Source organism: Balaenoptera acutorostrata, chromosome 4 (assembly GCF_949987535.1).
Source record: "Balaenoptera acutorostrata chromosome 4, mBalAcu1.1, whole genome shotgun sequence".
Taxonomy (NCBI): Eukaryota; Metazoa; Chordata; class Mammalia; order Artiodactyla; family Balaenopteridae; genus Balaenoptera; species Balaenoptera acutorostrata.
This window is the reverse complement of record NC_080067.1, coordinates 96,098,821-96,242,999: the sequence shown is the minus strand read 5'-3', so window position 1 is coordinate 96,242,999 and position 144,179 is coordinate 96,098,821. Positions and strand designations below refer to the sequence as shown.

Below are 144,179 nucleotides of genomic sequence, written 5' to 3'. Positions count from 1 at the left end.
CACGGAGCAACTAAGCCTGTGCGTCACAACTACTGAAGCCCGCGCACCTAGAGCCCGTGCTCCACAACAAGAGAAGCCACCACAATGAGAAGCCCGCGCACCGCAACAAAGAGTAGCCCCCCGCTCGCCGCAACTAGAGAAAGCCCGGGCGCAGCAATGAAGACCCAATGCAGCCAAAAATAAATAAATAAATTTATTTTTTAAAATACCCTTAAAACCTTAGATGTTAATGACAGTGTATCAAACTCTGCACACATGCACGCGCACACATACAACACTTGGGAGAGGTTTACGCTTTCCTTTAAAAGTCTATTCTTTTTAACTCTTAGCTCATCAGACTTCAATTTTGTAATATTTGAAAAGAATATGTGTAATATATACGTAGTTTTGAAGAAAAATGGTAAAACAAAATCACATGAATTATACCACCCAACCTAAGAACTAAAACATACTAACTACTCTGTGTTCCTCCCTGTGATGGCTAATTTTGTGTGTCAACTTGACTGTGCTGTGGGGTGCCCCAGGTTAAACGTTATACCCGAGTATGTCTGTGAAGGTGTTTCTAGATGAGATAGCATTTGAATTGGTGCACTTAGTAGATTGCCCTCTTCTGTGTGGGTGGGAATTATCCAATCTGTTTAGGGCATGAATAAAATAAAAAAGTGGAGGAAGGAAAAATTTGTCCCCTTTGCTTCCTGCCCGCCCGTGGAGCTGGGACATTGGTCTTCTCCTCCCCTTGGACTGGGATTTACCCCATTGGCTCCCCTTGTTCTCAGGCCTTTGGGCTGGAACTACACCACTGACTTTCCTGGGTCTCCAGCTGGCAGATGGCAGATGGCAGATCACAGGACTTCCCAGCTTCCATAATATCATGAGCCAATTCCTTATAATAAATCTCTTCCTATATGTATATGATTGGTTCTGTTTCTCTGGAGAACCCTGACTAATACGCTCCCCAATCTCAGATTCCTGTCTTTCCCAAGATGTAGCTACCACCTGCTTTTGCCTTTATCATCCCCTTGTTTTTTTTTAAAAAAAACCATTTGATCCTGTATGTGTTTGTACCTCTAACCATATGTTTAGTTTTCATATTTTTGAGCTTTACAAAAATAGATTCATCTTTTAACTTATCTTCTCAGTCTTGTTTTTTTCCCCATTAAGTACTATATATAAGATTTATCCATCTTTTATGCAAGTATATGATTCATTCATCTTCACCCCTGGATAATATTTCATTTCATGAATTATATATATTATACGTATACCTATACATACAGGTATATACACAGTAATCGAATGGCTGGGTTGAAGTGTATGCTCATATTCAATTTTATAAGCTATTGCTAAATTGTTTTCCTGTGTGGTTGTACTAATTACATTCCCAACTGCAGAGTATAAGATTCTTGTTGCTTGACTTTCTTGCCAATACTTTGATATTTTCAAGTATTGAAATCTGGTAGCCATTTTTCACTCAGGAGATTTGCACTCACTTTTTAGGTTTATTTGTCCAAGTTCTTAAAGTCTGAAACATAGTTCTCAAAACAAATCCAACCTCTTTGGATTTGGGCTTCTAGTTTCTCCTTGACGTCGGTCACCTTGGCATGGTGGCTTTACAGGAAAACCCTTAACAAGCTGTTCATAATGTGTCTTGCTGGATCTAATGTTCAACCCTTAGAAAAAGAGGCTACATCAGTTTGGACAAGTGAACAGCAGATGGAGTTAGGGATTGGGGAGCCTGGCTCTAACTTTGTTCTGCCCCTGCAACTTTGCAGGGCAGGCATATAAGTCACGTCACCTCTCAGCATCCCATCTGCTCACTAGGCAAAATGGAGCTGACCTTCCTCCCTGCCCTGCAGTGAGGATGAAATCCTGTTGTGGAGCACTTTGAAATCTTTGGATGAAAAGCCCGACAGAAGCGCCAAGTGTGATTGTTACCCGTGCCAGCAACACTAGAAGACCGCATAAAAATAGGAAGCAAAGAAAATTTCATTTTACAAAAGCGTCAGGGAGAAAATTGGCTGGTCAGAATGTCAGTCCCTGTTTTTGGTTCACATAGACATTGGCTTTTATAAAATTTAAAAAAAATAATAAATGTACACATTTTTGTCTTTGCCAGGCAGAAACCCTTTGATCATCGCCATCCCTGTGACATCAGGTGAGTCACTGATGCAGAAGGGAGATTAATACACTAGGAGACTCTGTGAAATCACTTCTTTGTAGTTACCCCCCAAATCTCGCCTTTCATCACAAGGCACTAAAGCCATAAAGTCTGAGGGGATGTTATAGGTTGAGGCTTGGGAAGGGTCTAAGCCTCAACACTGTTATAACATCCAAGACACCTTCAGCTGAAATGGAGACCTGGCCTCTGCTCAGATGTCCTCAGACGCTCTCAGACCCCTATCCTGCCCTTCACATGAGAACATGAGAGATAACAGATTTAAATTCTCATATGGGACCTTCGTAACAAACTTTGATACATTAGGAGCCCCCAAATAAAGTGAATCATGCCAGTTAATGTGAAGGTTCATTCTAAAAATGACTTAGGCATAATTTTAGTAGCTTAGACCCATCTTTGGTATAATGCTGTAAGTGACTTGTGATGAGATGTAATCACTTTACTTATGAATCGGATGGGCTGTGGAGACAGTTCCAAACCACAGAAACAACAATTTCAAAACCTGATCTTGCCACCTGTTGAGACACTCAGAGAATTTAGAATAGGAGCTTTTGATTCTTCTGCCACGTCTTTATTACCCAAGTTTTTTATATTGGAATTTTAAAAAATCAAACCCCTACAGGGTGGTTTGGTTGCTGCACCCCACTGAGAAGTTGAGAAGTAAAAGGTTAGAAGGTGTAGCCATGGGCGTAAAGGGGGATGTGAGTGACATTAGTCCACCCACAGCAACTGTTCTATGAAGTTATGAATCATTGTGTTCGGCTCCTAATTTCCACCCAGGAAGGCAAAACTACTGAGCCTATGGAAATGTTTTGTTCAGAATTTCTCAGAGAGAGGGTTCTCACAGTGTTTCGTGGAATAATTTCTATTCTAAATGGCATAATTAAATTATTTCCCTAGAATTGGCATGGTGTGACTTTGGTAGAAACATTTTCCATTAGGAAATACCCCTTACGAAAAATAATGTCCCCTGTAGCACCCAATCACCTGGCAATCTCTGTTTATTCTATTCAATAACACATTGAGAAGGGTCATTTGCACTGGCTTTTCAATTGCTTACCTGAAGAAATTAGTTGAAAAGTGGAAATCCAACCTGCTGATAGTTTCTTTATCTGCCCACACCTAATAATTGGTTTGACTGATTTTTCTCTTTAAAATGACAGATTATTTATGCCTCTGTGAATTACAATGTTGCAAGGGTCTTCCTTTAAAATATTTTTTTTGGAGTTTAGACCTGTTCATAGGGTAAAATTCCATTCCCATCTTCATCATTCTTGTTTGTATAATATGAATTTCTAACAATGGCGGACAGTGGATAATTCCACATCCTGGAAGTTTCACGTTGATTAAGACAATGGCGCACCGTAGGGAAATGATGGCATGTTAAGGGAAAAAGAATATGAAATTGTATCTGTACCATGATTTCAAATACACACGTTGTGCATATATGAGCATGGACTGAAAAAGGAATATGGACAGAGGAAAAAGATGGTTGGTTAAGATGGTGGGATTATGAAAGTTCCCCCTAGTTTTTTTTAGTTCTTCATTGGCACTCTTACAATATCGCTTGTGTAATAAGTACAGTTATAAAAGTATTCAGTTGGGTGCAGGAGAAGATACACCATGAACCTAGTAAAGTGTAAGCTGCAGTTCCCCTCACTTACCTGGGCCCAGTGAGAACCTGAGTTGCTGAGCTCTGAAGAGCGTTCCAGGTGGAGAGAAGAGCCGCCTGACAGTCAGAAGAATTTCTATGTCAGCATTTCTGGTAAATTGCCTGAAGAGATCTCAGAAGAAAGGGACTTAATTCTCCAGTGCTCCTGAAATTTTTCATGATCTATTTTCTCATTCAAAGTAAATATTCACTTCCATGCCTAATTTTGTATTTGTAAATCTGCATTTTTTTTCCTTAAAGAGGGCTCTTGTAATTGTATAAGCTTCATGCTTCACAAACCCTTAAGGTGCCTTTGATTAGCTGGGTCCTCAGAACATTACCTGAGGACCGCCAAGTGTGAAGTCTGCCACCAGAGTCCATCCCTGACTTTTCCTAAGTACCGGTTTACAAAGTGCTGTTGTGTTTGGGTCACCACGTTTCTGATTCCACTACGTCTCCTCCTAAGCTGATTTCGGTTCTTATTAATGGGAAAAGCAGCTGGGAAATACCAGTTCAGAATCTCAGGGGAGGAAGGACCCTACCTGAGGGTCAACTTCAGCCACTGCTCTGCAGCTCCATCCTCCTCTTCAAGGCATATTCCAGCCTGAGCTTCAACTCCATGCCAGAGGCAACGCACTACTAAGGCTTTTTTCTCGCCTTGTGTCAAACCCTGTGGCTGCTGGTATGGCTCTGTTCTCATGGGTTCAGTAGAACGAGTCCAGCCTTTCAGATGACAGTGGCAGAGAGCAGGGAAAAGGAGGTAACTCAGTGCTTCCTCAACTTCCCTACTAGGCTCACTGGGAAGGGTTTTAATACAGTGTTGACTTAATCTTCACAGTAACTCTGTGAATTAGGTATTATTACCTAGGGCTATTAGATTTAGTAAATAAGCTAGAGAATGCCCAGTTAAATTCAAATTTCAGATAAAAGCAAGTAATTTTTAATATAAGTATGCCCCTTCCCCCAAAATGTGAAATTAACTTGTCCTTGGAGAACTGCTACCAAAATGTCATACGTTTTACTGGCAACCTAATTATTATGCCCCTTTCGTAGTTGAGGAAACTAAAGTTCAGAGTCTGGCAAGAAGCAGAGGTGGAATCCAAGCCCAGGTCTTTGGTTTTAAAGCTGTTTTTTTTCCCTTCATCATATGATACAATTATGCAATATCTCCCTCTGACCCACTCCAAGCAAAACGTAGAATTAGTTCTAGAGAAGAACTATCAAAGCTATTAAAACAAATAAGCAAACATGAAACAAAAAAATAATAAACCAAAAATAAAACATATTTTCAACTAAGAGAAGACAACCCCCAGGAATCTACTGCTCCATTTATTTAACATTGTGGGCAGAATTCCTGGTGAGAAACCAGCAAGAGCTTTAGCTTGGAGTGAACACTGGTGGTGTGGAGTGAACACTGGGAGGTGTGAGGTGACCCTGAGAAACAGAAGGGAACTGTGGGCTGGAAGCCCCTTCCACACAGAGCTGTTTCCAGAGCCTCTGGAAAGCACCTTCCTTTGTCATGGCAGCGATGGGAAAGGGGAGGTTGGGCCCCTGCTGCACGCCTTTCCACCTGGGTGTCACTGGAACCTGATGTCCTAATCATATTTCCCTGTCACCTCTCAGCACTGATTTACTTTCTCTTCCCATTCTCCATGCGGCAGAACTAATTGCCTGCCTAATTGCCAAAACTAATTGCTGTGACATTCATTGTTCATCTGCTCTCTTCTCTGGCTTGAGCTCAGGCAGGTGGCTTACGCAAAGGCAAGGATGGAATTATTTCTGGGTTGCTTTGGGGACAGGGTGCTTCAGAGCAATGCCCCAGCAATTGCTTCTGTCATGTAGGTGGACCAAGGAACCAGCTTCCTTGCTGCAGAGAGGACGATGTTGGTTGGCAGAGGTTCACCTTCTTCTGGCTTGAGATGGTGTTGCTCTGACAGATTTTGAGTCCATTAAATTATACTTCTCAGGGAGTCCTTTTCTCCCATTTAGAGATTAGAATTAGATTTGTTGATTAAAAAATTCAGAGAGATGAACCTGCTTTTCCCTGGCCACACAGTTAGTTAGAGGCAGAGCTGAATCTGGTGCTGCGACTTCCCAATTCCCACAATGATCTCTACTGCACCCCAACTGTTACAGATGCACTCAATTTTTCTTTTACATTTGTTTATACATTTTTATTAAAACACTGTCATATAGTTTCCTCATTGGTAGCTAGAATAATTGCTGTTAATATTTATTGAGTTGTTTTGAATATTAAGCCCTTTCTATGCATTATCTCATTTAATCCTCGAAAACAGCAGCATGAGCAGGTGCTATCAGCATCCTTATCTAACAAATGGGGAAACTGAGGCAGAGGAAGGTTCATAACCTGCTTGGGTTTGATGCCAGAGCCCATCCTCTGGCCAACACAAGGTCATGTGCAGGATCCTGATGACAGCTTCTAGATTCTGATAGATGGAAGAACTTCTGAAGATGGATTGAAGGTTGGAGTTGGAGCAGTTTGAAACTAATCAACCAAATTATGCAAATTAGTATTTAAATTTATTGTTAAGCCAGGAGTCATGACATCCTCTTTCCTCCATATTGCTGAGAGAAACACAAATGGATCACAATCCTGGTTTGGGATGAACTTGAGGAGATCAGGAGGAATTCCTGAGACTTACTGGACAGTGGAAAAGACAGTGTGTTGAGAATCAGAGGCCTGAGGTTGGATTCAGTATCTGCCTCTAGCTAGCTGTGTGGTCCTGGGAAGACCTGGTTGCCTCAGTTTCTTCTATTGTGAAATGAAGGGATTAGACTCCATGGTCTAGGAGACCAAGACTGCTGCCATTCTACGCATCTCGGATAGCATGTCCAAGATTGAAGCACACAATAGGAGAGGCCTGTAATAACTTTCAAGACAGCTCTCCAGTGGCTGGAAATAAAAGTCTTATTGTTTGGTCTTGATCTTTTCCCCCCTCAGTGACAGGAAGAATAATAAAAGCAATAACACTATTGTGTGAAATAAGAGTTTTCTCATCCAGAAGAGAACTACAACACATACAATAGCAAACTATTTGGAAGCTGAGAAAATAATTATATAATTGATTGAACAGGGTAGGAAAAACGAATTAGGTATAAGGGAAAAGGACTAAGAGTTAAAAAAAGTTTTAGAATTTTGTTTGCTAAAAAAGGGTGCATTGTAAGGTGACTAACATATAGAAAGAAAGAACTATTTCAGAGAATTTTTTAAAGGAAAGCCTAAGCACAATTAGAAAAACACGAGGAAGGAAAAAAGAGAAATTTAATTTTATCTGAGGAAAAAAAAGTTGTGTTCATGAAAAACAGAGATTTTGAAACAAAGACTTCTGTCTTCAGTTGCCTTTTTTAGAATTCTTCTGGGTAATTTTATGAGGCCCTTGTGATCTTGCAACATCTAAATGCCTATTTGAGGGAAAGGTAGTAAGGCATGAATTTAAAAATTAATTTTCATGGTATAGATTTTACAGTAGAATGCTCCTTAGCAGGATATACCGTGGAAACCTGGTAGAAAGACCCCTGGAGAATAGGGCAGAATTCAAGTTCCCAATCTGCTCCTTCCTGCTGTGTGACCTTGGGCAAGTCCCATCCTCTCTCAGGGCTTCAGTGCCCTCCTGTCTGCATGAAGTCATTGGATTGAATGCTTCCAAGGCCCTATTCTGCATGTTTGCATTTCTCATCATAGAACATGGTTAAAAAACCATTTTGTAGTCCTTGGTCTATAGGCTTACAGACATTAAGGTAAAACCCAGAAAGTCTATTTTTAAAATTCGGAGTATTGGGTCTGGTGAAGCATTCATATTTTGGACCAGGAAATTCTGCTGATAGAATGATTCTAGAGCAGTCTGCCTTGTTCTCAGGCCAAAGAGGAAGTGAACACAGGCTCTCCTTTTTCCTGTTTCCTTCTTTCCTCATTGGAGTGGGCACACTTTTGTGGGAAGCCACAGCAGCAAACCATTCAAGAAAGCACTTGAGCAATTCAGTGTGGCCGTAACTACGGTTCCTCCCAGAGGACCTCGCTGAGCCGCTTGGGGTTAGGGACGCCGTGTGCCCTGCATGGCCATGGGGAGCCAAGTTAGAGCTTCAGCTGCAGCCTGGGAGTGACAGGCGAGAGGCTGCCTTGCGGTGGGGTGGGTGGTGGCAGAGCCACCTATCAAATGGAAACACCTGCCGCAGAGGGTTCTCTGAAGCCTGAGAAATAAATGTCCAGGGCTCTGGCCTCCACCATTACTCTGGTTAGAATGCACCTATCAGATCACAGTGCCGTGAAGGAAACCAAGAAAACCACAACTGTGGGCACTGGCCTGCAGAGATAATGAGCCATTGAAATAGTTCTGAGATGGGAGCCAGAGGGGCGGGGATGGAGGAGAAGTCAGGGAGTGGGAATGGGGAGATAAGGGGGGGACCAGACACAGTAGCCTAGGGGCTGGTCTCACTTCAGATACGTGACCTAAGATCTGCGTGTGTGTGTGTCTTTGTGTGTGTCTTTGTGTGTGTATGTGTGTGTGTGTGTCTTTGTGTGTATGTGTGTGTCTTTGTGTGTGTGTGTGTGCGCGCGCGCATGCGCGGGGGAGGGGGCTGTCACTGGAGGGGGAAGAATGGGGAAAGGGACGGAAAAGAGAGCTATAAAACCATGACAGGATAATAAGCATCTGAAATATTTAATTACTACAAAGTGTTCTGAGGCTTTATCTACAGCCCTAGTTTCCGTACCGCAGGTTGTGCCTTGCAGACGGTTGTGAGATCAATTTGGTCATGCAGGGGTTCTTAAACTGGGTCCATGGACACGGTTCCCCCTCCCCCCAGAGGCACAAGCATAAGACTGTATTTCAGTATAATTGATTTCCTTTGTAATCCTATGAGTTTTGTTTTATGCATTAAAAAACATTAGCCCAAGAAGGGATCCGTGAGCTTCACCACACGGAGTAGAAATGGCACCAAAAAAAAAGGTTAAAAATCCCAAGGTCAAGATCAATATTTTTAAAAAGTTATTATGATAGACTAGATTAAAATGAAAAAAGAACAATTTGAGCTCCGTATGTGATAAGGGTGAGTATTATTTTGTGAAACTTTTGTTTCAGATACATAAATAGGTGTGTGTACAAATACACATATGTATATATATGTGTGCGTGTGTGTGTTTATACATATACATATTTATTTCTAACAGTAGAGGATGGTCAAAAAAATTGGTAGCCACCGATCTATTGGCTTCTAGACATTAGGGTAAAAACTTAAAAATCCCATTTAAAAATTATGGGTGCAGAATGTGGTAAAATATTCATATTTTGGATGCAGACATTTGACATTGTACATCCAACCCCTTGGTGGATGGTCACCAGCTGACCCTGACCACGGCTTGTAATGCACGGCTACATCTCTTTCTGCCTTGTTGAGGCCTGAGTTAATCTGAAACGATGAAACCTCTCAGAGACACATGTTGATTCCTGTGGCTACAAGGCACCAAGATGTGTTAGAAGCAGAGGTATTATATTATTTCCTGAGAAGTGTGTCTTCCTGTTATTTCTGCCAGGAAGTTTGTTCTTTCCTGCCAAAACACCAAAGCCATCTGAAGACACAGAGAGAGCGGCTCCCACTGAGGGTGACAGCAAAAAAGGAAATGTGAAAGTGAAGACAGAGAAATAGGGGGCAGAGAGGTGAGCTGTGGCAAATGTTCAGGAAAAGGGGGGTAGGGTCATCAAGGAGAGAAAGGCAAAGAGAAAAACAGCAAGTGTACAAGGCAAGGAGTGGGCCAGCTGACCCACAGCATAGTAAAAAGCTATTGCTCTAGTCTGTTAGCCCCCTGCAGGATTCACAGCATCAAGGATGGTGAAACTAAAAGAAAGAAAAGGCAGTTCAGCAGGAAAGATCAACAAAGACAAATTCTGGGACTAGACCAAACTGGGATTACACTTGAACCAAGCCAGAGATATGGCCTCCCCTGTTAGTGAGCTAATGCTAACTTATTAGTTTTTTAAAAATGAAACTCATATTTACTTGGTTAGCGTAGAAAATGTAAGCTTCACCAGAGCAGATGGACTTTGTCCACCTCATTTCCTAGATCAGCACTAGTGTCCTGGTAAAGGCACAATCAATATTTGTAAAGGAATGTTAATTGATCAGTCGGTAGTTGCTATTTAAGATTACTTGGAATAATAATAATAGTGATAACTAAAATTTATGCAGTGCTTAATAGTTTAGAAATCAGTTTCATGGATATTATTTCATTCAATCCTCACACAGTCCCATCAGTTATCACCACTAACAACCTCATTTTAAAGGTAAGGACACTAGTTTAATGCCATTCGAAGGTAAGTGTGTGATTTTAATCCATACTCTCCGATGCCAAAGCCAATACAGCACTTTGCCTCTTTTGGAATGTTGTACACTTAATGTAAAAGCCTTGTAAATGTAAGTAGCCATATCCATACTAGGTATGTGTATAAGTTTGGGTCCTGCAGGAAGCTGACACTCTGATGGAGTGCGGGAGGAGGAGGAGGAAGTACCACGTGTGAAAGATAAAGAAGGAGGGAGCGGGATGGGGCAGGGATGCTGATCTTACATCCCTCCTTGTGAGAGAAGAGGTGGAAGGAAGCAGACTCAAGCTGGAAGTGCCTCCGACCATGTTACAGATCTGATGAAGTCTTAACCAATATGAGGGGCATCCCTGAGCAAAGATTACCCGTAGTGGAGCCCCACGTTGGATAGAAATGGCCAGGCTCTGACCCCTCACCTTGCTCATCAATGTCTGGGTCTGCCCAGGAAGCATGTGTCCTTGGCTTGAAGGTTGAGGTGGATTCTGCAGGCACTGCAGCTGGATGTTGTCAGCTAACTGCTCTTCTTATAGCTGAGCGACAAGTTCTTTCTCAAGGGGAGAGGCAAGCAGTGCACCCCCATGGTCAGTACAGCAAATATTGAATGTTAGTTAAGATATGACATTTTCTCTACAATTACACTTTAAGTACGCTAGCTGGATATTGTTTTATTTAGGATACTTTGACTTTCTAGTTAGTAAACTATGGCCCGTGTAAATGTCTCAGTTTGAAAATACTAAATTCCTACCTACAGGGTTAAGAGAAGAAAAGGGATTACACTAGGCTGAGCAATTAAAATTTGATACACTGGGTCAGGTCAACTGTTACAAAAACACAGGTGCTGCCACTCCATTTTTCACATTCATGGGTCCTTGGCCTATTGATCACAACACTGTTCTTCATGAGTTGTGTTGTCTGCCTCAAAATTCTTCTCAACATAGTGATCCAGACAGCCACTACCAATTTATCAATGTTGGCATCTGAGATGAAACCAATTTATCAACCCAGCACTAGGTAATAGGGGCAAATATGGGTCTTCGAGCAGGTGTGTGTGCACAAATGTGTGTGTGTGAGTGCTAGGGAGAGCAAAGAGTTGAGGGATATGTAACAAAAATGAACACTTGAACCTGTTTATTAGTTAGGGACTTAAGTTTCAAATACTTCTTAAAAAACATTTTTATTAAAGTATAATTAATTTACAATGTTGTGTTCGTTTAAAAACACATTTAACACTTTTTAAAAAGTCTGAACCCAGAATACTTTGTCTCCCCAGAAGCAATGTTATAAATAAGAATTATACACAGAAGTTGGCACCTAAATTCCTACTTTCCCATACATAAGTATTAAGTATTAATAGAGATGCTTTTGGATCCTAACAAAAAATTCACTCATTGACCTTATCGAATAGGGTTTTTCTTTTTCTCGCATAGGAAGAAATTTGTACATAGGCAACTGCCAGCGTGAGTTCAGGGTTTTAACAATGCATCCCTGTGTTTCTGTTGCTACTTTCCTCATAGTTACAGAATGGTTGTTTTTGTTCCAGATGTTGCTTTCAATGCCAGAAGAATTTGGAAGTAGGGTTGCCCTGGAAAGAACGAGCTCTCTATGAAACCTCCCCTAGAAGACTTCCATTTACATCTCATGGGCCAGACAGGATCACTGACTGTCTCTAGCTTCAAGAAAAATGGGGAAAGCACATGTTTGGTTTTCCAGCCCCGATAGTGGGAGGTGGAAAGAGACAAGGGATTGGGAGCAGCTCATAAACAGCTAGCCAGTTGTGAATGACACACCTAGAGGATAGTAATAATTGAATTCTACAGGTTAAAGTGACTCTCAGACATTCTTGAGCACAGGTGGAAAATACTGTTTACTATTCTACTCATTTCCATTTTCCAAATGAAGTCCATGTACAAGTACATTTGTTGGATGAGGGTGGATTCTACATATATGTGCGTTAGCAAAATAAATGCTTATTTTGCTCTTCAAAGAACCTATGTCTTAAAATCAAGTCATTAGGTAATTTTGATCCCAAATATTATGGATACATCACTATTCACTGTAGGATTAACCCAACAACTCACTGCAAACTAAAACAAGAATTCTAAAATTAAAGTAACAATGAATTGTAATTAAAGGTAACAATAACTTCAACAGAAGTTGAAGTCTCCCGCCCACTCATGATAACAGCACTAAAAATGTAGAGCATATTTACTCAAAATTACAGAAGTTCCAAACTATCTCCATGCCTTTAAGGAGGTCACATGCCAAAGTTGACAATCCTTTGGTGCTATTCAATCTTCTTAGTAGAATATAGAATTAAGTCCTTCGTAAACTCTAATACTGTGTTATTTTAGATCACAATACCATATTTTAGTAATCCTTAGTAACATACTTTGTTGGTTATTAGAAAGAAGCTCTCATTATAGGTAAGAAAGAAAATCTAAGGCATTGTATGTATGTCATGTATGTCATTTACTTCCAAGAACTGGAGGAAGGAAATTTTGGGGATTCGTTTTTGGTCCAGTTTTGGATAATACATTGAACGCTTTTTTAAAGAATCATGACGCAGTAGAAGAGAGAGCTGGTTTGAAGCCAACTCCAGGATTTGAATTTTCATTCCACCTCTGAGTACTTGGGGCAAGTCTCTTAACCTCTCTAAAGCCCACTTTCCTCATCAGTAGACCAGCTACGAATACAGAAACTCTACCAACAATCAAGTTGCAAGTGAATCCACTTGTTGGAAAGTCCAAAGTGACTAAACTTGCAGTCCCAAGTGCATTTCCAGAAATAGGAGCATGAATCAGTTTTGTAAACTTTTAACTAAGGCTAGCGGTCTTATTCATACATGTGCTATGCCGTGAATGCCTAGCTGAGGCAATAGAGCTTGGCACACAGAAGACACTGAGTAAATATTTTTTGAATGATTGAATGATATATTTTCTCCACATCATCCTTGTTTGTGTCTACTGGAAGTCTATGCAGGCAGATAACTGCTTTCCTTGGGAATCCACCAGGGTCCTGAGCTGTCCCTTAGCATCTAGTCCCCATCTCACCACCTCCCCCCTTGGGTGGATATAAGGCAGATTGGAAGAGACTTTCTCTTTGGCTAGAGACAAGAGTTTCAGGAGTAGGGCCCCATCAGCTAGTCCTTAAACTTCTCCAATGCCTAGAATTAACCCAAGGCCCCTACTCACCCCGTGTCTAGCCACGCACTCAAATAGAGTTCCACTGTGTCCCTCTTCCCTTCTCTTGATGATATTGTCCATTGGAACAAGCACAGCATCTTTATATGTTACATGATTTGCTCTTTGTCCTTCAGAATCATTTCTACTCTTGAATAATTCATTCTATATTCACATGTAACATTCCTACTTTTCTCACTACTTTAAAAATTTTTAAATCTCTTCTGTTTCCATGGTGATTGTATATCTTGCAAAGACTTTTAACACTCTCAGTGCTCTTGGACTTACTGGACCTGATGTGGTTAATAATGTTCGGGGAAAATGTCTTAAAGACAAACACAGCAAGATGCACTGATGGCAAGTAATGCAGTTTTAGAGTCCAAAAGGCAGCAGCCCACATTCCAACATCATCTGCTGGTACCGTGCAGTGTGTTCTCACGGGAGAGTTTTGTTTTTATCTGTGCACATCCATAGGTTGAAAGTCGGCAAGCAGAAGAGTGACTGTAACTAATCTACTTTCTTCACAGTTTTGTTGTTGGAATAAAGTGAAAGTGAAACTGTGAAATGTTATTCAGATCTTTGTTATCATTTCCATGAAACATGCCCCATTTCTGCACTTCCATGTTGGGACACCAGGGGCAGATCTTTGTCCCACAGCAAAAGTGGGAACTCCAAGCTCAATCCCTCTTTATTTCAAACATATGAGCATGTGTTCAGTCATCTTCAATTCTCTTTTTTGTTTTCTTTTTCTTTCTCTTTCTTCTCTCTCTCTGTCTCTTTTACCTTCTTTTGTCTTTATGATATTTCAAGTTAAAGAACATTGTTGATGCTGTTACAGATCAATATATATGGACCAGGTGGACCAATAAAGTAGTACATAAAGTGGCTAAAACCCAGTAAAAATATCTAGCTTCTACATGTCTATTTCAATCTGAGGATGGTACATGTTTTATTTACACACACATGTACACACACATGCAGTCTCACTTAATTCTCCTAACAGCACAACTCTATAATAATTTTATGCCCAGTTTTTGGATGAATAAACAAATTAGATAAGTTGCTTAATACACACACACACACACACACACACACACACCCCACTATCAGCAGGAGAGGTAGGGTTCCTGGTTTGCAGACTTTTCATCCCCTACAGCAGGAAGGGGAATAGAGACAAAATTCCTATTTGCGGATAACTTGCGAACTCTCTTCATTTTCACAAGGAAACAGTTCCTATTATTTACTTAATGGAAGAAGGCAAATAATTTGATAAATGTTTTGAATTGGACTAAAAAAGGACACAGATTGAGATTAGGGTGAAGGATTTTTATTACATCCCAGAGCACCAATATAAATTATGTTGCAGTTGTGTTTAACTGAAAGTTTCTCTAAATAATAAAGAGGAGACTCACTGGCATTTCTGAAATGCTATAGGAATGAGAAAGTGGAGATGCCAGCTCATGTTCATGTAATGTAATCAAATAATGAACGACCAATTTTTATGTTAAGTTATAGAATCACACAGTTATAAACAATTTACATAGAGGGAGGGGGTCATAGAGATAACCTATAGGAAAACAAGATGGATTTTTCCAGCCAAACTTGTCTTGGATCACAACTACCTTAGACATATTGTTAGATTTTATAAAGATATTTTTCCTCTCACACTTCACTTTCACTATCTAGAAGCCAAGTTGAGGCATTTTCCTTGATGAGGGGGACTTGTAAGGACTAGCTCAAGAGTGGAGTGGGCTTTAGGCAAAGCTAAATGCAGGAGAAATTATTGCTGTAGCTGCACCTAGTTTCAGTGTCTTGAGCCCAAGCTCTATCCTCATCCCCTCCCAAGCACCTCGAATTCCTGCAGACACAAAATCCACCACAGAAGCGGCTCCCTGCTCTTTTTAACAGTGCCCTGGACTTAATTTCTCTTTTGCCACCATCCAAAATTTAACAGTTCAAATATTTATTTCTTCAGGGCCTCAGTTTGTGAACATTAATTGGTACTAATACCCATAGTTCTTATGATGTAAAAGTATTTTTCTTCCGAGTACGTAGTTTGCATTTTAACAAGGGTAAAAACAAATGCTTTAGTTCAAAAGACTGGCATCATAGGGTTGTTAAAATCTCATTTCCTCCAGGAAGTACCTCCTGTCTCCCTCCATCCCCACAGGTTAAAATGTTCTAGAAAGGCTCCCGAGCAAAGTGTACTTTTCCTGCCATGGCACTGAGCACCAATTACTGTGATCACCGTTTAACTGGCCCCCTTCTAGACCCACTGTGAGTTCTGTGTGCGTTGCAGCCTCATATATATTCATATACATATACTGCTCTATGAGTTCCCACCACCTAGTTCTGTGAAGAAATACTTGGAGGACCTCAATAAATACTTGTGGACTGAAGAATGAATGAAGTGTTGAGAATTTCAGAAGCTATAGAAAAGTGAAGGGAGAGGAGAGCAGCATTTTGGAGGCCAGATGGTTTTTGTTTATTCTTCCTACTTAGTTATTTTATGAGGCTAGAAGGCCCTGCTGACAAACCTCAGAAAATGGCACTTGAAGATAACAGACACAGATTTCAATATCACTTTATGTGCTTTAGAAGCCCACTCAGCATTGGATGTAAATGGTTAGTTAAGGGGTGCAGTCTTGATCTGTTACAGCCAGAGGTACTGTTCATATACAGAAATTATAAAGAAAAAGTCATGGCATCCACGTTTTACTCAATGAGGAAATTCATTGTTCAGGATGAAACCAACATGAAAATTACTCCCTCCACCAACAGGAGCAGAGAATGAGAAGAAAAACGAAAGTAAAATCTCCCCAGTATGACCTAGAATACAGTAGGCCCTCCTTATCTGCTGTTTTGCTTTCCGAAATTTCAATTATCCACAGTCAACCTTGGTCAGAAAAGATTAAATGGAAAATTCCAGAAATAAACATTTCATAAGTTTTAAGTTGCACGCTGTTCTGAGTAGCATGATGAAATCTCACTCCGTCCCTCCTGGGACGTGAATCATCACTTTGTCCAGTGTATTCCGCCAGGTAGTCACCTAGGTTATCAGATAACTATTGCGGTATCACGTTGCTTGTTGTCAAGTTACCTTTATTTTACTTAATAATGGCCCCAAAGCACCAAAGTAGTGATGCTGGCAATTCAGATATGCCAAAGAGAAGCCGTAAAGTGCTATCCAAATTTAATGTAAAGGTGAAAGTCCTCAACTTAGTAAGAAAAAAAAAAAATCGTGTGCTGTGTTTGCTAAGATCTATGGTAAGAATGAATCTTCTCTTTGTAAAACTGGAAGAGGGAAAAAGAAATTCACATTCACGACATTAAGTGATAAGTGCTTAGTTAAGATGGAAAAGGTATTAAATCTGTAAAATAAGATATTTTGAGAGAGAGAGAGACACCATATTCACATAACTTTTATTATAGTATATCATTAAAATTATTCTATTTTATTATGAGTAGTTGTTAATCTCTTATTGTGCCTAATTTATAAATTAAACTTTATCATAGGTATGTATGTATAGGAAAAAAAACTTAATATACATAGAGTTTGGTACTATCTGTGGTTTCAGGCATCCACTGGGAGGTCGTGAAACATATCCCCTGCAGAAAAGGACAGGGGGCTCCTCTGGCTGGATAAAAAAAGAGAAAAAAGCTTTGAGGGAAGCAAAAATAAAAAGAGGAGTATTCCAATGATACCCCAAGTACATAGTGGCTAGCATTTTGATTCAGTCTCTGGAGAGTATGAGACCTTCCTTAGCAATACAGTGATAAGAGCTCTTCTCAAAGTAAAGCAAACTTGGAGCAAGTGAATGAGAAAATATTGAGAACAGGGGCCAGCTAGACTGCAGCCTCTCAAAGCAGGCGGGGAAGGCTTGGCTGAAAAAGGAGGAAAGGAAAGTTTATCCTAGACCAGAGACTGCTCTATTTGTCTTTCCCATGGGAGTCTTCTTCAGCTCTCAGTGAGGAGGAATTGTGAGTTATATCAGAACTCCACTATATGGAACATACAGTTTTTTAGTACAACTATGGCTAAGTCAACTGCATGTAGCTCTCAGTAATATGGCATTTCGGTCATTTTCATTTATTTCTTCTTCTTTTTCCTTTCTCTCTTTCTGTCCCTTTCACTTCCCTTTGTATTTATGATATTTCAAGCTAAAGAACCTCTCTGATGCTGTGATAGATAAGTATATGTGGACCAGGCGGACCAATAAAGAAGTTAATATATAAAGCAGCCAAAGCACAGTAAAAGCATCTAACTTCTACATGTCTATTTCAATCTGAGTGTTACATGCTTTGTTTATATACACGCACACACAATCTCATTTAATTCCCCCAACAGCACTACTCTATAATCATTTTATGCCTATTTAAAAAATTTTTTTATTGAAGTAGAGTTGATGTACAATATTACATGTTACAGGAGTACAATATAGTGATTCACAAGTTTTAAAAGTTATATTGCATTTATAGTTATAAGATACTGGCTATATTCCTCATGTTGTACAATATATTCTTATAGCTTATTTTATACCTAATAGTTTGTACCTCTTAATCTCCTACTCCTATGTTGCCTCTCTCCTGTTCCCTCTCCCCACTGGTAACCACTAGTTTGTTCTCTATATCTGTGAGTCGGCCTCTTTTTATTGTTATATTCACTAGTTTGTTGTATTTTTTAGAACCTATTCCATTTGGAATCTAAAAAATGCCATGTTAAGATGAATAAACAAATCAGGTAAGTTAAGTAGCTCGGTCAATAACTAGAATGTGGGGCATGAATTCAAAGCCAGCTTGTCTGGATCCAAAGCCTTTATTCTTTTCCCTGCTTATCTTGGGAGATAACATGTACAAAGTAGGACCAAATCAGTGTTGCAATTATTGCTTAGCTTAGATAAAGTTGTAATATCCTCCTTCATAGGGAGTACATTTCCCTACTCTTGAAGACGAAATTGTTTTAAAGTTACAAGATACAACTGAAGGTTCAGAAGCTATCCATGCACAAGTTTTTAAACACAGCATCTTCATGGTTTCCTTCTTCCTTTAGCCTGGGCCAGTGGACAAAATGGTCATGTTCCTGGCGTGGAGATCTCATCCATTGTAGATGTTCCTGAATTGGTGCCTGGGGCTCCAAGGCTTAGGGGAATCCCTCCAGGGTCCTGCACACCTTCCACTCTTCCACAGGGCACCCAGATGAGTGGCATGCCCTGGCACCGGTTCAGGATCTACCACTTCTACTTCTCCCTGTTTGACTGACAGTATGACCTAGTACAGGATCAGAATGTTGATGTATTTTAATTTGCTCATATGCCAAATTGCAGTGTTTATATTTGCAACTCTGAAAGTTGATGGGGAGAATAAATAGAATTGGAATTCATAAATATGAACACCATGAAGCACTTTGAGCTTCACTAAAAGGGGAGATACACAAGACAGTACACTGAGAAATTGTTTAGGAGCAGCAAATGGAGAGAAGCAACATTTTGTTTTTAAAAAAAAAAACCCACATCACAACCCCTTCATTATGTGCAGCACACAATTTAACAGGTGTGTGATTTATTCATTTATTCACAGACTCATGGACAAACCATTTCATCACAGCACTATTGTCTGTGAAGCAAAACACATTTACAACAAACTGTACCAGCTTCTTCAGAGACACTGAATTAGCTGATCTCCAGAAATCCTTTGCTGCCAGTTGAAAAGAGGGTTAATAATCACCAAAATGGTGAACATGAATAATTAAACTTGACCTCAATAAACTCTTTTCCATCCTGGGATTTCTGGGTCATCAATAACCAGTGCTTGATATGAAAGGAAAAAGTATTTTGGTGTATTATTTCCATTGGAGAAATAATGAAAAATAACAGTTTCTCTACATGCTTCTGGAATGGTCAATGACCCTGGTGGGAAACGTTCTATAGCCCTGTCCTTCCCACCTTCCTCAGTTCTTCTCTTGGAGGAAGATGGCCTTCTGATTGGTGAGACTAGGGAAAGCGCCCCACCTACTCGCCACATTTCCGTACTGGGCAAAGTTAAGTGTTGATAGGTCACTGTTCTTTTTCTCCTGGTTTCTTAGACCCAAGTGCTCCTAGGAGCTGCACATGCCTATCTCACGTCTCCAAAAGGTTAGCTTGTCACTGATGGGTCCAGCTAAGTGACTTGTTCTTGCTTCTCCACTTGCAGGTGGGTAATAAGTCATGGTCCAGTGGATCCCCAGGTATAGATACCAAGCAGAGAACTAGTAGGTCAGGGCTGAACTTCCGCGCAGATTAACAAAGCGCCCTGGGTTTTCTGGCCCTATCAGAAACCTGATCCTGTGCTTGGATGTCGCAGTGTTATCCTATCCGGCTTTACTGCTGGTAAAGCTGATGCTGTGCTTTGGTTCTCCAGTTGCTCCTTTTGCCAAGCTCTTAACTGCATGGAATTGGAAGGTGAGTTTTGGATGAGTGATTTTTACCCTGCCCCCAAACTCCAATAGAACGGAAGGATCCCTGAAGAGACGCAGGGCAGCAAGGAGATGGGTGGGGAGGATATCGTGGAGGAATGTGTATGCCTGTGGGTGTGTGTGGAGAGATAGCTACTTTTCACTTTCTGCCTGCCTTTAATACATTACAGTGCCCTAATATACAAAACTAAAAAGCTATGTTCAAAAACGATCCAGGGAATTAGAATGCTGTTGGCACAGTGAGGAACATGCAATCGATAAGTAAACAGACCATGTCAGCCTGAAGAACTTTCAGAACAACATTTCTACTCAGGAAACAATAAATAAATAAATAAAGGTAGATTTAGTCTATTTAAATATTTCCCGAGATCTCTGTTAAATTTCAGGTAATAATGTTCCTTCCTTTGAACCTCATTGCATGTTTGCCTTTGACTGAAAATAGCCTGGACTAGACACCATTTGATATTCACCCTGTGACTATTTTAATATTGGGGCTGGACCAAAAGAAATTCGTGCTCACTGAAATGATTTTCACTTACTGAAACAAATTCACTTTTTGCTTCCTTCAGCAATTCATCAATCTAATAGGAGAAACAGAAGCTATCATAATAATGAGAATAGACTTCTAGGAGCAGGAGCCAATATCAATACTTTAATAATGCAAATTCGATTACTATATATTTGGTTTCAATCCAAATTTGCTTTTAATTAAGTTTTTTGCCATTGCATGAGGCTCTCTCTCTCTACACACACACACACACACACACACACACACACAAACTTCATATATATATATATACATATATACATATATATATATATATATATATATATATATATATATATTTTATAGCACAGGTATCACATTTGACCAGATCCTATTGTCTCTGGGCAACATTAATAATGACATGGAGGATATCACTATTATCATCATCATTATCATCATCTTGATAAACATTTTTAGAACATTTTGAATGTGACTGTGAACTGCGTTTTGGATAAAGTAAATACCTCCTGTCCGATATATTCCAAAACAATAACAGTAATTGAAAATTGTAGAGAATGTTTTTTAAAGTAACATATTAACATAATATATAAGTATCAAAATTTCATAATGTGTCATGGCTTAACTTATATAACACAGGACACTCTTAAACTAGAAGGGCTACCAAATTCTATTATTTCATTGTTTCTGTATAGAACAATTTAAAATATTTTTAGGGTAAGTGGTTCTGAGTAGCAGGCATCTATCTATCTAAGAATGGTATGAAATCCTGTGGCTTCTCCCATCTTGTCCCTCTATCTTCAGTAAGATGCTCTGGGCATCCCATAGTTAGCAGGCATTTCCCAGTCTCTCGCTCCTTCATTTCTGACCTGTTCCTGGGCTATTTCCAGCCTGTTCCTGACTCTGCTTTATTGTCCCCTACTCTCTATCTCCTTTTATTCCTTGAACCAGGCCTTTGATTTTGGGTTCCCTTCAAGGACTCTTGCCTCCCTTTCTATCTGCTTGAAAAGGGATAACCCACCCCAGCAGACTCCAGATACAGCTGCTGACCTAGTTTCTCTGGTGGGTGGATTTGGACAGCACAGATTCAGACTGTAACGCGGTTGTTCTTCAGCCTTCTTTATCCAGTCATTAAATATTGGATTTCCACAAGGCTTAGCCCTGGGTGGAAGAAGGAAAGTCTACACTGGTTTATAAAATAGTTACTAGATTCTGAGAACCATGCTAAGAGTTTTAAATTCCTCATGCCATTTCATATTCCCAACAGTGTTATAACATAGGAAATATTATTGTCTCTGTTTTATAGATAGGAAAATTTGGTATTGTCTCTGTTTTATAGATAGGAAAATTTGGTATTGTCTCTGTTTTATAGATAGGAAAATTTGGTATTGTCTCTGTTTTATAGATAGGAAAATTTGGTATTGTCTCTGTTTTATAGATAGGAAAATTTGGTTTAGAGTATTCGAGTCTTTTCCTCGTGGGTGTACAGTTAGGAGGAAACTGAGCTGGGCTGCAAATCCAGGCAGTTTTACTCCAAGACCCCGCCCTCAATCACCACTCTGTATTGCATGGGTTATATGGGATCTCTAAGTGATCTCATCCACACTTAGAAGTGCAATTGCCATCAAAGCATGACGACTCCTGAGCTTCAGGTCCCTCCTCCAGATCTCCATTTGGATGTCTCAGCAACACTTCAAGCTAAGCATATCCAAAAGTTAACATAATTATTCTCCCCTCCAAACCCAGTCCTCTTAAGTGTTCCCTCCATCAGTGAAGGAAAGAGTCCTCCATTTAGTGGTACAAGCCAGACACCTAAGCATAATTCCTGACTCATCCCTCTCCTCTCCTTTAATCCTGTATCCAATCCATTATTAAGTCCTGTCACTGATACGTCTGAAATGTGTCTCAAAGCAGTCTTCTTCTCCCCGTCTCCACTGCCGCCCGCTTTGCCCAGGCCACGGTTATCATTCATCTGACCTGGTGCCACAGACCCCTGAGTGGTGTTCTCACTCCCAGCCTCGGCCCTCTTCATCTCTTCTTGACACTGCAGTACAAGAGGCCTTTTTAAAATGCAAACTGACCATATCATCCCCTGCTTCACAGGGTTCTCGTTGTTCTTAGATAAAGAACTGTCTACTTAGCAGGACCAGCAAGGCCCTGCAAAGTCTGACCCCTGCCTGTAGCTCCAGCCTCATGCGAATCCCCTTCTCTCCGTTCTCTGTACTCAGGACCACTTGCTTGCTTTCATGTGGGCATCTTCAACCCACTGCAGAGGAAACATGCTGTTTCCTCTGTCTGAAATGCTCTCCGCACCAAGTCTGGTTAACTTGCTCATTCTTCAGTTCTTAGACCACATGTCACTTCTGCAGGGACACCTTCTTGCCGCACCACCCCCGACCTTCCCAGACTAGGACAGGTACTCCTGTAATATATCTTTATAACACCCTGAACCTCACTGTCATAACACTTAGCTCCGTTTGCAATAATGCTTTTGTTTATGTGATTATTTACTCAACGACTCTCTTCCCTGTGGGAATATAAAGTCTCTAAGGGCAGGGACCAAGTCAGTTTTTGCTGAACATTGTATCCCCTGCAGGCATTGATAAATATTCATTGAATGAATCCAAGTTGACTTTTAAAACACAACAGAATTAATTTTAAATGCAACAGATTAAATGGCAAGAACTAAATCTCTGTCGAGTGATAGGGAGTATATTAAATTTTAAGGTAGTTAAAATTTTTTGACTCAAAACTCTCTTCTATTGTAAGCCTCTTACCACACTCTGAATTGTATAATCCTTTTAATTTTCTCAGTGACATATGACAAAAGGGTATGATCCAATCTTTTCCATCCTTGGGTCTTGAAACTTGGCCTCGCTGGAGTGTGTGGCAGCCACAGGGCGCTGCTTTGGGGTACTGGCTTGGCTGCCCCCCTTTTCCACCACACTCACTATACTTCCCTGCATCTTCAACCGTTTGGGCTCCCCAGCTACCCTGCCTTCAAGTCAGAGCCTGTTTCTGGTCCTTGGTTGGGGTGATTCTTAGGCTCTATTTTTTGCTCCACCCTTGGATTTTGTGTCCCTACAGCTTCAGCAGAAGTGGGGAGTGCAGGGCTGGGGATGGAAGGAAGAGAGGATGGCAGTGGGGATACTGATGGTTGGGCTCATTCCAGGGGCCTGGCAGGAGGGAAATTTGTGAAGGTCTGACCTAGAATCCAAACAGTCTAGAAGAAAGAACAGGGAGTGTTGAGAATTTCCTGAAAGGATGAGATACTAATAGGATTCAATATTTTCAGTGTGCTTTGGGGAAATGATTAGGTGCCAGGTCTTCTAACTCTGAGTCTCTGAGACTGGCCCAGAAATCTGCACTTTAATATGCAGCCCAGGTAATTTTGATGCATGTGGTCCCTGCACTGCACTTTGAAACAACAGTGGCATAGAGTCACATTTTACTCAGAGCACTGTTAACACTTACTCTCAAAAAAAAAAAAAGCCCTATATTCTTAGCTCTACTGACTTGCTTGGAACAAGATACATATATTCCACCAATGGGCTGATCCTCTGGTCCCTTCTATTAAATATATTAATGGCTATTATTGTGTTTTTATGCTAAGAAACATAGAGGAGCAGTTACCTGTTTTTCTTTGTGAATCCCAGGAATATCTGTTGCCTAACACCTGGCGTCCTCTGTGACAGGTGTATGCTCGAGATAGCAATGGTAAAAAATCAGATGATGTTGGCTCAGATCACGATTTGCAGCCTGTCACTCCTGCCAAATGGGTCAGTTGAGATCTGAACCACAATTTGAGCAGATGTGTATTAATAAGTTAGGGAAGTGTGACAATTTAAAGGAAAGAGGACAAGAAGACGGGCTGTCTTGTGAAGTGGGAGAGGCAGTTTTCAACTGTCCAGGAAGATCATTTTCTTTCTTCCTCTTTATAAGTTTTCATTCCCTCCTTACTCGTCCCCCAAAGCATTAGGTACTTCTAAAGCCCATGAAGGAGATAGAAGTTGGAACGTTGTTTGAACAAAAGAAAGCAGTTGTGTCAATGGTGGAGACCTCAGCTGGATACTGTTAGATTGTCTGGTTCAAACCTTCCACTACGTAGACAAGGAAATGGAGGCCTAGGAACGTTATGTGATTGAGCCCAAGGATGGGCTACTTTATCTTTTATTCTGTCTGGAACCCAAAGCACAGCTAAAGTCCAGGTGTCAGATGTAGTTTATTATTCTTGCCACATTTTCACAACATGGTAACTCAAAGAGTTCTAGGCAAGGGAAATGGTCAATGATGTTCTCTCCGCTACAGTGGAGATTGTATGACTGCAAGCACCTTGCCTGTCTTGTTCTTCACTGTAACCTCAGCGTTTAAAACAGTGCCAAACACATTGTGAGTAATTGGTAAGTCTCAAGAAGCCCTGCTAGCTTCTACTTCTGTGTTTCTGGGACCCTTGAGCTGCCTATAAGAAGTCTGGCTACTCTGATGGAGACACCAGGTGGACAGACCATGTGCCAAACCAGAACCTGTGAGTGAGACCTTATTTGGAAATAGGGTCTCTGCAAATGGAATCAAGTTAAAATGAGGTCATATGGATTAGATGGAACCTAAAGCCAATGGCTGGTATGCTCATAAGAAGGCCGTGTAAATACACAGATACACAAGGGGAAAAGGCCATGTGATGACAGAGGCAGAGATTTTAGTGATGCAGCTGCAAGTCAAGGAACCTCAAGGACTGACAGCAACTGCCAGAAGCTAGAAAGAGGTGAAGAAGGATTCTTCCCTAGAGCCTGCAGAAGGAGCATGGCCCTGCTGACACCTTGATTTTGGACTTTTAGCCACCGGAACTGTGAGGCAATACATATCTGTTGTTTTAAGCCACCAGTTTGTGGTACCTTTTTTTCACAGCAGCCTTAGGAAACGAATATAAGAGAAGCAGCCTTGGAACTACATGGAGAGGGAATGAAGACCAGCTATACAGCATTCTGGTTGGTCCTTCAGGTGACTCTAGCCCCAGCTGTCATCTGACCACAACCACATGAGAGACCCCAGGTGTGACAAGCAGAACTGTCAAGGGGCCTCAGATACACGAGGATCCATGGCATGGGGCGTCTTGGACATTCCAGCCCAGATGACTGCAGCCCCAGCTGTCATCACCTGCGATAGAAGAACCACCCACCAGAGGCAGCCCACCCACTGAATTGTGAGAGAGAATAAAGCAGTTGTTTTAACCACTACATTTTGGGGTGGTTTTACTACACAGCGAGAGATAACCAAAATATTTGGATTCCTCAGAAGCAGACTCTGAGATAAGGAAGTGATTTATTAGGAGGTACTCCCAGGAATACTAGAAGTGAATGGGGAAGTGGGACAGCAAAGGGAAGACAACCAAGCAAGGATGTGGCATCAAACAGAGTCCCATGGAGGGTAAGTTTGACCTACTCTTGTCAGGAGCACAGGAGACAGTGAAAGTCCTAACTCAGTATTGTCCCCATCAGGGTCAAAAACACTGGTGTATCTAAACCCCTTTACCCTTCAGTCATTGGTTAAGAGCTGGCCCAGGGACAGATAAACTCTCAGTCACTTCTGGCTCTTTGGGGGGGTGCGGAGGAGGTTAGGGGAGGTTAGCAGCCTGAGGGCAGCTCTTCAGCAAGGAGACACAGGTGCCAGGAGTGAAGACGCTCACAGAAGCAGGGTATGTAAATTATAAAAGGGAGGGTAAGCCGTTCATCCCAGTTTGCCAGGGACTGTATTTAAAATGGGAAGTCCCACATCTTGAGAACTTGCTCAGTTCCAGGCAAGTCAAACAACTAGTTGGTCACCCTAGAAAGGGATCCCAGGGGACATGGACAGAGCCTGACAGCATCTGCTATAGCGGATGCATGAATATCTCTAAACTGGAGATAGAGGGGCTCACAGGACACTCCAGAGGCACCTCTCTAAGAGACCAGGGATGCTGGACTTCAGCTAGCAGTCAAGGACCCTCTCAATGATAAAAGCCTGTGACCTATGACAGGTATAAATGATTTCAAACTGTTTCAAACACTGCAGAAGGGCGGAGGATGATCAGAGTGGGGAAATGTCTTTTAGTTTGGCAATTAGAGGCCTGGGTGTAAGAAGAGGGGCAGAAACACAATGGTACGACATGAAACTCAACAATGGGTAGACAGCACAAGTCCCCCATGGACGAGGGTGTAAAGGGAATAAGAAACCTGGGAGTTAGAGGAATGACGGGGGACAGGAAGAGATGAATTTAGTGCTAGGATGTTTTTAAAAATGTCTGTGTTCCATAATGATCATTTTTGGATGTTTTCTCAGGGAAAAGAGCTCATGGATGAAAATGAAGGTAAAAGGTAGTCAGGGGGAGGGGTGAGACTGGTGACTGATGGTTCCAGGAGGGGGAAGAAATGAAGTCCCAGTCACTTCAATTACAAGCAGAGAAGCTGATTTATGTAATTAACAGAATGGAAATAAGGATTTTATTAGCAGGAATGAGAACTCTTCGGTGAGAAAAAACAAAGAGAATGGGGAGATTTCATTAAGGCTTATAGATTAATGAATGGTCTGAGGACAAAAAACATAAATGTATTCATTTAATCTCAGCATATTAGATGAAAGGTGTTTGTTTTTCAACCAAGAAAGAAATGCTTATAGGATAAACAAAGGGAACGCTATTTTATTTAATTCAACAAGGAAATATATGGAAGAATCCCTGCTAACAGGGTGTAATAGGTAGGCTAAATTGATAAAGAGGTTCAAGACAGGTTTGGATAAATTACTGAGTGCAAATCCATATCAGATTAATAAAGAAAGATGTTTAAGATTTTATTGTTTATTTTTTCATGTGTATTTTATTTGATTTAAATATTTAGTAAATATAAAAGGCCATACCGTGAAAACTTGCTCTCTTGCCCCTGTTCTACATCTCCCCAGTCCCTGCCTCTCCCAACAAGTAATCACTCTTATGGATTTCCTGTATCTTTTAAAATACTTTTTAAAGTGCACATACAGGCAGATAAGAATAAATTCCTTGAAGGCAAGGAATTTAGTCTGTTTTGTTTGCAGTCATATCCTCAGAGTCTAGAAGAGTTCCTGGGACATCGAAGGTGTTCAATAAATATATATTAAATGATCAAATATATTTACCCCCATAATTGTTAAACAGATAGCAGCATCCTATACATACTTGCTTCTTTGCATATTGCTTTGTTTATTTGAAAATATGTCCTTGCGATCTTTCCTTATTTGTACATAAAGACCTTCTTCGTCCTTTTTTTAGAGCTGAGTAATAGTCGATTGTATGGATGTACCCTAATTTATTCAACCTATCTCATTAACGACCACCTAGTTAGTTCCCAAGTTCTTGTTTTTACAAATGTCAGTGCAATGAATAATCTTGTGTGATTCTTGTATTTGTAGGATAAGTTTTCAGATGTGCAACACCAGTTTTTAAGAAGTCATGTCTTCCCTTAAATGTCTCAGATAATGGTGGCAGAATTCTTGATCAAATGGACCACTGACCTGCCCTGCATGACATTTCTTATGTGTTTTTCGGTGGTCATTGCTAATGCCAGGTGTCTTTGGCCTGCTTAAAAAAAAACAGAGAGATTTGCAGAATGAGAAATAGTGAAGTATAGGAAGCAGTGAAATTGACACACGCATGCTCGAGATCAGGCTGAAACATCACTGCAGAATCGAATCGAAAATCCCAGCTCTTGTGTGGCCACTGCTTGGATGGCTAAGCTGGCTGTTTTCACTGTGAGGTATAGGTTTTAATTGCCACTGTATCATAATACGCATCTATGTTTTTACTTCTTTTCTAAGGACAATTGAGTACCCAGGGTTCTTTGCCAATCTCGCTTCATCATAGCCTCTTATTTTCATTGTAGCCTTGGGGCTTTGATCTTATTATTTTGGTCAGACTGTGACACCGGGGGCATCAGGCTGCAATGACAGCATCCCCCTTGGTTTATCTCAGTGTTGTTTCTTACAGGGGAGGGCAGAGCCGAATTGGATGTGGATGATGGCGCTAAAAGAAAACAGTCTCTGAATCCTTAACCCAGACACACGTGGCTATGCTTCTGTTCCCTGCCATGTTTCTGTCAGAAACATGAAAATAATAATACATGCCCTGCACCCATTGAAGGTGTGGTGGTGAATATTAATAAGCTTCAAAATGCAGTTTGAGGTCTTCAGCCCTGAGGTTCTTGATAAAAATTGGGTTATAGAGTTAGTGAGATAAAGAAGCACATTCCAACCATGACCATTTTTCATTATAGAGTACCTTGACAACTGCTTTAAGCCTCGAACTCCAATACGATACCTAGGAACTTTCAGTACAGTGCATGTGTATTTTTAATATTCGGCTTTATCTTCTTATGTACTAACTGCCAGGGACTGTGCTTGTTCAGTCAATCAGCAGATGTTTTAAATGTTCACTGGATTCTGTGGAGGCATCAGTCTCAGAAAGAGCCCTGGGCTCCTGGCCGGGAGATCGGCTTTTCTACGACTCGTCCCCAACCACCTGAAAGCCTGTGAACAGCCACTTCACGGAGTCTCAGTTTCCTTTTCAGCAAATCAGGGTAATGACTCCTGCCCTGTGCGTCTCTGCGAGTGAACGGGAAAGCTCAGTGACAATGGATGGACAGGCTGTTTTGTAGGATACGGTCCATTAAAGATTAATATGACTATTAATGTCTATGCAGGGTACTTCCTCACATGGGAAAGAGAACTGAGATGTCAGGAAACAGGGGCCACACACCCCAGGCCAGGGCTTCCCAACCTCAACTGAACTACAGACCGGTAATATATCAAAGTTTTCTACTGTGATATATCAAAATCACATAGGCCTATATATGTGTAAAATATGTACACAGGATATATGTAAAATATGCATATATGGATATAAAATATAGGGATACCAATACTTCAGTGATAGCAACAACAAAAAGATCTTCCTTTCAGTCAGATCACACTGAACTGGCCTATGAGGGAAGCTGGTTTTCTGCCCCCTGAAGAGACAGGAAATGTCAAAGGGGCCCAATGCCAAAGCCAGAGCCCTGCCAGCCCACGTTCCAGCCCTGGGAACAGGCTCAAGGCCTTTGGATGCCCTTAGGAGCCTTGTACGGACTCCATTCCAAGAGCTCTAGGGATTCAGTGAGAGGGGGAAAAAAAACCCTGTTGATCATTTTTTTCCCCTGAAAGTAGACAGCTAACTGAGGGCTGGCGGTGCTGGTGCCCTTGGTGGTGATGAGAGTCTAGGAGGAAGTGAGAATTCACTCGTTTCCACTCAAATGCCTACTGGGCTCAGCAGGTAATGCAGAAGCGTGAAGGAGCCAACATAAGAATTCTTATAATCCAGTGTCGTTATATTTCGTAATCAGAGCTGCAACCAAAAGCCTCGTTTTGGGAATACGGCCGGGAGTGGGGAGGGCTGAAGTTCAACAGAGAGTATCGCTCCTCTTGATCTGAGGTCGCAGATGGGGATGCAGGCTTCGTGTTGTGGCATCCTCCGATTTTTAGTTGCGGTCTAATGAATTCTATGTGACATTATTCTAAGTTTTGAATGTTGACGTGTGTATACATGTACTTATACATACATGCACAGATCGTTATGTGAGGCAAGCTGGGGTGGTCTCCTGGGGATCCCTGGACCCTCAGGGGTGGAGAGGAGATAGTGATGTCAGGCAGGAGGAGCAGACATGATTATAACTCAACAACATCATGGTCTCTCCTTCTGGAACTCAGCCTAACCTCCAAGGTGCGGGCAGAGAGGCTGCTGGGCCGTGACGGAAACATTCATCAATTTCCTAGGGACCGGCAGTTGAGAAAGACTCCTTTACAACTGTTTTAGATTCCCCATTTGATTTGTCAAGGATCATGGGTTCCCCTGGCCGTAAGAGAGTTAACAGGCGGATAACGGAACTATGCTTTGACAGCTGTGTGGGTTTCTAAGAGGAAACACTGTGCATTGTATTACAGGAAATGAGGGTCTGAGGAGTGGACTTGGTGACTCCTAGAATCATAAACGCTGGCTACTTCTAATAAGGGGAAAAGGTAAGCAGGCCAATGATTAACATCGCTGCACTTGTAAAATAGAAGAGCTAAGCAACAGACCTCCTGTAAGGGAATTCTGGGGAACTGCTTTGCTCCAGAGCTGGAAGGATAAGTACTTCCAAATGACTCATTGTCTTGTTTCTTTTGACTCCCTGGAATCTCCCAAATGCTAAGCGACAGGCAAGAGAGTGTCTGCCAGGGCACAGACTAGAACTATACGTCTGGATAGGGTACTTCTATTCAGCTGATTATTTCAATTTTCTCACCCATTAAAGGGTAGAGCAAAGAACACCTTTTCATACACTGTGAAAGCTGATTTGGAAACCAAAGGCTTGATTCTTTTCTTTCACTATTAAGCCTGTATGTAGAAATCAACCACACCTAATATAATCACACCTGTTTCTATTTTGATGATGAGATCAAGGGACTTATAAGCTGAGGCGTACAACCCCAGGGAAGCGGGAGGGTAGGAAGTGGTACCAGAAGTGGTGAAAATGAACACACGTTGAGCACCCAAAGATGCAGTCATGTCCACAGTCCCATTTAATACTCACAGCTTCCCCAGAGGGAGGTAGCATTACCTTCATTTTCTAATGAAACGAGTTTTCTTTTTGAAGGTGTGTTCTAATCAGAAATCAAAGTGAAAAATAAAAGTGATACACAGGAAACAAGGGAAGGAGGGAAAGAAGGGAAACATTAAAAGCTACATTCTCCTCACTTACCTTTAACTGATCTGATGAATCCTTCTTACTTTCCTTCCTCTGGACGGCCCTTAAGGGTAAGCACTTCCAATCCTTGGTCCTTTCCCAGTCTCTGTTTCTGAAAGATCTTACCTACTCCAGGCTTGAGGTACAGCCTCCTGAAAGACGACTCCCATCTCTAGCCCTGATTCCGTCCTAATTCCAGACCTGTGCAGCCTTGGTCACTCCCAGCTACCTGTACACATAAATGAGCAGGGCTGAACTGCTCATGGGCAATGGGTGTGTGTGAGGCCAGAGTCACTCCAGCCCCTTCCAGAATCCCAGTGAGAGTAGGACCAAAGAGCATCTGCCTAAAGCAGGAGATCAGAAATCTGACTGAAGGGGGCACCTTGGATCGGCAGTGCCCTCTGGAGATAATGGGGCTGCTGAGTGGTTTCCAAGGGCTTTGCATTTTCTGGTGTCCTGGGCATTTTGGACCCCCTCCCAGGTGTGTTCACTGCATGGGGACACCCATCCAGTATCCCTACCAAATCCTATTTCCCTACCAGCCCCAGGACGTGGGAAGACCAGTTCTTACTCTCGTTCTCCACAATCTGGTTTTACCTACTTTAGCATTTGGTATCATACCCACTCTGCTCTGACCCATGTCCCTGGATTGAAACAGGATTGCCACTTCCTGATTCCAAACTGGACTAAATCGTGACATCCCTGAGCGGACTCAGTCTTTGCCATATGGGCCCCCTCCAAGGAACGGAAGCTTGGTCCATTTTCTCATTTTCCATTTTAGTTTCAAGTCAGGTTCCTCCACCATCTCCCATACCAACTACTGACTGACAGTCCCAGCAGCTGCCTATTTGAGTGTATCCACATGCATGTTTTGAACATGCTTCAAATCCCAGGAGACTCAAATAAAGTAGGACCTCTTTCCTGACCCTGACTCTGGTTCCTTCTCTCTGTTCAAATGGAAGAAGGGTCAATGGCAGAAGGCATAGAATGGTGTAGCTGTCATCCATAGCTACCAAGACTTCCTCACTTTTTTTCCACTGATACCTCTCTGGAAAGTCATGACTGGTGTCTTCTCTCCCTCCCTCTCTCAGCTCCCTCTGCCCTTTTTGTGTGGCTTTGCCACTAACTGGGTGACTTTGGTCAAATCTTTTCTTCAAGCTGTTCGGAAAATTTAATACAGGCATACCTTGTTGTATTGCACTTCACGTTACTGTGCTTCACAGATATTGTGTTTTTTACACATTGGAGCTTTGTGGCGACCCTTTGTTGAACAAGTCTATCAGCACTCATTTTCTAACAGCACTTGCTCACTTCGTGTCTGTGTCATGTACTGGTAATTCTCACAACATTTTGAACTTTTTCATTATTATAATACTTGTTATGGTGATCTGGGGTCAGTGATCTTTAATGTGACAATTGTAATTGTTTTGGGGCACCACGAACCATGCCCATATAAGATGGCAAGCTTAATGGATAGATGGTGCGTGTGTCTGACTGCCCCACTGGCTGGCTGTACCCCAGCTCTCCCCTCCTTGGGCCTCTCTAATCCCTAAGACACAACAGTATGGAAATTAGGCCAATTAGTAGCCCCATAATGACCTCTAAGTGTTCAAATGAAAGGAAGAGTCGCACGTCTCTCACTTTAATTCAAAAGCAAGAAATGATCAAGCTTAGTGAGGAAGGCATGTCAAAAGCTGAGAAAGGCTGAAAGCTCGGCCTCTTTTGCCAAACAGTTGGCCAAGTTGTGAATGCAAAGGAAAAGTTCTTGAAGGAAATTAAAGTGCTACTCCGGTGAACACACGAATGATAAGAAAGAGAAACAGCCTTACTGCTGATATGGAGAAAGTTTTAGTGGTTTGGATAGAAGATCAAACCAGCCATAACATGCCCTTAAGCCAAAGCCTAATTCCAAGCAAGGCCCTGACTCTCTTCAATTCTGTGAAGGCTGAGAGAGGTGAGGAAGCTGCGGAAGAAAAGTTTGAAGCCAGCGGAGGTTGGTTCACGAGTTTTAAGGAAAGAAGCTGCGTCCATAACATCAAAGTACAAGGTGAAGCAGCAAGTGCTGATGTAGAAGCTGCAGCAAGTTATCAGAAGATCTAGCTAAGATAATTCATGAAGGTAGCTAGCTACAGTAAACAACAGATTTTCAACATAGATGAAACAGTCTTATATTGGGAGAAGGTGCCAGCTAGAATTTTCATAGTGAGACAGGAGTCAATGCCCGCCTTCAAAGTTTCAAATGACAGGCTGACTCTCCTCTTAGAGGCTAACGCAGCTGGTGACTTTAAGTTGAAGGCAGTGCTCATTTACTTTTCCAAAAAGTCTAGGGCCCTTAAGAATTATGCTAAATCTACTCTGCCTGTGCTCTCTAAATGGAGCAACAAAGCCTAGATGACAACACATCTTTTTACAACATGGCTTATGGAATATAAGCCCACAGTTGAGACTTACTGCTCAGAAAAAGGTTTCCATTTAAAATAATACCACTTATTGACAATGCACCCAGTCACCCAAGATCTCTGATGGAGATGTACAATCAGATACATGTTGTTTTCATGCCTGCTAACACAGCATCCATTCTGCAGCCCACGGATCAAGGAGTCATTTCGACTTTTAAGTCTTAGTATTTAAGAAATACATTTCGTAAGACTATAGCTGCCTTAGATAGTGATTTCTCTTATGGAACCTGGGCAAAGAAAATGGAAAACCTTCTGGAAAGCATTCAACATTCTAGATGTCATTGAGAACATTCGAGATTCATGGGAAGAGATCAAAACACCAACATTAACAGGAGTTTGGAAGAAGTTGATTCCAACCCTCATGGATGATTTTGGGGTGTTCAGGACTTCAGTGCAGGAAGTTACTGCAGACGTGGTGGAAATGGCAAGAGAACTAGAAAGAGAAGTGGAGCCTGAAGATGTGACTGAGTTGCTGCAATCTTAGGATGAAACTTGAACGGATGAGAAGTCGCTTCTTACAGATTAGCAGAGAAAGTGGTTTCTTGAGATGGAATCTACTCCTAGTGAAGATTGTTGAAATGACAACAAAGGATTTAGAATATGATAGACACTTAGTTGATACAGCAGCGGCAGGGTTTGAGAGAATTGAGAAATCATGATTTCTCTACAGAGAAATCATTCGTGAAAGGAAGCGTCAATCGATGCAACAAACTTTACTGTCGTCTTATTTTAAGAAATGGCCACAGCCACCCTATAGTTCTGCAACCACCATCCTGATCAGTCAGCAGCGTCAACAGCGAGGCGAGACCCTCCACCAGCAAAAAGATGACGACTCTTTGAGGGCACAGCTGATGGTTAGCATATTTCAGCAATAAAGTATTTTTAAATTAAGGTATTTACATTTTTTTAGCCATAATGTTATTAACACACTTAATAGACTACAGTATAGTGTAAACATAACTTTTATATGCACTGGGAAATAAAAAATCTGTGTGACTTCATTGCGGTGGTCAGGAACTGAACAACAGTATCTCCAAGGTACGCCTGTACGTATGTTAAGTTCCTTTCAAAATAGTAGCTGCTCAATAAAGGATTATTATAATTTAAAAAATGTATTACACTATAACCAGCTTGACTTACCGTTGCCCTTCCACGTCATATATCTTTACGTTTCTCAGATTGAAAGTATTATAGCATAATGGGTTCAAGTCTACTACTGTGGGTCCTTGGGCATGTTACTTAGCTTCTCTGCAGCTCAGTTTCGTATCTGTAAAATGGAAATAATACCTCCCTCACTCAGTTGCAAAATGAAATCTGGTAATATAGATAAGATGTTCAGCACAGTGCCTGGCATATAGAGTGACAATCACTATATTTGTGCCTTTGTTCACGTTAGTCTTCTTAGAATACTGCTTCTCCTCTTTTTCATTCTGCAAAATTCTAGAAGAAAGACCTGGTTGAAACATCCTTTCTTCCTCGTGGATTCATGTTTCCTCAATTGTGTTCCACTGCATTCAGGTCTATTATTACAGTTTATTGCATTATACATATTTGATTTACCACTTTCCCTGCTTGACTCTTTATCCTGGTATTGATTTTACCTTTCCTTTCTCCCAATGTTCCTCTAATACTTCCTCTCAACCACCTGACCCCTTACTGTAACACACCCCCATGACTTTGTGTCTTTCCTTCTGCCTGGAATGGCTTTTCCCCATTTTTCTTTGCTACTGGAATCTTACTCATTCATCAAGGACCAACTCTACGAATTCTTCTCTGTCTCCTCCAAGTTAGAATTACTTTTTTCAACTAGCTTCAGTAACACTGTTTATTTCTCTATTAGGAAACTTAGCATTATAACATTTTAATTATATGCACATATCTTTCGCATTAGACTGTGAGCTCTTGGAAGGAAGGATAATGTCTTATTCATATTTGTTTCCCTCAGTACCTAATATTGTGCTCAAAAGATAGGAGTAATTCATCAAATTTTTGTTGTATTTGTACTACTTAAATGTACTAAATAGCATCTGCCTAAACCAATAGGTCAGATGTATGACTGAAGGTGGCACTTCTGGATCAGCAGTACCTTCTGTGAAGCTCATGGGTTGCTGAATGGTTTCCAAGAACCAGATGAATAGATGGTTTAAAATGTATCGCAATATCTAGCTGAAATAAAATATCCAGTCATGAACATAAGTATAAGCTAACATTTAATGACTAACAAAGTCCGGGAAGCATAAAAGAAACCAGGTCATATGCAAGGGCAATAGGTCAGTGAAACTATGAAAAAATCTAATAAACTCTGGCTGTGATTTTAGTTCCTGTGTATTATGAAGAATCCTTACTGACTGAAATTTATGCTTGTGGAAAACTGGCCAGTTTCAGTCTCAGCATGGTTGGGTCAGGGACATTTCCTGTTATCAATAGGAAGCTGCTATACAATTAAATGGATTAATGATGCAGTGAACTGAATTAGTTGTTTTTTTTACAGCCAAGTAATTGAACTAGTTGTGCATTCTACATATTTTTAGTTGTACAAGCCTGATCTTTGAATCTATCGTGTAAGAAGATGCTTGGGCTGCTTTAGCCTATTGATTTGAGAAGCAGTAAAAGGAACTGGGTTTAGTTAGGAAGGCAGTAAAATAACATCAATAAAATGGTGCAGGGGATGCACATTTGACACACTCAGTAGGTTTATGGAGACAATGATTTTTGAGAACAATTTGCAAATCTGGTTTAATTCAGTTAGTACTATAATAATCTACCTTAAAATATGGTGGAACATTCTGTTTTATATTCACTGCATTTGGTTTTAGTCTATGGAACATTATAATACTTATTATCAGTGGTGTGCTGGTAAACCTGATCTCTGTTCTGTTTTCTTTTTGTTTTTTAAAGCCCTGATTTTTAGTGTTTTCCTATTTCTATGGTGTAAATACTCCCATTATGGGCTGGTTTTAAGCTACCAAGTTTAACAACTGCTCTCAAAGTTTCTGAATCTCTGACAATCAGCTCTTAGGAGATGGTGCACCATTGCAAGTTATTACAAACAGTGGAGGAGAGCCTGTTAAAGTTTTAAAATCATGCAGTCTTAGGACTAGAAGCATCCAAAATATTCTAGTCCTACTGCTAAATTTTCAGAAGAAGAAAATTGACACTAAGGATAAGTAACATCCTAAAAGTCATGCGGGCAATTACTAGCAAACTTGGGATTGGAATCAAGGTGTCTGGACTCCCCATGCAGTATTCTATGCAAAAGCCTTTATATAGGGAGTAGAGAAAAAAGTAGTCTTTGGATATAAATGGAAATATTACTGTATAATCTTGCGTTGGGATGTGGATGGGACAGGATGGGTGATAGGGGCTGTGAACGTGAAGTTCCCTCAGAGCTGTTTCAAGCTGTGTTGGGAATCACTCAGGAAACTGAAGTTTTTAATCTTGGTTTGTTAAATGGGCAGGCCACTTAACCTTTTGGGGCTTTGGTTTTATGATTTTTTTAAGTGACAGTTTTTAATATTAGTATGTCTTAAACTCTAGTGTTTGTTACATATTCAAGGGTACTTATTAAAAATCATTCCAGGCAGGGCTAATTTTAAGATTGTTTACAGGTCATACTTTAAAAAACAATAATTTAGATCTTCTTTAAAGACCCTTTTAGATCTAAAATGGTTTATCTGTTTACTCGTAGCCAGGAAACATTTCTAGAGTGGTAGGTCCTTAAAGCAGTTCTTCAATTAGCTGCATCAAAGTCACATGAGGAGCTTTTTAAAATTTCTGACCACCCAAGGTCCCACCAGAGACCTGTGAAATAAGAACTGAGGGAGAAGAGGGCTGAACAATTGGGTATTTTTCTAGAAGCTGCCTATTTGATTTTGATTCCCAATTAGAGTTAGGAACTTCAGCTGTTTCTAGCCTAGAGACTGCTGTGTAGGGTAAGAAAGCAGTAATTAGTTGTTAACTACTGACCCATACAGTAGGGGCTATGTACAAAGACTTTATCCAATAGCTTCTCAAGTAGGGGATGGGAAGAAGCAGGTGGTGGGCTCTAGGGTTCTGTCTGAGGGTCAACTGGAAAATGTCCTTGTAGTACTTAGCAATGCAAGGACAAATTATGGAGGGGACCAAGGTGGGCCTAAAATAAAGCACTGATGGTGAGTCAGCAAATCGCAGGTTTGAACTTTGCATGTCTGTATCAATAGCACCCAATTATGGAAATCCAATGCTTGAGACCTGCTATTTAGAACACGTTTAGATGAGCGTGGTTCTTGCCCTTCTCTTCCCTATATTTTTAAAAAGACTTGTCAAACAACAGCAACAACAACAACAGCTAGTGAACCCCAAATTGTTTTTACCCTTTATAAATGCCATTACACCTCTTCAAATATAAAGTTTTAGGAATTACGACTTGGCTGTTGGGCACACTCAGTTTTAAAAAGGTAATAATGCTTTGACGATGGTTGCTATTTGACCGCAAAGTAGAGGGGTCCTTTCTAACTACTACAATTGCATTGTTATAATGAAGACTAAAGAAAACACAAAAAGCCTTTTGGGCTGGCAGAGAAGAGTTTTAAGAAGAAAAACATTTGGCCATTTAATCCCATGTTCTCCACAAAGTTTCCCGAATCCTCAAAGTCTACTGACATGCAGAGAGCATCCATCCCATGCTTGTAAACCATCCACGCAGCAGAGTTTTGAATCAGAATTACATGTTTTCTCATACTCCTACACAGGTCCACCAGTTCTAATAAAAGGTTGGAAAATAATCTCAGATTTGTATACTGATTTTCACATACCCATTTAATTAAATCTGCATTCTTAAAGCGTGTTCTGAGTGAAAAGGGTCTGTGATTACATATTTGCGAAAAAAAAGGAACTACACTTGTTGCTTGCAGATTCACAATGTAGATGAGAAGTGATGAAGAAAATGAAACTTGTTTAACGTTTCTCAAATTTACTGGTTACAGAGACTTTTGCTTTTGTTTAAACTCATGGGAAATGCTGACCTAGATAAATTAAGAGGGCAGTAGGGAAAAACTTCCTTAGAGGTGTCAAAAAGTTGTTCCTACTTGGTCAATGAGTAAATGATTATATAAGCTTAAGACATGTTCACCAGGCCATATAATTTTATTGGAGAGGTTATATGATTTACACAGTTGACTGTCTATTTGATTCAGAGGGGGACTAAATTCTGTATAAAGCATATCATTTCCAAGAAACATCATTGTTTTTTAACCTTTGTATTTTGTAATAATTTCAGATTTATAGAAAAGTTGTAAAAAATGTACAATGGATTTCTATATATTCTTCTCTCAAATCCCCAAAAATGTTAACGGTTCACATTTTAAAAATCATTCTCCCTCTCTATAGGTGTGTGAATATACAAACACACACATATGTATATGTACATTTTTTTCCCTGAACCATTTGAGAGCAAGTTGCTGACATGATGCTCCTTTACCTCCAAAGACTTGTGTGTATTGCTAAAAACAAGGATATCCTTTTATATAACCACAGTACAAATATCAAAAAATTAACATTGATTTAATACTATTATCCAGTCTACAGACCTTATTTGAATTTTACCGGTCTCAATAATGTCCTTTTCTGGGACTTTCCTGGTCGTGCAGTGGTTAAGAATCTGCTTGCCAATGCAGGGGACACGGGTTTGAGCCTGGGTCCGGGAAGATTCCCACATGCTGCGGAGCAACTAAGCCTGTGTGCCACAACTACTGAGCCTGCGATCTGGAGCCCACGAGCCACAACTACTGAAGCCTGTGCGCCTAGAGCCCATGCTCCGCAACAAGAGAAGCCACCACAGTGAGTAGCCCGCCCACTGCAATGAGAAGCCTGCTCACTGCAACGAAGAGTAGCCCCTGCTCACCACAACTAGAGAAAGACTGCGCGTAGTAACGAAGACCCAATGCAGCCCCCCCCCCCCAAAATGTCCTTTTCTAACAAAGTTTTGTTTTGTTTTGTTTTGTTTTTTCCTGGACCAGGATCCAGTCTGGAATCACTTGTTGCATTTAATTATGTCTCTTTCACCTCTTTTAATTTAGAGCAGTTCCTCAGTCTTTGTGTTCATGACGCTATCATTTTTGAAGAACACAGGCCATTTTGAACAATGTCCCTCCATTGGATTGTCTGTTTCCTCATGACTAGATTCAAGTCATACATTTTCAAGAATGTGTGCTCTTTTCAGGAGACACATGATGGCTATTTGTTCCACTACTAGTAAGGTTAACTTTTGATCACTTAAAGTGATATCTGCCAGGTTTCTCTACCGTAAAGTTACAATTTTTCTTTTCGTGTAATATCTTATAGGCTTCGAGATTAAGTAAATATTCAGTTTTTCATTAAACTTTCACCTACTAGTTTTAGCATCTGTCACCCTAAATGAAGAGGTAAATTGAGGCAAGCTCAAATTACCAGAAATATTGGTGCCATTTTTCCATTTGCTCATTTCATTCTTTGTGTCCCATTTTGGTAATTTTTGCAATATTTCACTTTATTATTATTATTATTATATTATTATATGATTGGTGATCTTTGATGCTACTACTATGACTATGACTCACTAAACCTCAGATGATGGTTAGCATTTTTTAGCAATAAAGTATTTTGTAATTAAAATATGTACATTGTTTTCTAAAGACAATGTTATTGCACAGTTAATAGACTACAGTATATTGTAAACATAACTTTTATATGCATGGGAAACTGAAAAATCCATGTTACTTACTTTATTGTGATATTCACTTTATTGTGGTAGCCTGGAATTGAACCTGCAGTGTCTCTGAGATATTTCTGCATGGTAGTTGCCAGATGGTGATTTCTAAATGCAGTATTCCTTTTACTTTAACTGTCATTCTATTGTAAGGAAGACCCTTCTCTTCTGCTGTTGATTCATTTATCTCTATCTGTATGGACTTGTGGTTTCTTGTTTCATTCTGTGGATTATAATTTATTACTATAATTATTTGTTTTGACACTCAATTATCCCAGATTGGCTGGTGGGATACCCCTCAATCTGTGTCCTTTAGTCATATCCCCATCATTCTCTGAGCACATCCTTACTATCTGGCGGAGCAAGGTATTCAGGCTTATCTTGTGCTTTCCCTGCCCCAGCCCAGGAATCGGTTGTTTTTCTAAGAAGTCTGGGTGTGTTTGTCGGGTTTTTTTCTTTAAGTAGAAAATTTAGAAACCAGGATCTGACTGTTAGGTATTCTCATTGTTATTGGGCTGTCACTGCTCCTAGACCCTCTTAGGGGACAGAACTAGTAAATACATGTATATATGTATATGCATATCTGTATCTATAAATATTTATATTTTCTCTTCATCTATATGTATGAAAAACCCATGAGTTCATACTGATGATGCCAATTCCAATCCTGGACCCATCATTTATAATTACTATCTTGAGACTGTGTCAAATCTCATAGACTTGAAGACATTAAATTCACCTGCTGTAGAATAGCAGCTACAAGATATTCTGGAACTGCATAATTCCAGTCATCTACCCATTCACTTACTAAGTCACACCTTATGTGCTAGGACTTGGCTAGGAATATGGAAATGAAAAAGACTTTCTCCTTGTCCTCAAGCAGCTCAATCTACTAGAGACAGTTGAGGAAAAAATAATTACAATATAGTACAATAAGTTCTGTATTAGAGTTATTCACAGTGCTCTATGGAAACAGAGTGGAGGGCCCCCCAACCCAACCTGAGTAAACTGGGTTATTTCAAAGGAAGTAAAAATAGGTTGCTTACAGTAGTTATTGTAATTCTTAGATTACTGAATTTGCATGCAGCAAAGAGTGCACTTTGCTTCCAAGCAAAAGTACATTTTGTGGAGAGCTCTGATTTATCTAGAAGGGTTCTCTGCATTGATTGAATTCATCACAAAACTACTCAGCCATGACAATACCTCTGCAAATAAGTTTCAGGGGAATCACTGTTAGTTTGTGGGTCCAAAGGTTAGGTTTCACACTTTCTATTCTGCCCCTTCCTCTGACCATACAGGAAGGGAAAAATTTTGGACTTTTTCAAACTGCCTGTTATCCCAAATTCAATAAACTGACTTTGCCATTGTATCGATTGCCACCCTCTTGTGTAATAGTTTACACATACTGATTTTCTTCTATCTAAACTCAATCTTGAACTAGAGAGAGTATGAAGGAAAGAAAAAGATTTATGTGTGTGAGGGTATATATCTAGAAAGTAATGGCTAAAAAAAGAAATTGGGGTGGGGATAAAATATTAAGATAAAAATGAGAAAGGGATTTTATTATTTTTGTTGTATATATATGTATTCTTATAGAAATTTATCACTAGATAAATTTATTTTCCCCCTTCTTTTCAAAAAATAAATGTGGACTATCTTGTGGTTTGAGTGCATCTCACCAGTTTCCCCCAGTTCTAAGTTTGGTCACTCTAATATTGCTTATTTCACCAATTTAGAAATCCCAGACTAGAAAGTTGCTCAGTAAGGCGTGTAAGTAAAGATCACCAGTATCAGGAGGCCGATCTTGACATGACTTGCTGTCTCTCCTTCTGCTATAGCATGATTCCTTAGTACAGCTGATACCACAGAAAAAAGTAGAACTCAGAAATGTATATACATTTTCATCACTATAGGAGCAAAGCCAAACACGACTGAAATGTTTATTTTTTATTAGGTGGCCTTAGATCACAGAAGATATCAAATCAGTTTAGTCATGAAATGCTCGTGATAAATAGTAAACTTCAAATGTTAATAAAGATACTGAAGATTTTTCTGATGCTTTCTTTTTAAAAAATGTAATTTTAGGTAACCAGAAAGCTGAGGCAAGGGTAGTTTGGGTTCTTGGAAAGAATCCCCAGCCATCACTGGCTGCCTCTGGGTGCAGAAGTACTTGTGATCACTGTGTGTGGATCCAGTGGAAGGGGCCAGGCTTATGTCAAAGGTCCATGTGCTGACAGCAGCGGCAGCACCTGCAGAGAGCATGGGTCCTACACAGTCTGCATCATGTACCTCTTCCTCAAATGCACGGAACCATAAGGACAGTGAGCCACCAGGTGGGGGCTTTCACATATGTAATGATTAGTGAAAGCTTCTTTGACAGTGAGAATTTTTCATTACTTTATTATATTCAATTGAAAGGCTTTGACCATCCATAATCATCATTGTATGTATACACACATACAATATGTGTGTATATATGTAAAAAATACCCGTTCAACATGCTTTAAAAGGAATAACTGTGTTTTGAAGTCTATGCAACATGAAATATGATTTGATATAAAAAAAACAACTAATCAGAAGCATGCAAAACGATATGTTTTAATAAGAGCCTATTGCAGATTCTGGAATGATTGTGGCATGCATGTCCCTGGTCATGTTGGACTTCTCCTTCAGTTTTGACTGGAGTAATGTGTGTTCCACAACACCGATTCTAATGTCCATCTGAATAGTTTCTTGCTTCAGCTTCGTTAAGCTCTGTTTAATCTTCACCAAAGGAGCTGCAGAATGAAAATGTTCATTTGGAGTATCAGTGTATTACAGAATGGTATGACATTTTCCTCACTTTGTGTTAAGCCAAAAATGGGGTTAAAAACACAGCCAACAATTTACTGACATTCACACAGTTTTGCTGTGGCATTTTAAACACCTGAGATTTCTAGGCTGGGAAATGATGCAGCATTTGATGTACTGAGGCTGAACCTCCTTTCTTTTCTAGAGGAAGAGTTGCTAAAGGTGTGTTTAAGAATGTCTTCAATATTTTTTAAGGGGCTAGTATATTTATCTAAAGGAAAAGGGGATACAATGGAAGAAAAAGAGAAGGAAGAACTACCTTTAAGACATAGCTAATGGCTCATTCAAACATACTGCAAACCCCCTATACATCACCTTCTGAAAGATCACTCAGTATATTCCACTGGAACTCTAGAAAATCTTTCTAGAGCAATGAAGGGCCTTAGGCAATCACCACTAGGCCATGTCAAAGTAACTAGCTCACAACAGAGGACGATTACTGCAGGATTATTAATTCTTCTCTATTTGACCCTTGCCCAGTCAGGTCTACCAGGAAAGAGGGGAAAAAAAGGTCATCACATCACCACCTTTGTGCTGTTTGGGCATACAATTAGTGCTTTTTTTGTACATAAAATGGAATAATGAAGCTCATTTGATGAAAACGGAACAAAATATTATTTTTTTAAACTGGCATAACAAAGTGCATATTTAACTATCTCCTACTCTATTTCTGAATTAATATAGCTTGAATTTTTTAAAAAATCCTAAATGATAGTAAAAACATTATGACTCTTCTCAGCTCATTTATAAGGAAAACAGTATACTGATTATCAGACCTCATTTTTGCACCATGTACCTCCCCTTCAAACAAATTCATTTTAAAAAGCAGACTTCCTATTTATTAATACCTCTTTAAAAAATAGATTTCTTAAAGATATATTCTTCTTTTACTCATTTTCTTCTTAAAATGAGTGTGTACTTACCACCATCAGTCATACTGTTGCCTTTTTCTTCCATTTCTTGTTTTACCTTTTCTAGCTCTTCTGTAACCTTTCATTGAAACAAAAGTTTTCATGAGCACTGGATTTTAATAAACTTTCAAAATTTTTGTATGATGTATTAAAAAATTAATTCAGATATAATACATACACAAAGGGATACAAAGATATTAGCAGTATTCTGGACATAATTTGAATAATAAAGTGTGCAGATATGCAAAGCTTTTTATCTTCTGAGAGTGCTCCTATTGTTAAACTTCACCAAATTATTTTTTTATTGACTGTCTCAGGCTGTAACATGATAGAATAAAAATGATCGAAGTTGTTTTTTTAGGCATCAGGCACTCAAGCTTTGCAGTTATCTCATAGCATCTACCATGCCAGTCTCTAATGATCAGTTATTCATTAAAACAGCACAAACATCCTAAAAAGATTTTAAATTTCTAGAAGTTTACTACGTATCTTTCTTAATATTACAGTTTTATAAAAGAATATGCCACCTTTCCCTCTATAGGACACTAAAAATAAGATTTACACCATATGGCTATATATAAAAATATTCTAACTGCTTTATCCAAACCATGAACTCCAAGAGGCACACTGTGCTGTGATATTGGCTCTAATCTGTACTCTATATCATACTCAAAATTATACTACTATAGCCTCTACAAATTCCAAACTAGCATAAATATAGGTAGAAAATATCATCTTTTAAAAATTGAAAAATTTTGATATGATCTAGAACGAAACCATATTTATTGTAACTTAGTAGCCTTTATTTTTATCATGCTGGTGAGTAAAAACTTCCTTGGGAATAAAGTGCTCATCCAAGTAAAAGCAAATTAACTTTTTTTCAGGCACCTGAAATGTTACAACTGGGGATAACTACATACTCCAAAAGAACTAAATGGTTCCCTGGACTCCCTTCAAGTGTTAATTTACCTAACATAAGTGAGCACTTTACTTCTGTATAATGTTTTATCTGCCTAGAAGCACCACAGGGTTAGAGTCTAAATATTTCTAAAGTTATATTTTTAGTATTTTAAAATAACTATTTACTCCTCAAATAATCTCCATAAAAGAAGCTTAATTCTATTATACAGAAAAGTTTGTGACAATTATACTTGATTGTATCCAAAGATAATCTTGGACTTTAGTCCCATATTGGCTACTGACCTTGTTGTAAGGTTTTTTTTCCTCTCAGCTCGTCAGTGAAAAATGGGAGTATATATTATTAATATACATATACAAATATACACAGGTAAGACCTAATATATAATATATATGTATTACTAATATAATATAATTCATGTAGTATGTTATATGTTAGGTCTTACATCTCCTGCAAGATGATGAAAATAAATACACTATATGTAAATATTCCATAAGTTTTTAGAAGGGAAAGGGTTACAAGCCACTCCCAATTTGTGGACAGAGAAATATGCAGGATCACACACAAGTTACCAACAACGATCACTAAAAACAAATCTTATATATTAAAGACTAACATTAAAATTTATTATAAGACATTTAAGTCAATGCTTTACCTACTCTTCTATATGTTAACTACAATTATTATGTTTTAAAAAAGATTAAGGAAGATTATAAATGTGCTAATATTATCAGCATGTGTTATGTTACATTTAGTAAAACAACTTCAGGCATTTTGTGGAAACAAGTAGTATATAAATAGGTAATTGATTCACTGATAAGACAATTTAGGGATTTTCTCCTAAAGGAAAGGATTTAAGAGCCACAGGACGCAATCACTAGAGTAAACAACCCACGGCCATAGCAGATTAAACCATCCATGGCTCTGAACCACGGTACCCCGCTGACAGGTGAGAATCTGGCTGGAGCACACAGTATGTACCTCAGACAGGAGTCTGGTCCTTTCAGTTACTCCTCCGTTTCCCTGCTGGTAACGCTCCCTTGCCTGAGGGAGAAAACATGTTGTTTAATGGCAAGTTCAAAACAGAAGCAGATGACTTAAATATGACCTCTTTGTGTTTGTAATTTCTGCATATCATTTTATGACAACGCCCCTCCTTGTTTGTGAATACTATTGTGAAAAGTGACATTTTAACGGTAGCTATTTTATGTCCCTCATAGGCACCATGTATTTAACAAAAGCACTATACAACGATGAACTACCTTAACCTTCATATAATAATTGTGTAACTCACAGGGGCACGGTTCACAATAAAAACTGTCCTCAGCCGTTCCTAAACAGTTTAGACAATGGCTCATGGTCGATCTAATCTGCGTGCTATGCAGAGAAAACATGTTCTAAAAAATCAATCATAATAGAGCATCAGAATCCGTAATTAATAAGGATTAACAAACAGTATGACATTATGGAATATGTTCTTGGGAACGAACTTAATCAATTATTTAATATCAATGTTTGAGAGATACAGGGTGGCTTTAATCAGAGACTTTTTATAGCATTTTAAAAGTAAAAACATTTGCAAATAGACGTGTATATGTGTGAATAACTAATTAAACAAATAATAAAACAGTGAAGGTTACTTTCTGCTTGGTCTTTGAGAACTTCTGAAAGTATGGAAGTATCTCAGGTTTATTTCCATTTTTTTCTCCTTCTAACCTTGTCTGCTGAAAGAAAAAAATATGCCTTCAACTGACATTTGCAGTTGTTGAGGAAGACATTAGTAGTCTTCCTCAACATCAGGAAAGAGGGGGCATAAGTCACAAAGGAAAGCCTTTAGATCCCTACTGTTGGAACAAAGCACTGCTGCTCTGAAAGGCTGAAGGTTTTATTTTGGTTGAATTTCTAAAACTTTGAAAAGATTAAAAAATTTGCTCATTTAATTAATTAAACTGCTTGTCTTCGAATGTGTCTTGCTTTTATATTACTTATTATGTGGTTGTAAGCCACAATGGCAAGGATGTCTTTTCCCCCTGACACATGTAAATGCACACTATTCCACTTCCTCCTACTCAGACAGTAAATTAACAGCAGACTTAGAAACAAAACCAGGTGTCCTGACACTCTGTTCCTGTTCTAAGCCATGTTTCTCAGCAATATGACTTCTTTTACTTAAATCAAATGAAGAAATACATTTAAAGACTTCTAGGAGATAATTTCTATCACATGTAAAACGGAGATGACAAGTTGTATTTGCTTCCTAAAGTGGGCAGAGAATCAATGTGCTGCTGTTTGTGAAAAGTATTTCATGATTCTCAAATGAGAGGTCCTGTGTCGGGACTTCCCTGGCGGTCCAGTGATTAAGATTCTGCCTTCCAGTGCAGGAGGCGCGGGTTCAATCCCTGGTTGGGGAAATCAGATCCCACATGCAGTGGGGTGAGGCCAAAAACTTAAAAAAAAAAAAAGTGCTGTGTCAAGTTTAGGGATTAGGGTCATTAATTGGAATGAACCCTGGATATCATTCCTCAGTTACCTCACTCAGCTGGGCTTGAGTTGCACGATGTTCCTGAATCAAGTGCTGAAGCTGATTGTTGATGTACTTTTCTCGGCTGCCAATCTTCTCCAGAGTCCTGCTAATTTCATTATGAAGTTTGTCCAAAAATCCCTAGAAATTTTATGAAATTTTAGTAGACAGAGAATTCACAAATATATTTTTCTAAAGTAGTTTTAAATGGGTTAAATCTCCCTCAATTCATCTCACAAATTCTCAACCACCAATGAAAAAGAAGATAGTTTGAAATTTTCAGCTACAAAAAAGTCTGTAATGAAAATTATTTTAGTCACACTTTGCAGAATGTTAAAATAAAAAAGCACCTGGTAGTGTAGGTCAATTTATTTGTCCTTACGCAAATCTAAAATATATGTGAGTGGAATGTGCTTTATATAAATAAAGTTCACAATCAAAGTAGGTAAGGGAATAACACGATTTTCTTATAGCACAATTCAAAGATGACTGGAATATTCCAGTTGGAAGTAGATCATTAAACTTATAGCTCTAGTCTGGGACCCAAAACTTCTTACTCCAGCTTTGCTTCTTTGTGGTATTCTCCAAAAGTCCCTATTTCTGGCAGGGCAGCAAGCCTGGGAAGCTGTAGGTTCTAGGCGTTGCTGGCCTGGTGCTGTTATCCCCTGAGATTCAGAGAGGAAAGAATGATGAAATGATTCTAATACGCCTACCTAGATATCTAGAGTATGTAATATACTAGGTATATATCATATTGCTTTTATATAGTTACCTTTCATTAGTTGGTCTAAGTGTTAGGGCTGTTGAAACATAAGATGGTACATTCAATCAGGAAACTCCTCAAGGGCAGGGATTGGGTCTTTCTTCCTTTCATGTTCTCCCTTAATAGGTATTACACAGATGAGTAAATGTACTCCTGTACTCATCTGAAGTAATTCACATACCTTGGTCTCCTTTAGAGCAGATTCAATTCCACTTTTGTGTTGGTGCATTTGGTCAACATGGATTCTCCAATCCTACAGGCATGAGAGCGTATAGGAACAAGTAAAAAATATTACATTTCCTTCTTTCCACTACTTTTTTGAAGTTGTATCCTTTATTTTAATTACTTTGGTTGTTGCCCTATTTCAGGTGGGAGAGTCCTATATATAGCTTGCAATCAGATTGTAAAGAAATGTGTGTAGAGCACTTTAGGATAAAAGGTTCTAAATAAATCTATATTTTATGTGTTCACAGAGTGAGGTCTCACAATTTGAATGTAAATTATCCCTGCACTGCTGGTGGTTAATAGTTATGACTACCCATCAAAATGAAAAAAATTCTAATTGCTAGAAAAGAAATACCTGTTTAAACGGTAACAATTATGTTTGCCAGAAGCAACTCTGGAATCAAGTAACATGTATCAAATATTAGCTTGTCCCTTGAAATTGAAGTGGGACGCTTCTTCAGACTTTGGAATCTCTTTCTTAAGAAGGGAAGTCTGTAATGGTAGAGTTCATATATTTGAGATGTACTGTACTACCGCTAGACCGCTCTGAATCTGTGTGCATATGTGAACTCTCTAATCCAACATTTTAATTTCCTACAAGAGCGCCTCAAAATGTTTTGGTTTACATCACTAAAGGTAACAATTTTAAGACTTGAGAAATACTCACCAGAAGAGAAAAAATACTAAGGTGAGTTGGAGTAAGTGATGGAGCCAGGATATCCCTCAATCACACATATCTGCTTGCATGCCCTGACGCTCCACTTTGCTATCTACACTATTTTGTGAAGGAAAAACTATCTTGTGAATAATCCCATTCTACTGACTTCTTAACTTTGAAACGTGGGCCAGTGACCATAGGGTAAAAAAATCCTTGGGTACTTCACGCATACCCATTATAAAATTACATTACAGCTGCAAAGAACCTCAAAGAATATCTAGCCTGACCTTCATCATTGCAGAGATAGGCAAACAGAGGCCCAGGGACAGAAAGGGGCACACCCAAGGCCACAGAGGTGGTGGTGCACCTGGATCAGAGGACAAATGCACTAATTCCCATGCAGTACCTCTTGGCAGTTCAGAGTTAATAAAAGGAGGAATTGGCCGCTTGACACCAGTGAAAGTGCTAGAGCACTCAACGGTACTAATTATTAGAGAAATGCAAATGAAAACTACAATGAGGTATCACCTCACACTGGTCAGAATGGCCATCATCAAAAAATCTACAAATAATAAATACTGAGAGGGTGTGGAGAAAAAGGAACCCTCCTACACTGCCGGTGGGAATGTAAATTGGTATAGCCACTGTGGAGAATAGTATGGAGGTTCCTTAAAAAACAAAAATTTGAGCTACCATGATTTACACTTTTGATTCAGATACTTATTAATATTTTTCTTTAAAAAGTGATTTGTATGTGGATATTTTTGACATATCATTGTAATTATTTACTCATTATTTATTTAATATCCATTGCAATCTAATAATACTTACATAGTCATTCTCCTCCTGAATATGTATATTTTAATTTATCCTATGTTATTCCTGGTTAGTTTTGTAATGAATATATATTTTATTAACTTGTTAAAAATTAGAATTAGCTTTATTTTATCCATATGCTCTTATTATTTTGCTATTTTATTTATTTACCTCTGATTTCACTTATATCAATTTCTTCCTTCTCTGAATTGATCTATTTATTTTACATCATTTTTTTATAAATGAGTATTAAATTCATTTTAAGATATGTAAAAAATAAATAAATAAAAAGAAAGTGCTAGAGCAGAGAACAAACAGCACTTTCCTTTGTCCTTAAGCATTTTTCTGTCTCATGAGCAGAAAAGTATCTCAGAACACAGAGCGTGGAAAGGACCTTGAAGATCATCTACTCATCCGTCTAACAGTCGTCTAGAGCAAGGCGTTCATTTTACAGTTGAGGGCACTGCTCACCACCTGTGACCATGGCTAGACAGATGCGGCCAGGAAACAGGCCCTCCAGCTCAGCCAGTCAATACTGCAACAGGAAGGAGAAGCAACTGGCTGGCCTCCTGCAGCTAGACCTAATATGGTTAAGCTTCAAAATGGAAACCTGCTTAAGCCCAAGCAAGCATCTTTATGAAAGATAATGAACCTAGCAAGTATCATTATATTAATTTTTTAAAGAAGTACTCATCCTGCCTGATTCCAAAAAGAATTTTAGAAGCTTAATAAACACCAAACTCAAGTATTCCTATCGGTCTCTGTCTCCGTCAATAGATATATATGTATATGTGTGTACATATACATATATAAATGTATAAACATACACGTATATATATCTATACATACATTATATATATATAGTTTTAAAATTTATTGTAATTGATGTGTTTAAAATAGTTTGTGTTCTGCTTTTTCTACGCAGCATTATTTTCTATCCAGCAAATGTAAAAAAATGTATTTTTTTCATGTTTTGATATTCAAAGTATTTTGAGAAAAGAAAACATGCCTGACTCATCTAAGAAGTATAACTACGATAACTTACATTGATGTTAAGCTCCACGGAGGAGCTGGCATTTCAGTGGCACCTTGAAGCATGAGTAGCATTTCAACACACTGGAAAGGAGGGGGAGAGTAAGGGTATTTTAGGCTGAGGGAGTAACAAGAACAAAGAAAAACAGGAAAGCATATAGGGAACAGGCAGCCCAGGATGGCTAGAAGATAACACAAAAAGTTCTTGGTGTGGCGTGTGGAAGGTGAATTACAAGGAAACAAAGCTGGAGAGGTAGGTTGAATTAGATCAAGGGCTTTAATTAAGGAGTGTGGATTTCATCTTGTAGATAATGGAGAGCTATCAATGACTTTTGGTTTCAGTTTTAAAGACAAGTCTGTGTTTTGAGAAAGTAACGGAGTGAGGGACTGATTAGAAAGGCAAGAGACTGAAGACAGGTAGCAGACCAGTTAGGAGGTTGTGTCACGGTCCACCTGACAGATTAGCAGGGGATGGAAGGGAAGGGATGGATTCGAGGGACATTGCAGACACAGATTAGCAGCACTTGATTACTGACTAAGGGGAAGTGAGGGGTGGCTGAAGTGGAGGTGGGCCAGTAGAGAGAAGATGTTTGTAAGGTTTCCAGTCTGAGGAACTGAGAGGATAGTAACATCACAGTGTGACAAGAACAGAGTAGATTTCAGGGAGTCCGAATTATTGAGGAATTTGGTTTTGGACTTTTTAATTTGATAAGCCACTGGAACACTGTGTATTCTTATTGCCTTTTAAAGTGGAAAGCTAGTAATGATTTATAATTATCCATCAGGCAAATCTGAATGTTTGTTTTATTAAAATCTTCTAAGTGGACACATTTCCTGATGTACAGCTATTTTTATATAAGCCTTAAAAGTGTTCTTACCCTTTAACCCAGCAATTTCACCTCTAGAAGTTATTTCCAAGGAAATAATTGGGGATACACACAAAGATCAATGTATAAGTTCTGTGTAAAACAGCAGAAGACTCTCTAAATATCTAACAGTAGAGGACAATTTCAACTAATTTTGTAATGTTCATCTCATCCCTAAAAATAATGCGGTATGATACCGTTTTTACAAAGCTCAAAGCAAAACTCAAGGATACACACTATTTGGAGATACACACATATGTGAAAACACGCGCACACACACAAACAAAAACACGAAGAAGAAGAGGCAGCAGCAGCTAATGACAGTACACAAACCAGGGGACAGTGGTGACCTATAGGTGGGAAGGGGCGGCCGCAGAGCAGCACAAAGATAACTTCCAGGATGTTGTAATGGTCTAGTTCTCAAGTTGGGTAGTGGTTTCATAAGTGATCGCTTTATTACTGGATTTTATAATTCTATATGATTGCATATTAAATACATTAATATTGTATATTGAAATGTTAAATTCACGTTCCCAAAAATATTTCATAGTCAGAAAAAATGCATGTTAACAGCATACAGTAATGTGGAAAAACACTGCCAAAGAGTATATTCATTAGCTGTCCAATTTAGTAAAAATTAATATTTGTGTATATCTGTATGTGTGTATTAACACAGGGATTTGAATACTGGTGTTTTTAATTTCTTCCTCATCCTAACATTTTCCAAATTTCCTATAAGAGAATTTTGTCACTTTTAATCACCAGGGGAAAAAATGTCAAAAACTTTCTGGGTGCCCAAGACGTTTCCAAAAGGGGTTTAATATAGTTATAATAGAGAACATAAATGACTGTACTTGTAACAGTTTAAAGACATGAATACACAGCTTTTAAAAAACTGCAACTGAGATGGTTAAAAACTTTATAAACGTTTGTGGTAAGAATGGAGACTATAGGTTTTAATGATATGTAAGGATTTGATCCTCCAAATAAGTAACAGTAAAAGGAACTGTTAAACAATAATAGCTATTCTTAAACAAGAGAGAATCCATTGGGTTACAATGCACTTTTAAACATCTTTCCTTACTTGAGACTCACAAAGGTTTGGAGCACTAAGTAGATATTCTCATCCCTTCTTTTTCACCACTATCCTTCCCTGTAAGAGGGTTATGTGACTTGCTGGCTGGTTGTGGGAGGACTGCACCTCACTGCTCCAGTGATGCTGGCCTTGGCCACGTGCTCCTCTTTGGCCAGTAGAATGATGATGGACACGGCCTATGCCAGGACTGTGCAGAAGCTGTAAGAGGCATCCACCAGCTCTCCTGCCCTTTCTTTCAGCCATGATAACAGGCATTCCCCACAGAGGGGTTTATCCTTTAGGTCTGAGAATATGAAACATGGAGCATAGCTGGAATAGAGCCACAGGTGTGCCACACTTCGGCAGACGTGTATCTTGAGTGAGAATAAATGCATGCTATTCTTATTGTAAACCACTGTGATTTGGGGGTGGTTTGTGATACCAAGAAACTGACTATATATACATAATTTATAGGGACAAAAAAGAATCAGAGAGGTTAAATGACCTTTCCAAAGTTTTATGTCTGGAAAGTGGAAAGCACTCCATACCAGTGCTTTTCCACATATTATATGCTGCTTTTCTTTATGATAAAATGAACTACCAAAGAGCATCTAAGGTAAACCAAGAATTCTTTTTGTTACGTATCAAGTGAGACCACATGGGCCACTGGAGGTTACTAGTCACCCATTCCGAAGTGCTCTACGTATGTCTATTAAGCATCATTTCTGATCTCTGTTGAAGTTGAGCTTTTCGCCTAATCTAGCACATTTCCTCTCTGTGGAAATGAGAAGACTAATAATGAAACAGAATATCATTTCTTTAGACTTTCTATTTTTAAAAATCCTTTCATACACCATCTCATGTGTAATTCTCTCTGTCACCTGTGAGGTAGATGGCAACGGTATTGTTGAACTATAACTCCCCTCCTGGCTCCAAATTCTTTAGCACCAAATTATATATCTCCCTTTTTTCAGAAACTGGAGAATTGTGATGACATCTCTGCAGATGGTGATTCACAGTATACCGTAAAATCACAACATATGAGATCTTGTTGCAGAAGTTAAGGTGACTGGAAGACTATACGGATCTCTGGGTTTTCCTTCAACACAACAGCACCTCAACAATTTCCTTTGCGGACACACAGACATTTTGTTTCTTTGCCTGGATCTCCAGCTCGGTGCTTAAAGTGCCTCTCTGAAACTGCAGGGGAAAGACAGACTGAAACATGAGCTAAGCATGGCAAATGGAACTTCTATCTGTGTATAAGTTACACTAATTTACAACTTGTGAAATGTCAAACTCTCAGTTTTTTTTCACCCAAGTTTGAGCTTCTTTACGTGTGGAGAGGCAGAGTGCCAAAGGACTCTTGATACAGAAAAGCTGAGGGAGGCATCTTCACGTGTACTGGGATGGTTTTCTCCTGGGCTCAGGAAAAGTCCATGGCAGAGCACAGCTGACTCTGGCAGCAGGGGCCCTGCCTCTCCCCCAAGGGCAGGCGCAGGGCCCCAAGGCTCTGACGTGCCTTGAATTGCTGTCCATCACAAAATGCAACTTCTGCCATATACCCCACTTTTCTCCTCTATTCTTACTGTTCCTCCCTCAATTCTGTTATGAATAATTAGTGATGAAATCTTAATTCATTGTTCTGCTTTTGCAGTTTTATTTTAATGACTATAAAAATATTTACAAGGGCTTTTATGGGCTCCCTCTGTTAAAGGTGCCTAACCCATTTTTTCTTACTAGGCCTTTGTTTCAGCTCTGAATTCACTTTCTCTAGGGATTTTCAAGATCACTCTGGGGAGGAGATCCTATGTACCTCACAGCCATTTTGAGATCTTTCTAAGTCTAATAACAACAACTTCAATGTTAACATTCAGGGATGCTTCATAAGTGTCAGGCACTATGCTCAGCACTGTTCGTACATCATCGCATACAATTCTCTTAAAAACTTTACAAGGGTATTGAGATGCAGCTACTTTAAAGTAGGCTTCCCAAGCTCACACAGTGGTAGAGTCTAAACCTGCAAAGACCGCTATATCATATCATGTCATTCCCCTGATGAAATGCAGTAAAGCATAACTAAAAATTTTAATGGGGCGATGGTTAAAGAAGACTTTAGTTTTATCTTTAATATTTGAATTTTTATAAGAATGTATTTATATATCAACTGTATAATGAAAAAATATATTTAAAACATTTTAGGATAAACATATATAATTAAAAACTTTCTCACAAAGAAATAGCCACACCTACATGGCTTTATCAGTGAATTTTCTCAAACATTTAAGAAAGAAATAACAGCAACCTTATATGACTTCTACCAGAGAACAGGAAAAAAAGGGAGAGCAATTGCCAACTTGTTTTATAAGAACTGCATAGCATTACACTAAAACCTGACAAAGTCACCTAAAAAACAAGAAAATTAAAGATTAATATCTTTTGTAAACATAGATATAAAAATCCTCAACAAAATACCAGGAAATAGAATCCAGTAATATACAAAAAGATAATATAACATGATTAAGTTGCATTTATTCCAAAAGGCAAGGTTAGTTTAATACTCAAAAATCAACCGTTATATACAGTATTGTAAGCCATATTCATACTGCTCTACATTAGATCTCCAGAATGTATTCATCTTGCATAATGGAAACTTTGTATCCTTTGATCATCTCTCTCCATTTCCCCTTATCTCCAGCCCCTGGCAACCACCATTCTGCTACATGCTTCTATGAATTTGACTATTTCAGATTCCTCTTATAACAGAGATCATACAATGTTTGTCTTTCTGCGTCTGGTTTATTTCACTTAGCATAATGTCTTCTAGCTTCATCCATGTTGTCACAAAAGTCAGGATTTCCTTTATTTTTAAAGCTGAATATTATTCCATGTCTGTATAATATCGCATTGTATGGATATACAATCTTTACTTTATTCATTCATCAATTGATGGACATTGGTGTTGTTTCCACCTTTTGGCTATTATGAGTAATACTGTTATAAACCCACGTAACTGTGGTCAACTGATTTTCAACGAGGGGGCCAAGACCATTCAATGGGAAAAGAATAGTCTTTCCAACAAACAGTCATGAGGCAACTGGATATCCATATTCAGAACAATGAATTTGGACCTGTACTTCACACAAAATATAAAAATTAACGCAAAATGAATCAAAGACCTAAATATAAGAGCTGAAACTAGAAAACTCTTGGGAGGAAAAATGGGTGTAAATCTTCATGACTTTGGATTAGACAAGGACTTCTTAATTATGCATCAAAATCACAAGCAACAAAAGAAAACACAGATAAGTTGAAGTTCACTGAAATTAAAAACTTTGGCTCAAAGGGAACCATCAAAAAAGTGAAAAGGTAACCATCAAAAAAGTGAAAAGGTAACCCACAGAAGGGGAAGCAATATTTACAAATCATATAATTGATAATGGGATAGTACCCATTATATATAAACAATTCTTATAATGCAAGATGAAAGACAACTCAATTTAAAAATGAGCAAAAGACTTAAACAGACATTTTTTCCAAGGAAGATATACAAATAGTTAACAAGTACTTGAAAAGATACTCAACATCATTAGTCATCAGGGAAGAGTTTTAAAACCACAATGAAATACCACTTTATATCCACTAGGAAGGTGATTTTTTTTGAAAAGGAAAAGGAAATTAACAAGTTTTAACAAAGATGTGGAGAAATTAGAATCCTAAATCCGCTGCTTGTAGGAATGTAAAATGGTATAGCCCCTGTGGAAAACACTTGGTATTTCCTCAGAAAGTTAATAAACTTACCATACAATCCAGCATTTCCACTTGTTGGAATTGCTGCCAAGTACACAAAGACAACTGAAGACATATGTTCATACAAAAACCAGCACCATAAACTTTCACAGCCAGTGACAAACTGTGTCTGCTTTAAGCCTACCTCCTTCTCCCTCGTCAGCTTTTTTCATGCTTCAATTTTCTTTCTCATTTGGGAGTAGAAGTTCTTTTTGTGGAAGAAACACTTTGCTTTTTTATTGAATATATTTAATATATTTTGTTCTAACAAAAATTCATTTATTTGTGTTTTGGTTTTCCCTTGCTAAATTGTAAATGATAACATTTATGGCCTGACATACAAATAATACATGTTATTGCATAAAAGTCAACTGCTTGTTAACAAATATATTGATTGTTTAGCAATAAAATGGAGAGAGTAAAAAAAAAAAATCAACCATTATAATCTACCATAACAAGAGAGAAAAAAAGAGGAGATAAGTCAAATGGTCATCTCAATAGATGAAGGAAAAAAAAAATCGCTTGAAAAAATTTAACATCCATTCATAATAATAACTCAGCAAACTAGGAACCAAAGGAAAGTTCCTTAATCTACCTTATGATATATGTGAAAGTCATAAAGCTAACATCATCCTTAATGGTAAAATTGAAATATTGAAAGCTTCCCCCCTGCTAATGCCACTTATATCCAACATAGACTAGGTACTGCAAGCAAGATGAAGGAAATAAAAGGGATAAGCTTGTAAAGAAAGAAATGAGATTGATGTTATCTGCAGATGATATAATTGTATACACAGAAAATGCAAAAGAATCTACAGGCTTATGGTTAGAATAAGTGAATTTAGCAAGTTTGCTGGAGATGTGTACAAATATACACACACAGAGAAATGTATTTTTATATAACAGCAACAAATAAACAGAAAATAAAATCTAAAAGATACCACTGAAACAAATAGACCAATGTAATAGAACAGAATGTCCAGATACAGACCCTCACAAACATGTTCTCTTTTTATGACAAAGCAGAGCACTGGTAAAAGGATAACCTTTTCAATAAACTGGGTCAACTGCATATACATATGAAAACCAAATAAATCTTGAGTTCTACCTCACACCCTCACACTGTACACAAGAATAAATGCTAGATGGACTGTAGATCTCACTGCAAAAGGTGAAACAATACAGCATCAAAAGGAAAACAGGAGAATATGTTCACAACACCGGGGGAAGCAAAGATTCTTAAACATAGATTTAAACAAAGAGTAAACGAAGATTCTTTAAACAAAGATTAAAACATAAATATTAGCCATACTCCACTCCCCACAAAAGAGATCATTTTGAGTATGTTAAAATTAAGCCGCCTTTATCGTAATACACCAATAAGAGTGAAAAGGAAGCTAAAGAGTAGATATTTGCAATACATATATCTGACAAGGGACTCATATCCAGAGTATATAAAGAACTTCTATAAATCAAAAGAAAAAGCAGATAACCCAATAGCAAAAGACAAATGAGAATATCCAATTGCCAAATAAACATATGGAAAGGGGCGCAACTTCATCAGTCATCTGGAAAATGCATATTAAAATGACAGTGAGACATCACAACAAACCTACCACGATGACTAAAATAAAAAAGACTGAACCAATACTAAATGTTGATGAAGACGGGGAAAAACTGGAACTTTCAGACGCTGCTAGGAGTATAAATTTGTATAACCACTTTCAAATATGCAGACACTATGACCTAGCAATTTCACTCTGAGCAGAAACTGCAGGAGAAAGGTGTACTTATGTTTCCCAAAAGACACTTCAAGAATTTTCAAATCAGCATTATTTATGTCACAAACTATAAACAACTCACATAAGCCAGATGTGGGCTCCCCTGGAAGGGCACAACCTTGAGTTAGCCAGCTCTGCACTGAAGGAGCAGACAGCTGGAGGTTGCTGACCGCACTCTCTGTGGCTCGGTGGCAAGTCCTTGTTTGGAAGGGGATCTGGACAATTCATCTCTGTTTTAACCACAGAGAGACAGACTTAGTAATTAAAATGATAACTGTAGCTGCAGTGGTAGAGAGGTAGGGCCAAGGGTGAGCTGCAGTCCCAAAGTGATCAGTCTCAAGATTTCACTGTGGAATACTGATGTTCCTGTGACACATTTATACTCCATCCACAGTCAATGATAAAATTCTCTGGAAATCTGATGGCAGGAAATCAGGTTAAATGAAAGAGGCAGAGAAGACAGCTTGATAGAAGGAGTTGCATATGTCTAAGTTCACTGTAGCAAATATTTTTGGGACAGGTCAATAATTTATCATGCTCTTTGCAAGGATATGAGCAGCGTATTTCCCTCCTCCACCCAGAACACTCCCTTCTCTAATGACGGAACATTATTTGTATTCTCTCCTTTTGCCACTTTGCACAAGCAGTTTTGCCATCTCTTCTTCCTGTTCTAATCGTTAGATTAATTTTCAGCTTCATCACTGCTCACATTTATGTGTGTATTTGTGTGTGTGTACGTGTGAGAGAGAAAGAGAGAGAGAGAGAGAGAGACTGTCCATTAAATTAAGTAACTTTTTCATGAGATTACTTTCTTAATGAAAAATGCCCATCAGGTTGCAGGATAGTTGCAGAGTGCGGCTTTCCTGAATTTTTAAATGTGACATTTTTCTTTAATTGTCAGCAGCTCAAAGTCTTCTGTGGTATACACCTTTGTGGTGTGAGAGCATGATTTTTCTTCATAAGTGTTCAAAGAACTAGACATACGACTTAGGAAGAGTTCACTATGTACGTGTGCTGTATGCTGTACGTGTGTATTTGTTGCAGGGGGTGTGGGAATCAGGCTGGAAATATATGTTTCCTCGGGAAAGTTCTTGCTTTCTAGATATTGCTCTTGTAGAGAAAAATAATACGTGTGCATAGAGGGTAAGCAAAGGCTATCATAACAATCACTGGGATTCTCACACCTGCCTGTAATTGAACTGAAACTGGAGATCCATAATCTCTCCATAAAATACCTTGTTAGTAAAATGATTACATTTCTAATGTGTGTTCAGAGATTATCTTTACTGACTACCATCTGTTACTAAGCATTTTCACATGTTGACTCAGACTTATTATTCATGCTTATTCTATCCACACCCCTTTTCTATGGCCACACAAATCTTCTGAGTGAGGTTTTCCAGACTTTAGAAGGCATTACAAGCCTTGAGAAGAGATTTGGCAAGGCAGAGACTGGGGGCCTTCTGAGAATGCAGGAACACTCTTAGGCTGACTCAGAATGTTATTGTTTCACAGGATGCTGAGGAACCATGGTGGATAGCCGGAAGAGATGACCTCGCCAGTCCCTCTCAACTTTGATAATCTACTAATCAAAACTTTGATCTCATACTGATACTCAAAAAATAAAAACTGAAAAAATGGAGTCATCTCCATATCTGAAGAACTAAGAAACATTAAATCACTACCTTGGCCTAAAGAAACAATCACATATAATGGGATAAAGACTATGGGGGTAACAATTTGCCCAAATATTAAGAAATTTGTAATAAAACACTCTGATAGCGAGAACTGCTCTAATACTGTTGATTGGAAAAATGAGTCAAGGCAATTAAAAAGTGCATTTTATAGGGAGGTCCATACGATAAATGGTTTCTGCGTCAATTCATATTTTATATTAAGTAAAAGGAAACATGAAATTATACTTTGTAATAATGATATATTTAGTCTAGAAATTTCAATTATAATCAATGTGTATTAACTCAATGCTCTCAGTCACAAATGTCTATTTGAGGTATACCTACCGTGAGGCATTAGTAACTTTCCTCCTTAGCATTTACGTAACATGCAGTCTTTATTGGTTATTTCCTTAAAAATCTACCACTGTTGATGCTTTTTAGTTAGAGATGATGGTAATCTCTAAAGCAAAAACACTTGTTCTCCTATTTCAACTTGTGATAAATGAAACCTTTCCGGATCCAGTTGAAACATTTATCATGCTCAGGGTAAATAGGAAGGACGGCATCATCAATTAACTTTAAACACAGAATATCCTGAATGTTCAACAAGACTGGGACAGAAGCAGCTAAAAATTGTTTCCAGTTGCTTAAGGATGGCTGGGTTTTTCTACACCCCTATGCAGTATTTTCAAATGTATAATTTAAGCATAGTATTCTTTCCCACAACCCTGTCCATGACCCACATGCTACAAAGGAAAAAAAAAAACAAAACGTTGAACTTGAGAATACAACTTAAAGTCCACCAAATAACACCATATTTTAAAAATAATACAAAACTCCAAAACAGTATTCTGTTTTGTGTAGTCTCCCTTAAAGAAAGCTTGCCTGTAAAAGTCCATCAGTGAATACTTCCCCTCATTCTCTGAGACGACGTGGCAGTTGAGTAATCACACCGGCTGCTCTAAAAATGTATGTGTGTCTAGTTAATTTAGGCAGTTTATTTTGATAGCATTCACCTCTTTTTGATTACAGCAGGTGTTTCAAGGATAAATTTGCTGAAAATTGTATTTTGTTTAAACAACAGCAGCATGTACATTTACGGCCTTACTATATTAAAAAGCATTTGCTGTCTGGCAGCAATGGATACAATTACAAACATTTGTGACAGTAATTGGAGCTATTACTCCTGCATGGAGTCTCATGAAGACCAGCTTATTGCCACCTGTATTTACATGTGTTACTGGTAATTGCAAAAGCCGATTTTTAAAAATTTGGTTCCTTATTTTTTAAAAATTGTGTGACTATGTTTCAACAAAAGGTCTGTCTACCAGCACATCTGTAAGAATTATAAATGTGGTTTCTCCGTTATTTAAATAACAGGCTGAATCCCATTTTATGAGGAACATATATGTAAAATGTATTCCTGTATCTTAGCCCACAGAATATATTATACTTTTTTGCTCATGACTGCAAGAAACCTATCAATATAGCCTATCTAGCAACCAGAGTACAAGTCTTGAGAAATGCTCTTTACTCCAAAACTATAAAAATTTATAAATCCCTACAGGTCAGAAATATTTAGAAAGCTAAATTTTATTACACTGCATCCAAACACAGTGATGGCAGAAGGTCAAAGCAAGTTGACCTTCCACTGCTTCGGAATGAAAAAAAATACCCTCCATTGCTTCCAGATATAGATTTGTCTACAAGAGTGAAAAGAGGAAGCCTACCATTGTCCATTTCTGCACGATTTGGCTGCCAATTTCAAGAGACTTAGATCTAATATGGCAATTCTGTGGTCCTCCCAGGTTCATTTAAATGGAATTCCACCTGCTGATTAATGAAGGCCTCTCTATTCCCTCTTAGGTTTTGGCTCTCACAGTGACTAGAGAGCCCAAGAGCTCAAGACTATTGTCATGATTCCATCCTTAGCAGAAAGACTCTTTCCAAAAGGTTTCCTGCTGTGAATTACCCAAGGCAACACCTGTACGATTTATTTACATTAAAACGAAATCCAATTGCTTAGAGTTGAAATTTTAAGTTTAAGGTTCTTTTTACAAATGCAACCTTCAGAAAGTTGGACACTGAAGAACAGGTAAAGATGTAAAAAAGCAGTTCAGTAAAGCAAAGGCTTGAAATAACTAGAAACACATGCTGTAGTACTTCCTAAGCCTTAAATAAAAAATAATCTCTTTATCTAAATTCCTTGTAATGAACCTGAAGATTTACATAATTACTAAATACATTTTGGTAGAATGAAGGGGGTACCTAGCCAACTATCTTTTAAAACAACAAAGCAGGAAACATTTAATTATAATTTGGAAAAAAGTCTATTTAAGTTATTAATCAAAATTCTAATTACAATATCCACAGGGCGTTAAAGCACGATAAAACATTTGTTCATTGCATTAAATACCTAATATTAAATCATTACAATATACAATCTTTTCGGAATAAATACTGCATAACTGAAAAAAAAGGGCCTATGTAAGGTTTAGTTGAAAACTGATTTCACGCTTGCTGCTCTTCTTTATTTCTGGGGAACAGAAATAAATATTATTAATGATTCCTTAGTTTCTTTGTAAAAACCCTTGACTTGAAAAAAATCATTCTCCTGATAAAGATTAATAAGAGTGATCATTTTAAGAAGACACTTTCCCTCAGTTCAGTGAATGAAGTTGAGAAGCTGAACATACAAATGGACAACAGATAACAGCTAGATCATTACCCAAAATATTTAGAATTCTGACCCACAATCTGTGGCAACTAGTCCAGAAAGCCAAATCTAACCTCTGTAGCAACTGACCGAAATGGTCAGGACTTAGTAACTGTCAGCTTCCCCAATTTTTGCTCAAACCACACTCTCCCGCCCCGCCCCGCATTTCCAATGTAGGACCAATTAGACAAAGCCAAATATCCTCCCCTAACCAATCACATGAGAGGCCCTGCTTCTAGTTAGCCCACCTCCAAACTTCCAGTCACATCTGAACATACTTGAAGCCTTCCCTTTTTTCCACTACAAGTCTTTCAAATTCTCCTGCGTGCCTTAAGTTCTCTGCCGACGCAAGTGGTGAGGGCTGACTCCCTTGCTATGGCAAGCTCTGAATAGCCTCTGCCTGTTCTCATTTAGGCGGCCTCTGTTTATTTCCACAAAGCCAAATAAAAGCTGGCTGTTTTTAATAGTAAAACAGAAACTAAAAAAGATAGAATAATTTTCCTCAAGAAACGGCATTAAGTATTTATTTAGCAATCAAAATTAATCAGAAATACAGAGAGTGAAATCTATATGAATATGCATTCACATTTTCTATTCCCCTAGAAACAGAGGACATGCAGAATTCTTTCGCAGCTCAGCTTCAACCATTTTATTATTCAACTCAGCAACTGTCAACTGATTCACTTAAAAGTTAAAAAAATTACTATTATGGAATTTAAAATATTTCAATCAAGTAGGAAATATTATCCTTCAATAATTATCATAAAGTACCCTGAGGAAGAGCCCCTCACACGGTTAAAAACAGGTAACAGCAGCTACAACCTACAGGCTGGTCTGACTGTACATTCTTGCAGCAATGAGTAAGTATACAAGATTTCTAAATTTCATTTTCTATTTAATCTTCATTTCTGCTTCTTGCTCTCCATGTTTTCTCTTTCAGCTGGATTTCCACATTCAACAACCACTTGTTCTCTAAAATGACCCACTGGCCAATCCATTTCTTGCTATTGGTCTGTGTTCTCAGATCTTCTGGTCCTTAGGCTTGCCCATGTCCTAAGCATCACCTCTTGCAGGACAATGCCCTGTCATTTCTCCACCCAGATCCTAGAGCTCCTGGTTTGACCCCAGCCTGCCTAGCTTGGCCAAGCCATCTCCCTACCACGCACTCAGCTGGAGATTGACGGTAACCTTCTAGCACTACAGACAGCCATCTAAAGTTATGGTTTATAATTTTTAAGGATATGTGGAAATGCTCATGATGAAATGATACGTTAAAAAAGAGGTAAAATCTCAACACCATACATAGAAGCACACAGAAATAGTGGTCAACATATATTAAGTGATTCTTCTGGCGCCATTCTAAGTGCTTTAGATATGTTAATTCATTTAATACTTTTAATAACTTTGTTGAGGTAGGCTTTATAATGAATTCCATTTTACAGATGAGGAAACTGAGGCACAGAGTGGTTGAGTAACCTACCCACAGGCTCCAACCGCTAATAAGTGTTAGACACAAGATGAGTACTCAAGTGTCCTGAGTTTAGAATTTGTGCTTTTCACCAGTATGCTATATTGTCACTAACTGAATAGGTAAGAGCCTGGGTTGGAGGTTCAAATATCATATCTGTCACTTACTAGGCAGAGGCTAATAACTTCTCTGTGTTTCAGTTTCCTAATCTGTAGTAAAAGCTACCTGCATATCATAGGGCAGTGGAAAGGATTAAATGAGTCAGCGTATGTAAAGTGCTAAGAACAGCACTTGGCACAATGCAAACGCTTAGTAAATATCATTTATTATTATTATTTTCATCATATCATATATACCTTTACTAAGGAAAAAATTAGAAAGATTTGCCAAAGTGATACTTATATGAATCCAAGTACACACTAGGTAAAAATATAAGGCTGACTGTTATCAATATTCCCTTAAGTGATGGAAGCATTAGGGCAGAAATTTTGTAAATTCTTCCTGAATACTGATACAGACACAAACATGAGAGGGCTATCATAGAATACAATAATATTACAAAACAATATTGTAACATAACAATAATTAACATTTATTAGGCAGTAACTATGTGTCAGACACTGTTCTTGTTGCTTTACAACAACTCCATGAGGTAAGGAATATAATTAGTCCCATTTTACAGATGAGGAGAGGAGGAACAGAGAGCTATAGTAGCTTGCCCTAGATCACACAGCTAGTAAGTGGTAGAAATATGAATTTTGGGTGTCAAGGGAAGGTGTGTGAGATAGGCTTCATCTTCTCTGGGTCTTTATAGCTACCAAAGTTCTACTAAGTTTCTGAAACTTTGGGTCAATAAATCAGGATTTGATGGTGGGACTAAATGTGTGATCCCTAGCTTCTAATTCACAGTACACTGCCTGCCTCCTCTCCCCTTGAAATATTACTTCTGTATTATTTTTATAATTAACAACAAAATTGTGTTTTAAAAAGACTCAGAGATTAGGATAATTCTTGACCAGTTACAGATTTAAGTCTAGTGAGTATAATCACAGATGTTTGCTCTTAGTTTTAAATTCCACCAGAGTAGTTATATAACACTTGTGGGCACTACTATGGGGTCTAATAAAGAACAATTTAAAAAAAAAGATAAAAACACAGCAGAAAAGGAAAGAGTTAGAGAAATAAAGAGTAAAGAAAAGAAAGGAAAGAACAAAAAGTCCAGGATGTATTATACTCGTAGACGATTTTATTAGGTGGCACTGACGTCCACTCTAGTTTAGGTGTCTTCAGACTGCCCTTCTAAGGAATTGATGCCTGAGCCTTACTCACTTGGTCAGAACTGAGGCATTAACTAGGGTTGGCTAATGACCTGGTTAATGACCCAAGATTTGGCTGAATTTATCGACTCTCTTGGCGCAACTTCTGACTGTGTCTTCAGATACATTATTCCAAATTGAGGCAGATCTGAGATGGGTATATAGCTACTCTAGAAGTAATCACCAGGAGCATTCTCTATACCCAGCTCTAAAAAGGGAACTGCTAATATAGTCCATTCAAGCCAGCATATGACAAAAATCCTTTATCTTCAGTTGTGGAATGTATTATTTGTAGTTTTGGCAACATACTTATTTTCCCAATTGTAATTTGTTTAAGCTAATATTAAAATTTATTTGCATTCTTTGAGAACTGGTAATAGTAACAAGTAGTGCCAGAAACAAGGATAAGCTAGCCTAGCAATAAAAACCTGATTACATTATGAAGAATATACAAAATAAAATACTGGTGTATGACAGGATCTCATCAAGCATACAGACTATAATATATGCAAAAAGAACGGAAAAGAAGATTTACTTTTTTTTATAATACACTGCTGGGACGCATACAAGGACTAAAATGAACCTGTGAGAAAAAAAAGCAAAATATTTGATCCAGTGCCAAATAAATATGGGACTTTTTTTTACTTCTAACACAAGGTAATTTTAAAGAAATTTATAATGGTTTTAAATAATGCTGACCCTATATTACTTATCTCCTACATCTATATGCTACTTAAAAATTAATGTAACAGTGATCAGTAAAACACATGGATCTGAAAATAATTAATTCCTTTTCTTCCCCCTCAAACATGAAGTTGAAATCTTGAAAGGTCCTAAATGGCCTGTGGTGAGTGAGAGGTTATTGTTTTGTCCAAAAGTAAAAGAGAGGGTTTGGTTTTGGTAGAGTTAGGAGTTGACGAAGAATGGGATCTACCATGATTCTGGTGTCAACCCTTCCTGATTAAGGAGGATAATGAGTCCGTGAGAAACCACATATATAACCAGATTACTTTATTTTTGAGACATGAAAAACATTTCTCTATTCATTAGCCCCTTATCTTCTCAAATCAACGTATAATTTTGTTTTTCTTAAGTAAGCTGAATAAAGAATTGACCCTAAAGCTGTAATTCCCATTTGCTACAGCTGAAATACTTAGGAGAAAGAAGGGTTTACGAAACACTGGACACAAGGACCAAATTATCTAGAGAAGAATTCTGAAAAAGCAATCAAATAGAACTTTATGTCAGTATTTTTACCACAAAAATCTAAACTCAAAATGACATTCACATATTTGAAAAAATACCAACCCCCCCAAAACTTTATCTGACATTTTCAAATGTTGCCTGTAACACGGACTGTATAATTAATGACAAAGTATATCCTCATAAGAACAAGGCTGGTAATTAATGGCATGAGACTAAGAGTCCAACTCTGAATTAGTTAATTCTTCCCCAAATCAGGAGAACATTGATTCTTTACGAATCCAGGATTTTGACTACTGCAGTAATGGTTTATAAAACTGTACAGGTTAGCAGTTACATTTATATTCTCCCTTTCTTTATTCAGTTACTTCTATTATGTGGAGATCAATGACAGTTCTTAAAAAAAACACACTCGTGTGATCCTATTAGATTTTAAGTGAGATGTTTGATTTCAAGAGTTTACTTACCTTGAAAGCAAACAAATTAAACTTGCTTCCTCACGGGACTAAGATGTACTTGAGAGTTCCCAACTACACAATTATTTTAACATGTCGTTCTAACTACAGTCACAATAATAGTGATGTTTAATTGTATGAAGGAAATTTGTTCTGACAAAACTAAAGAATCAGAAATTACATTTTCACAAAAAAATTACATTTTTGAAAATTATGACTTCCAGCAGAGATCAAATCAGGAAAGAAGTTCTTATTAATATGTATTTACATATAAGAGATACATAAACAGAGAATTTACCCCCAATGTACTCAAATAATAGCTGTCCTCCATAATGATTGGGTAAATATACAGTAAACAGGCTGTAGGATTTGCCCACTTACTCTAGATAAAGCTTGTTCCACAGCTGTTCACGCTCCAGGAAGACCTCTGTTGTCCTTATCTTATTTTAGGACTGCCCTAGGAGTCTAGGCTACTTCTTACTTTCTCTAGGATACAGTTCTACATGCCCAAATCCAGGCAATCGAAGTATGAATTAGCTTCCAAGGCACTGAAAACAGCAATCTTTGTATGGCTGCTACTTTGGGGAGCAGACATACAACCACATTTGTAGAGTGACAAGTTTCCCTAGAACCTTGTTCCATAATTCTGGGGCTTGTCTCTAGCCTCCAAGGAAAAAAATCCTTTAATTTTTTTACCTAGATGTCTCTGTAGCCCCTTTTATAGAGATTATTATAATACTAATGAGAGTAGTATTGTCTAGTCACCCATTAGCTTGTTCTGAAGTTCTTACTCATAAATTGCAGGTAAAAAGTAAGCAGAAACTTGATTAAATGGGCCAGTTCATCTGGCCTAATCCCCAAATCTTTATTGCATATGATCTCTTGATTATTTTCTTAATATTTAACTTTTAATCATGTGTACTGAGTAGATTATGTAAGGTAGCTTCCAGGACGCCTTCTGTTTTGCCAACCAGCAGAGTTCTAAACCATTTTTTAACTCTACTCAGTTAGTATACAGTCATAGAATTCCAATTTCATTCACTATTCACCTAAACAAAATATGATTGCCAAGAAAATATATCAAAATGTATTGAGAAAATACGCCTTAATCCCAGGGAAATATGATGTGTTCCAAATCATTTTAAAGATACACTCCTTGCTTTGTGGGCCATATTACATTATTTATTCATTCAACAACAATTTATTAAATCTCTATTAAAATAAAACACTGGAAACTGAATCCCTTCTTAAATCATTTTTGTAACTGGGAGTACCCTTGACCCTGAAATGGCCTTATAAAAATCTATCCGAACAAAATGTGTTCTCTCTTCTATACCTTATTGTCAGTCCTGATCGTGACTTTCAGTTGTGGTAGTACACGTTCCACTTCTAGACTCCATTCCGCAGCATCTGTTGTGGATTCCAAAATATCTTCTTGTTTGGCAGACTCGTTCATATCCTAAGAAAGGAAAGATATCACAGGATTGAGAGTTTATAAAAAGAAATGGTAAAATTTTGAGGCATTTTAGCAGCACTGCACAATTTATATCAAGCATGGTAGTATTAAAATTACAGCAGCAGAAGAAATTTTTTTCTGTCCTCCTATCCATGTTGAAAGAAAATAATGCACCAACCTGGTAGAATAGAAAAGTTAGTATTTATAAAAGAAGCAAATATGTGATTTAACTATTTTTACAAAGAATAATTTTTTTGAGATATCAGAGTGAACTCAGTGGGAATACTGTCAAATGAATACGCCATTTAGGTATGTTAATTGGTAATGGTAGAAAAGATACAAACACTCACATGTTTGGTAAGAAAACATTGTCTTAGTTTGAATTCACTGTACTGAAATACAAACCCAAAATCTGAAAGACAAAAAAGATAAGATCCCAGAAGTAAAGGGCACATTGCTTACAAATTTTGTATTTCTAAGGTGATATTTTGGTTAGGTCAAACCATAATACAGCTTAAAAATGTGATTTAATGCAGACCTATTTGAACTCAAATAGGGTAGGGGTCGACTTTCTGCATTTGTTTTCTGCTGTTGAGTAATAAGCTCAATTCAGGCCTGTTTTTGAATCAGAAAAGGAAAAATTTTTTTTTTCCATTTTCTCAGCCCTCCACATTTCGGCATTAAGTATGTATGGATCTGAAAACATAAAGAATGTAAAAATTAATGATTTAAAGATAAAGTTTAATGCATTAATTTTGGTAGTATTTTTCCTTTTATGCTCCCTTGAAAAATTATTTAAAGAGTAAGAAAAATATAAAAATTTATTAATATAGAAAAAAAGAAACCTGAGAGATACAAACAGCCAAATACAATGTATAAACCTTACATGGATTCTAACTTAAACAATCTGTAAAAAGATGTTTTTGAGACAATCAGGGAAATTTGAATGTCGAAGAGTATTAGATGATATTAAGGAATTATTATTAATTTTATAGGTATGACAATGGCATGGTGGATATGTTAAAAAAAAAAAGGCCTTATAAATCAGAGATAAATGTTGAAATATTTACAGGTGAATTTACATAATGTCTGAAATTTACTTTAAAATACTATGGGGCAAAGAGAAAAGGAGGGAGGGGCTTTAGAGGAAACACGATCAACCAGACGTTAACTGTTAAACCAGGTACTGTTGCATAAGGGTTCATTACCTCATTCTAATTCTGTATATGTTTGCAATTTCCCATAATACAACATTTAAAAATAAAAGACTATATAAACAACCTCATGGTGAAATTACATTCTCAGTGTGAATTTATGTCACTAAAAGATATTTCTTGTCCAGTATAACACTAAGTACAAGAATAACCTTATATTGGGATTTAATTTTGGGGGGAGCTTGAGGTCTTTAGGGGCTTTGAACTGACTCCTGACTGAGTCTCTAGGGCACTGCTGATGAGAGAAAGCCTCTCTCTCTCTCTCCTACCTCCCAGCTCATATTAGCAAGTTCTGAACAAACTCAGAGCCTTAAAAGGAGCATATATTGCTTTTTGTTCAGAAATTCAGGGGGCTATACAGTTCTAACCACGCAATTAGAGAATGGGTAACTAATATATGCTTTTACATTTCACAATATGTGGTCTGAATTTATTCAGTTAGTATAAAAAATACAGGCATTAATTTAAGAAAAGTAAAATGTGCAAACTCCAAGTGAATAATGTCCAAGATTCTATTTTAAACATTAAAGTGCTCATTTAAATATAGAAACATTGTATTATTTTGAGTAACTAATATAATGCTATAGACCTATATAAACTGAATCCAAGGTAGCACAATAGCGTCATAGCTGGGGACGGGTGGCAGTATTCACAAAGCAGACATGTGTGACGTTATATAAGAATGTATGTGATGGCATGAGAAGAGATACTGGGTCTCCCAGTGGAAACCTAAAGCCACAGTGAAAATTCTCAGTCATGAAACTCCACACTGACATTCATTAATGTTCACATACTTGCACACTCACTGGCATATCCCAGTACCCATCCCTGGCTCTAGGAGGCCCAATTCTGACCGGCTCATTTTCTATAAAAAAACGGGTAGAAAATGTTCATTGCAGCTCTATTTACAATAGCCAGGACATGGAAGCAACCTAAATGTCCATCAGCAGATGAATGGATGAAGAAGATGTGGCACATATATACAATAGGATATTACTCAGCCATAAAAAGAAATGAAATGGAGGTATTTGTAATGAGGTGGATGGAGTTAGAGTCTGTCATACAGAGTGAATTAAGTCAGAAAGAGAAAAACAAATACCGTATGCTAACACATATATACGGAATCTAAGGGAAAAAAAAAAAAAAAAAAAAGGCCATGAAGAACCTAGTGGCAAGACGGGAATAAAGACACAGACCTACTAGAGAATGGACTTGAGGATATGGGGAGGGGGTGGGGTGAGATGTGACAGGGTAAGAGAGTGTCATGGACATATATACACTACCAAATGTAAAATAGATAGCTAGTGGGAAGCAGCCGCACAGCACAGGGAGATCAGCTCGGTGCTTTGTGACCACCTAGAGGGGTGGGATGGGGAGGGTGGGAGGGAGGGAGAAGCAAGAGGGAAGAGAAATGGGAACATATTGTATATGTATAACTGATTCACTTTGTTATAAAGCAGAAGCTAACACACTATTGTAAGGCAATTATACTTCAATAAAGATGTTTAAAAAAAAAAAAACCGGGTAGACTTATGAGGATGACAGTGGGGGTGGGAGGATGTACACACTACCAGTGGGATGTGAGCCCTGACATTTGGAGCGTGTGTATGATATATACACAGGCTTGCTCCTTCCAGGGTTATGAGCCCCACACCCCAATCCCACAGAGCCAGACTGGAGTCAAAAAGGGGCACGTCCTCTTAAGCAGCAGTTCTGTATGATTCTTAATAGAACGTAGGTGTTCTGGTCACTGATTTCAAAATAAGTTTGACTTACAGAACCACTGTTTGGGTGAATTGAAACTGGTGCTACTGATTAAATCCTTGAGCCACTCTTCCCCAACCCCACCATCCCCTCCATCCCATCCCTCCTTCTTCCCTTCCTTACAGGAGGGTGGAGTCCAGAATCACCAGACAAAGCCAGAGAGGGTACCCATCCACATTCCCACCTTCTTCAGGCCTGAACATCGGATTGTTCAAGCTGGGCGTAACATACTTAAAATTTTTACTCAAGGAAGGGCACATCGTTCTAATTTTCACAAAGGCAAATGGGTTAGCATTGGCTCTGTTTGAGTCGGACTCAGAATCTAAGAGTTAGTAAAGTACATGGAGATCAAACACCACATCAAGACAGCCCCGTGCATAAGCTATAATACTATTTGGTTTTATATCGGGCCCTTCAGTAAGTTGCATTTACCCTTCTTAGCTTATTATTTGGTTCCCTCAGGCAGTAATTTGCTAATTCCTACTCCCAATGTCCTGAAATGATATAATGTAGCAGCTCAAAAATTTTCACTCATTCCTAGGCTATAGTTAATATACTGGGGGAAACGGCCTAGTTACTAAATGAAGAAAGGGCAAAAAAAAGAGAACATTAGGCTTGGTAGAGCAGCATTAACTTATTCAAACTATACAGTCTCTTCCTACTTCCATCTTTGCACATCTATTTCATAACCTTGTTCCTCACTCAGAATTTCCTAATGCCTAATAAGTGGATACATTAACTGAGCAAGCCCTACATATGAAGTATAAATCATTTTAACCACGCCTTGGTTATAATACTTTGAGAAAACCTTTCCTTTCCGATTGTTTCTCTAATAACAAATGGTATTTTATGTGGAGCTATTAGTTAAAGAGAAACAAACTGCTGTTTCCATTTAATCAAAATTTTACATCATCATGACAAAGTCCCTCTCTGAAACAACATTAACTAAGATAAAGCATGGCTCCTGGGAAATTGCACTTTCCAGTTAATGCTGCTGAAGAAACAATTAGAAGCTCAATAAGACACAGGTTATCCCGAAGTCTCATTTATAATTAATTAATTTACCAATAAGCCATTTGTTAAGCTCCTACAACATTCAAGGTAAGAATCCAGGCACTGTGCTTGGTATGGAGAGATAAAAGGATTTAATCCCTGCCTGCAAAGACTTTACAGCCTATTAGGAAGAGTCTGAGGCTAGTTAATGGGGGTAATAATTGGTCCTAAGAAAAAGAAACTGATGAGAACTGACCCTAAGACTGCCAAAGGGAGAGTTGAAGAGAACAGTCTAAGGCATCCCCTAACGTAACCTTGAGGCATACTACCTCCCTCCCGGAATGACTAAAGGCAGAGAAGCACCCCCCCCAACCACCCCCCCCCCCACCCCGCGCCGCCCAGAATGGACCCCGCGATTATGCGGAGCTGGAACTCCTGGCTCAGGGTCTCTTCCTCCACTGCCGCTGAGCCGCCCCAGAGCCCAATGAGAGGGTGGAGTGACCCCCAACCCCGACCCCGCCCACGGCCGCAGCGCCACCAGCTCCGGAGGGGCCCCTCCGGCGGAAGCCGTGACCTTCCTGGGGACCGAGGGCCAGGAAATCAAATTATCAGTGCCCGAAGGAGACTGACCAGAGGCCCAAGAACACAGGAAATATCAAAGTCATCACACAAACATCAGCCCCACAGAACCCCTAAAGCCCAGATCCTGAAGAAGCAAAAGGGGAGACAAACTGCCTCAAAAGGGATGTTAGTCATGTATACTCCCTGTAAGAGTACAGCAAAGGGCTTGTTTCCACTGACGATGACAAGAGATGCTACAAAGGCACTTTAAGTTTTCAATATAATGGAAATAAAAACTATTATACTGGCATTGTAATTTATTTTCCCCAGGACATCAATGAGGTTGGGTGCCTCTTCATATGTAAAATGATCACTTTTATTTCTTTGTCAGTGAAATTTAATTTCATAGGCTCCAAATATTTTTATTTGGTCACTTCTATTTTTTCTTTTGATTGAGAGGCAATTCAAATATACTTTATATTTGTGGTGTCTTCTCCCACAGCATCCTTCCAAGCTAATTACTGTCCACACGGTCACTAAAAAATTTGTCAACGAACTTGTTTTCACAGGTTATCCACCACTCAAGACACTTGATGTGAGGGCCATCTGCCTTGCACAGCCTTATATCAAGAGCTCTGTATGGAGCTCTTTGCTCTCAACTTGTGGACCAGATAAAGGACAGGATGACGATATCATTATTTCCTCACAACCTGCACCCAAGCACATTGGTCAATGCTCAAACATCATTGCCAAGCTGACAGACAACACGCCTGGGATCTTCTCCTATGATTTTCCCCAGCTTGCCACCAAGACATTGATCTGAACCATGTCACCATCACCTTAATCCTGAGAAGCTTGTTTCTAAAATGAACCTGAGGGACTTCCCTGGTGGTGCAGTGGTTAAGAATCCACCTGCCAATGCAGGAGACACGGGTTGGAGCCCTGGTCCGGGAAGATCCCACATGCCCTAGAGCAACTAAGCCCGTGTGGCACAACTACTGAGCCTGCGCTCTACAGCCTGCGAGCCACAACTACTGAGCCCACGTGCCACAACTACTGAAGCCCACACGCCTAGAGCCCATGCTCCGCAACAAGAGAAGACACCGCAATGAGAAGCCCACGTACCGCAACGAAGAGTAGCCCCTCCTCACTGCAACTAGAGAAAGCCCACGTGTAGCAACGAAGACCCAACGCAGCCAAAAATAAATAAAATAAATTTAAAAAAATAATAAAGTGAACCTGAAATACAAAAAAACCCAAAAACAAACAAAAAAAACCCATGCAATGTTACTAGCCTGCTCAGAATCCTGTTCCAGAAAGTAGTCTCCTCTTTTCCCAAGTAATATTAATGGGATAGTTAAGCATCTGAAGAAATACTGTGTTCTCTGTGTGTGTATGTATTTATACACACATACACAAACACACATAAATATACATAGTTGGATGTGGTTGGTCTTATGATGATAGGGGTGTAATAAGAGAAGGCCCTGCATATCGGTAAGGGAGATCATGTGAGGATATATAAAGCCCTTTGCATTGGATAGCGTACATAGTGCTGCAAAGCTGTTCTGGTCAACTAGGCTAAGTATGACTACAAAACCTGATACATTTTCAAAGTACAAAACCTCTTACTTAACTCTGGGGACTCCAGGTAGGCCACGGCTACCAGTACGGGGAGTAATGTATTAACAGAGAGAGACGGACCTATTAAGTATTAATACAGAAAACTGTTACAGGTGATATACAGTGGAAGCACTGGTCATGTTTTTGGTATACCTGTTGAGTTGCCATCTTAAAACAAAGAACTTAAAACTATCTCTTTGGGGAGAGACTATTCCTAATGGGTACTGCACACTCATTACTGGAAAACCCAGTAAGAGTTTATCATTAAACTCGGGGACTAATCAGGTTACTGGCCAGAGAAATGTTGACTATGACTTCCTGATATCAGCAAGAGTTAACTCCACTCATTTCAACTCTGCTAGGTCCATAACAACAAAAGCCTGGTACTACAGGATCTTTTTGATCCCAAGGGTCCAAGCCAGATTGGGCAGTTGGCTCTGGTTAAGATATCCCCCCATTGGGAATAAAGAAGAAAGCTGGGAATAGCGTAAGGCAGTATTTCTAAAACTTGACTAATTATGGCAACCCTACAAAACATCCCTTTATCACTGACTGAGACCGTGTCTGGTAAAGGAACATATATGGCTGCCTGGGCAGACCCAAGAGTGAAGCTCAAGGCTCAGGCACCTTGCTCAGGCAAGGAAATGAGAAGACATTTCCTTGGGAATGGAGTCCCCACGTCAGACATTACACAGAGATCACAAGTTCAGATGGGAGCCTGCTGGGAGGACCTAGATCGTAAGGGCCTGGACAGAAGCTGGATTCACAGACTTCCAGGTGAAAACGGGAGATGAAGGGAGAGTTAGAAGATCCCAACACCGAACTAGTAATGAAACGAGAATAAGTGGAGGTGCTTACGTCTACAATTACCAAGCCAAAATCCCTACCTCTTAGGAAGATCAGACACCACTGTCAGACTGGATTCTGGATACTGGTAAATGCTGACATTTACTGGCTGTAATTTTTAAAACATATTTATTTGTTTATTTGGCTGCAGCGGGTCTTAGTTGCGGCACGCAGGATCTTTGTTGCTGTGTGCGGGCTCTTAGTTGCGGCATGCGGGATCTAGTTCCCTGACTGGGGATCAAACCCGGGCCCCCTGCATTGGGAGCATGGAGTCTTAACCACTGGACCACCAGGGAAGTCCCTTACTGCCTATTATTTAATCTTTTTGATGTCTCGTATTGTATGTACTATTCCGTAATACAATGATGCCCTCAGGGCGGAGAAATCTGGATATGACTGACCGCACACTAAATGATCCCAGATAACTAAAGTTGCACACATTCTGCCTGTAAACTGTTCCTGTAGCTTCCTGTTATCAAGATGCCAGTGATCACCTGCGGCTGTCTCCCTGCTTGCCTGTAGCACCCCTTCCTTCTCCTAGGCTGCTGTGGGTTTAGAAGCCTAATAACCAAGCTTGTTAGAATTTAGGCAAAGTCAGAATACAGGGAAAAGCGAGCACTCAGGGACAGGGGGCAGTGACGTTAGGACTCTTCACAGAATCTTTTTAAATGGAAGTGTTTATACTTATTTTGGTTGCTCAGAGGCCTTTTTTTCATTTTTCCTCATCTGCTGTTTTTTCAAGATAGGATAGGTGGCCAAAAGGCTAATATAGTATATATGGTCTTACTATGAATTAAACAGGGTTTCTCCTAAGGATATCTAGTGTCCCTGTTTCCTTACAATCTATCAATAAAGCTAGATAGAGGGATAAGTTATTTCAATGAAGAGTGTTCCATCAAAATCCAATAATTTTAACAAATTATACTGAAGGCAGAGTTAAAACCTTTCATGTCCCTACAAGCCAATTCTTCTTCATGATTAAAGAAGCACAAATTGTGATTTTGATTCATTATTTTCTTTCCAAATTAGGTTTTACATAATTTAACATTATATTACTATGAAGAAGAAAATGTTTAATACCATAAAAAAAGTATCTTCAGATTTGTTCTGAATAACCAAATTAAACCCCGGCTAATCTATCAAAAGAAATAGATAGATGGTAGCCTCTGTCTTTAAATATATGAAGTTCATAAAAGGTTTTCTTAAGTTCAATTTTAAGACTATCAAAAGAAATTTTATTCTAAGTTATAATGTGAACCAAGATTTGAATAGATTATGCTCCAACAAATCAAAAAAGGTAAAAAGAAAACTCCCCAAATTAACACAAAATAAATTTAATTTTCCAATAAGAAATATGAAATTATTTTTGAATGAGAATTTAACCTCCAATATTATTTCTATTTAATACATCAAACTACCTTTGCTACTACTTTAACTACTTAGCTACATTGGTACACTAAGTGCTACGATAAAACCATCTCTGACTTTTTATTTTCTCAAAATAAAACCAAAAGAAAGCACCCCTGGAAGTATGTCTGGAGGAACTAATGTAGACATTATACTTGGTGTTGCAGGGTATGCAAAATAAGTCTAACTTTTTATGGCATGAATTTCTAAAAGGCTTCTTTCCTTTGAGATGGCAACCACATAGATATACCAGTGCTCGAATACTATACTTGGTCAATACCAAGAGAAGGGGTCCCCAACCCCCGGGCCGCGCACCTGTATTTGTGGCCTGTTAGGAACCAGGCAGCACAGCAGGAGGTGAGTGGCCGGTGAGTGAGTGAAGCTTCATCTGTATTTACAGCCACTCCCCATTGCTCGCATTACCACCTGAGCTCCGCCTCCTGTCAGATCAGCGGCAGCATTAGATTCTCATAAGAGCGTGAACCCTACTGTGTGAACTGCGCATGTGAGGGATCTAGGTTGCGCACTCCTTATGAGAATCTAAGGGCTGATGATCTGAGGTGGAGCTGAGGCAGTGATGCTAGCGCTGGGGAGTGGCTGCAAATACAGATTATCATTAGCAGAGAGGTTTGACTGCACGGAGACCATAATAACTCAATTGCTTGCAGACTCTTATCAAAACCCTACCAGTGAGTGGCAACTGACTTTGTCCGTGCTAGAAGAGGATCAACTGCTTGAGATCGCAAATGATGGTGGCCTTAAAAGTATGTTTGAGACAACTTCAAATCTCCATATGTTCTAGATTAAAGTCAAGGCAGAGTATCCTGAGATTGCCACAAAAGCACTGAAAAGCCTGCTTCCGTTTCCAACATCCTATCTTTGTGAAGCAGGGTTTTCTGCAGTGACAGCAACCAAAATGAGATCACGGAGTAAAATGGCCATAAGCAACGCACTTCGGGTATCACTGTCTCCCATCACCCCCAGATGGGACCATCCAGTTGCAGGAAAACAAGCTCAGGGCTCCCACTGATTCTGCATTATGGTGAGTTGTATAATTATTCCATTACATATTACAATGTGAAAATAATAGAAATAAAATGCATGATAAATGTAACGCACTTGAATTATCCCGAAACCATCCCACCCCCGCCCCCGGTCCGTGGAAAAATTGTCTTCCATGAAACCGGTCCCTGGTGCCAAAAAGGCTGGGGACTGCTGTTGTAGAGTGTGCAAAATAAGTCTAACTTGGATAGAGAAGATGGCGGAAGAGTAAGACGCGGAGATCACATTCCTTCCCACAGATACAGTAGAAATACACCTACACGTGGAACTGCTCCTACAGAACACCCACTGAACGCTGGCAGAAAACGTCCGACCTCCAAAAAGGCAAGAAACTCCCCCCGTACTTGGGTAGGGCAAAAGAAAAAAGAAATAACAGAGACAAAAGAATAGGGACGGCACCTGCACCAGTGGGAGGGAGCCGTGAAGGAGGAAAGGTTTCCACGCACTAGGAGCCCCTTCGCGGGCGGAGACTGCGGGGGGCGGAGGGGGGAAGCTTCAGAGCCACGGAGGAGAGCGCAGCCACAGAGGTGCGGAGGGCAAAGCGGAGAGGTTCCCACACAGAGGCTCGGCGCCGAGCAGCACTCACCAGCCCGAGAGGCTTGTCTGCTTAGCCGCCGGGGCGGGCGGGGCTGGGAGCTGAGGCTCGGGCTTCGGTCGGATCGCAGGGAGAGGACTGGGGCTGGCAGCGTGAACACAGCCTGAAGGGGTTAGCGCACCACAGCTAGCCGGGAGGGAGTCCGGGGAAAAAGTCTGCAGCTGCCGAAGAGGCAAGAGACTTTTTCTTGCCTCTTTGTTTCGCCGCGGGCAAGGAGAGGGGATTCAGAGCACCGCCTAAACGAACTCCAGAGAAGGGCGCAAGCCACGGCGATCAGCGCGGACCCCAGAGACGGGTGTGAGACGCTGGGGCTGCTGCTGCCGCCTCCAAAAAGCCTGTGTGTGAGCACAGGTCACTCTCCACACCGCCCCTCCCGGGAGCCTGTGCAGCCCGCCACTGCCAGGGTCCCGGGATCCGGGGACAACATCCCCGGGAGAACGCACTGCGCGCCTCGAGCTGGTGCAACGTCACGCCGGCCTCTGACGCTGCAGGCTCGCCCCGCCTCCTCCGTACCGCTCCCTCCCCGCGGCCTGGGTGAGCCAGAGCCCCCGAAGCAGCTGCTCCTTTAACCCCGTCCTGTCTGGGCGGGGAACAGACGCCCTCAGGCGACCTACACGCAGAGGCGGGTCCAAATCCAAAGCTGAACCCCAGGAGCTGTGCGAACAGGGAAGAGAAGGGGAAATCTCTCCCAGCAGCCTCAGAAGCAGCGGATTAAAGCTCCACAAACAACTTGATGGGCCTGCATCTGTGGAATACCTGAATAGACAACGAATCATCCCAAATTCAGGAGGGGGACTCTGGGAGCAGGAGATATTAATTTTTCCCCTTTTCCTTTTTTTTGTGAGTGTATATGTATATGCTTCTGGGTGAGATTTTGTCTGTATAGCTTTGCTTTACAATAGCTTTATTTTACTTCACTATATTATAGCCTCTTTCTTTCTTTCTTTCTATTTTTTCTCCCTTTTACTCTGAGCCGTGTGGACGAAAGGCTCTTGGTGCTCCAGCCAGGCATCAGGGCCGTGCCTCTGAGGTGGGAGAGCCAACTTCAGAACACTGGTCCACAAGAGACCTCCCAGCTCCACGTAATACCAAACGGCAAAAATCTCCCAGAGATCTCCATCTCAACATCAAGACCCAGCTTCACTCGACGACCAGCAAGCTACAGTGCTGGAAATCCTATGCCAAACAACTAGCTAGACAGGAACACAACCCCATCCATTGGCAGAGAGGCTGCCTAAAATCATAATAAGGCCACAGACACCACAAAATACACCACCAGATGTGGACGTGCCCACCAGAAAGACAAGATCTAGCCTCATCCACCAGAACTCAGGCACTAGTTCCCTCCACCAGGAAGCCTACACAACCCACTGAACCAACCTTAGCCGCTGGGGACAGATACCAAAAACAACGGGAACTACGAACCTGCAGCCTGTGAAAAGGAGACCCCAAACACAGTAAGATAGGCAAAATGAGACGACAGAAAAACACACAGCAGATGAAGGAGCAGGCTCAAAACACACTGGACTTAACAAATGAAGAGGAAATAGGTAGTCTACCTGAAAAAGAATTCAGAATAATGATAGTAAGGATGATCCAAAATCTTGGAAACAGAATAGACAAAATGCAAGAAACATTTAACAAGGATGTAGAAGAACTAAAGAGGAACCAAGCAATGATGAAAAACACAATAAATGAAATTAAAAATACTCTAGATGGGATCAATAGTAGAATAACTGAGGCAGAAGAAAGGATAAGTGACCTGGAAGATAAAATGGTGGAAATAACTACTACAGAGCAGGATAAAGAAAAAAGAATGAAAAGAACTGAGGACAGTCTCAGGGACCTCTGGGACAACATTAAACGTGCCAACATTCGAATTATAGGGGTACCAGAAGAAGAAGAGAAAAAGAAAGGGACTGAGAAAATTTTTGAAGAGATTATAGTTGAAAACTTCCCTAATATGGGAAAGGAAATAGTTAATCAAGTCCTGGAAGCACAGAGAGTCCCATACAGGATAAACCCAAGGAGGAACACGCCAAGACACATATTAAACAAACTGTCAAAAATTAAATATAAGGAAAACATATTAAAGGCAGCAAGGGAAAAAAAACAAATAACACACAAGGGAATCCCCATAAGGTTAACATCTGATCTCTCAGCAGAAACTCTGCAAGCCAGAAGGGAGTGGCAGGATATACTTAAAGTCATGAAGGAGAAAAACCTACAACCAAGATTACTCTACCCAGCAAGGATCTCATTCAGATTCAATGGAGAAATTAAAACCTTTACAGACAAGCAAAAGCTGAGAGAGTTCAGCACCACCAAACCAGCTTTACAACAAATGCTAAAGGAAATTCTCTAGGCAAGAAACACAAGAAAAGGAAAACACCTACAATAACAAACCCAATACATTTAAGAAAATGGGAATAGGAACATACATATCGATAATTACCTTGAATGTAAATGGATTAAATGCTCCCACCAAAAGACACAGGCTGGCTGAATGGATACAAAAACAAGACCCATACATATGCTGTCTACAAGAGACCCACTTCAGACCTAGGGACACATACAGACTGAAAGTGAGGGGATGGAAAAAGATATTCCATGCAAATGGAAATCAAAAGAAAGCTGGAGTAGCAATTCTCATATCAGACAAAATAGACTTTAAAATAAAGACTATTACAAGAGACAAAGAAGGACACTATATAATGATCAAGGGATCGATCCAAGAGGAAGGTATAACAATTGTAAATATTTATGCACCCAACATAGGAGCACCTCAATACATAAGGCAAATACTAACAGCCATGAAAGGGGAAATCGACAGCAACACAATCATAGTAGGGGACTTTAACACCCCACTTTCACCAATGGACAGATCATCCAAAATGAAAATAAATAAGGAAACACAAGCTTTAAATGATACATTAAACAATATGGACTTAATTGATATTTATAGGACATTCCACCCAAAAACAACAGAATACACATTTTTCTCAAGTGCTCATGGAACATTCTCCAGGATAGATCATATCTTGGGTCACAAATCAAGCCTTGGTAAATTTAAGAAAATTGAAATCGTATCAAGTATCTTTTCCGACCACAACGCTATGAGACTAGATATCAATTACAGGAAAAGATCTGTAAAAAATACAAACACATGGAGGCTACACAATACATTACTTAATAACGAAGTGATTACTGAAGAAATCAAAGGGGAAATCAAAAAATACCTAGAAACAAATGACAATGGAGACACGACGACCCAAAACCTATGGGACACAGCAAAAGCAGTGCTAAGAGGGAAGTTTATAGCAATACAAGCCTACCTCAAGAAACAGGCAACATCTCGAATAAACAACCTAACCTTGCACCTAAAGCAATTAGAGAAAGAAGAATAAAAAAACCCCAAAGCCAGCAGAAGGAAAGAAATTATAAAGATCAGGTCAGAAATAAATGAAAAAGAAATGAAGGAAACATAGCAAAAATCAATGAAACTAAAAGCTGGTTCTTTGAGAAGATAAACAAAATTGATAAACCATTAGCCAGACTCATCAAGAGAAAAAGGGAGAAGACTCAGATCAATAGAATTAGAAATGAAAAAGGAGAAATAACCACTGACACTGCAGAAATACAAAAGATCATGAGAGATTACTACAAGCAACTATATGCCAATAAAATGGACAACCTGGAAGAAATGGACAGATTCTTAGAAATGCACAAACTGCCGAGACTGAACCAGGAAGTAATTGAAAATATGAACAGACCAATCACAAGCACTGAAATTGAAACTGTGATTAAAAACCTTCCAACAAACAAAAGCCCAGGACCAGATGGCTTCACAGGCGAATTCTATCAAACATTTAGAGAAGAGCTAACACCTATCCTTCTCAAACTCTTCCAAAATATTGCAGAGGGAGGAACACTCCCAAACTCATTCTACGAGGCCACCATCACCCTGATACCAAAACCAGACAAAGATGTCACAAAGAAAGAAAACTACAGGCCAATATCACTGATGAACATAGATGCAAAAATCCTCAACAAAATACTAGCAAACAGAATCCAACAGCACATTAAAAGGATCATACACCATGATCAAGTGGGGTTTATCCCAGGAATGCAAGGATTCTTCAATATACGCAAATCAATCAATGTGATACACCATATTAACAAATTGAAGGAGAAAAACCATATGATCATCTCAATAGATGCAGAGAAAGCTTTTGACAAAATTCAACACCCATTTATGATAAAAGCCCTGCAGAAAGTAGGCATAGAGGGAACTTTCCTCAACATAATAAAGGCCATATATGACAAACCCACAGCCAACATTGTCCTCAATGGTGAAAAACAGAAACCATTTCCACTAAGATCAGGAACAAGACAAGGTTGCCCACTCTCACCACTATTATTCAACATAGTTCTGGAAGTCCTAGCCACAGCAATCAGAGAAGACAAAGAAATAAAAGGAATCCAAATCGGAAAAGAAGAAGTAAAGCTGTCACTATTTGCAGATGACATGATACTATACATAGAGAATCCTAAAGATGCTACCAGAAAACTCCTAGAGCTAATCAATGAATTTGGTAAAGTAGCAGGATACAAAATTAATGCACAGAAATCTCTTGCATTTCTATACACTAATGAAGAAAAATCTGAAAGTGAAATTAAGAAAACACTCCCATTTACCATTGCAACAAAAAGAATAAAATATCTAGGAATAAACCTACCTAAGGAGACAAAAGACCTGTATGCAGAAAATTATAAGACACTGATGAAAGAAATTAAAGATGATACAAATAGATGGAGAGATATACCATGTTCCTGGATTGGAAGAATCAACATTGTGAAAATGTCTCTACTACCCAAAGCAATCTACAGATTCAATGCAATCCCTATCAAACTACCAATGGCATTTTTCACAGAACTAGAACAAAAAATTTCACAATTTGTATGGAAACACAAAAGACCCCGAATAGCCAAAGCAATCTTGAGAACGAAAAATGGAGCTGGGGGAATCAGGCTCCCTGACTTCAGACTATATTACAAAGCTTCAGTAATCAAGACAGTTTGGTATTGGCACAAAAACAGAAATATAGATCAATGGAACAGGATAGAAAGCCCAGAGATAAACCCACACACATATGGTCAACTTATCTTTGATAAAGGAGGCAAGCATATACAGTGGAGAAAAGACAGCCTCTTCAATAAGTGGTGCTGGGAAAATTGGACAGGAACATGTAAAAGTATGAAATTAGAACACTCCCTGACACCATGCACAAAAATAAACTCAAAATGGATTAAAGACCTAAGTGTAAGGGCAGACACTATCAAACTCTTAGAGGAAAACATAGGCAGAACACTCTATGACATACATCACAGCAAGATTCTTTTTGACCCAGCTCCCAGAGAAATGGAAATAAGAACACAAATAAACAAATGGGACCTAATGAAACTGAAAAGCTTTTGCACAGCAAAGGAAACCATAAACAAGACCAAAAGACAACCCTCAGAATGGGAGAAAATATTTGCAAATGAAGCAACTGACAAAGGATTAATCTCCAAGATTTACAAGCAGCTCATGCAGCTCAATAACAAAAAAACGAACAACCCAATCCAAAAATGGGCAGAAGATCTAAATAGACATTTCTCCAAAGAAGATATACAGATGGCCTACAGACACATGAAAGAATGCTCAACATCATTAATCATTAGAGAAATGCAAATCAAAACTACAATGAGATATCATCTCACACCGGTCAGAATGGCCATCATCAAAAAATCTAGAAACAATAAATGCTGGAGAGGGTGTGGAGGAAAGGGAACACTCTTGCACTGTTGGTGGGAATGTAAATTGATACAGCCACTATGGAGAACAGTATGGAGGTTCCTTAAAAAACTACAAATAGAACTACCATACGACCCAGCAATCCCACTACTGGGCATATACCCTGAGAAAACCATAGGTCAAAAAGAGTCATGTACCAAAATGTTCATTGCAGCTCTATTTACAATAGCCAGGACATGGAAGCAACCTAAGTGTCCATCGACAGATGAATGGATAAAGAAGATGTGGCACATATATACAATGGAATATTACTCAGCCATAAAAAGAAATGAAATGGAGGTATTTGTAATGAGGTGGATGGAGTTAGAGTCTGTCATACAGAGTGAAGTAAGTCAGAAAGAGAAAAACAAATACAGTATGCTAACACATATATATGGAATCTAAGGGAAAAAAAAAAAAAAAAGGCCATGAAGAACCTAGTGGCAAGACGGGAATAAAGACACAGACCTACTAGAGAATGGACTTGAGGATATGGGGAGGGGGTGGGGTGAGATGTGACAGGGTAAGAGAGTGTCATGGACATATATACACTACCAAATGTAAAATAGATAGCTAGTGGGAAGCAGCCGCATAGCACAGGGAGATCAGCTCGGTGCTTTGTGACCACCTAGAGGGGTGGGATGGGGAGGGTGTGAGGGAGGGAGATGCAAGAGGGAAGAGAAATGGGAACATATTGTATATGTATAACAGATTCACTTTGTTATAAAGCAGATGCTAACACACTATTGTAAGGCAATTATACTTCAATAAAGATGTTTGAAAAAAAAAAAAAGTCTAACTTTTTAATGGGACGAATTTCTATAAGGTTTCTTTTGAGATTGTAACCACATGGATATACCAGTGCTCAAATACATTTGAAGAACTCGATTCATATACCTACTGAGAGGAACATGAAAGTCCAATTAACTGTCAAGAGTAAATATTCCCAGGACTCAGGGAAAAGGGAACTAAGTTGTCTTGAGAATCACCACAGCATGATGTAAATGTTAAGTGGACGAGTCAGGAATGCCGTCTCCGGTCAAATCCCCCCTTCATCACTTAGTAGCTGTCATTAAACCTCAGGGTTCCCATCTGTAAAATGGGAATAATAATAGTACCCTCTCCTCATTGGAAGGGTTGATATGGGGATTAAATTAAATGATGTATTTGAAAGGCTTTCACAATACCTGGTACATAGTAAGCCCTCAATATATGTTAGCAGCTATAATTATCATTATTGTATGCCAAGCTTGGTACTAGATGCTTTTACATATGGGTTAAGTGCCCAGTAATAACACCATGAATCAAAGGAGCCTTATTCCTATTTTTTTCGAATGAGAAAAATGAGGTAGAGAGCACAATGTTACCCTAGAGCACAAGCTCTGAAACACCTTACTGTATGCCTATCAATCCTTTGTCATATAGGTTACAACTATATCTGCCCAGTTTATTACTTGTTTTTTAACTTTATGGTGTTCCCCACCCCTCCATATATAAGGGTTTAATTTTTATGCATTCAGATTTATTAGTATTTTTCCTTTATGGTTTTTAGTTTTCTTGCCATGCTTTATTATGCCTATTTCAACCCATGAATATTACACTTGCCACTCATATTCTTGTGCCTCATCATTTTTTAATTTGTTGATCCATGTGAGGTTTATTTGGGTGTAAGATATGAGGGAGGAGTCCATCATTTTTCTCCAAATGGGTAGCCTGTTATCCTATCACCATTTAATTGAATAGTTAGTTTTCCTGATTGATTTGCATTGCTTCATATACTAATATAACTGTATATGTGGATTATTTTATGAACTCTGCACTACTTCATTAATCTATTTTTGTGTCAATATAATTTTTTTCAGACTTACAAAAAATTACACAAGTAGCTCAAAGAATTCCCATATACCCTTCATCCAGATTCATTAAATGTTAGCATCTTACATGACCTCAGGGCAATTATGCGTAAAGGGATATAATGTTTATATCTGGGTGCTGAGATTTGAAGAAATTTTTAATTTTTTCTTTGTACTCTTTTGCGCTTTCATTTAAAAAAAAAACAAACCAAGGAATATACTTCCCTTTTAAAAACAATAAAGTTTTTTCAATAAAAACAAGTAAAAATATAAGTTTGATTAACTTCCAAAAACTAGCTGGTACAGGTGGTAAATGCTTTAGGAGTTTGAATAAGAGAGAGAAGTGTATTTTAATAGCGATGGTGAGATTTAAGTTTAACTTTACAAGGAAGTTTGGAATGTAAACAGGCAGAAAAGGCAAGCCAAGTGTTTATATAGGCAGGAAAGCATCATAAGCCAAAATATGAAATACTGAATGAACATGGCTTGTGAAGATCATACGAGGAGACGAGGGGCTTAAAAAGGTGAATCCTGGGGAGCAAAAAAAATTGAATATATTGTGAAAGACCTTAGAGGACGGGCTGAGGAATGTGAATTTTGTCCTTTAAGCCAGAGGGGAGGCAAAGTAAAGTTACAGACAAGGTAAAATAACAGCCCGCCAAACTTTATTTAGTACCTACTATATACCAGGTACTGTGCTACTCCAGGGACAGTGAATAAAATGATAAAAAATCCTCATAAAAGCACATGCTAGTTGTGTTTTATGAAGATTTATGGGTTGTAGATTTGTGGATCATAGGATTAAATGGGGCTGCGTGAGAAGGGAAGGTATCACTAAGAAGGCAGAATTTGAGCTGAACCTTGAACATTGAAGAGTCAGGTAGGGAGATGATGGGAAGGCATTTGGGGTAAGAGACAAAGGAAAAGAGGATAGGATGAGAGCAGATATACTCCTGAGGTGTTTCAAAACCTATGAGAGGTCCTCTTTAAGCTACCTGGAAAAGTTATTCCAGTGAAAGAAAATAAAGTTGGCTATGTGGACAGCTGTCAAATCGCTAAGGGCTTTGAAAGCCAGACCAGAAATGTATTGCTTTATAATCTGTATAAACTGACCTGAAGACAACGAAAAGCCATCAAAAGTTACTGAATTCAGAATGATCTGACTCAAGTCATGTTTTGGTAAGTAAGATTGAGGAGCAAGATGAAAAATGTTTTGGAAAAGGGAGGCTGGGGAGATGAACATGAGAGAGATTTCAAAGGCCGTATCCACAGGTCTTAGTAACTAACTAGATGTCCTGGATGAAAGTGAATCATTAGCCAGATATTCAAAGCACTAACACTGTTAGGGGGGGATGGGTGGGTGTGGGTGTATTTCAAGATTGTACGTTTGCAGAGGAGGACTGAAAAAAAGCACACATTCTGGGTATGCATCTAATATACTGAATTACATAATAAATATAGGCTGTTAGTGTTGATTTAGGAAATACAACCTACCCGTTTATAAAAGGACGGCTTTCAAATGATTCCTGGAAAAAAAATCATTGTATTACTTTTCATTTAATTCCCCTTAGTCATTTCTGTAGGGGAGACCCTACGTGACAGCAGATTGAGTCCAATGGGCCTTCCATAATAATTCATGTGACAGATTATGAAAATAAAGCCATGCTATCACCAGAGCTTCCTAATTTACATCAAAATGCAACCTTCTTGATAACTTATACGCTATGTAAGCTTCTTATTCAAAAATACTCATGGTGATCTAGAAATTTATTGGTATTGAGAGACTGGGGCTTTTTCTATTCTCCTACAGCACGTAAGAATGTTTGTAACTAATTCCAGTCTCTAGGAGAGGTAGAAAAATTATACAAAATAAGAAATGCATCAAATGTATACTCTAGGCCAGCACCATGCTAGGTGTGGTGCCCAAGTTCTATTAATCTTAAAATAACCCTTGGTTGAATTGTGTCCCCATCTTACAGATAAGAAAGCTGAGTTACAGAGAGGATAAATCGGTATGGCCACATGGCTAGTGACGTGTGGTCAGGATTTTACCTAAGGCTGCTTTTCCACTGTAGCATTGACCTTGAAGGTATGGACTCAGAGCTAGAAGGGACCTTGAAAAGGCCTTGCTTCCTACTTCTTTCTAGGCTCACAATAAAACCACGAATGGAAATAAGGATCTTTCCTATTTCAAGTGTGCGTTCAAAAGCTACACTAAAGATCAAGTAAAACTCTCTTTTACACTCAGCAAGAACTGCTGTTTGAGCCTCCTCTGAGCAGAGAGGAGTACAGCTTTCTTCTCTAACCTACATTTCCTATTCACCTCCAGATGTAAAACTGATGGGGTGGTACGGGCTAGCTACCAGAGAAATAAAAGCATTTACTCAGCAATGTGTTCCATCACACTCGAACATGTGGCGTTTTAATTGTTTCTTCTGTGGAACACCAACGATAGACTTCCCACAGTCAGAGCCCAGACAGAACTCACACCCAAATGTTTCAGGAAAAGAGAAGAAAAAACATTTTCCTCAAGCAGGAATCAGAACCAGGGGCATCCTATGGGGCACATTATGTTGTAGAATGGTATTTTTTTCCTGTATTAAGAAAGGACATTTTGTTGAAGAGTAAAGTGTAAATCATATGTAAAATGAGGAAAATGTAAAGTATTTAAGATATTAATCAAAGTAGATCCATCTTCTCCCCCTTTTGATCACAATATTGCAGCCTTGCCACAATGACATCCTAAACTAAAACTGAAATGATGATTTTTATTCTAAGCCCAGATTTTTACTTCCTTACAGCTTTTGCTTTTTAAGCTAAAAATTCTCTCATTCTTGGTACAATGAATTTTTTGCTAAGTAATTAGAAACCAATTGTGTTTAAACCTTTTGAGATAGTTGGTTTTATGCTGTATAACTCAGGATTTGGTTTCTAAAACCTCAAATTTAGCATCTCAAGGAAGAATGGTGTCTATGGCATGTTTGAAAAAAATGTTTTGAAATGAAGTGATGGGCATTTAAAAATAGAATTCAGAGAGCACACAGCTTCCCTCCCATCCTTTTTTTTTTTTCCACTGGGGGAGAAGAATGACACATCTGCATCATGCTGCCAGAACACTACTGCTGTGATTCTATTGAGCTTCAGAATGGAAGGGAGCTACAAAGACCACTCATAATTACAGCATAGTTACCATGAACATAAGGCACTTTCCAATCAGCATACTCAAGTTTGAAACAGGAATGACCCAGAACACCTGCCAAACACCTTGCCACCAGAGCCTTCCTTCCCTGCTCACACCCCTCACACCTCTGAACATTATACCGCACCCCTAACCCTCACAGGCTCTGCCCAACTGTCAGGGCTTTAATTCCACACCAGTGTCCCTCCCACCACGGCCACTCTCAGGGACGCTTTCGCTCAATTTCAGATTTCAAGAACATTCAGAAATCAGAGGGACAGAGAGAGTGTAGAACTTTGTGGGCTAGCCTCAAAAACTAATATCTATCCATTCTTTTTTCTAAGAAAAAATTCAAAATTTAAATAACTAACCTGCAAATCAAACTCTGGAAAAATAAAGCAATCCCTCACTAATTGCAGGAGTTATTATCTTGCAAAGTACAGGCATACCTCAGAGATATTGCAGATTTGGTTCCAGACCACCTCAATAAAGTAAATACCACAATAAAGAAGCAAGTCACGTAATTTTTTTGGTTTCCCAGTGCATATAAAAGATATATTTACAATACACTGTAGTCTATTAAGTGTGCAATAGCATTATATCTAAAAACATAATGTATGTGCTTTAATTAAAAGTATTTTATCACTAAAAATGCTAACCATCATCTGAGCCCTTAGCAAGCGGTAGTAGTAACATTAAAGATCACTGAACACAAATTGCTGTAAAAAATATAACAATAATGAAAAACATTTTGAAACATTTTGAAACATTTGAAAACAATTTGAAACATTTCAAGACTTATCAAAATGTGACACAGAGACACAGTGAGCAAATACTGTTGGAAAAACGGCACCAGTAGACTTGCTTGATGCAGGGTTGCCACAAACCTTCAATTTGTAAAAAATGCAGTATCTGCAACGCGCAATAAAGTGAAGCGCCACAAGATGAGGTATGCGTGCAGTACTGGTAAAACCACAATGGGGTAACAGAATTGGAGGAAGAAATCACAGTAAAAACGGCTTTAAAATATATTTTTTAAACCTCAAAGTAAATAACTATTCTGAAAAACACCTGCTTCCAAACAAACCAGTGCCATCACTATAAGCGTTCGTGATTGATAGGAAGCGCCATTTTCTTAGAACAAAGGTTTCAGTGCTCATGAAATACTGCTGCTGCGTTACGGTCTGATTAGGCAGACATCTTAAAGTTTAGTCAATGGGCACACAGCATCTCTTTACAAATTCTTCAAACTAGCGGTTACAGGCTTCAATTATGCGGTGGGAGTCAGGAAGCTAGACCTCTAGGGTCTCCCTTCAAGGAAGGACTTGCGCTCAGTTGCGGGCAAGGTGGCCCTCAGCCGGCTTCCGGCTGTCAGCTCCCTCGGGCTCTGTCCCACCTGCAGAGCCACCTTACCTGGGGCCGCGTCCTTCCCAGGGCAGACCGCCTCCAGCGACCGGCCCAGCAGGCAACACTTCTTACCCCGGCCTTTCACCATGAACATCTTGCATCCCAAACTCTGTCTCAGTGTCCACTTCCAGAGAACACAATCTGCAACTTATGTCTCTTTCATTTACCTTTTCTCGTGCTCCATTTACCACAAATCTCAGGAAAATGCTTGTGTACACCCAGCTTCTTGAGTCATCCTGATACTTAAGGGCACACTTTTCAGGGCCTAGACTTTGCTTTATTTAATGAAAGAAAGGAGTATAAGTAGATTTCTCCCTGCATTATCCTACACAGTACATAGAAGAGGACCCAATTATTGCTGAGAAGTTCTTTTCTCTATGAAGATTAAACTATACTTTCTCATAAAACTATAAATATAAAATAGCATTTATTCACGTGTGTATTCATTCAACATTATTCAGTATTGAGCACTTTCTACACACCAGGCACAGGTGCAAAAGCAGTTAAAAAAGCTTCTGCTCTAGATGAGTTTGCATCCTACTGGTTGAGATAGACAATAAACAAATCAGATGAATACAATGCCGAAGTCTGTGAAGAACAATAAAGCAGGGGGAGGATTAGAGAATGACTGGAGAAGCATCTATTGTTTCAAAACCACAGGTAGAGGGGGACCGTTGTAATCCGCACATTGCTGGGCTGGCACGTTCACGTATACATTTAGTACATCAATTTCCTAGATAGTATCCATCATTCTTGCTCTAGTGTAGAATTCATCACATCAACTTTAGTAAAATAATATTTCTTCTGCATTGGGAGCCCACATGCTGCATGAAACACAAAATCTTAAATCTGTGTTACTAACCTATAGCGCAATTCTGTCTTGGGGAAAGAGCAGCCTGAGCCATCGCAAGCTATAGTCAGATACAGCTGTCTCAGGCAGATGGCTTTAGTGGGCAACATCATAAACTTGCCAGATTTTTTAAAATATGAAAGGGTTTTCTGCCTCATTGGTACTTCATGGCTGACCATCCACAAACACCTGGTGTTCAGACTTCTTCCTCTTGTGAAAATGCAACCACACATAGTCTTAGTTCAAAAAGGTATATGTTATATAATCATTGTCCAAAGGATCTAATACCTAGATAATTATAAAGTCACAGGTAGAGGGAAAACCCATCCTTACACAGCTTAATTGAAATGAAAAATTGAAATCAGAACCAATAGGGACTTAGAGTAGTGGTAAAGGCAAGTTAAATCACTTTGCTCCTTCTCAATACTCAAACTACTTAGTCCAGAGAGAATCACAAGTGGTCTTTACCGGCCTCTATTTATACCATCAATATAAGAATGAAGAGTACAAATATCAGCTTCTTTCTAAGAATAACTGTGTATGCATCTCTACTTTTGTTTTTTTCTTCATACTTTACAACTCTGTCATCACATCTTCAACACATACAGGAACCACAAGCACCATACAAGCACCACAGTGTCCTTGCTTAAGATAGGAGTCTACCCTATTGAACTCTTGTTATAAGGTAAAGGAGAAAAAGCAATAGAATTGGGAGTTTGGAGAAACTGAGTTCAAATTAAGCCACTGTAATTTATTAGCTTTTTAAAAGATCAAACTGTCCCAAGGTGATAAATTTCAGTTTTTGTATCTGTAAAATGGAGATAACATCTTCTCAAATGCCTTACAAAGTCACTAAAAAACGTGTTTTAAAGTACTTTGAAAACTACAAAGTGATGTGCAAATGGATTGTTACAACTGGAGTTTATCTGTTTGGATTTAAATGTTAACACATTATTCTGAAATAATTTTCAATTGAGCAACAAAAAATACATTCTTTCATTTAAGAAGCATTTATTCAGAATCTTCTGTGTTATACTATGGAGAATATAAAAAATGATAGTTATCCCTGTTAGCAAGGAGCTTGTACAAGTCAAATTTGAGAGAAGGAATGTGGGGGGAAGGTGTGGTTTTGGTTTTTGCCAACACCTTTTAAGTACTTTCTATGTGCCAGACATCATTATAAATGCTTTAGATGTAGTAACTCTTTTAATCTTTAAAAACCCTACATAAAAGGTAATATTTTTATCCTCATTTTACAGATGAAGAAGATAAGGCACAAGAAGGTTGGAAACCTGCCAAAGGTCAGACAGCTAGTTAAGTACTGAAAGTCTCAAAGTCAACTCACACACTCAGTCAAGTTAGCCACAATGTTATGTTATATTACACCTCAAGTTGGGCAGAAAATGCACACATATCATTAATAATAGTTACTAATGCTGACTAACAATACTAAGGCAGTGAATAATAAGTGAAGAGATCAGCGTGGGGTGAGGTGGCCAAGGAAGTCTTCATGACATGAACCCTAGATCCAAACTTGTTGGTAGAATTGAGATAAGAATAATTAAATAAAGAACAAATAAGACTGTTTCATACATACATTTTTGAGCATGCAATAGGTATCACTTTATTGAAATATAACATACATATAGGAAAATAGAAAAATCCCAAACGTACTTCTGAAATATCTCATTGAGGGGGTTCTCTTTTATAGACTGGGTTTATTTCCTAATTAAAACAGAGCAAAAACTGACTTGAAGCAACATCTACCTATCCATATACCAGTCTTAATATAAACCATTTTATTTCAAAGAATTACCATTTGAGTATTTCCTATAATCAAGACCATTCAATACTGCCCATTATAATGGAAAATGACTTGAATTATATACGTTTTTCCATAATAAAAAAATAACAAAAGGCAAATCAATTATTTCCAGTTTACGTGAGAAGCACTGAGTTGATATTCCATGGTATGGACAGAAGGCTTTCCCACTTGCCCCTCTGATTTTCATATTTGCTATAATTATAATATTGTATATATAGAAAAACAGTTCGAGAGCTACTTTTCAAATGACACACAAAGCAATGGCCAAGAATGATTTCTACTTGTTTCAATTTCCAGCAGAATATGTGTACTGACTGCTTGTTGGTCCTGTGTGTATCCCATGTAACTTACCAAGCGATAGGTCTGGGCCTTCAAAACGCTGAGATCAATAAAGTTTTCTTCATTGTCTGTCTCCTCTTCCTTAGAAAAATAGAAGAGTTTAAAAGTTAATAATTATAAAAGTTGTAATTTAAAAAGGTATTTTCAGATTTCACATACTTAATATGCTAAGCTCTATAGAAAGACTAATGCAGGAAAGGGTATTTAAAAGCCTAGTAGTGTGCATAAAGTAGGGCATATTGTTATCTGTTTTTTGAGGTTTTGATGATGCCATTTAAAAATAGGACCTCTTTTAGAGTCACTGAAGAAAAGAAAAAAAGAGAGAACGATGCCACTGCTGTGAAACTGGGGATAAATAAACATAAAAACATAACAAGAAACAGTCCCAAGTGGCATATCTGAAATAAAGAGACACTGGAAGGAGTTAATGGAAATTTTGAGTAACATGACTAAAATGGACAAAAGTAAGAGGCTGACAGATATAGAATACTCTCACCTACTCCAGGGACCGATCACATTAATGTATATTTTTGACATCTCATCTTTTATATGCTCAAGTTTAAAGATATTAAATATTAAATCTATATAAGGATGTAAAATATACACATGTAAGATACTAACCTTGTATCTTAGATATTAACTATCTAAAAGAAAAGTTCAGGTAGATTCCAAGCTGGTCCTGATTCCTAGCCCAACTGATATGGGGAATGGGGTCAGAAGTGACCCTTTGAGAATCAATCCCCTCTCCAATATACAGTAAATACAGAGTCTGGGCAGGTTCTCTAAGCATATACAACAAAACAATAGCAAAGATCAATGAAACTAAAAGCTGGTTCTTTGAGAAGATAAACAAAATTGATAAACCTTTAGCCACACTCATCAAGAAAAAGAGGGAGAGGATTCAAATCAACAAAATCAGAAATGAAAAAGGAGAAGTAACAACAGAAATACAAAGGATCATAAGAGACTACTACAAGCAACTATACGCCAATAAAATGGACAACCCAGAAGAAACGGACAAATTCTTAGAAAGCTACAACCTTCCAAGACTGAACCAGGAAAAAATATGAACAGACCAATCACAAGTACTGAAATTGAAACAGTGATTAAAAATCTTCCAACAAACAAAAGTCCAGGACCAGATGGCTTCACAGGCGAATTCTATCAAACATTTAGGGAAGATTTAACATCTACCTTTCTGAAACTCTTCCAAAAATTTACAGAGGGAAGAACACTCCCAAGCTCATTTGACAAGGCCACCATCACCCTAATACCAAAACCAGACAAAGATACCACAAAAAGAGAAAACTACACGCCAATATCACTGAAGAACATAGACACAAAAATCCCCAACAAAACACTAGCAAACCAAATCCAATAACACATTAAAAGGATCATACACCCTGATCAAGTGGGATTTATCCCAGGGATGAAAGGATTCTTCAACATATGCAAATCAATCAATGTGATACATTGCATTAAGAAATTGAAGAATAAAAACCATATGATCATCTCAATAGATGCAGAAAAAGCTTTTGACAAAGTTCAACCCCATTTATGATAAAAACTCTCCACAAAGTGGGCTTAAAGGGAACCTACCTCAACATAATAAAAGCCATATACAACAAACCCACAGCGAACATCATGCTCAATGGTGAAAAGCTGAAAGCATTTCCTCTAAGATCAGGAAAAAGACTAGGATGTCCACTCTTGCCACTATTATTCAACATAGTTTTGGAAGTCCTAGCCACGGCAATCAGAGAAGAAAAAGAAATAAAAGAAATCCAAATTGGAAAAGAAGAAGTAAAACTGTCACTGTTTGCAGATGACATGATACTATACATAGAAAATCCTAAAGATGCTACCAGAAAACTACTAGAGCTCATCAATGAATTGGGTAAAGCTGCAGAATACAAAATTAATACACAGGAATCTCTTGCATTCCTATACACTAATGACAAAAGATCAGAAAGAGAGATTAAGGAAACAAGCCCATTTACCACTGCATCAAAAAGAATAAAATACCTAGGAATAAACCTACCTAAGGAGGCAAAAGACCTGTACTCAGAACACTATAAAACACCGATGAAAGAAATCAAAGATGTTACAAACAGATGGAGAGATATACCATGTTCTTGGATTGGAAGAATCAGTATTGTGAAAATGACTATACTACCCAAAGCAATCTACAGATTCAACGCAATCCCTTTCAAATTATCAAGGGCATTTTTCACAGAACTAGAACAAAAAAATTTTACACTTGTATGGAAACACAAAAGACCCCGAAGAAAAAAAGCAATCTTAGAAAGAAAAACAGAGCTGGAGGAATCAGGCTCCCTGACTTCAGACAATACTACAAAGCTACAGTAATCAAGACAGTATGCTACTGGCACAAAAAACAGGAATATAGATCAATGGAACAGGATAGAAAGTCTAGAGATAAACCCACACACCTATGACCACCTAATCTACGACAAAGGAGGCAAGAATATACAATGGAGAAAAGACAGTCTCTTCAATAAATGGTGCTGGGAAAACTGGACAGCTACATGTAAAGGAATGAAATTAGAACACTCCTTAACACCATACACAAAAATAAACTCAAAATAGATTAGAGACCTAAATGTAAGGCTGGATACTGTAAAACTCTTAGAGGAAAATATAGGCAGAACACTCTTTGACATAAATCACAGCAAGATCTTTTTTGACCTACCTCCTAGAGTAAGAAAATAAAAACAAAAATAAACAAATGGGACCTAATGCAACTTACAAGCTTTTGCACAGCAAAGGAAACCATAAACAAAACGAAAAGACAACCATCAGAATAGGAGAAAATATTTGCAAATGAAGCAACTGACAAGGGATTAATCTCCAAAACATACAAACAGCTCATGCAGCTCAATAACAAAAAAACAAACAACCCAATCAAAAAATGGGCAGAAGACCTAAATAGACGTTTCTCCAAAGAAGACATACAGATGGTCAACAAACACATGAAAAGCTGCTCAACATCACTTATTATTAGAGAAGTGGAAATCAAAACTACAGTGAGGTATCGCCTCACACCGGTCAGAATGGACATCATCAAAAAATCTACAAACAATAAATGCTGGAGAGAGTGTGGAGAGAAGGGGACCCTCCTACACTGTTGGTTGGAATGTAAATCGGTACAGCCACTATGGAGAACAGTATGGTGGTTCCTTAAAAAGCTAAAACTAGAGCTTCCATAGGACCCAGCAATCCCACTCCTAGGCATATATCTGGAGAAAACCTTAATTCGAAAGGGTGCACACACCCCAATGTTCATTGCAGCATTATTTACAATAGCCAAGACATGGAAGCAACCTAAATGTCAGTCATCAGAGGAATGGATAAAGAAGATGTGGTACATATATACAATGGAACATTACTCATCCATAAAAGGGAACGAAATTGGGTCATTTGTAGAGGCATGGATGGACCTAGAGAGTGTCAGACAGAGTGAAGTGAGTCAGAAAGAGAAAAACAAATATCGTATAATATCGCTTATATGTGGAATCTAGAAAAATGGTAGAGATGAACTTATTTGCAAAGCAGAAATAGAGTCAAAGATGTAGAGAACAAACGTATGGTTACCAAGGGGGTTAGGAGGGGTGGGATGAATTGGGAGATTGGGACTGACATATATACACTGCTATGTATACAATGGATAACTAATGAGAACCTACTGTATAGCACAGGGCACTCTATTCAGTGCTCTGTGGTGACCTAAATGAGAAGGAAATCTAAAGAAGAGTGGATATACGTATATGTATGACTGATTCACTTTGCTGTACAGCAAGAAATTAACACAACATTGTAAAGCAACTATACTCCAGTAAAAATTAATAAAAGAAATTAAAAGAAGTATGTAAGACAGTGGTTCTCAAAATGTGGTTCTGAGACAGGCAACATCAGCATCAGCATCACCTGGGAGCCTGTGAAAATGTAAGGCTCCATCCCAGAGCTACTCAGAAAGTAGAAACTCTGGGAGTAGGGCCACTAAAACAAGATAGAGAACTCTACTAATCTTTGGGGAACTGGAAAGATTTTAGTAAAACATGAAACAATATAAATGCAGATTCCATACACTCAACTAACGTTCATATTTTTGGGGATGGGGGCAGTGGGGCACAGAGGTGTAGACAAAACTGATCTGTTTACATGTTAAATCTTAAGCATACATGCAGAGGCACACCTTTGAGAAACAGCTCAGTCTATCCTGTGTTTGCACTAATGATGGTCTACTTAACCAGAGCAAATGATTGAAATGCCAGTGACTCAGTGCCCATGGGAGAAGAGACAAGTTTATAATGTTTTTATAATAACCTAATCGGTACTATTTACATAGGTGATCAATAAATACTTGTTGAATTGTGGTGGCTTGAACACTCGTAGGCAAAAAGCTTTAACAGTAGGTACCAGAAAAAGGATTTAAGTTACTAAATATTATTAAGAAAGCATTCGAAAGGAATTTGAATATAAACAGACTCAAAAATAGTTTTAAAATAAAGAGGATTTTAATCTCAGTAATTTAGAAGGCACTCAACAATTTCCTGTCATTTCTTTGCCTAATATGTATCCTCTTAATTCTTTTATTGCCAATTACTAAGGATATGATTATATACCGTGAGAACATTCTGTGAGAATATTCTTTGAAAATATTCTGGGTTGTGATCCCCATCCTCCCTCCCTTCCTCTCTGCCTCTCTCTCTCCCTCCTTCCCTCTCTCTCTCTCTTTCTTTCTTTCCAATGTGTCCTATCTTTATTTGGCCAGTCTAAAACTGAAGGTTTCGAGTTTCTTGTTGATTATAGACTAACTTTACTCTGTCAGAAATGATCTTTACCATCCTTGAGCTACCCCACAAACTGGCAACAAAATGAAGAACTATCCCACCAGCCAAAGGCTTTTTGGCACTGATCCAGCTCTCCTTAGCAAGAGGAATGGGAGAGGTAAGAGAGGGTTCCTTAGGATAATACAATGACAATAAGGAAGAAAGGAAAGAAAAAAATTCAAGAGACATGACAGCCTCAGAGGCAACCCTCTGAGGAAGGCCTTCAGCTTGATCTTATGACAGTAGAAGGTCTCTACTTCACAGTTCGCAAGAAATGTGTGAAGAGGCTGCTTTCTAGTTTGTTTCTCTAATTTACACAAACAATAATGCTGCTTTGAACTAAATCATTCTCAGAAAAAAAAAAAAAGCTATAATTTCTAAAAGTTACAAGCAATATGCTGACAGGTGATTTTTGGTCAAATATTTAATGAACACCTACTATGCACCAGGCGCTGCATAATAATCTGGAGATACAAAAAATGTGCAAAATTGGTTTCTGCCCTCATAGAGTTTTCCTTCTGATTAGTAGGTTTTCTTCCTTTTTTCCCCCTGACTAGCAGTTTTGAGTTATAGGTCTTTGAAGCTAAATATTGATGCACTAGGACCAGGTATCTGTAGATAAGCTATTAACTAATAACTAATAAACAGTAACTAAGAAGACAAGATGAGGAAGATACCCGAGTGAAATAAGTGAGACGAACAACTGGGACTATGTGAGGACTTAAAATTTTCTGAGCCTGAATGGAAAGATCTATTACACAAAGTATAAACTTAAAACGCCCAAAATGATCTGGACCTGGTCTATCTTCCCAGTTAATCTTAAGCCACCCTCCCCCTCACTTAGAAGATCCGGCCACTATGGTTTTCTCTCAGTTCCTTGGTCATGCTAAGCTCCTTCCTGCCTCAGAGTTTCTGTACATCCAGCACCACCAGGTTCTTGCCCAGTGCCTGCTTCATAACAGATGCTCAATAAACACATGAATGACTACATTTTTACCTTAACTTTAAAAAGTTATCACAAAAAAAAAAAAAAAAAAAAAAGTTATCACATTAAGGAAGATATCTTTTAAATTGATTAGTTTTATAGTGGTCTTTTTCCTTCTATAAATAGCAGTCATCTTTCTAATACATATGGTTTAAAATATTTCTACTGCTAATAAAATACATGTTAAAAACTTTGAAGATATAAAGATGCATAGAAGAGAAAATAATCATCCATAATCCCTCTACCCATATATAACTAATGTTAATATATTAATATTATTTTTCTTTTTCTGCATATTTTATATAGTTGAGTTTATGCATATAGTATAAGCTGTCATCCTCATGTTACTAACATTTCTTTGTAAACAGTTTTTAATGGCTATATGATATTCTACTATCTGATACAGTCTAATTTATTTAATGGTTATTTTCATCATTCACTATAAAATAATGCAGTGATTAATATCTTTGCAGCATATAGTACCTTAGTAAATTACTTTAAGCTGAAATACAGAATATACTTTCTGTGGATTCAAAAAATCACCTGAAAAATTTAATTGGTTTATGACAGTAAAATACACTACAAAGTTTTTTTCCCTGCCATTTTAATTTCAAATCATATGTACACTTCCTAAAACACCAGGGTCAATCCATATCTGGTTCTGAGGAAAAGCTCTTTTTCTCCACCATTTTCCTAGTCTAGTCTGTTGTAGAGATGTGAACATATAATTTCACACTATGGATAGAATGTTAAGAATGCGGATAGGCCCAGAGGCTGCCAAACAATTTAAATAATGTTGGTATGTATAAGTATTTTTTAAGTTCCTGCAGGGTGGTAATCATCCTAATTTTAGAAGCATAAAGGAGTTCCTGAGAAATGAATGGTGTTCTTATGAAGCAGAATGTATTAATCCTAAATTCTATTGTTCTCTTCTAAATTCTTTATTATTTATGGCCTATTTAAGATCATGAATGGTTGTTAATAAAATGTTAACCCATATAACTAGTGGTCTACAACTTCCTGTCTACATTTGAAGAACCTCTGCTAAAATTCAGACCTCAATCATTACAGAACATGAGCATTAACTTAACTAAAGGTCTAAACAACTGATACTTGGCACTCTATTCAAAAGCTTTTCTTCTCTAGAAACAATGAAATAAAATATATTCCAGAAAATGGAAGTCTAGGAGAATTAAGGGAAATGATCCAACGGTGAAAATGAACAAAAAGTTCAGCAACACACATACCACAAATTCTTCATCCACTTTATTTAATGTTAATTCTGCATCATCTTCTGCAACAGTTTCTTCTTCTAATTCTTCCACTGGGTATGTTGGTCTAAAATAATAAAGCTTAACATGAGATAAGAGTAAAAATATAACAGCAGAGCAAAAAGGTATAATGTGAATATTAAGGATCCCCCCGCTACACAAGTTCTGGTCCTTTTTCACCTGCCCCCTTTTCCAGAATCACTGTTAAATGTTTCACGTATCCTTCCTGAAACCTTCTACGTAAAGAAGCAAAAATGTTTACCTCCAAATTTGAAGAATCAAGTATATAAAAGGGATGATACCACGCATACTGTTAGCCAACCTACTTTCTTTACTTACTAATATACCACACTTAAGTACATACACAGTTGACTCTTGAACAACATGGGTTTGAATTGTGTGGGTCTATTTACACAGAGATTTTTTTCAATAGTAAATACTACACTGCTACACGTTTTCTGGTAGATTGAATCTGCAGATGCGGAACTGCGGATTTGGAGCGACGGCTTATAAGGAAGGCCTACTACGAGTTATACACGGATTTTCCACAGCCTTAAGCTCTGCATCGTTCAAAGGTCAAGTGTACAACTTCCCCCCCGCTGCCCCCAACACACCTGCACTGTATTCCACTGAACCATAAGTCATATGACTAGCAAGCTCTGGCTGAAAATTGACATTGTTTCTAGTTTCTTTACTAGACAATACTGAAAAGATCGTCCTTATACATTTATCGTTTATGTATATCATTTAAAATAAATTTGTACAAGTATAAGGGCTGGGTCGACAACTTTGTACATTTTATTGTTTTGCTCGATATTGCTAAAACCAGCTTCCAAAACGTTACCCTAATTTACACTCCCAACAACAGGGACTCTGTTTCCATACATTCGCCAATATGGTAAACATCTGCCAATATGGTATACAAACTTTAATCTTTGCCAATCATCTAAGTGAAAAAACCTCACTCTTGTTTTAACTGCATTTCTTTCACATGAGAGCGGTTGAATACCTCTTCATGTTTCAATTGGTTATGTGTGTTTTTCACTGAAATGCATATTTATGCCCTCTGTCCTTGTGTATGTATATTAAGAAAATTAATGCTTTGCCTAACTGTGTTAAGAATATTTTTCCTATTTATTTCTTATACTTTTAGCTATTCAGGACTGTTACAGTTCTTATTGCATAGACTTAGCAACATTTTCTTGCATGGGTCCTAGCTTTAACATCATATACATAAGGCTTTTGCATCACATGACACGTCCCACACCCCTTTGGTCTTTCAGCACTCCTATAGTTTCATTTTTCACATTTACATCTTTGATCAATCTGAAATTTATTTTTAAAAATTTTTAAAATATATTTATTTATTTATTTTTGGCTGCATTGGGTCTTCATTTTTGCGTGCGGGCTTTCTCTAGTTGTGGTGAGCGGGGGCTACTCTTTGTTGCAGTGTGCAGACTTCTCATTGCAGTGGCTTCTCTTGTTTCAGAGCACAGGCTCTAGGCGTGTGGGCTTCAGTAGTTGTGGCTTGCGGGCTGCAGAGCACAGGCTCAGTAGTTGTGGCACATGGGCTTAGTTGTTCCATGGCATGTGGGATCTTCCCGGACCAGGGCTCAAACCTGTGTCCCCTGCACTGGCAGGCAGATTCTTAACCACTGCGCCACGAGGGAAGTCCTGAAATTAATTTTGATAGAAGTAATAAGAAGGACTTCAGCTTTGTTCTTATTTCCAAAATCTAATCAGTGGTCCTAACACTAAGTATCGAACACTCATTTCTCCATCAAGATTAATGACACACATTTCCCATACTGAAAATACTCAAAAGTATTTGGGGACTTCCCTGGTGGTCCAGTGGTAAAGAATCCGCCTTCCAACGCAGGCGATGAGGGTTTGATCTCTGGTCAGGGAACTAAGATCCCAAATGCCGCGGGGCAACTAAGCCCGCGTGCCACAACTGCTGAGCTCGCGTGCCTCAACTAGAGCCCGTGGGCCGCAAACTAAAGAGCTCACGTGCTCTGGACCCTGTTTGCCACAACTACAGAGCCCACGCGCCCTGGAACCTGTGTGCCACAACTAGTGAAGAGAAAAAACCCGCACACCACAACTAGAGAGAAGCCCACATGCCACAAAGAAAGATCCTGCATGCCTCAATGAAGATCCCGTGTGCCGCAACTAAGACCCAATGAAGCAAAAATTTAAAAAAAAAATAAATAAATAAATCTTTACAAAAAAAGTATTTGCATTTATTCCTGGAAAGTTATTTTAAAAATCCATACCTCAGATAGGTTAACAAAATACAAAAATTGACATTTAATACTAAGGAAGTAAAGTACTTACAAATCAATCTTCTTAAAGAATAATTTCCTTTTTTTTTTTTTTTTTTACTAATTAGAACTAGAAAATATCTTAAAGGCAATGTTTTCCTAGGATTTCTACGTTTTCTAGGGTTTGTTTTAGCATATTTAGATATATAAAATAAGCATCTATAAACACGTAACTTCTACGTCACTTACATATCACATAGTTGATATATTCTCTAATCCCTATTTTCAATGTTTCACCCTGCTTTCCCCCCATGTATATATGGTCCCTATAAATTATCCAAATCACAATGCGTGGCCAAGAATAAGATATGCTAAGAAACAAAGGAAGTACCAAATTAAATAGTGGTTAAGATACCAATAATTTCTGGTGAATTTAGAGTTCATTAGGCAATAGATTTAATAATTTTTAAAAAATGCCAAATGCAGGATATCTCATAACTTTTCATGGAATCTAATAAAGAAGTAATGTAGATTATGTACTCATTCTTCACACTGCACTAAGTAGTACTGTTTGGGTTGGAGCGCATGAAATTACCACTTTTTTTAGTTCAAAAATAGATGAATATCGGTAATTTCATATGATTCAACCTGATGATAACCTAAGTCAAGTAAGTTTTTAAAAGTATTCATTAATAGAGAGTAGATAACTTTCCTGAGAGAATGTAACTGAATATACATTAAAATATACAAACAATATATACACCTTTCCAAGAAGTTAGTTCTAATCCAAAATCACTGCTTGCTCATGTTTTTACCTGAATAATGCCTTCCACAGTCTCTAACCTATCAATAATCCCAATCTCGAAAGGACCAAATTTATATATTTTCTAATTATAACCTATACAAATTGACAGTTTCTTAATATTTTATTCCCTTATCCATGTGGTCAACATTTATTGAGTATCTATGATACATCAAATGCTATGTTAACTGCCATAGAGTACATACAAAGATTTTATAATTTCTAGCAAGAAAGTCAGACCTGTAAACAAATGACTTTAATACCATGGTATAGATAAAACAATAGAAATATAAACAAATCACAGGTCAGAGAAAGAAGCAATGAACAATGCCTAACAGAGTGTCAGGTGGCTTCTTCAGTATTATTCTTGCCCAGTCACTATAAACAAAGGAGAAAATCCCACTTAAAATACTATATTAATTTCCATTTTTTTCCTTAAATCTGTAGCTATCATTTACCCCCAAGTATATACTATCTTTGGTTGTATAAATAAATATATGCAAAGAAACTTTTAAAAAATTTCCTAAATTGACCAGGATATACAGTTACAGTTAAATCTTTAATAATTATATATCTGAACTGGGAAGGGGCACAATATCAGAACTGGTTTTGAAGATACCAGATATTCCAATTTTGTCTATACTAACTTTTCTAATTAAGTGTGGCATTTTCAGTTTAGAACAGTCAAGAAGAAATACTTCCTATCAGTTCAATTAAATAGCTCTGAACCCTTAGAAGAAAAAGCTACACACATAAAATTACTGTTGCCAGGTTGGGTAATTTTTACCTTTTCCAAGTGAAACCAATATATTTTAATGCTTCTTCGGCTAAACAGTCAAGAACATAGCATACATGCGCTCCATAACCTGATTTTAATTTTGAAGGAGGAAAATCTGCAGTTCTCCCCTGAAATACAAAAGATAAACTGGGTATAACTTGTTATTTATATTGCAAATGTCAAAATATTTTAAGCAAAGTACTGCTGAATAAATGTATCACTTCTCTATTCTTCAAATATGATTTAAAATAACTAATTACATTGCTTCTTAGAAATCCATCTCTTTAGTCTTTTTTTTTAATCCATTGGTACAGAAATACTAAAGGAAAATGAAGATGTTTTACTGTCAAAAGTATCAAATTAAAAGGCAATAACCTCATGACAGCAGAACAAATCATTGATCTTGTTAGGGTGAAAATTCAGTAAAACCCCTAGGTTGGTATCATATCATTAAACAACCATGCAAAGGATGAAGTGATTCACTTGTCAAAAATCAATAACATGTGTGCCAAAAATTCTTACTGCTTGTCCCCAGGAAAAGTCAGAAAAGTACAACTGCTATCATGGTCTATTAAATCAAAGTTCCCTTTCAAAATACAGTGTTTCAGCTTCCTAGTTTTTAGTCATTTTTTAGAAGGAGAACTAAGTATCCATAAATTTATCTCAGAGACATATCAAGATTAAGAAAAATATTATTACTTTGGGCTATAATGTATGTACACTAAACATGTTTAGAAGTGGCATTAATGTTATAATATCAACCATTCTGAGACGATTTTACCTGAAAAATAAATCTAGATATAATTATATATATACATATATACACATATATATGCATGTGTGTATATATAGTTATTCAAAGAGAATTCTTCTAAAAGGCTAGCATTTACGTGGCTGTATTATCAATATTAAAAATGTCCTAACTTGAGAAAATGCAGAAAGAAGAGAGTTGTTTACACTTACGAATGATCGAAGTTCAGATAATATGTTAGAGATTGTTGCATTAGGGTCATCATATTCTTGAGGTTGCTCAAAGGGGCGTCCTGCTTTATTAATCAACCAAGCAGCAAGAGTGCAAAACATGTAGAACTGTTCCCCAGGATTGGTAGGCAGTGCAAAATAGTGTCTGTTTCAAAAGAAGGGGGGAGGGTAGAATATGAAATATTTCAAACAAGTCCATAGTAGCTAAAGGAGGTAAATCCAAAATTGCCAAAGGATTTTTTTTCCAAATGGCTTTAACAACAAAACACATTGATAATTCACTCTTTGAAGTTTCTAGTAATCTACAACACTCACATTAAAGTTTTTAATCAACAGGATAAGGGCAATTACTACTGGACACAAAATATTAGATCAAAGACTTTACATCCAGAAAGTGCAGGTCATGTTAAAAAACCGAGCATGTAGAACTTTGGCCAAAATCATTTATGTGTCAGGAATAATTAATAAGAGAGTACTTCCAGAAAATGGTCATTTGGAATTAAGAGATGCTCAGAGTTTAAAAAAAGACCTTAATGATTATTCACTATGCATTTTTACATTTTTTACAATGTCACTGTTATCTTTGCTTACTGTTTCTAACCTATCCTCTAGGTTAAACAGTTGTTCTCATCTTGGCTGCATATTGAATCACTTGAGGAGCTTGTCAAACTATTGCTACCTTACTACACATTGCTTCTTCCCTCTCAGATTAAATCAGAACTTCTGGGAGTGAAGCCCCAGTATGCGCATGTTTCAAAAGTTTCCTAGGTGGTTCTAAGGTGCAGCCAGGAGTAAGAACCACTGCGTTTGTGTCACATCCCCAGTCTAACAAACATTTGTTGGCTTTAGGTTAAATCCCCTAGCCTACTAAAACTAGCCCTATGAGGGTCAGCATGATTTGTGCCTAAACATATCAGGAATAAAACCTGCTAGCAACAGCATTTGTCAGTTTGATCAAAGATCTTATTTTGCTTTTATGTGTAGCTATCACTATTGTGTTTACATTCGGATTTATAGATATTATAACTATTTTTCATAAGAATCAGCAGTCTACTCCTTCCTGTTTCCAAAACTTTTTCCTGCAGGGTAAGTGTAAATGTTCTGAAAGATAACAGAAAGCTGGGAAGAAAAAAAGGCCATGAAGTCCTTCCAGGTAGGTATCAATATATGTTCACACACTACTAACGACTCATTTCTGTATCAGCTGATAACAACTCCAAGACAGACGAATGGATACTGATAAATACTGTAGACCTAGGACAGTGGTTCTCAAACTTTAGCAGGCATCAGAATCACCTGGAAGGCTTGTTAAAACACAGACTTCTGGGCCCCACTCCTAGGATTTCTGATACACTAGACCAGGGAAAGGGCCTGCACTTCTAATAAGTTCCCAGGTGATACTGATTCTGCTGGTCTGTTGACTGCACTTTGAGAACCATTAAACTAGGATATTTCCATGCAAATCCATGACTCAAAGTACCCTGCTGAACTCCTGAGGAAATAGTATAGAAATTATATCAATAGAACCTTAAGGCCTTTCTTTTAGTTTGAAAAATATACTTGGAGAAAAAAACCACATTTTTATTAACATAGAAGTTGTTCGTTGTTTATATTATCCTATTCATTTAAGTAATAACTTCCAATCCTACAATTTCTATCATGAATCAAGCAACAATGATTCTTCCTCTAACTTTTCTCCTATTATGGACTGGCTTAGCAATATGGGCAGTTTACATGAAGCCTACATATTTTCTAATGTGAGTTATTGGAAGAGAGCAAGAAATGAGATCCAAACTGTCAAGGGAAATTAGTTGAGACTAGCTGTAGCCTTTAAGAGAAAGTACTACAAAGTCTTGATCTAAAATAAACACAAAAAATTAAGTAAGTACTAACGTGAAGGAAAGCTACAAAACTTATTTGTGAGGCTATCACTAATTTACACTGACTGGAAGAGAAAGTTCTAGCTGTCCACTATCCTCAGTAACTAATGCCAGTGGCTTCAGGATATGATGGACTTATTACCCGCCAGAACAGGGCAGGCCTTTGCGTTCTATGAGAGAGAGATAATTCCAATAATCGTCATTTCATTTGCCTTTTTCACTTCTCAGTTTCCGAGAATACTGTTACTGCAAAGGCAGAAGTCTTTTAAACCATAGCAACTAGTGAACAAGTTTACTAACTGCATATAAAGTGCTCAGCAAGGTCTAGGTACCCACAGTTATAAGTTGTAGGGACAGGCTCTCAAAGAGGAAAACAAAAACTAGAGATAGAGCTGAATTGCTAATGGCATTCATCTTTCGGGATGAGATTATGAGTGATTGCAGTACTATTTTTACACATTTTCTTGTGTTTTCTGAGTTTTCTATGAGGTTGTTTTATTACGTTTATAATCAGAAAAAAAAAATTGTGTTTTATGGAGCTGCGTGTGTGCTCTAGGCAAGCTGTCTTCCAACCCTATCTGTAGTTCCAAAACTTTACTCTCCCTACAAAAATACGAAGTCTAAGCTCCGTGAGTAGTCCGGCCCTCCGTCGCCAAGTTTGTGGTGAAGTGTCCTTTCCTGCGTAGGAAGACGGAGGCAAGTGCTCGCTAACTCGCGCTTGGCGTTCCCCCGAAGGCCGGAGGAAGGCATCTCCCCAGAGCCCAGCCGGTATCCAGGCGCTCGGGGGACGAGGGCACCCACCTGGACGGGGGCTTCAGGTTGTTTTTCCGGAGGAGATCCTCCTCATAGCGGAGCAACTTCAGCTTCTCCACCAGGTCCTCCATCACCACGAACATGTGGTAGGCCGCGCCGGGGCCCCGCTCCACGACCGCCTCCCCTGCCCCTTCGCCGCGGGACCGAGACACCCCATCCTCCAAACCCGACGGCGTGACCACTGCCGCTGCCATCGCGGAAGAGACAGAAAGAGCCCAGCGTCAGCTCCGGCCCACAGACCTCCGCGGCCTGCGCTGGCGCAGCCAGGACCTCCGCGGCCGGTTACCAGGCGACCGCCGGGCAACCCATCACCAGGGAAACTAGACTCCGCCTCCTTCCCGCCTAGTCTCTTCTAAATTCCCTCCAACCAGGGCGGGCTCCCTGGATGACGTCACGCGTTCCCCCCGCCCCTTCCCCGCCTCTAGGGAGGCGGTGGCTGGGAGACAGCCCCGCCCGTGGGGGCGTGGCTTTCTCCTACTCACGTTAGGCCACGCCTCCTCCCGCTGCAATTTAAACACAGAGGAGGGTCCGCGGGCGTTTCCGCTGTGCTCTGTTGGTGGTCCTTAGCAGGCTTTAGTGGGCTTGGGTTATTGGTTGCCAAGGGCCCCTGAGTCGGAGTGTGAGTCAGCTGGTAGCAGTTAAAAAGAGTAAAGGGAGACGTGCAGTATTGAAGACTACGCTAGCCTGATGGTATCTTTTTTACTTTTCTTTTCAAAACTGAAAGTTTTTCACAGTTGTAAAGAGTCGATATCATAGGTTTTCCCTTACCTCAGGAGCTTTCCAACGAGAATTTTCATTAATCTTTCTCTCATTCGGGAATGCTGTGTTTAACAATATATTGTAAGATTTGAAGTATTATAATTCTCCGCTGTTACTCCAGGGCTGGGAAAAGTTGTTGGTTGGGAGGGGGTGGGGAAGAAGAAAGGCTGAGGATAAGCAGAAAGGAGGCATGAGGAAGGATTTGTTCTGCCTCAGAAATAAGAACTCTAAACTCACATCCTGCTGCTTAATCTGTTTCAAGCCCATTACACGTAGTATAAAGTTTGGGGGTTCCTTGTTAAAAATCAACAAAATAAAGGAGATAATCTTGAAAGGAATTTCCCTGCGCTATAACTCTTAAGTGTGGCTAAAGACAGTGTTAACTACTGTACTGCGCAGCTGTTGACCTGGAAAATACAAGAAAGGGCGTAATTGACCACAGCTTTACAGTTGTCAAAAAGAGTTTGTGTATCAAGCAGATTTCCTACCAGCTGCATAAAAAATGAGGTAAGTGGTGGATGCTGGAGGTTTCCTGGGAGAAGAAAACGTATGGCAAGAGGTTGAATGTATGTTTGTATTTATGTGATTTTTGATCTCTGATCTCCTGTATCTGCTACTAGAGAACATAGAAGAGGCCCATTTTTTGACAGAACTGAAGTTTAAATTTTATTTGTAGTATCTTTTTGTTAGAAAAATGGGCAGAAGAACACTTCTCATTTTAACATCAGTCTAGACCTAACTTGCTTTTGATACCAATAAAGGATCAAAGTGAAAAACCAAAAAGGCAAATACCTTTTTGTATTTACCAAAGAAAAAGAATATGTAAAATGACTAATTTATGTAGAAAATAACCCAAAGGGGAAGACCACTGAAAATTTTTTTAGATAAATGTCATCGTTTGCCTACTGCAGGTCATTAACAGCTGCTTTCAATAAAAACGAGTGGGAAATTTGGATTTGATTCTGCACCACTGCCGAATTGTTGTTTTTCTTTGCCTCCTTAGAACGGTGCTTCTCCCCCATACATACCAACAGCAACCACCATACCTGTGGGTAAAGGGTACTGTGGTATGTCTGTATAACTTTCAGAGAACAAGATAGATGCATAGCTTTTTAGGATTGGAAAAAAAAAAGTATAAGCTCAGTTATATGCTTTGAGGTCCTTGATTAATCAACAAGTAACCTGTGGCTTTTTAGATGACTCAGAACAGTGTCAGCCGTTACAGGTAAATTGATTATAACCAAGGAGATGTTCACTTGAAAGCAGGCTGCCTACGTTAGATATTCTGACATTTTCAGAAAGTTATATATAACACTCAGAATGAAATAGTCAAACATTGTTTTTTGGCTGATGAGAAATCCTCCAACAACATATGTATTTTGATTGGGGGGAGAAAACACCTTTCCCAGAACCTACCCATTTCCTTCCCAGGTACAATACTGACGCAACCTGGCTTGAAACCAGTATGAATAATTATTTTCCCCTTTAATTGTGTGAAGAAGAAAAGATGAAATTAAAATATAAACTGTCCCCCAGTAATTGGCACAGAAAAAAATGAAAGAAACAAAGGAAAAACCAACTGTTCAACACTGCATATTTTCTCACAGGAAAAAAAGATGGGAAAGAACACTGAAATGTCATTTTATTTTTATAAGACCTAGGGATTATTTTTGCTGAATTTTTGTTTACCCATAACAGTTTAACACTTCAAGAGGTCTTTTGCCTGATGGAAGTAGTTTCCTTCACGTGTGTGAGAGTACACACTCAAATCCTCTTCCAGCTTCCTCAGCCACCCAGGAGTTTTGGGGTACAGTTGTGTTAGTATTTTGGCAGGACTTGCTCACTGGTTGACTAAGGAGTTAAATAAGAGCTTGAAGAGAATGGAATGTTGAGGCATGTGTATACTTCCAAGAATCTTAAAGATTTATCCCTTAAAGATTGATCCCAACATCAAATGTGTTGACCACAATTGATAGCCAGGCTTCTAACTCTTTTATCTCTTGCAAACTATCTGTGAAATGATAGGAGGTAGTTTTTAAGGCCCTTAAGATATTTCTGTGAATGGGTTAATCTCTGAAAACTAAAGAGCATCCCAATCAAAAGTGATTTAAGCTAAATAAATTTCCCTGAAAGATGCTGAGCAAGGCTAGGGGTGAAAAGGAGGCAGGTTCAAAGATGGAGGAAGGCTTTCCAGCTGCATCTCCTAATATAAGAAGTCCTCCAGGAAGACTGGGCAGACTTAAAGAACAAAGCTGCTTTGTGTTATGAATTGTCTAGTACCACCCATTTGGGATGTTAAAAACTTAGAAAACCACTAACTGAATAAAATTTCCTTAACCTGATAGAAAGTATTGGCCACAAATCTAGAAAGAAAAAAATGTTTAATTGCGAAGCATTAGAGGCAAAGCCTTTTAAAGTCAAGAACAAAGTGAAGACATCCACTCTTCAAAACTGTGCTAGAGATCAGAGCCAGTACAATGAGACAAAAAATTAGTAAGTATTGCAGAAGAAAAAACTGTTCCAGGTAATATGATTAAGTGAAAAATCCAAGGGAATCTACAGACAAGCTATTAAGACAGTTCAGCAAGTTTGCCATATATAAGATCCAAACTAAAGAAAAATTATGTAAAAACCAAAAACCTCAAAAACAAACCATATATAGCACCCAGGAATAAGTTTATCATTATGATTACAGAGAAATTGTTAAAGTCATGGAAAATCCAAATAGGGATACAATATTCATCAATGAGAAAAGTCAGTTATCTTTACCTAATCCATAAACTCAGTACAATTTCAAGTAAAATTCCAAGAGGGCCTACATTGAAATTCATGTAAGAGTAAATTTAAAGAAGCGAGAGAAAGGAATCATATCAGATAGTAAGTTCCCTAATAAAAGTATAACTTAAAATAATGGCATCACAGGAATAAATAGAAAATAGCCTGGAAACAGGTGAGAGTTTACATGGAAACTCAGTATATGACAAAGTTGGTATTACCAACTAGTGGAGAAAGATGAACTGTTCAATAAATGCTGTTGATGCTATGGGTTATCCATATGGAAACAAAATTACATCTTTGAATTCCAGCACATAAATTCCATATGGATTGAAGACATAAATGTGAAATACTTGTAGGATGGTTAGAAGGAAACAAAATAGAGTATCTTTAATCTCAGTGTAAGGAAGGATTTCTTGAAGGAAATAAAGAACAAATTTTAAAGAAAAGAGAAACTCATCAAAATTTAAGAAATTAAATACAAATGAGGACTCTATAAACCATGAAGAAAGGAGATACTTGTGACCTATTTAATGTCAATGGATTCGTTTCCAGGATACACAAAGATGATAGATCACTGTAAGGCCTCTGTGCCGTGTTGGAGGGTTTTAGATGCATTCTTCTAGGTCAGGATTTCTTGGCCTTAGCACTATTGACATTTTAGGCTGGATAATTCTTTGTTGTTGGGGGCTATGCTGTGCATTGTAGGATTTTAACGGCATCCCTGGCCTCTACCCACTAGATGCCAGTAGCACCCACCCATACTTGTAACAGCCAAAAATGTCTCTAGACATTGCCAGCTGGCCCCTGGGTGACAATATCCCCTCTGGTTGAGAAGCACTGCTCTAGAGACATGGGTTGAAATAGCTAATGCCTATGTAAAAACCAGGAATGTAAAGGTAAATGAGTGACTGAGCGATGCGTGTATGTGGTATGGGGAGGGACTGTGGTGACCTAGAAAACTCATGAACCACCTCAAGGAGGGGACATTTTTGTCATGCAGGAATTCAGCTCAATTTTGCTATGTTTTATGATTTTGCAAGGATCTGAGCTTGGATTTGTACGTCACTGTGAGATCCTAATGACTTTGAGGGTGACCTTTCTAACCCAGAAAATACTATTTCAGGGGCTACTTTAGTTGTTAAATGTATTTGATTTATTAATGCATTGAAGTTCAAAATGAGAAGCCTTATTCTTTTATTTTGATATTCAAATCTTATTCAATTTGTAAATATAGTAAATTTGTTACAGTGGAGTTTAATGAGGGGATTTACAACTTAAATTCCTACAGAGGTTTTAAACTGTTCATAAGCTTATTATATTGTTTTAATATTATCTGACAAACTATTCCAGATACTATAAAATCTCCTGATTCTAAAAGTAAAAAGTGAGAGAGGAGGGAAAGAAGTTCTATGAAATATTGCAGTACTGGTTGTAAAGGTAGATTTTAATGTAAAACCAAAAGTCTAAATCAGTTACTCAACTGTGTATTATAAATCGGAATCACAAGTCAGTCTGTTTCTCTAACAGGCTAAACTTTCAAACATTAGATACTTACGTATCAAATAGGCACACATTATTCTTTAACATAATTATACTACTGTAGGTTTGACTTTCATCATTACTTACCCACTTAGGAACTAATCATCATCCCAACCTTAACCTGCGAAATTTCCCATACAATATACCAAGAGATTCCTGGGCCAGAGGTCCAGGAGATTATTGCCCAAAACACCAGTAGGACACACTCAGTCCTAACTTGCTGTAATAAACTCCCTAACTTAGAAAGGGAATTGAGTGGTTTTGTAACCCATTGCCCTGGATTTACTTTGTCTTTTAGTTCTTCTCTACTAAATGGAAGTCTTCTAATGCCTCCAAGATTATAGTTAACTGTTTCAGCTAACTTTGGCTCTCAAGGTAGATAAATGCCATCAAGTTGCATTGTATTTTATGTATATCAAGGCTTTTCTTTGCTCCATGGTCTCATTTTCTTGGAGGAGAAACAAAGTGCATGGATGAACTGAGTTCCATTTACTGCCTCTGTGTAGGTGATGGGGATGGTTATTGAAGGATTTCAAGTAGAGGCACGTGTGTTGTGGGAGGGGAAGTGGAAGATGATTAAATTCGCATCTTAGAGTGTTCTGGCAATATTGTAGAGAAGGGACTATGGGAAGATGAACATTGATTCAGAAGGCAATTCAAATAGTGAGGTGAGAGATGCTCCTGAACTGGGATGAGAAGCAATTAGAATGGTGAGAAAGTGATAGATATTCGGAAGGAGATTCAACAGAACGTAGTAATGGGCACCATGATATGTTCTCTGGGGCATGAATGGCACCATAGGATGCCCCACTGTGGGGCAAGATGGCTGGTCTTTATACCCTTGTCTCCGTGGGTCATTGGCTGTAGGCTGTCCCAGACACCTCCGGGTGAGGTGGCCTCTATTGTCAAGGGTAATTTCCTGGAAAAGAATGCAGCTGTGAACACTGAGCCCCCAATATTCATAGCAACTGGGGAATGCATATATCAGCCTGGTGAAAAGGGATCTGGGCAGGCACTGGCAACTTTTACTACAATAGTTGACATTAAAATGCAACACCTCTGAATTTCTTATGTGGTTCTGAAGTAGTGAAGATGGTCTTAAGCTTTTTTTTTAAAGAGTCTGCTAAAGATTGATCAGCTGTAGTATATACTGTCAGATGGCAAAATAGGTAACTCTGCAAATATTGAAACACTCATTCTAGTTTCTTGATAAAGAGTTCTAGTCCATCATATACGTTAGTAACACTTAATTTGACACATATTGGGTACTAACAAGAAGGATTGATTGGATTTTTCAGAGTTTTAAAGGTTAAATAGAAATAGGTTTACTCTTTAAGGTCTAGATTGAGAAGATTCAGTTTATTTACGGGACAGCATTTTTTCCCTCAAGGAAAAATTAAATTCAAGATGGAGAGTAAATAATAAATGTGACAAAATCTTTCTTAATGGGGGTCCCTAGAACCTAATAAAAGCAAAATCTGCTAGATGCCACACTTTGCATTGCAATACGCAGTACACCAGGCTTTCTGATGGCCTGTTTTTCAAATGGTTATTGGCACCTTGTCTTGAGGTTTTGGAACCCATTGCTCAAACCATTACATGGTAATCAAACATTAAATCCAAACACCTTATTTTTATTCCTAGCTATTTAGTGGAGATGATTTCCTACTCCATACCTACATATTTTGCTTCATGAATAGAACAAGTAATCCATTCTGCCTTTGCATCTAGTGAGATTTTGACGAGAGAATTTTTTTCTTTCTTTCTGAAGGTGTGAAGGTGAAAGCCCAAACTAATAGATCCAGAGATCAGTGTTTTGCTTTTGACAGCCACAGAGTATTTTCTCAATTTTTTTTCACAGCAAATATTTGAGTACATGTAATGCGCTAGGCACTCTGCTTGGGCATGGTGATACAAAGACTCATGGAGCCTGTTTTCTGTGCTCAGATAGCTCATACTCTTAACGTGGCATATATGTGTAAATTGGCAAATGCAATCTAGGATATAGAAGAGTAGAGTGTATTTTGGAAGAAGGCTCTTCTTTTCTCATACTCCTCCACAAGACAGTTGGTTGTGCCTCCTCTGTACCCCCATGGCCTGTGATACTTTCTCTCTCTGGAGTCCCATTTTTCTCCTATGCTCTGAAGGGCTGCGAAGTTTTAGGGGAAATTGGTAGGCGAATTCATATGATTGAGGTAGATCTCTTGCCTGGAGAGCCAAACTTCAGAACAAAGGTGACGGGTCCTCTCCTTTGTGTCTAGTATGGGGGACAATGCCCTTTAGCCTTTTGCTTAAGGGTGCAGGGATGTATGAGCTGACTCTCTTTACCTAGGAACTTTAGCAAGGGGTCTGCTATTTAGAGTCAGGTATTTCCAGAATCTGGAGAAGAACATGCACCTATGTCCCATTCACTAAGAATTCGAATTGGAAAGTGTTTAAGTGCATTCCAAAGAACTCACCCCAATGTGGCCCTGAATCAAGAGCATAAACTAAAAATGTTTTTGACTTTCTAACAACTTATTTTCATTATGTCTTTGTGCTTGATCTGCATGCCCAGTATACATTTCGAAAAATTGTAGCTACCGAGTTCAGAGGAATACTCATAAACTCTGTATAAAACTTTTCTTCCTTCTCTGCAGTACCCCAAGGCAGAGTATGGATTTGTCACAGTAACCTTCTGGGAAAGAGTAGACAATTGTGATGGTACATGGACTGTGTGATTGTCTAAGCCCTCAGGAGGAAGGGGAGACCTTCCCCACAGCTCCCACATGGAGCAGGAGTTGCTGGTTTCCCAGAGAGCTGTGAAAAAAATGGCTAGCCATCTACCAGCCCATTCTTACCCTATTAATGTGAAAGATTTATACTTGGTCCATTTTCAGACTTCAAACTTTGAACAGACTTCTCCTTGCTTATTCTCATGCCTGTGAAGAAAAACTTTATTTTTGTGGCTTTAAAATAAGATTTTCTCTCAGGTAGAACAACCCACCTCTAATTCTCTCAGTCTTCTTTTTTTTTTTTATAATGATAAATTTGTTTCACCTGAAAGTTTCCTTTATGATTCAGGAGGCTCTTTTTTTAAATATTTATTTATTTATTTATTTATTTATTTATTTATTTATTTATTTATTTATGGCTGTGTTGGGTCTTCGTTTCTGTGCGAGGGCTTTCTCTAGTTGCGGCAAGCGGGGGGCCACTCTTCATCATGGTGCGCGGGCCTCTCACTATCGCGGCCTCTCGTTGCAGAGCACAGGCTCCAGATGCGCAGGCTCAGCAATTGTGGCTCACGGGCCTAGTTGCTCCGCGGCATGTGGGATCTTCCCAGACCAGGGCTCGAACCCGTGTGCCCTGCATTGGCAGGCGGATTCTCAACCACTGTGCCACCAGGGAAGCCCCCCTGACAGGTAATTTTAAAACAAACTGTTTCTGTTATGATACTTACTTATGCTAGTAAGTTAACACTGTTGAGTATGGAAACTCCGTATTTTACTTTCTGAAGGCAAAGAAAGATTGTTATACTGCAAAAGGTTTGAACCTCCTCAGCTTCTTGGAGGAAGAATAATACTTCTGAAATGGGAAGCCAGAGCTTTTATATATAAAATTAGAAATGCCCCAGAGGATCTTGCTCTTTCAAAAGGAACAAGAAGTCCTTTCACAAAATAAAAAGAAAAAGGTCTTTATTCTTGCTTGAAATACAATGACAGCTTCCTTCTCTTTTCCCGGCAGACCTGGTCCTCTTTCACACTTTGTCTACATTGTTCCCAGAGTAATCTTTCTAAAATGCAAATATGGACACATCACTGCCCTGCCTGACATCCGTACATGATCCTCCATTTGGGACAATGTCCGCATTTTTTAGCCTGCTATAGAAGCCTCTAGGGGCATATCCCGGCTTTGTGGGGCTTGAAGCTTATGCAATTCAGGGGTGGGGATCCTTCCTAATATAAAGAAATATAAAATTTTGAATTCAAAATGAGCCTCAGGGTCTTAGAAGGGGTAATACAAGAGGCAATGCTCCTTGAAACATAAATTTTACTAATTTCCTGGGGTATCTGCCTCTGCTAAGGGAATTGTTTTATTATCTCAAATGAGTTGCAGTTACCAGGTTAATAAATCATGACTAAGATAAAGTGTCCAATAAGCTAAAGTTGAAAACTTTTTCCTCTGCCCTTCTAGATTCTTTGGCTGAGGCCCTGTGAATTAGACTGAAAAGACAGATTAACGAGAGAAAAATAAACAGTTTATTAACATGTGCAGTGAGCTCACATGCAGGAGAGAAACTCAGTGATGAGTAACTCATACGGGTGGTTAGAACTTGGGCTTATGTAGCACTTTAACAAAGAACAGTAAATGTGTAGAGAAGAGACAAGACAAAGGAAAAGGGTTTTAAGCTTCCAAGGTAAATATATGGGGGAACCAATGGAAGATAAGGGTTGTTTTGTAAAGCATGTTATGTAGATTCCTCTTAGCGCTGTCTCTGGGCTGGTAAGAGTCTCCAGTGATTTACGAGTCTAAGTTTGTTTTAGGCAAATGTGGGGGAGGGCAGAGCGCATTTTTTTTTTTTTTGGCATCTGCTATTTCTCAACTGTCTTCAGCTCAAAATAATCCTTATGCTGAAGTGGCATATTTTGGTGTGTCATAGTCTGATCCCCTACAGACTTGAGATCTGACTGGAACTCAAGACCCAGTGGCTGCATATGGCCAGGATGGTTCTTCCTAAAATGAGACATATTTTGAGCCTTTTTAGAGTCACCACAATAAGGAAAATATTAAGCCCATAATTTTCATACTAGGTTTATTTCAAATAGGTTCCAGTTCAACCCTTAAATTACTAAATTAAAGTTAGTTAAATTACTTCCCTCTGATTTGAGATTGCAACTCTCTACACAGTAGTAACTAACTTCCTTCACTAATCCTTAGCTACATGGTTAAAATATGTATTTAACAGTCTTCTTGTCTGACTGAGCCACCAATCTTAATGATGCTTTAACAATGGCTGATTCGATCCTATATCTCTTCTGCCTTTGTCTGGCTTTGTAGTCAACACCACCAAAGTCGTGCTCTGATCAACTCTTCCTCACACCAGATGATGATTCTGGTTTCTTTTCAGTTGAGACTGAGATGGTGGAGTGATGAGAACGGCTACACATACTCTCATTGTTTCCTACCCCATGTGACCATCCTCTCCTCACTCAGTAAATTTGGTTCCTCCCTTTCCTTTCCTCTAGAGCCTCTTTTCAAAGATGGCAATGATTTCTTATTCTTTAGGTGACTTTTCTCTAAAGCACTTGTGTTAGTTTGAGTCTTCCAAGAATCAGAGGCCAAAATGTGATTAGACATGCTATCTCATTTATTAAGCTGTATATCTGGGATGGAAAATGGGAAGGGAGCTGGCAAAGGCTGGGTCAACAGTCAGATCTTGGCACAAGAGAGACCCAAGTGAAGAATAAAGGGAAGAAACTGTGTATGGAAGTGTTCGCTCCTCACTGCCATGCAGTCCAAGGACCTCAGTCAAAGCTGGCAGCCTTTTGTATCACCCTGTATATGGGCAGGGTGAATATTCCTAGGTTTCCTCCAGAAGCTGAAGAGATCTTCCACGTGTATTGCTTCCTTCCTTGTGTAGAGAATGCAAAATACAGTGATTTGTCTTCTACTTTGGAGCATGTCCCAGCATACCTGTGATCACTGGAGTCTTAAAACTTCACTGAAGGGACTGGCACCTGAATCTTTGAACTCTCCCCCTCTAGACTGCATGCATTTTACCACGGCCTCCAGCCTACCAACCACCTCTTGTTCCTGCTCAATCAGTATTATATCATGGATATAATGGATAGGTGTGATGTTCTGTAGCATGTCCTGAAGGTCTAGATCTCTTTGGACTATGACAAAGGACAGGAGAGTTAACATAGCCCTGAGGGAAAATTTTAAATGAATATTGTTGTCCATCCACACTACTGCAAATCTTTCTGGTTCTCTTTCCTGACTGGGATTGATTAGAATACATTCACTAGATTAATGGCTGTGTATGTGTACCTGATGCCATATTAATTTGCTCTATCAAGCATACCATGCCTGGTACGATAGCTACAATCTAGGATACATCTTGGTTGACGTTGTGACAGTCCACAGTTATTCTCCAAGAGCTATCTGGCTTTTTGGAGGGGCCAGATTATCAAGTTAAATTGAGATATGATAGAATCCACCATTCCTGCATCCTTCCGATATTTATTTAATGCTGGTACTCATCTTTGCCACACCCCTCCATGGGATATGATAATGTTTTTTTTTATTATTTTGGGAGGCAGTTTCAGAGGTTTCCATATGACTGTCCCCACTATGACAGCTCTCACTCCAGAGGCCGGAGACAATGTGGAGATTACTCCACCCGCCAATTGTATCAACTTGAATCATACGTACAGGCACTCTGTTGTCATGGTACATGCTTGCCATGGTGTAACAGAGTCCTTCCTCCTGGACCCCCAGCCCCTTCTTTACTCAGAGGGTTACAGATGTGAACATCTGGTCTGGGAACTGAGTAAGCGATTGTGACTTTGTTGGTCAGTCACTTCAAGCATCCTGCTCCTCTGTTCTTTATTTGGTTGTAATATTAAGCAACACCCTTGTTAGCTGCCCATATGTTTTGCCTCTAGAGACACCATGCTCTGTTAACCATTTTTACAACTCCCTGCAGGTGAAGCAGCCTTGGCTGCCCTCTGGTCTTGCCAGTCATTATGATAATTACAGCCTCCTGGCTCCTGACAGATAAGTGCTGCCATCTGGCCTCTATTACTTAAAGCCCCTTCATCTCCGTGGATGGTAACCAGCCTAGCTATGCAACTGCCTCTAGTATCAACATCCCTGGCTTGTAGAGGAAAGCCATCACAGAATTTCATAGTGGTGCTGGTGCCCCTCTCACCAGTGCATTCCTGATGGTGTTGGTAAATGGTGTGCTCTTTGTGCCCTCCTACAGAACTCAATCTTCTGGTGGGTCTTTTGGCCTTACATATCCATACCACATGCCCTCTTTCCTCAGCTACTTAATTCCTTCACTTGCCTTCTGTTAGGGTAACCTCTTTGAGAATTAGCCGGGCTTTTAGGAGCTACCCCAGCTGCTACTTTACCTACTCTCTGGGGTCCTTGCTAGGGTGTTAAATCCTGGGTCTTGATAAAGTGTCTCTAAGTCCATGAATTCTGGCTTATTCAGATGTACATTCTGTCCCCATTGATCAAGCATTGCAAAATCCACTTCCAGCAATAATTTCCTGGCTCCTGCTAGTATATCCCAGGTCATTCATATAATTATTTAGGTGTATAGTCTCTTTCTTTCCTTATAAGGCCCAGCCCATCTTCAGCTGGGTTAAGCTGAGATTTAACCCTGTTTATTGGCCTGGCAGCCAGGAGAGATAGTAGGGGTAGCCCGTGTATATATCACCTACTGCCTTGTCAGGGTGAAATTTTTGCCGTGCTGGGCTTGTTCTTACTGGGGAGGGTTATGCTACCTCTGCAGTCCCAGAGGGTCTGGAAGTTTGCAGAATCAACATCCTTAGGACGTCCACTCAGATGTCCCTATCCAGTTTCAGGGTTCCGGGTTTTCCCTACCAGGGCCCTGACCTTCACACAACTGACCTGCCTTGGCTGAGAATTAAAATGTTTCTGGAGCTCTGGACCTTTAATAATCAAGTCTTCAGCCTGCTGTTCGACTGTGTCTACCCTCCTAGCAAGAGACAGGCGTCTTAGTAAGCTACTACCAAGGCTTTCTGGCTCTTCTATTTAGTTTCTGAGTGATGTTTACAGCCCTCATCTCTCATTTTCCTTCTGTAGAGTGTCAATGCAACTTAGCAGTAACCAGCCAACCCCTCTATCTTTGTAAGCATTGTTCCCCCCAATTTTTTTCAAATGCCAGTATCATCCCTACCTGTCGCAGCATTCACCTCCACTGGAATATTTTCCAGAGAGCATTGACCAAGGCCATCAAGAATGCACTGGTGAGAGGTCACTAAAATCTAGCAATTTAGCCACTATCTTTTGCCAGAAAGTGTGTGATCCACCTACCAAGGAGGATGGTGTCCTCTGTCTGCCTGGTGGTGGGTAAGCCAGTACCAAACCCCCATCTTACTGTGTGTTTTTTCGGACCACTTCTGGTACTACTGGTGTTTGTCTGGGTCCTCTGAAATCAGACACCAAGACTGGGTTAAATGTAAAAGGATTTTATTAGAGAAAATGCCTGTCTGAGAAAAAATGTTGAGGGAGATGGAAAAGGCTGGAAGAGCAGTCAGACCGTGGGCAAGTCTGAAGGTGAATGAGGAAGAGATGGAAGGAAGGTTGAGTGGAAGCACGCCATTACAGTCTAAGGAAGGCTCAGCAAGGCCGTCAAGGAAGTCCAGTCAAAATCGCCCATCCGAGGAGGCCCATGTCCCCTACAGAACTCAGTCATTGTCTGGAAGCAGCCCTTGGGTGTGTTGCCTCTGTCCAAACATGTAGTGGTTTTTCAGAGCACAGCTGTTGGAGCCTCTGGTCAATTCTGCTCATTCTCATGACCCCCACAGCTTAATCAGTGTTCTAGTTACTATTTTTGCATAACAACATACATCAAAATTTTGCAGCACAAGACACCATTCTATTATATTTGTAGTGTTAAAGAAAAACCAAAATGGAGGCCATAGTTTGAATATACCCCTAGATCAAACACTCATAGGCACATAACCAAAATAAGCTGTGCTGATTTCCCTGAAATGCTGACTCTGACCTTAAACAAAACTTAAGCTTTCTTCATGTCAGTGTGACCTTACAGCTTCCTAGCCAATAAGCTACAAATTAGTAAACTTATACAGTGCTATTACCCTAAAAGGAATGTAAGTTTCTAGTAACCAGTCACAAAAGAAAACAATCTACAGTTGACCCTTGAATAACATGGGTTTGAACTGTTTGGGTCCACTTATATGTGTATTTTTTCAATAGTAAATCCTATAGTACTACATGATCTGCAGTTGGCTGAATCCAAGGATGCTGAACTGTGCTGGAGGTTGGTGTTCCTAACCCGAGGATGGTTCAAGGGTCAACTGAACTCTTTCATTCATTCTTTGTAAATTGAGGTGTAACTGCTGAGACCTGAGCTTCCTGTTACTTTTGGTTTTGAAGTCTCCCTGTTGCAAAAGGTTTGTCTCTTGCTCAATAAAATATTTATATCAAGTAATGCTCTCTGAATTTTCCTTTGATAGTAGATTGGTCCAGGAACTCAAACAGAGCACAACAAGCATGTCTTGTCTTTGCTCTGTAATGTTTGAGGCCTCAGCTAGGAAGACTGGAAGCCTAGGGCGACTCCATGGTTGAGGACTGGATTCCTCCGAAGGCTAATTCACTCATGACAGGCACCTCGGCTGGGATGGTGTGAGGATTAGGATGTCCAACAAGAGTTCCTACACATGGCCTCTCCACGTGGCTTGGCTTTCTTACAACATGATGATCTCAGGGTAGTCAGAGTTAAGAGTTTTCTTTTCTCCCTCATCTGAATTAAATCCAGGTTGATGAAAACCAGGAATTATCCAAATAAACAAACTACAGGGAGCTATTTCAAGATTCTTCCTTTTTCTGAGGCGGTTGATAAACATTTCAACTATAGTCTGATATTTAATTCCAAAATAATAAAATCCTAACTTGCTTCCTGAAATGGCCTTTCTAAACTGGGAATTAGGGAACAGAGTTCTCATCCAAAGGTAATTAAATGGCCTTAATAGGTAACTAATGACTCCTTAAGGACCTTCTCAGTGTATTCAAGTGCAATGTTTACCACAGTAAGAAAACTATAAGAGAACTGGGAAGAATGACAGGACTTTGTCCTGAAGGACGTATATCTTATATCTCCCTCTAAAAATATTATCAAAAAGTAAATGATAAATGTTAGATAATAAAATGGATTAAAGTATTTAGTCTGTCTCTGCACAGTGGTTAAAATGCAAAGTAACAGAAGAAGCAAGAGGGAAATAAATGAGACCAACCAAAATACATATTATGGCTGAGTGTCAAATTACCCCTGAGTTTGTTTTAATCTCTATGTGATTTATACATGAAGAGCTAGCTAATTTGTGATATTGTTTGGAGAACTCAGAGGTATCAGAGTGAAGGCAGTTTTTCCAAACTAAAATGAGTTGGGAAGATAAGAAAATCCGCCATTTAAAATAAATTGGCTTAGGGACTAGCAAAACTCAGTACAAAGCTCTATCGCTAATGAAATCCTTATTGGAAACTTAGCTTTGACCTATCGCTAGATATAAAATTCTTATTTTAGTCTTGTGTAGCAATAGATATCATTTATTTATAAATTTGATTTTGCCTGTGACAATTTGCATAGCCTAGTAACTTAAGAAATTACACAATTTTAAAGAGAAAACAAACATCCATTGAAATTAGAAAAACAGTTTTCCTACCAGTCTATGCTTTTCATTATGGATTTGATAAAGCAATAGGTTTACCTTGAGTTGTACTGAATCTAATTTTTGGACTTGGGCCTGTCTTTCTCGAAGATTGGTGGGATTACACCTTTATCTTTCTTATATTCCCTTTGTTTTTGTAGTCAGACTAGCATAGAAAAAAGTGGACTGCTTTCTCCATGGTCTCTCTGTCTCACTTCTGATCAAAGAGAGAATATGTATGTAGAAATGGGGGAGTAGTTCTTTTCATTTGTTTTAGCGTAAATTACTGGGTTGCAAGCTTAAAATAATAATGAAAAATACCATGAATCCAGAAAGATCTGTTTGGGTAGTTATATCCTGATTAGAGATCAATTCTAAGCATCTTGGAGAGAGGGGAAGTAGGGCACCTATATTTGACGTTAATTAAGGCTACAAAACTAGAGAGGAGATTCTTTTAGTCTGAGAAATTAATTGAATTTATCTGAGTCTTAAGATAATCTTTCAGTATACATCAATAAGACATGTATTTTATAATACCAATTTGTCTTAGCAGTTTCTGGCTATAAAGTCAAGGTAATTAAGGATTAACATTTTAGATTATAAAAGTAACATTTGTTGAGAGTCTTCTTAAATAGATAGGGTTGGCAACCCTAATCTGCTAAAAACTAGTTCACTGAGCAGCAGTTATGCTGCTGCTATGCAGATGCCCAACCCCAACCAATAAGGATGTTTTGATTTACTGCATTTGAAAGGCGCCTGTACATCTACATGTTTAAAATCTCTACAGTTGAATCTGAAATGCAGCTAGTAGCTATATCATCCTCTCGGGAAAGTAACGTTACTGCTTCTATCTTGTGTCATGTTGCTATGAATAAAAATGCAGAACTCCCTTCCTTTTCATGAAATACTGCTTGTTGGATTAACTACACTACCCTGTGACATTTCGCGATGTGAAGTTTCCTCCCTCAGTTATCACTTTGCTCTATCCATCTTGGGCTTCAACTTTCTATCAATATTGTTCTACCGTACAATAAAGATTTTTTCTCCTTTATAAAGAAGAAACACAACCAAAATTAAGCAGTTCTGCCTCTTTTCACTGGATGATTTTTTAATTCTATTCTTCAAGTGGTGGAGTCTATCCTGTCTTTATTGCTTTTTCTTTTGAAAACTTAATTTCAACTTCCTGATGCAGTCCTTTCTTGTGTTTTGATTATATGCCTGTTCCCTGAAACTATAATTTGGGTTGTTGAATTTATGTATATGTTTCCCTTTTTTCTTTCCTCTGTCACTTCCTAAATGATTCCAGAGTTTAGTTTGAGCCTCCTTTGCAGGCCTGAACTGTCTTTCACAATAATAGACTGTCTGGCATTTGAATGCTCTAACTGCTTTGAAATAAACCTTCCCAATATCTGGCATACTTTTCACAATGTACTTGACATTCTTTTCTTTGATTGTAATAGATTCTGAGGTGTTTTCACTTTCTTCCAAAGTTTCTATTACTTCTACTTAAAAAGCATAATATATGTTGATCAGAGTGAAACTAATTCAAGTGGGACAAATACTTCCAAAAAAGCATCTTCTTAAAAACCCTGCTTCATTCCTTTCAGAAGGATTTGTCACGCAAATCAAGAATTTTAGAGTACAAGTTTCCCCCACTACCTGAAAGTAGAGCATTCCTATTAAGCTTTTTGTAAGCCAAAATGGTGGAAAGCAAAGAAGCAATTATCTTAGGACACATTTTGCTAACGGATGCACAAAGTAAATCAAGATAAAGCACAGATGCTCACAGAAACAGTTCAAAGCTATGGCAGCTTGATGCTGAGGTGCTGAGTGTAGTTCCTGGGGAAGGAGTTTGGCGGGGCCACTCTCACTGCTTGGGGCATACGCTGCCTTTATAACAGCCCACTGCAAAGCAAATGCTGAATGTAATTTTTGCTTTTTGCTTTTTTTGTGTGTGTGTGTAAAACCCAAAATCCTCTTTGGATTTCCTTCCATTAGCAAAAACAGGTACTAATGTAGGTAATTTGTAAAAATGAAGTGGCGTAAAGCAAATTTTCAAAAAGGGGGGTGGTACCTGTATATTCTTTTTCTTAATATCCCCTCTACAGGAAGCATTCCTTTATCAATAGTCAACTTAGACAAAGTTTTATGTAACTAGAATTTTTCTGCTAGCCTTTACAGTAGAAAAAAATTGGAATCAACTAACATGTCCATTGGTACATAGTTAATATTCCATTGTATATATAGGCTCTAATTTAGGCAACATTGAAAAAGATGTTTTAAGATATTTGATGACATGGAAAAATACACATGCAATCAAAAAGTAGATTTGCAAATTGTATATAAGTAGCATAATATCAGTGTTCTAAAAATATATGCATATAAAAATAAGGTTAGTCATGTTATTCCGTAATGATGATTGCATTATCTGTGTTTCTTTTTTAATTTTTCCAGTCTCTGTAATCATACCCTCTTTAAAAATAAGGAAAATTTATTAGACAATTTTAAAAAAATCACATATACACTTCTGGTAGCATATGTTTGCTTAGTTGGGGTTCTATGTCTCTTTTATATGTTGTTTTATAATCTAATAATCCCTTGTCAAGTTTAATACAGGGACAGGGAAACAGTTGCTTGCTAAACAATTGTTCTGATTCTTTCTTCTTCATGACAGCTAGCGTTTGAGTACTTACTGTGTGGTTAGACACAGTGCCAAGGGTTTTAAGTATACAGTGTTTTATGTATCTAATTTAGACACTACCTTGCTTAATCCTCAAAAGGAATCCAGTGTTTTATAGATTAGGACACTGAAGGTCAGACTGTCCAAGGTCACACAGCTGATACGTGGTAAGCTATATCTCATCCAAGGTCTCTAATGACAAAGCCCATAGTCTTTCCACTACAAAGTGAACATTACCATACTCCTTCCAGAGTACTTGGATATTATGGCAGCCTCTAACAGAATTATTTGGATATACGATAAATCTTCTCCATTGCCCTGATTCTCAATTAGATTTTTAAATTGAATTAAACTTTTAATTTTAAGATAATTGTAGATTCACATGCAGTCATAAGAAATAATCCAGGGAGATCCTTTGTCCCCTTTACCTAGTATACTCCAATGGTATCGTCTTGCAAAACTATGTGCAACAGCATCAGGATATTGACATTGACATAGTCAAGACACATCACCACAGGGATCTCTCATGTTGAACTTTTGGAGCCATATCCACCTCCCTCGCACCTCACTTAACCACTAGCATCTGCAAAACTGTTCTCTGTTTACATAAGTTGTCATTTAAAGAATGTTACATAAATAGAATCAAACAATATGTAGCCTTTTGGAACTGGTTTTTTAAACTCAGCATAATTCTCTGGAGATTCATCCTCGTTGTTGTATGGTTCAACAACTATGTATAGTTGGTACTTTTTTTTTTTTTTTTTGCTGAGTAGTTTTCTATGGTATAGATGTACCACAGTTTGTTTAACCATTTGCCCATTGAAGGATAGCTGTGTTGTTTCCAATTTTTGACTATTACAAATGAAACTGCTATGAATATTACAGGGTTTTGTGTGAACATAAGTTTTCATTTCTCTGGGATAAATGCTCAGGGGTGCAGTTGTTGAGTTGTATGGTAGTTGCATGTTTAGTTTTTAAAGAAATTGCCATGATGTTTTCTGGACTGGCTGTGCCGTTTTGCATTCCCCTCAGCAATGTATGAGTGATTCAGTTTCTCCACATCCTCACTAGTGTTTGGGGTTGTCATTATTTTTAAAACATTTCAATTATCATTTAAAAAATTTTATCATTTTTATTTAATTGTTTAATTAAAATTTTTTGTGATAGATGTGTAGTGATTATCTCACTGTAGTTTTAATTTGCATTTCCCTAATGTCTAGTGATGCTGAACATCTTTTCATGTGCTTATTTGCTATCTAAATATCTTCTTAGGTACAATGTCTCCTCATGCCTTTTGTCTATTTTCTTTTGGATTCTTTGTTTTTTTACTATTGAGCTTTGGAAGTGCTTCATATACTTTAGATACTAGTTCTTTACCAGATATGTGGCATACAAATATTTTCTCTCAATCTATAGTTTTCCTTTTCATTCTCCTAACAGGGTCTTTCACAAAGTAAAAGTTTAAATTTTTGATGATGTCAAGTTTATAAGTATGATTATGGATCATACTTTTAGTGTCAAATCTCAGAACTTTTGCCCAGCTCTGGTTACTAAAGATTTTCTCTTATTTTTTTTTTCTAAAAGTTTCACAGTTTTACCTTTTATTCTTAAGTTCAGGCTGATTTTCTGCCTCAGTCCTAGAATCAACTATTCTAGCCTACAGATCAAAGAAATATGTGTTATGCTAACTCATACACTAAAACTTGCATGTACATACCTAGAAATATTTTTATATGTAACCATCTATATCTATAATTAAGCTAAACTTGAGTTTATATTGATGTCTCAAACTCTAATCTATTACCATATGTATCATTCTAGCTTCCTTACCTTGCTTATCTGTAAATTCCCAACAGTGAGAAAACTGACTCCTGTCATCTGCCATCTATAATTGCTCAGCTCCAATATACATGTATAGTGGTGTCAGAATTGTTAATCTGTACCCCAGTGGGAACAACTTTATCAATGAGAGTACAGTGCTTATGTACAGTTTCTTTTGCTTTAGTGTTAGAGACTCCACTCATTTCCAGAGTTACTTTGCTCAACACCTTTCCCCCGCTTTCCACCTTTTCAGTAAAGTTGTTTCATACATTTGTAGTACAATTAGATTGTTTTGTCACAGTTTGCATTCCATCCTAGAATCCCCTGACCTTCTGAATGATTTTTTAAATTTGCATGTATTAAGGTTTACTCTTTGTGCTATGAAATTCTGTGAGTTTTGACAAATGCATAATTTAATGTATCCACAATTATGTTATCATACAGAATGTATGCCTTAAAAATATCCCCTGTGCTTCACCTATTCAACCTCCCTCTTACCCCTCCTTCTTGGAAAACACTGATCTTTTTACAGTCTCTACAGTTATACTTTTCCAGAATGTCACATAATTGTACAGTATACTGCCTTTTCAGACTGGCTTCTCTCACTTTGTATTATGCATTTAAAATTAATCCATGTTCTTTCCTGGGTTGATAGCTTGCTTCTTTTTTTATAGCTGACTAATATTCCATTTGTACCACAGCTTGTTTATCCATTCACTTATTTAGGAATATCTTGGTTGTTTTTAGTTTTCTGTGATTGTGAATAAATTTGCAATAAACATTCATGTGCAGATTTTTGTGTGAACATACATTTTCATATTAGTTGAGTAAATATCTAGAAGTATACTTGCTGGATTGTATGGTAAGTCTATGTTTAGCTTTGTAATAAGCTTTTAAACTGTCTTCTAAAGTGAGCATACCTTTTTGCATTCCCATCAGCAATGAATGAGTGTTCTTGTTGCTCTGCATCTGCACCAGAAATTAGGATTCTCAGTTTAAAAAAAATTATCCATTATAATAGATGGGTAGTATAAATTACATTTTTATTCTTAAATATACACTGGAAACAGATTATTTTGCAATGCAGAAGAATTTCTTTTCTATGTCTTTTTTTTCTCTTTAAATTGGAGTATAGTTGATTAACAATGTTGTGTTAGTTTCAGGTGTGCAGCAGAGTGATTCAGTTATACGTATACATGTATCTATTCTTTTTCAAATTCTTTTCCCATTTAGGTTATTACAGAGTATTGAGCAGAGTTCCCTGTGCTATGTATTAGGTCCTTGTGGGTTATCTGTTTTAAATATAGCAGTGTGTACATGTCAATTCCAAACTCCCAATCTATCCCCCCCCCCACCCTTCCCCCCGGTAACCATAAATTCATTTCTAAATCTGTGAGTCTGTTTCTGCTTTGTAAATAAGTTTGTTTGTATCATTTTTTTAAGATTCTGCATATAAGTGATATCATATGATATTTGTCTTTCTCTGTCTGATTTACCTTACTTAGTATGATAATCTCCATGTCCATTCATGTTGCTGCAAATGGTATTATTTCATTCTTTTTAATGAATGCAGAAGAATTAATTAAAGGAAATGATACTCTTCAAAGGCACTGATAACCATAGACTTTGCCTCCTCCTCACAGAATAAGGATTGACCTCACTGCTAAGGAATTTTCTTCAAGACCCCGGAGAGCCCATGTTTGTAAACATTCCCTGGAATCCATGATTCTCAGCCCTATCAGACCCAGTACACCCTTACAACAAATGTTTGTAATGCCTTCTTTTCTATGCCAAAATGAAATGAATCAGTAATATAACCTAACTGCATAGTTTTAAGAAATCAATATAATTGATTGTTAAATACAGGAGAAATTTTAAAAATTAAAAATTAGATATTCAAGCATGTAAATGTTCAGTCATAAATATATTAAAAGACAATGAAGTAGTCAGGTATTAGTACTTTCTTCCTGAATAAGTGAGAAGATCAGAAGTCACTCCATACAAGACACACAGGGAAATTGAAACATTGGTATGAGTGGACACTAGAATAAAATCTAGTATTACTCTTGTGCATAATTGAAAGAGAACTTATTTATATGTAATGAGGAAGAACAACCCCAGTTGAAGTAGGACTAATATGCCAAGATAAATTACAGACTGTTTTTTTTTTAAATTTTTAAAAATTACAGATGAAGTGAAAGCAATGGTGAGATATGATTCTTGCAAATGAACTTAGTACTACAAGTATGGTTTTAAAATTTCATATATTGTGACATAGAGTGTTAGTGACAAAGTATCATGTCTCCTGCCATTTTGAAATCCCATTACATGTTGGAACATATGTTCAGTCTCAGCTAAAACAGCCTGGGAGGCTATATTCTTCCATAAGCAATAGGGACTATAGAATAGATTGGAAAGAAACTATAAATAAGAGGCTACATGTACACCAATGTTCATTGCAGCACTATTTACAATAGCCAGGACATGGAAACAACATAAATGTCCAATGACAGATGAATGGATAAAGAGGATGTGGTACATATATACTATGGAATATTACTCAGCCATAAAAAGGAACGAAGTATACCAGAAAGAGAAAAACAAATATCGTATATTAACACATATATGTGGAATCTAGAAAAATGGTACAGATGAACCTATTTGCAGGGCAAGAATAGAGATGTAGACATAGAGAACGGACATGTGGACACAGGGAGGGAAGGAGAGGGTGGGACGAATTGGGAGATTAGGTTTGATATAAATACACTACCATGCGTAAAATAGATAGCTAGTATCTATCATATTAGATACTAGATATCATATTAGATTAGGGAACCTGCTGTATAGCACAGGGAGCTCAGCTTGGTGCTCTGTGACGACCTAGATGGGTGAGATGGGGGGGGGGGAGGTGGGAGGAAGGTCCAAGAGGGAGGGGATATAGGTATACACATAGCTGATTCACTTCATTGTACAGCAGAAACTAACACAACGTTGTAAAGCAATTCTACTCCAATAAAAAATAAAGGCTGTAGAGAAATTATGTGATGAGCCATAAGGGACAATATTGTAGTAAGAGCTGAAAACAGGCAACCCCAAAATAATTCCAATGCTAGTTTCCCAATATAAGTGTTTGTCCCTGTACTACAAAAAGATAATGTAAGATGATAAGAATGTGAAATTTAAAAACTATTTTTATAATGAAATGTAGTGTTCTGCTAGTTTAATAATATTTGGCATGAAGTTGCAAAAGGAGTCCCAAAGCTATCATATATTTGCAATCTGCCTTGTCGTTTTTGCAATAATTACATTTTTACACTGAAACCCTTTTTAACTAATATGCATTTTAAAATGCTGTATAACATTGAGTAGATAGAAAGTAGAGAGATAGTAAACTATTCAATAGTTTTAAAATAGTCTCTATCCTATTTAAGCTTTTCTCTCTGTAACATCCTTCTCTTAAATTACGTTGACTTTTTGCATAAATATATGAAAAATCTTTTTAGTATCTCATCTACTGAAGTATCATTAGTTTGTACTTATAGTGGGTTTGGCCCTCTGGGATATTAAAACTGTGTTCAGGAAGATACTCCATGTGTGGGATTGTCCTTTCTGTTAAGAATATCTAACATTCTTTGCCCCTAACCACTAAATGCCTGAGCCTCCGTGTCTCTGTCCCCAGTTGTCAGAAAAGCAAAAATGCTCCCACATTTCCAAGATGTACCCTAACCTACAGTACCTCCCTTGTTGAGAACCTCAACTAAATCTACGGTTCCTAACCTTTCATGAGGAATATTGTAAGTTTCAGCTGCTTGAGCCTAGAGAGTGAAATCTGTATAAGTAGATTCTATAACAATTTCGTGGTGACTGGAGAGGCCATCATGTATTTGATGAAATGGGAGTTTCAGAACAGAGTTCAAATGATAAATGTCAGATTTTGCAAAGGTGCATGCAAAAAATGTCCTTGAGGAGGAAACAGGGTATTAGTGAAGAAGAAAGCTAGGTCAGACACTAATGTTGCTCATTTTTTGTTGTTTTTTTAGTCCCCAAAACTAGGTGAGGACATGGGAAGAAAGATGAAAAGGAAACTGACATGCCAGTGTGTACCATGTGCCAAGAGCTGTACTGACACTTCAAATCTAATCTCCATAAAACTCTGAGGAGGCTACACTGTTCTCAATTAATTCTCACGTTATCGTAGAGGAGACTGGGATTCCAAGAAACTGTGTAACTTTTCCTACGTTGGTTGAAGAACAGAGTCTGGCAAACAAGAGGAACAAGAAGAAAACTGGATGTTGGAAATGGAACAGATTGGCATACTCATGCTGTTGAATGGGAAAGCAGGCTTGGTAGGTGACAGATCAATGTTTTGGGAGACATAGAAAGCCTTTGTGAGATGGTAGGTCCAGATACTCTGTATCCCTAACCTGAGCTAAGGTCTTTTGTCCAAGTGGTAAAAACATACCACTGTTGTACTTTGTTCCCTGTAGGTAGGAACAAAATACACCACCCAAGCTTTAGGCTTTTTGATTCAGGTCTAGCTGTGGCTAGACCCCATTAAATATTGTGGCCTGTGATTATACAATAATTAAACACTTCAAATTGAAAAATGGAAGAAGTTCCCATTAGCTAATATTAAAGATTGAATGTGGGTGAAATGTGTTGCTTTCTACAGGTTTATGGACAGAAAACCTCTAAGTGTTTATTTTATGTGCCATTCTTGGCAAGATCTACATTTAAATCAGTGGGTCTTGTGCCTTAATTCTGGAGTCTCAAAGGTAGTGCTTAGAACATGCTCCTACCAGCTTGTGAGGACCAATTGTTAAATTTTCAGGAGTTTTGCCATCTGTTTATTAAATCCTTGATTGTTTGAAATCAACTGTGATGGCAATATTTACATCTCAAAATCAGAAAACCCTACAAATCCAGCCCCTACCCCCTGCTTAGAACTAATTGTTAAACATTGTATCAGTATACTAGTCTAAAGGTTATAAAATGATTCAACTATGGTCATTGGCATTTACTTGTACTCAAGAGTATCTTTCTATGGCTTACAATCACTGGCCATATGACAACTACTGAAAAAATTATTTGCTCCTTTTACATAACACACTTTTGGTTGGGATGAGGTAAGTAACAAAGTTACTTATTTAGGGGGAGATCTCTAGTGCGGATAGTGGTGGTAATCAGGTTGTGCCTCATTATCATTAAAGCTTTTATTATTTCCCTTCGTCCTCATTCTTTATTCCCAAAGCCCTCTGCTGTCATTGGTAAACATTCTAATCGATTTACTGTCTATATTTTTGAATGTGTTCTTATAAAATGTGTACTGTTCTGCATACATATATTAATTTATAGAAATGGTTCATCTCAATCTATCTTACACTGTTTCATACCTTTTACACCCAGAACTAGTTTTAATGATTTTTAATTTGACTATGTTGTAACCAATTGTCCTCTGGAAAGACTTCACTAGTCACTTTCCCATCATCCATTCTTGAGGATCCCCATATTCTCACGTTCTTGCCAATACTTGACAATTTTCCAACTTTCTATTTCCAGGCTAATAGGTGTAAATAATATCTTTTCTTAATTTACATTCCTTTGATTACTAATGAGTTTGAGCACCTTGTTATACAGTTGCTAGCGTTTGAATTTTCTGTAAATAGCTTGTGGGTATATACTTTGCACAACTTTTTTTCTTTGGTGTTCCTGTCTCTTTATTGTACACTCTAGATATTAATTTCTTATCAATTTCACATCCTGCAAACTTCTTTGGAAAAACAAATTTAAGTTCCTTTACTTAAATTAGGAACCCATAATTTCATATTTTTTGGTGAAAGTGTACTGAGAAGAAAATTGTGGTGATTGGTTCTTTTACCAGTCAAGATAGATTAGATCATGTTTCAGTATCAAACATTTTCCATATCTTTATGGTTTAAACAGGCAGCATGCCTGAGAGAGAAATAAATATGTCAACTGTGGATCAGCAGAGGGGCTCCGCTTTTCACAGTAACTCAGGGACTGTCAGATCAGCCACCACCTCAGCATTGCTGGTTGCTAAGACAGAGGGAAAGAGGGAATTGTAAAGCATTTAGCACCAGCAAATAAGTGCTTGGCCAGGAGTTGGTCATGCGGCCTTACCCATTTCCAAGAGGTCCAGGAAGTACAATGCTGCCATTTTATGAGAAATAAGCAAGATGCACATAGTCAGCAAAAATCACTATTATCTGCCTTTCTGGCCATCAGATATGCAGGTTACCACTTTCTTTCCTGCTGCCAAAACCCATTCCACCTTTCTTGAGAGATACAATCCAAAAGTCACTTCCAGTCAGTGCATCAGACTCAAAGCCCAGCATCTCTAAGTAATAAATAGAATTCTTTACATCAGGTCCAGGTGTGGTCCTTCATTATCTGGAAACCTGTGAATTAAGATGACAAGTTATTAGTTTCTCACACACCAAGTATACATTGGTGGAATAAAGGAATGATAACTGAAACAAATAATCCTGTTCAGATTGGGAAAGAATGGGAAGTCAATGGCAATTTTAAGATCACCCCGGGAATGTGTTGTCAGGATCCTTTATGCTGTGGGTGGAGGATATTTCTTTTTTTTTAAGATTTATTATTTATTTATTTTGGCTGCGTCGGGTCTTAGTTGTGGCACACGGGATCTTCGTTGAGGCATGTGGGATATTCCGTTGCGGCGTATGGGCTTCTCCCTAGTTGTGGTGGGTTTTCTCTTCTCTAGTTGTGGTGCGTGGGCTCCAGGGCGCGTGAGCTCCGTAACTGTGGCACGTGGGCTCCAGAGCTCGTGGGCTCTGTAGTTTGCAGCATGCAGGTTCTCTAGTTGAGACGCGTGAGCTCAGTAGTTGTGGCGCCCAGGCTTAGCTGCCCCTCATGTGGGATCTTAGTTCCCTGACCAGGGATCGAACCCACGTCCCCTGCTTTGGAAGGCGGATCCTTTACCACTGGACCACCAGGGAAGTCCCAGATATTTCTAATTAGGACTCAATTTTGCTTTGTGGGAAGGACTTCCAAGTTCACTGTTTTCCAAGGTCCTTGGCTTAGGCCTTGGGAAGTTTCTCCGTTCTCCATTATCTTCTGTGGCTATAGTTCAGGAGAGGGTTGGAGAATATATCTGCCTTAGAGATTAAGAAACTTTCTCAGCTTGTGCTTTAGGGCCAAGAATCATTTTAAGTTTCAAATAATCATCAAATTTTGGTCTAGTCTTGTGGTTTCTTTGGACTAAAACTACACATTTAAATGGGTTCTCATCTGTTTGATTTCATTCATCAGCATGTGCCAGTAGACGTCCACAATAATTTTCAAGACTGGGCTAAGTTCAATTAAGTGCACAGCTTGAACCTATGAGGATTTGGTGGGAGAATCATAGCCTTTGTCTGTTTTCACTGAGTCATTTTGTCCTCTTTAAATGACGTAGTAGATGCCATAACCTTAACTAGATCTATACTTTCTGATAACAGAAACCATTCAGAAGTTTTCAGTTTTAGCCATGCCTTTGATTTGGTTCTTGCTGTAAGGCTAAATTTTAATAAGCCTTTTTTTTGGATCAAAAGTCTTCTCATTTTTATCTTTTACCAGTTGGGGTTGAGAAGTATTGCCTTTCCCAACCCTGCAACTCCTAGACTTCCTGGATCCTCTCTGTTCCCTTTCTTTCTTTCTTGTAAACCAGCCAACTCTTTCCCCAAGTTAAATGAGTTAATCTATTTCTTGTTTGTTGACAAATATAAACAATGGTAATTAAAATTCTCTCTTCCAAGCTTTTCCCTCAGAAATGCAAGTTTATCAAGCAAATACATTACATACTTTCCAAGTGTCACAGGTGACAACTTAACCAAATGTTTCACCACTGTATAAAATGGATTGTTATTCTTTCAGCCTCCAAAGTTTATTTTCTTGCTACCTAGCCCCTAGGCCAATGCCAAAAAATTTGATATTTTTGTTAGGTGATACCTCCTTTTCTAAAGACTTACTTGTATAATGATCCAGGCATTCTTCTAAGATGGGCGACTAATGTAGCAGGTAACTGTGAGATTCTGCTGCTTACTGGACTATCTTCCTCTTGTTACTGAATTAGAAGGAGGGGACAATTTATTGGTGCATTGTCTCTTAAGTTCTAATATTTCTAAGTCAGTAACCAAATATAATGTTCAAGTAACACTAAATAAATATAAATATATAAATCATCACTATCTAAAACTAATATATTGAATATCTCTTTTCCCCCTTGTTACAATTGTAGCAAGCCTGAGGATATTTCTCATATGATTTGCCTTCTTGCCTGATTCTTTCACACAGGTACAAAGAATAAATGGGTAACTTTGTATTACCTGTCTTTTGTCAAAATATGCTTGCATAATCAGAAATTTTTGAGGAATTGTGTTGAGGATACTCAGTCTCCAGCTTTGTGGGTTTGTCCTTTCAAGGGATTTCTGAGTAATTTTAGACACTACTGTATTGAAGTACTGATGTGGGGGAGATAGAGAAATGAACGAAGCTCCTCTACTCTGGGGGGTGGGCAACAGACTCTTCCATAAGACTTGAGAGAGCTGACACCAGCTTCATGTTTAGAGTTTGTTGAGCAACAGATCTCAGAACCATCCAGCACTGCCAGGGCATAAGAGGTGGATGAAGAGGGTAAAGAAGTCTTGATAGGCTAGAGAGGGTCAGTATGACCCTGAATTAATCACACCACTGAGCTTGACATCAAGAAGACTCAAACTCCCAATGAACCCAGGTGGTTAACACCTGATTATTGGGTACCAGAGTATCAACTCTGGAAGATGGGCAGATGGAAGAAAGTAACTGCGTCAAAGAGAAATGTAGACCAACTCATGAAATCTGTATGTAGAGAAAGGGTTGAAAACTTCCTCTAAAGAGCCAGATAGTAAGTATTTTAGGCTTTGCAGGCCATATGTGATCTCTGTCACATATTCTTTTTCCCCTCCTTCTCTCCTAACCCCTCCTCCTTTTCCACCTCCACCTCCTCTTCCTTCTTCTACTCTTCCTCTTTCTTCTGCTATAACTCTTTAAAAATGTAAAAACCATTCTTAGTTCTTGGATCATACAAAATCATGCCTGCAGACTATATTTGGCCTAAGGGCTGTCGTTTGCCAGTCCCTGGTATAGAGGAATTTGTCCAAATATCTGTAGGACCATGGATACTGGAACGCTACAAGGGAGGTTAGGGGACATCTGCAGGAAAAACTCATGTCATATAATGGAGTCATTATTGGTCAATGACTGTGCTAAAACACCAAATCCCTAGGCACCAGCAGTTATGCATAGAAAGATGTGGATGTGCCCTTTCTCCCCACAGCTGCATGGACATAATTTCTGAACAAGGATGAGGAAGAAGCCTGAAGAAGGATCTTTAAATAGGAATGCAATTAAATGATTTTGAACTTAGCTGGAAATAATTATTGAATTGGACCACCTTTTCTACTGCTAAGCATATGTAGGGCTACAGAGCTAAGATGGAATTGGTTATAGAGATGGATTTTCAATTATGTCCTTAACAATTTGGCTTTCTAATCTATACCTGGTTTACGAAGATGTTTGAACAACCACCAGTGAATTTGTACAATGTGGTTAAAAATAATTGGGGATTCCAAGACAAATAACTTTATCTCTTATCAGAGGTTTGTATAGACATAGAGGGAAAGGAGTACAAAAGCTGTATTCACAGACTAAAGGAGGTCTTGAATGTGCAAAAGATGTAAGATGTAATTTTTAAACAGTTTATTTGAGAAATTTTGTAGACTTTGAAAACTGGGTACTTTTCAAACCAGTTCTGACAACACCAAACTTACAGATACTATCAAAGTTTACTTGATTAGAAAAAAGTTTGGCACTATCTAGGCTATAAGAAAAAAATGGGAAAATACTGAATATTGGAGACATTTAGGTTTTAAAAGCATACCAAAAGTTCAATTATAAAAAGAAATTTAAAAATGGCCCCTACACTCGTTCTTTGTGATTCCTGATGGGAAGATCTGTAGGACAAACAAAAAAGTCCTCAAATCTTGAGCTGATATCTAGAAAGGGTTATTTAGCTCTTTTAATGCTCTGTATGTTTTGGCCTAAGGAATTGCAGGTATCATGCCCACCTTTGGAGCAGTTAAACTCTTTTAACCACAGCTCTTGCACAATAATCCTGGGAAAAGACCTCTTATGATCTTGAGAAAATCTAATGCATGTGCCTTTGGTCTTTACATCTCTCCTTTTGAAGGTCTTACTGAGGTTTTGCATGGTACATGGCAGGCGTTTTGCATGGTACCTGGCAGGCATGTGCCAGGGCAGAGTTGTATAGGGTCTGAGTCAGGCTGGTACGTGGTAGTATAAACCAGGTCAGGCATCATGGAATCCCCAGGGCCAAAACAGAAAGGAACCCCGAGGCTGGTGTATGGCTGTCGAGAACGTGTGTTTGCATCAACTTCTTGATGGCTTTTGCTGTCTTTAATTCCAAGGCAGCCCAAGTCCCCTTGCCCAGTTCTAGACTACCTTTGTAGTACCTTAAATATTGGACACAAGGAGACTTAAAATTGTATTGCGTTTTATCTCTTGGTCTAATGTCCAGTAAGACTATATTCCTGGAATGACCTGGGAGTCTTCAGAAAGACTTGAGCCAGCCATTTCTCAGAGGTGGGTTATTGTCTTGGCCTGGTCTCCATCCATGGGATAGGCAGGAACTCTGTTAAGAGGTCTATAGTAGGTGCTAATGGGGACAGTTCTGTCCTGGTAAGTCCTCAGTCTATCCAGTTATCCTTTGTTTGCCCAATCCTTGGGCAGTGGAGAGTATGGCAATTAATGGTTCTGGATATCTTGTTCAGATGATTTGGGGGCAGAAATAGCTACTTCATTCAGTTGTCTGCTTCCTCTGAGGATCTTGAATCAGCAGTAGACTTACAGTTGAATGTCATTTTAAGGTCTCTAATAGTTGTAACTTTCTAATTATGTTAAGAATATTTCTACTTTTACAGCGAATTGGGGATTAATAAGGACAGTAAAGTTTCTGAATTAAGGACAAAGCCTTTCATAAACCATGAAAAATTGCTCTCCACCAAAATGTCTTTCCCTATCAATGGATAGGGATAAACGTTAGGTTGACCTAGGTAGAAATCATGAAGTCTTACAGTCTCTCTTTTTCAATTCTGCTCACTGCAATTGCTGTGTCTTCAACCATACAGAAAATAAATGTTCTATTACTACTACATATTCATCTATGGAGTAAACAATTTTAGAAAATTTATTTGGAGATGCTCAACCAATCCTGTCATTCATAGTTTCAGTCTGTATTAACTTTACAGTTTTTTTCAGCATTATGTAAATTACAGATTGAGGCATAAACTGGGCATATCCTCTCTTATCCTAGAAAAGATTCCCATTAATATTTAATGTCAGAAGCAATTTGTCTCAATTATAATTAATTGTATCATGGAGGATTTTAGCAAGGTTCTTTGGAAGTTATCTGGTGACACCAGGTATCCTTCCTCGATTTCATAGATCTTACTTTCATGAATTTTAAAACTTGATGATTTCCATTTTTGCCCTGATTTGGGGGTCTAATATTATGCTTCTATTGTGGACTCCTTGAACTTCTGCATAATTTTTTTCCTTTCTATTCTGTAAGAGAGTGTATTTGTATTAGAACTTTAGTCAATGCAATCTATTAAGAATGGTCGTCTGCTATGGCTACCTCTTTTACTGTAGGCCTCTATCTTGATGATAACAACTTTCTTGGGTAGAGAATCTTTGTGTTTCTATAACATTTCAAATTCATGAACTACTGAACTACTAATGAACTATTCCAAAATCAAATCAGTGATGTGTGTGTGTGTGTGTGTGTGTATCATTCACTGGCAATTTAACATGTCCTTTGTATGACCACAAGTTCAAGCATTTGAGCTGATTTGGCTTCTGTTAAGGGATTGGGTTCTACAAGAGAGTCTAGAGTAGTAATTGCATATCCATTCTGGTATTATTACCTTTCACTTTTAAGATAAAACCTGTCAATAACAAAAAAGTCTGAATCTGGTATGGGCATGTCCAGAGATCTGTTCTAGGATAGACACTTTTCAAAGTATAGAAAAAGAACCATGAGGTTGTCTTTCATTAGGTAAGGTTAATCATGTTGCTGGATTAAGAATGTTAATCAATAGGTAAGAATATGAAGGGAAGAAAATAACAATATTTCATAATTAGTTCAGCATCAGCAGAAAATGCTAGATGTTTTCAGTTAGCAATAGGGACTGTGCTGCATGTGATATCATCAGATTTATAGATGACTGTGTTAGTTCAGAACGTCTGGGAAAACAGATGTCAAGAGGAAGTTAGGGGCTTCCCTGGTGGTGCAGTGGTTAAGAATCTGCCTGCCAATGCAGGGGACATGGATTTGAGCCCTGGTCCGGGAAGATCCCACATGCCACAGAGCAACTAAGCCTGTGTGCCACAACTACTGAGCCTGTGCTCTAGAGCCCACAAGCCACAACTACTGAGACCACGTGCCACAACTACTGAAGGCTGCTCACCTAGAGCCCATGATCCACAACAACAGAAGCCACCGCAATGAGAAGCCCGTGCATTGGTAGCCCCCACTTGCCGCAGCTAGAGAAAGCCCACGTGCAGCAACGAAGACGAAACACAGACAAAAATAAAAATTAAATAAATAAATAAAAAAGAAGAAGTTAGAAGTGCAAGAGCTTCATTGGAAGACATGAGCTTGTGAAGTATAAAAGTAAGAGGGAAAGAGGAGTAATCAGGTACAGTCTTTAGACTGTGATGCAGGTCTGATACTTGTGAAGGAAGAGAAAGAAGGAGAATTAAGAACAAAGCACCTCACACTAGATAAATCTCAGAGAAAGTCATTTGGTTAACCCAATAGGGACCTCTAGAGCAAAGATTGCCCTTTAAGGAAGTCCTGTGTTAGGAAAAATGGCCAGGACCTTAGACCAGATTGACTGAGCACAACCTGCCTGGGGAGATTGTGTTCTCAATTTGAATGCTATGGCAGATCTCAGAAGCACAGCCGTTGGAAGTTGTCAGCTAACTGTACTCCTTGTGGCAGGTTCTCTCTTTATAGGAGGTCCTAATGGAACATTACATTGTTGTCCTAGTCCACACTTGCACTACGCAGATCCAGTGAACACAAGTTCAGGAAGCAGCTTCTCCAGCGTTCCCATGGGCCTCTACTCCTGAGTGGGGACTTGGAGGGAGTAACCATAACGTTACCATTGCAGTTGATCTTGTGGCTGTAACTGATGAGATGAATCCTAGTTGACAGTCCGGATCTCTTGGACTGTATTAAGACAGAGAGCCTTATTAAGTAAGGACATTTTAAACTGTCTTTTAGGCAAAATTGTAAAGGAATTTTGTCTGTTTCACATGAATGCAAGTGTTCTGATTCTCATTCCTGATTGGATCAGAAAAAAAAATTTGTTAAATCTCTGGTTGCATACCATGTACCTGAGGCCTTACTAATCTGCTCTAACAATGATACCACATTCAGCACAGTGGCTGTGACAGGGGCTACTAGTTGGTGAGCTTGCAGTGGACTATAGACATTCTCCAAGGTGCGCTCAATTTCTGTAGGATCGGAGTGACAAATTAAATGGAAATATAATAGGGACCACCACTCTTGTATCCTTTTTGGAATGTGATGTTGTTTTATCCTTACTCTTGTATCTGGTGTGAGAGAATTTCAGAGACTTCCACTTGACCCTCCTGATTCTGATAGGTCCTACCAATAGGACAAGGACCCACTGTGAGGGTTATGTCAACTGACAAATATGTCAATCCTAACTATATGTTTGAAGACTAAGAGACTGTTGATGTGTATCTCTACAAACCAAATAGATGTACTCTAAGGCAGTGGAATCCATTTATTACCTGGTCTCTGCATGCCCCCCTTTAACAGGGGAGCCTTAATTCTGTTCTGTGGGTATCAGTGTCAGTGAAGACCCTATGTCCCAAAGTCCTTGAATTGTCTGGGTATTCCCCTTGTCCCTATTTTTCAAGTAAATGGCCATAATTCTCATCGGAAAAGAACTACAGGAATCATTACAGTACATACCTACCATGTTTTTGTTTTTTCTTTTCTTTTCTTTTATATCTTTATTGGAGTATAATTGCTTTACAATGTTGTGTTAGTTTCTGCTGTGCAACAAAGTGAATCAGCTATATGTATACATATATCCCCATATCCCCTCCCTCTTGCATCTCCGTCCCACCCTCCCTATCTCACCCCTCTAGGTCATCAGAAAACATCAAGCTGATCTCCCTGTGCTATGGATTTGAAAAGTCCTTCATCATGAGGACTCAGCCACCTCTTTAGTCAATGAGTTCCAGGTCTTAGAACAGATCAATTCCAGGAACTACACAAAATAAAGTGACTTTTAAATGAGATGACCACATTCAGCTTCCTGCTCTTCCAACCTTACCTTCTTTTGTTCGTATGAACTAGCAGCATCCTCACTAACTGCTGGTCTATTTTGTCTCTGGAAATACTACAACTCCATGTGGGCTAAGCCCCTTAGCTGCCCTTCTAAACTTGCTGGTTGTTAAGGTAATTTGGGGGCCCTGGCTTATGGTATTTAAGCACCACCACCTCTCCCCTATTATTTCCCCCCCATTGCTATGAATAAGCCAACCCTAAGACCACCTTTCCTACTCTTAGCCCTGGCCTGAAGAAGAAAGCAAATACTGACCCTTTTAGAGATGCTGGCATCATATTCTCTAGCACATTCCTAACAGCCTTGTTGAATGGCACATTTTCTAGGCCCTTGTGTGGAACATAATCCTGTGGTGGGTATTCTTTCTGGCCTCATATAATATATCCATTCCAGCAAGCCCACTCTCCTGAGACCCTTCTCTACTGTCTGTCTCAGCAACTCAGGTATTTTTACTCTGCACGGTGTGGACCAGCACTGGGTTTCTAAGAGCCACTCTAGCAGCATGTTCACTCCAACCCCAGGGTCCTTGCCATATAATAACCATATGTGCCCCCAAGTCAATAAACTCTCATTTATTCAGTCTGGTGCCCTTGCTCAAACACCCTCAAAATCCTTTACAATGGATTTTGTTCCTGTAAGTACAGGCCGACTAATTTTTGCAATTCCTTTAGGATCTAAACCCCAGCTGGCTTATGCTGAGATTTAACCCTAGTTATCAGCCTTAAAGCTAGGAAACAAAATGGGGGCATGTCTTAGGGTGGACACGTGATGCCTTATGAGGAAGGGCCCTTCAAAGGGTCTTCCTGTATGAGGTCAATATTAGTCTTTAATAGAGAGTGTTGGGCCACCTTTCTAGGCTCTGGTTCAGGGTGTCCACAGAGCCACAGTCCTCAGGGACACTCATCCACACACCCTCCTGCCATGTTTCCCCAAACATGGCCTTGTCTTTGGCATAGTAGCCTCTGTTTTGGATGAGCTTTCATTAGTCTTTGAATTTTCCCAACCTTAC

At 38.6% G+C, this 144,179-nt stretch overlaps 1 protein-coding gene and 1 long non-coding RNA gene across 3 annotated transcripts; one reads left to right on the top strand and one right to left on the bottom strand.

Moving 5' to 3' along the window:
- Positions 1–42,624: 42,624 nt before the first annotated feature.
- IFT57 (intraflagellar transport 57) lies at positions 42,625–109,026 on the bottom strand. Of its 2 annotated transcripts, XM_007187139.2 has the most exons (11): positions 108,705–109,026; positions 106,006–106,168; positions 105,052–105,170; positions 101,175–101,265; positions 94,102–94,170; positions 68,617–68,739; positions 48,386–48,457; positions 47,451–47,582; positions 45,902–45,964; positions 44,014–44,080; positions 42,625–43,017 (listed from the first exon to the last, which is right to left on the bottom strand). In XM_007187139.2, exons 1-11 carry the CDS (start codon positions 108,908–108,910, stop codon positions 42,839–42,841), a joined length of 1,284 nt encoding a protein of 427 aa, XP_007187201.2. In that variant the 5' UTR covers positions 108,911–109,026; the 3' UTR covers positions 42,625–42,838. The 2 variants fall into 2 exon arrangements, with proteins under 2 accessions (XP_007187201.2, XP_057401664.1); XM_057545681.1 differs by lacking the exon at positions 48,386–48,457.
- Positions 109,027–109,687: 661 nt separating this feature from the next.
- LOC130708149 (uncharacterized) lies at positions 109,688–133,785 on the top strand. The gene is made up of 3 exons (XR_009008233.1): positions 109,688–109,982; positions 117,036–117,193; positions 132,740–133,785. It is a non-coding gene; the product is annotated as an uncharacterized LOC130708149 (long non-coding RNA).
- Positions 133,786–144,179: the final 10,394 nt, after the last annotated feature.

Excerpts from the sequence above, each read along its gene's own strand:
- IFT57 (XM_007187139.2), bottom strand. The coding sequence starts at position 108,910 with ATGGCAGCGGCAGTGGTCACGCCGTCGGGTTTGGAGGATGGGGTGTCT. Across the intron at positions 68,740-94,101 it reads AGGCCCAGACCTATCGCTTG|GATATGAACGAGTCTGCCAA; the intron begins GTAAGTTACATG and ends TTCCTTTCTTAG. Across the intron at positions 44,081-45,901 it reads GGACCAGACTCCTGTCTGAG|GTTACAGAAGAGCTAGAAAA; the intron begins GTACATACTGTG and ends TTTCAATGAAAG.